General features: G+C 32.3%; 12 protein-coding genes and 2 long non-coding RNA genes across 31 annotated transcripts; 8 read left to right on the forward strand and 6 right to left on the reverse strand.

The window, feature by feature from the left end:
- The first annotated feature begins 9740 nt into the window (after nt 1–9740).
- LOC107953508 (agamous-like MADS-box protein AGL65) lies at nt 9741–15703 on the forward strand. Of its 2 annotated transcripts, none has more exons than XM_041097328.1 (12): nt 9741–9935; nt 10529–10714; nt 11406–11465; nt 11558–11576; nt 11673–11737; nt 11841–11856; nt 11954–12015; nt 12920–13016; nt 13305–13352; nt 13432–13559; nt 13734–14118; nt 15329–15703. In XM_041097328.1, the coding sequence occupies exons 2-12, from the start codon at nt 10530–10532 to the stop codon at nt 15386–15388; spliced, it is 1125 nt and encodes a 374-aa protein (XP_040953262.1). In that variant the 5' UTR covers nt 9741–9935; nt 10529; the 3' UTR covers nt 15389–15703. The 2 variants fall into 2 exon arrangements, with proteins under 2 accessions (XP_040953262.1, XP_040953263.1); XM_041097329.1 differs by having other exon boundaries at nt 11844–11856.
- An 83-nt stretch (nt 15704–15786) lies between these two features.
- LOC107953509 (chlorophyll a-b binding protein 4, chloroplastic) lies at nt 15787–17061 on the reverse strand. The gene is made up of 3 exons (XM_016888834.2): nt 16652–17061; nt 16146–16561; nt 15787–16061 (listed from the first exon to the last, which is right to left on the reverse strand). Exons 1-3 carry the CDS (start codon nt 16855–16857, stop codon nt 15925–15927), a joined length of 759 nt encoding a protein of 252 aa, XP_016744323.1. The 5' UTR covers nt 16858–17061; the 3' UTR covers nt 15787–15924.
- A 1258-nt stretch (nt 17062–18319) lies between these two features.
- LOC107953506 (putative lipoate-protein ligase A) lies at nt 18320–23903 on the reverse strand. Of its 7 annotated transcripts, XR_005916050.1 has the most exons (7): nt 23321–23726; nt 21544–21572; nt 21351–21451; nt 20526–20764; nt 19584–19732; nt 18540–18806; nt 18320–18446 (listed from the first exon to the last, which is right to left on the reverse strand). XR_005916050.1 is itself a non-coding variant. In XM_041097332.1 (6 exons), exons 3-6 carry the CDS (start codon nt 21527–21529, stop codon nt 18591–18593), a joined length of 783 nt encoding a protein of 260 aa, XP_040953266.1. In that variant the 5' UTR covers nt 21530–21572; nt 23321–23576; nt 23760–23903; the 3' UTR covers nt 18320–18590. The 7 variants fall into 7 exon arrangements, 5 of the variants coding, with proteins under 5 accessions (XP_040953266.1, XP_040953267.1, XP_040953268.1 ...); XR_005916049.1 differs by having other exon boundaries at nt 21351–21572; XM_041097332.1 differs by adding an exon at nt 23760–23903 and having other exon boundaries at nt 18320–18806; nt 21351–21572; nt 23321–23576.
- Nucleotides 23904–31663: 7760 nt separating this feature from the next.
- LOC107956554 (uncharacterized) lies at nt 31664–32579 on the forward strand. The gene is made up of 3 exons (XM_016892173.2): nt 31664–31987; nt 32091–32149; nt 32234–32579. Exons 1-3 carry the CDS (start codon nt 31906–31908, stop codon nt 32354–32356), a joined length of 264 nt encoding a protein of 87 aa, XP_016747662.1. The 5' UTR covers nt 31664–31905; the 3' UTR covers nt 32357–32579.
- Nucleotides 32580–37658: 5079 nt separating this feature from the next.
- LOC107953505 (malate dehydrogenase, chloroplastic) lies at nt 37659–40578 on the forward strand. Its single transcript, XM_016888828.2, has 2 exons — nt 37659–37923; nt 39051–40578. The coding sequence occupies exon 2, from the start codon at nt 39057–39059 to the stop codon at nt 40293–40295; it is 1239 nt and encodes a 412-aa protein (XP_016744317.2). The 5' UTR covers nt 37659–37923; nt 39051–39056; the 3' UTR covers nt 40296–40578.
- A 6751-nt stretch (nt 40579–47329) lies between these two features.
- Nucleotides 47330–50283, reverse strand: LOC107953504 (glycine-rich RNA-binding protein RZ1A). 6 transcript variants are annotated; one of them, XM_041097335.1, is made up of 5 exons: nt 49989–50102; nt 49636–49664; nt 48641–48759; nt 47627–48147; nt 47330–47518 (listed from the first exon to the last, which is right to left on the reverse strand). In XM_041097335.1, exons 3-4 carry the CDS (start codon nt 48749–48751, stop codon nt 47641–47643), a joined length of 618 nt encoding a protein of 205 aa, XP_040953269.1. In that variant the 5' UTR covers nt 48752–48759; nt 49636–49664; nt 49989–50102; the 3' UTR covers nt 47330–47518; nt 47627–47640. The 6 variants fall into 6 exon arrangements, with proteins under 6 accessions (XP_040953269.1, XP_040953270.1, XP_016744316.1 ...); XM_041097336.1 differs by having other exon boundaries at nt 49636–49695; nt 49989–50078; XM_016888827.2 differs by having other exon boundaries at nt 49936–50078.
- A 4043-nt stretch (nt 50284–54326) lies between these two features.
- On the forward strand, nt 54327–55163 carry LOC107955950 (uncharacterized). Its single transcript, XM_016891726.2, has one exon. The coding sequence runs from the start codon at nt 54327–54329 to the stop codon at nt 55161–55163; it is 837 nt and encodes a 278-aa protein (XP_016747215.2).
- An 11661-nt stretch (nt 55164–66824) lies between these two features.
- LOC107953503 (uncharacterized) lies at nt 66825–68784 on the forward strand. The gene is made up of 3 exons (XR_005916051.1): nt 66825–67044; nt 67515–67595; nt 68649–68784. It is a non-coding gene; the product is annotated as an uncharacterized lncRNA (long non-coding RNA).
- On the reverse strand, nt 67853–70272 carry LOC107953502 (uncharacterized). Of its 2 annotated transcripts, none has more exons than XR_001699234.2 (3): nt 69879–70272; nt 68863–69741; nt 67853–68780 (listed from the first exon to the last, which is right to left on the reverse strand). It is a non-coding gene; the product is annotated as an uncharacterized lncRNA (long non-coding RNA). The 2 variants fall into 2 exon arrangements; XR_001699233.2 differs by having other exon boundaries at nt 68863–69785.
- A 16315-nt stretch (nt 70273–86587) lies between these two features.
- LOC107956553 (transcription factor BEE 1) lies at nt 86588–88416 on the reverse strand. The gene is made up of 6 exons (XM_016892172.2): nt 87988–88416; nt 87531–87650; nt 87382–87447; nt 87223–87291; nt 87024–87101; nt 86588–86912 (listed from the first exon to the last, which is right to left on the reverse strand). The coding sequence occupies exons 1-6, from the start codon at nt 88369–88371 to the stop codon at nt 86802–86804; spliced, it is 828 nt and encodes a 275-aa protein (XP_016747661.1). The 5' UTR covers nt 88372–88416; the 3' UTR covers nt 86588–86801.
- Nucleotides 88417–96943: 8527 nt separating this feature from the next.
- Nucleotides 96944–98710, forward strand: LOC107956552 (transcription factor MYB62). Its single transcript, XM_016892171.2, has 3 exons — nt 96944–97183; nt 97500–97629; nt 97696–98710. Exons 1-3 carry the CDS (start codon nt 97042–97044, stop codon nt 98210–98212), a joined length of 789 nt encoding a protein of 262 aa, XP_016747660.1. The 5' UTR covers nt 96944–97041; the 3' UTR covers nt 98213–98710.
- Nucleotides 98711–108207: 9497 nt separating this feature from the next.
- Nucleotides 108208–110393, forward strand: LOC107953500 (40S ribosomal protein S7). The gene is made up of 6 exons (XM_016888824.2): nt 108208–108666; nt 108879–108962; nt 109054–109127; nt 109214–109337; nt 109555–109737; nt 109930–110393. Exons 2-6 carry the CDS (start codon nt 108888–108890, stop codon nt 110047–110049), a joined length of 576 nt encoding a protein of 191 aa, XP_016744313.1. The 5' UTR covers nt 108208–108666; nt 108879–108887; the 3' UTR covers nt 110050–110393.
- Nucleotides 110394–118948: 8555 nt separating this feature from the next.
- LOC107953499 (kinesin-like protein NACK1) lies at nt 118949–126258 on the forward strand. Of its 4 annotated transcripts, XM_016888820.2 has the most exons (18): nt 118949–119061; nt 119403–119765; nt 119862–120002; nt 120094–120268; nt 121318–121661; nt 121742–121828; nt 121932–122032; nt 122195–122311; nt 122418–122499; nt 122586–122653; nt 122733–122792; nt 122934–123058; nt 123590–123788; nt 123892–124002; nt 124100–124192; nt 124289–125245; nt 125342–125664; nt 125752–126258. In XM_016888820.2, the coding sequence occupies exons 5-18, from the start codon at nt 121424–121426 to the stop codon at nt 126077–126079; spliced, it is 2889 nt and encodes a 962-aa protein (XP_016744309.2). In that variant the 5' UTR covers nt 118949–119061; nt 119403–119765; nt 119862–120002; nt 120094–120268; nt 121318–121423; the 3' UTR covers nt 126080–126258. The 4 variants fall into 4 exon arrangements, with proteins under 4 accessions (XP_016744309.2, XP_016744310.2, XP_016744311.2 ...); XM_016888821.2 differs by lacking the exons at nt 118949–119061; nt 119403–119765; nt 119862–120002; nt 120094–120268 and adding an exon at nt 120554–120735; XM_016888822.2 differs by lacking the exons at nt 118949–119061; nt 119403–119765; nt 119862–120002; nt 120094–120268 and adding an exon at nt 120563–120739.
- A 2665-nt stretch (nt 126259–128923) lies between these two features.
- LOC107953498 (L-Ala-D/L-amino acid epimerase) lies at nt 128924–132205 on the reverse strand. Of its 2 annotated transcripts, XM_016888819.2 has the most exons (7): nt 131446–132205; nt 131261–131371; nt 130958–131174; nt 130528–130861; nt 130336–130397; nt 130167–130239; nt 128924–129246 (listed from the first exon to the last, which is right to left on the reverse strand). In XM_016888819.2, coding segments are annotated over exons 1-7 (1275 nt in total). In that variant the 5' UTR covers nt 131923–132205; the 3' UTR covers nt 128924–129245. The 2 variants fall into 2 exon arrangements, with proteins under 2 accessions (XP_016744308.1, XP_016744307.1); XM_016888818.2 differs by lacking the exon at nt 130167–130239 and having other exon boundaries at nt 131446–132150.
- Between the last annotated feature and the right edge of the window lie 11089 nt (nt 132206–143294).

The following is a 143294-nucleotide window of genomic DNA, read 5'->3' on the forward strand; positions in this document are numbered from 1 at the left end:
ATCAACAGTTTTGGTAGAATCAAACTGGATGAGATAGGTCAAGATTGTTCTCATCCTTTCTTTTATACTTATTATTTTTTAGCCATTTATTAAAGATTGACACAAAGGCCAGAAATAAGGGAGATCAAAGTTGACTAAAAGGAATAAAATATGAACTCAATAATGCATAAGAATCTACGTTACATAAACCATTATGTAAACCAGAGGTCACGCTTAAAGCCATGATCTATTTTGATCATTCAGTGCGTCGGCAATGATGTAGATAATTCCATGGATCAAGGGATGCATAAATTCTTTACATCATTAAGCAAATAAGAAGAAAAAGAAGAAGCTTCTTCACCAACAAAAGTGCCAGATTTCAAATGCAAGTATTTGCGACGAAATTTTAAAAATTATATTAGAAAAAGAACTCTGATTTTTATTACAATTATACACATCAATCTTAGTACTTGTGTATGAACCTGTCTGATGCCATGGGGAGGTGGTCAAATTGTAAGGATTTTAGAGGGAGGTCTTTAGGTTTTTCGATCAATTCAATTTTAACTTCAATCGATTTTAGTTTTCTATCTAATAACCTTCTTTGCTATTCTCGACCTCACAGATGATCAAAGAGTCGGCTCCAAAACAAAATAACAAACACAAAATTAATTGAAACTTTGAGCAAGAAAATCAATATTCTCTTTAGGGTGACAATATCAATTTTTTAGATTCATATTATTAATTTTTCATGTGTTATGAATAATAACATCTCTTTAAATCTAAAAGTAAGAACTAAAAAAATCTATTTATTTTATGTTGAAGAAAAATAGAACAAAATGAATTTACAGAGTTTCACCAAGGTAAACTGACTATATAAAATTACAGATTTTTTTCCTTATTAGTAATTGAACGGGAAGGAGACTATCGGAAAAAGTCCAGGCGATTAACATAATTTATGTGTTGATGACAAATGACAAGAAAATAATTAATTTTTCTTTTTGTAAAGGGGGTAAACTTTTACTAGAAAATTAACCACACTAACATTTACATAGGAATTTCCCTAAACCTTAAACCCATAATGCTAAGGGGGAGTGAACCAATTATCTATTGCTTTCTCTTACAGTTGATATATACTTGGGATGTACGAACCACTGAAAAGAAATTCGAAATGTCCTTTGTCTATGCTATGTTAAAATTAGGTGAATCAGTTGAAGGAACTGGCTATGAAGTGTCTACGCCAAACTTGTATGATGACGGGTGCTGTGTAGGGAAATACAAAAGCTCTGAATCAAGATAAGGGATGACCCGAAGAGGTTAGGGGTGTTAAACTAAGCAGATGGATAAAAGGAGGAAATGGAGGTTTGAAATACTCTGATAATATGAATTCTAATTCCTTTATTGAATGAATAATGAAACCTTTACATAGGCTGAATTACAACTGAAAAAATCACTAAAAAATAGGAACAAACCTAAGAAGTAAATCACTAGAAAATATCAACTAATATGATACTTCTAAAGTCTAGCAACAATAAGTTTTGACTGAACCAATAACTTTATTCAAACCAGTAAACTAACAAATTTAACTCTAACATGCCCTCCCTTAAACTGATGCTGTAAGTGATCAGTTTAATTCTTGATCAAAGTGCAAACACCAAGCATTTTTCTGAACTTTAAAAATGATGCCAATTTGAGGGACTTGGTACATACATCAGCAACCTGATCTTCACTTCTGCAATAAATGAAGTCAATTACCGCATCTTTTGTGAGGTCTCTTAGGAAATGAAACTTCACGTCAATGTGTTTACTTCTGCCATGTAGTACTGGATTTTTGGACAACTTTATGGTTGAATTGTTGTCACAATAAACTGTTGTTGCTCCTTGTTGTTTGAACTGCAATCCAGCAAGAATATTTCTTAGCCAAATGGCTTGAGAAGCACATGAAGTAGCATCTACAAATTCAACTTCAGTTGTTGATAAGGTGACAATTGGTTACTTTTTTTATGACCATGAGACTGCACCCGAACCCATCATAAAGACATAACCCGAAGTACTCTTCTGGTCATCTAAATCTCCAGCATAATCGCTGTTAGTGAACCCAATCAAGCTTGGCTTTTCTCCCTTTTTGTAGAATAACCCAAAATCAAAAGTACCTTTCAAGTATTGAAAGATCCTTTTCGCAGCTAGAAGACGTAATTCTTTTGGGTTCTCCATGTATCTGCTAATAATGCTAACTGCATACATGATATCTGGCCTTGTTGCTGTCGCATACATTAAACTCCCTACAATTTGCTTGAAGAGAGTACCATTAATTTTCTTTCCTTCAAGATTCTTTGTAAGCTTCAATCCAACATCTGAAGGTGTGTTGACATGATTGCAGTTACTCATTTGAAACCTTTCTAAAATTTCTCGAACATACTTCCTTTGGGAAATAAATATTCCATCAACAGATTACACTATTTCTATGCCAAGAACATAATGCAGCTTTCCAAGATCAGACATATCAAACTCAGTTATCATTGACCTTTTAAAATCTTCAAACATGGCCCTATCATTTCCCGTATAAATTAAATCATCAACATATAAGCATACTATAAGCATTTTCCCCCATCTGCACACTTTGTATATAGAGTATGCTCATATGGACATTTTTGAAAACCGTCCCCTTGAAAGTAAACAACAATACGACTATACCAAGCTCTAGGTGCTTGTTTTAGTCCGTATAGAGCATTTTTCAATTTATAAACTTTGTGCTCATCACCAAATTTAACATAGCCAAGAGGTTGTTCAATAAATACTTGTTCTTGTAAGTCTCCACAAAGAAAGGCCGACTTCACATCTAATTGGTACATGGGCCATAAGTTTTGAGCAACCAGTGCAATCACCATTTTAATTGTATCAAGCCTTGCAACAGGAGCAAAGACTTCTTTGTAATCCACACCAAATTCTTGTTTGTAACCCTTCGCCACCAACCGTGCTTTATACTTGTCGATGCCCCCATTCTCTTTCAATTTCATTTTATAGAACCATTTTACAGTGATCTTTTTGTGCCCTTCAGGAAGATCAGAAAGTTCTCATGTATTATTTTTTTCAATTGCAGCAATTTCGACTTCCATCGCCTTTCGCCATTTTTCTTCTTTGATAGCATTTTCAAAAGTTATTGGATCACAATATGAAAATAGAGCAAAATGAGTGAGAACATCTTCAGATTGATCAATTCCAGTTACCTCGTAATCTAACATCTATGCTGGCCTTCTTCGAGCACAGCGGGAACATGAATTAGCTATTGTTTCTGACTGTTCGGCCATTGTCGGTGTAATTTCAAAAGTGGCATCATCTACTGGAACATGCTATTGTTGGGGCTGATTTGCTTCTTCACCATTTTCTTCATCAAAGCTTGTTGGTATTTGTTCTCTGGTGGTACTTGTGTTCCGTGATCAGAACTGATTTTCATCAAAAACCACGTTTCGACTGATCAAAATTTTCTTAGTGTTAGGATTATAAAGCTTATAAGCTTTTGATTGGTCATTAACACCAAGAAAAATACACTTCTCTCCATTGCCATCTAATTTCTTTCTCTTTTGATCTGGAACATGGGCAAATGCTACACACCTAAAGATTCTGAAATAATCTACGGTCGGTCGTCGTCCACTCCATGCTTCCTCCGGGGTCATGTTTTGAACTGCAAATGTGGGACTCCTATTGAGAACGTGAATACACCAATTCACTGCTTCAAGCAAAAAACTCTTTGAAACACCGCTACTTGTCAATAGACTTCGCACCATATTCATTATAGTACGATTTTTCCTCTCACAAACGCCATTTTGCTAGGGTGAATAGGCTGTTGTAAGCTGTCTTTTTATGCCATGAAACTCACAAAAATCTACAAATTCGTGTGAGTTATATTCTCCCCCACGATCAGATCGGAGAGCTTTTATTGGGCTGTGAACCTCTTTCTCAACAAGTGCTTTAAAGCTCTTAAAAGCTTCAAAAGCTTCTCCTTTCTCCTGTAAAAAGTAAACCCGACTTTTTCGACTGTAATTATCAATGAAAAAATTTATGTATCTGTTACCTCCATTGGAAGTTGGAGTTATTGGTCTACAAATGTCGGAATGAACAAGCTCCAACGCCTTCTTTGCTCTCCATGTTTTCTCTTTTGAAAATAGATTGCGGTGTTGTTTGCTAACCACACATTCTTCACAAATTTGAGAGGGAGGTGTAATTTGAGGAAGACCTGTCACCATATTCTTTTGTTGTAGAGTCTTCAATCTATCGAAATTGAGATGCCCATAACGAAAATGCCATAGCCAAGTATCATCTCCTTGTTTTATTAAGAAACATGATTGTTGAATAGTATTGAGATAGAGACGAAACATCCTGTTTGCAATCATCTTAGCTTGGGTAATTAATCCCAATTTATCATCTTGAATGTGACACTCTCCATTCTTTATCACAATCGCATAACCCTTCCATTGCATTTGGCCAAGACTTGGAAGATTGGTCTTCAAATCTGGAATATAAAGGACATTATAAATTGTTTAAATAGACTCCTTTTTGGCTTGAATAATCACCTGTCCTTTCCCCATAACCTAGACTTTAGAGTTGTCTCTGAATTTCACTGAATCACGATATGACTCATCTAGAGTGGAGAAAGTTGCCTTATTGCCACACATATGGTTGCTGTATCCAGTATCTGAGTATCACAAATTCTGATTTGTTTCCTCATTCACTTGCTCTTTTACTTGGCAGGCCAATAACAAAGAGGCTTCTTCTTCTTCTCTTTCTACAAAATTAAGTTACTTTCCACCATCTCTATTTAAGTTAGTTTGACATTCTGATTTATAATAACGAAACCTCTGGCATCTATAGCATTCAACCTTCGGCTTGTCTACAGACTTTGACTTGAAAGGAGTTGAATTATTGTTGTCATGGCCTCTTCCTCTTCCTTGAGAATATGAAAATTGATTATCTTCATATTTGTGATGATTATCTTCATATTTACGGTATGAGTGCCTACCGTTGCCTGTGTTGTTGCCTCTGCCCCTTCCTTTGCCACGACCACTACCTTTTGAAGAGAAAAAATGATTGTTGGATGAGACTTGCAAAACTTGCTCCTCTTTATCTTGTCGATTTAATTTATGCTCATGAATCAACAATGATCCTTGCAATTCATCAATAGAAAGTTTATCAATATCATTAGATTCCTCAATTGAGCAAATAATATAATTGAATTTTGCTATCATAGAGCAAAGAATCTTCTCAATAATGGTAACATCTTTCAGTCTTTCACCATGAATCCGCATCTTATTTGCAATGGCCATCATTCTTGTAAAGTAATTCGTAACCGATTCTCCGGTATTCATGTGTAACGTTTCGAACTCTACACGAAGAGCTTGGAGCTGTGCTCGTTCCACCTTCGTTGTTCCTTGATACTTCTTCTTCATGGAATCCCAAATCTGCTTGGAAGTGTCTTTGGAAAGAATGGTTTCCAAGATTGAACGATCAATGGCTTAGAACAAATAGTTCTTTACTTTGAGATCCTTCAACTTCAGCGCTTTTATTTTTGCCCTTTGCACATCTAACACTGTTGTGCCTCTGGCTGTTTCTGGTATGCCATCCGAAACCACTTGCCAGTATTCCTTCGATCTCAAAAAATTCTCCATCAATATGTTTCAATTATCATAGTGACCATCAAAACGAGGAATGGCCGACTGCACAAAATTTTTTAAAGCCATTGCTATTCTCACGTTGCTGCTGCTGCAATTTTTATTTCTCACTCACAGAAATTTGAACCAAGCTCTGATACCACTATTAAACTAAGCACATGGATAAAATGAGGAAATAAAAGTTTGAAAGACTTCGATAATATGAATTATAATTCCTTTATTGAATGAATAATGAAACCTTTATATAGGCTAAATTACAATTGAAAAAATCACTAAAAAATAGGAACAAACCTGATACGTAAATCACTAGAAAATATCAACTAATATGATACTCCTAAAGTTTAGCAACAATAAGTTTTGACTGAATCAATAACTTTATTCAAACCAGTAAACTAACAAATTTAATTCTAATATGGGGATATGAACCCAAGGGGTAGTATGCTCATTAACATCAGGCTGACCCCTACCAGTTCGTCGAGGTTGACGTCGACTACCACGATTGCTTCCAATATCAGGCATCAGACTAGCTGGTTTTAGGACATCCTCATCGACAAATACCATTTGCGCTTGTGCTTTAGCTTGTTGAATTCTAATCCATCACCTGTTGGATGTGGGTGCCCTCCGGATAACTAAATACTAGTCATTTGGATAAAAAAACCTAACCCGCTTTCCCTATACCAAATCATATACCGTGGATCCATATGGAAACAATAGTCTTTGATCAGTTGTCCAATGATGAAAAAAACATGACGCCTTTGCCACTAACGGATCCGATCTCGACGTTCTTTAGCTCAATTTGTATCTTGTCGACCTCTCCCTTGAAATTGGTTGCCGCAACACCTGATCATTATGTTTGACTCAATGATGTTAAAGCAGGTAACAGTAGTTTATGCCCTACCCAATGTCTGGGCCTCATTCGCTGTGTCCCTTGGTAGCACTGCTTGAATATCCTTCGCCAAACGTCGCTTGGAACTATATTTCCTAATTGCAAGTTAACAAAAGACTGAATGATAATTACGTATTGGAACTATAATCCTTTTGACAGGTTGAGTAATTAACCCCTTTAGCTGCAGATCTATCAATATCAATCTGGGTTTGTGTTGGTTCCTAATAATTTATGGTGCGGTCCAAATTCACTCTAAATTTACAATTATTTTTAAAATTTATCAGCAACATTATAAAAATAAATCCTAAAAATTGCGTATGCATTGTATATAAATGTCTTTTTATCTTTTTGTTAACGTAAAAAAGAGCACATGAGACGGGACGTTATAAACGACATACATATCCATGCCCATATTTGAAAGGTGTAGAAACCATTTAATTGCTTTGTTTTCTGATTAGTTCAACTATTAAGGGCTCAGCACATGAATGCTAAAACCACAAACCCCCGACTATAACTACGTACACGAGTAAGGTCTTGCAGATACATCAACTAGCAAAGACCCATTGACTTATTTGCCATTAGTAGATTGTCAATGTTGCATAGTATTATTGAACAATATCTTCATTGCTCACACTGTTATCCAATTGATTCTCAATCAATGAATGCACCCATGTGAATCTCACTCGATTGCCTTAAGATCTTTCTTGTCATCTGAATAATTGTTAAGTAATTTTCTTATTTTTGGTTCTAGATCTAACTCGATAAACCTGATGACAACAAACCTTTCAATTGAAATGCTCATAATCAAGGTTACATCTTCCAATATGATTGCCATTTCACCACATAGGAAGTGGAAAGTCAATGTCTCTGGTCTCCACCTTTTTACCAAGGTCGTGATCAATGGTGTTCACAATTGAATGGGATGTATTTTGATGACCTTTAAAAACCTCACTATTATTAGACAGGCTCTAAGTTAAGCATCCTCTTCTTTCGACATCAGATGCCCTAAGTTCCAATAAATTCGAAGGTTTTTTTCCTTAACCTAGCACATAGACAAAGATATCTAATACTAACAATTTGAAAATTTTAATATAAATACCAAAAAAAAAGAGACCAAATTACAATATTAATAGTTACCTACACTATATGGTTGACTTCCCTCAATAAAGTCATTATATAATTTAAAATATCGATTTTGAGGTGAAAATCTAAAATTTTAGGTATATGTTATTGTCAATCAACGCTAACTTATATTTACTATAAGTAGTTGTAGTTAAATGATTAAAACACATAAAACCTCTAAAGTCAATACCTAGTGTTGCCACGTATAGTATAGCATTTATAATATTAGGTTTACCTTAAATTGTGAAAATTTATCACTGTGAACTACATAAGAACTCAACATCAACTAATGTCAAGCTTAGTTCCTTACATTTATTAGGGTTAGGATTTAAAATGAACTACGAAATCATGAATACATGCAAAATCAACAATAGTTGATGTCGAGTTCAACATATTTGTTGTATTTGACTTGGTCAATTACATCAATAAAAAATATTCATTCACTCAAATAATACTTGTGAACTCAATAAAACCTTAATCATTACATAATCAAGATTTAGAATCTATTGAGGGAGAAAAATTGTGATGCAAATTTTGTATGAAAATTGATATCCTTTAATATAGAAGTAATCCTAAAAAAAGTATTTGGAACAATAATTTCCCCAAACTTATTATAATAAATAACATGTCAAAACCTCCTTAAATCTTAAAATAATAAATCAAGTTGTGGTTTAAATTAAAATTTACTTAGTAGACCAAATATATGGGATTGAATGAATAATCTAATCTTTAAATCAATAAATCAATAATATATGAGTTAGCTTAGACATAAGGATACCATGATTTAAATGGACTCCAATTAAAATTTTAATAATAAAATTAATATTTAAATTTTATTATGAAAATATATAAATATATTTTATTATTTAAATAGTAAAATATGTGTTTTATATGTTTTATACTTTTTTTATATTTTGAATTTAGTCCTTTTATTTTTATTTTTAGGGATTTAGTAAATATTTTCAAGTTTCAAAATTTCTTTTATTAAATTTGCTAGTGTGATATTTGAAAAAAATTCAATTGGTAGTCATATAACAAAAAGAATGATTTTATAATGAGTAGGGGTGAACAAATTTTGATTTGATTAAAAAAAAATATTTTTTTAATTTCAGGTTAATTGAATCGAGTTATTCAATTTTTTAATCAATTCGAATAAGTAATTTAGTTTTTTGAGTTCGAGTTTAGTTGAATTTTACAACTCGAATAATTTGAATAACTTGAACAACAAATTGATGTAAATATCCATTGGGTCCTGATAGTTTCGAAAATGTACAAATTGGTTCCTCTAAAAAAATTACAAAAAATTCAAAATAATTTTAAAAAATTCAAAATATTTAAGAAATCTAAAAAATATATAAAAAAAATGCTAACTTATAATTAAAAAGACTAATCCAAAATGATAAATTTGAGGCATTAAACAAGTAAATTATCAAATCATAATACTAATGATTTTTTTCTTATTTTATTTTAAAAGAGTTTTCAAATATATATATATTTATGTTCCTTAACTTAAAATTTTGTCATATTGTTAACAAGATTTCAATATGACGAATTTAATTTTTTAATTTAACTCGAACAAATTTATTCTGTTTAATTCAAATTTCATTTCACTTTACTCAATCGAAAAAAATTTCAAATTGAGTTAAGATGGTAAAATAATACTCGTCAACTCAAACACTCGATTCAACTCAGTTCAGTTGAATGCTCGTCCAAAATTTTAATGGTGTTAACAATTAAATTTATATTTTTAAACTTGACAAGTAGAGATTAAATTTTTTAAAATAAAATTAGAGAGATTAAATTATCAATATACAAAAAGTATATCAACTTAGAATATATTTTCTCCACAAATGAATAATTCAAATTGGTTGAAATAGTTTGAGATAAATGTTGATTTTAAAACTAGATTGGACCAATCGAAAAATCAAAAATCGATTGTAATAATAAAAAGTTAAATTAATTAAATCAATAATTGAATCGATTTAATTGGCCTTAAAAAATTAATTGAATAATTTTTTTTAATATTTAAATAATTTATGTAATCGATTTGACTATGGATACCGTTTTAAGCCACCGACCGGTGAACCATTAACGCTACTAGGCCGAATGACATTAACCCATAGTACACTACACATTTTTTTGTAAATGTGTTTTGAAGATTTCACCATTGATTTGCTTGGCTTTCTCCGCCGTCTACCTCTCGCTCAAGAAACGAAATAGTTTCTGCTTGGTCCCGCTCTTTTTATACACCGAAATCACAGCTTGGCCCCTTCTCCTTCTTCTTTGTAAGCTTTTTCTATTTCTATTTCCTTTTCTTTTCTACTTTTTTCTTCCTTTTTTCCTTTTAACTTCACTGTAAGAATTTGTTCTCTCTCTCCCTCTCTCTTATTGATTTCATCACTCATTTTATTCCGTTTTATTCATTAATGGTTTTCTTATCTGGTTTTACTTCATGTTTGTAATTGGGTTTTGTTTTAATTAATAAATTATGTCTTGGCCTGTTCGAAGGCTTTTCCTTTTGTTTTCCATTAATTGCTTGTCTACCAATTTTCTTCTCTTTCCCTTTGTTTGTAACTCTATGGTTATTTTCTTTCTGGGTTTTTTAAAGTTTAATCATATTTTCCTTAAAAGCTTATTTGTTGTTTGATAAGACGTGGGAACATGATCATGGGTGCAATAAATGCCATTTCTTTTTTATATATTAAGTTTCACTTAAATTTTCTATTTTGAGAATTTGTAATTGAAATTCAAATTCTGTCGAAGCTCATATGGCTATATATTGCATAACTTAACTATATTTTTTTCTTGATTAACTTGAGTAGATGTAGAGAGTTGTGACCTTAGAATAAACATTTGGACTTTTCTTTTGAATTTGCAGGATGGGAAGGGTTAAACTAAAAATAAAAAGGTTAGAGAGCTATAGCAACAGACAAGTTACATATTCGAAACGCAGAACTGGAATCTTGAAGAAAGCTAAGGAATTATCAATACTATGTGACATTCACATTATCCTTCTAATGTTTTCTCCAACAGGAAAGCCTACCTTATTCCATGGAGAGCGCAGGTATCATAAGAATGAGAATGTTATTTTGTTTTCTTAGGGTCTAATTCATACTTTCCTCAAAATATTTATTCTTCATTTTGCCATAGATTATACTTTTTTATGATGTTTATTCCCGTCATTGTTGTTTCTACTGCACCTCCTGTTACACCTTTTGAATCATTTAATATCATTTTTGTTTGCAAATTCTAGCTATATTAAACCTTTTGGTATCTATTGGCTTTCAGTATTGAACTAATTTTATGTCTGTATCATGTATAACAATAACGTAAGTAGAAGCTATAGTAACTCGAGAATGATTTTTACCTACTGCAGATAAAAATTCAATTTTTTTCAGGTGTCACCTCACATTTTTATTCTTAGCAACTTTGACAATTACACAGCCTAAGCTTGGTGGACTCTGATTTTAATGATGTATTGGTTGCCATTTTGATCTCTGGATTTGTGCTTTATTTGGGTTTCTTTATTTAACAGTATACAAATATGTATCAGACTCTATGTTACAGTGATTCTTTGTTACTTAGTTACGCACAGTTTCAGGTTCATATCAATCACTTTAAAATAGTCCTGGGTATAACTGTCTAAATAATGTTATATTTATGCATTTAGTTATGTATACAGTAGATGCCGTTAGAGGGATAACTTGTTTGAAAGGCAACAAATGGGGCTCACTTTGCTTGTTTGCTTTTACCAGCAATATTGAAGAGGTTATTGTGAAGTTTGCGCAATTAACGCCGCAAGAAAGGGCAAAGAGGTGTCGAATCTGAATTTTAATGTCTTTCAGTGAATAGTATGTTCATATTGAAATGACATTATAGCTAACTGATTTTCGTTGGTCTGCAACAGGAAGCTGGAGAGCCTCGAAGTAAGACTACTTGCAACTCATATTCTTCAATATGTTCTTCTTCCTTCCTTACCAAGTGAAGATTTTAATTTTTGGGTCTTGTGATTGAGAATATAGGCTCTGAAGAAAACCTTCATGAAATTGGATCATGATCTAAACATACATGACTTTCTAGGTGCAAAGTATGTCGCCTTTTTCTCAATTTCTTCCAGATAAATATTTCTGTTTATGAGGGATCTTGAGAAGAATCTAATTTTTATTTATTTTATTTTGGTCCCCTTGCAGCAGTCAATCTATTGAGGTAAGAAGTTTTCTGACATTACATGTGTCCTTTTTTATCTTCGATTTTCAAGTTATTGTTAATTCTGTTATGTGTCTGGGGCATTGCTATTTTTCAGGAAATGACAAAAGAAGTATCAAGGTTTCGAGCTCAGCTTGCTGAAGTACATAAGAGACTGAGGTGCACCTTTGGAGCTTTTGGTTGTTGAAGTATTGATTTTTCTTTTTGGTCTTGTTGGTAAAATGCCAGCATGAGATGACGGTCACATCTTACTTCTTCTTCTTCTTATCCCATTATAGAAAATTATATTTGTATTTCATTTCTTAAGTAGCTTCTCCCTATATTTTAATTCCCCAGCCTTTGGACCTGAAATATAATGGTTAGATCCTTACAACTCATAGTTTTGAACTCTAATAATAACACCAATGCAGTGCAATAATTTCAACCTCTGTCCATTATAGCATCGTTTAACAAAACTTTAGACCCTAATGAAGTTTGTCTCATAGTTGGGTGTTAGGTTAATGGTTCCTCAAGGACAGAACATACAAGATGCATCACAAACCATCATGAAAATTTCAACACAATGCTAAATTAAGATTATTAGTGACTTGCTTACAAATAGAATTAAGATAGAGCTGGTATGAACTAGATTCATATGTTTAATGTTGCTATATATTATCATTGGGGTATTATAATTGGAAAATTATAGTCCAAGGGATTTTTCTTGTTGGTTAAGGCTATGTCACCCCAAAATGATTTCAAATTTTTTATTATCTGATGATTTCCTGAAAATAGTTGTGCATCTGGTTCTGGAAACCTCATTCAGCCTTCTGTTTTTACCTCAATTCAATTTCTGTAACTGTTGTCAAATGATAGCTGGCCTCTTATCATGTGGATGATGGTGATCAATGTGTATTTGCTTGTAACTTTATCTGCATTTGGTAAATCTTTATTTTGGCTCGGTTACCTCCATAGTTTGGACATTCACACATGCATTAACAAAAATACATATAACTAATAGCAACAATATGATTTATTTGCTTTCATGGAGTAACTCTGATAAAATATTGTGCAATGATTTCAGCTACTGGAGTAATCCAGATAAAATTGACAACATAGAGCATCTTAGGCAGATGGAAGATTCTCTAAGAGAATCCATTGAGCGTGTGCGTATACACAAGGTATGTTGTTTTGTTCTAGTAATAATGACCTCTATGCACTGCTTTTGTACGTTATCTTTCAAAGTCAATGACACATAAATAAACATGCTTAGCCTCTTGCATTGATATATAATATATAATAAAGATATTGCATATTTTTTCTTGGTGTGGAAAATAGTGTTGTTTGAAACTTCTTGATTCATTAGCCTCTTGATAGATACTGATAGAGAATGCTAATTGATTTATCAGTTCAATAAAATCTGATTCATGTCAACAATAAATGACTTATGCCTTCTACTTTCTTTGCAGGAAAATTTTGGAAAGCACCATCTTATGTCACTAGAATGCTGTAACCAGGTAGCAAAAATATTCTCTCCCCCTGTCTGTGTGTGTGTGTGTTTGGGAGAGATATCTTACGACTTATGATGGCTTACAGTTTCAGAATAGGATACCTTTGTCTGTAATGATTGGTGCAGTGCAAGAAGCCCAACCCGTTATGTGGCTTCCCAACAATGAAAATCATCATACATTATTGCATAATGAACTGAACTTTCTACCTCATCGGTAAGAGAGATATTTCAAATACAATTCATTTTAGTCTTCAGATATTCAGTTTTATCAATATAAGTTTTTACTTTGAAATAACCTAGACTCTGGTGCCTATCTGCAGAGACATGATTGTTTTTAGCTTAACTGTTCATCATGTTTCTCATTACCATTGGTTGACTATTGCTCCAGAGATGCAGAGTGCTCTACGGATTGCTCCCTTGCTGGCTATTCTGGTTTCTTTGGCTCCGGTAAACAAACAGAGATCAGCAGTTCAGGACAAGTTGATAATGTGGTACAGGAATGTAATGCCCTTAATGAGTTAGGTAGTAATGCTTGCTTAAATTTAGAACCCGGTGAGCAATATTTCTACCAGCCATATAGTGCTTCAAATTACCAGGATGATGAGAAGTTGAAGACTGAGATGGAGGTGAACCTTCAAGGGAATCCTGTGGTTAACCAAGTTATTAGCAACTTCGAAATCCCTAGACCTATGTATAACAATGGGCATCAAGCTTGGGTATTGTCTTCTGGCCCTTGTGGCATTGCAATGTTTGATGGGAATTCTTACCATCAGGTGAGGAGTTCCTTTAGTTTTATTTTATCCTTCATATATGTTCAGGATAATTTAATATTCTATGCATGTAGTAGTGCCCTAGGTTACTTGGACTTGAGTTTGAGTGTCCGACATGGGTATGTGTCTAACACCAATATGTTTGATTTTTTTCTAAGTTTTCCCATGTATTTGGAGGATCCTTTGAGATTCATATAACCATACTTATGGTGATATAGGTGTTGGACACGGATACTTCAAGAAAAGTAGAGTCAGAGTAACATAGGTAGCACCTGATTGAACTGTTCAATAATGTCAAAGTTTTAGATGATGAATAGCCGTTGAAAGCAATTAAATCTGTGTCCAACAATTATTTTTTGTTGGCTTTACTTCGTATGGTAAAAGATTTTGGATTGTTCAAGAAAAGTAGAGTTGGAGCAACATTGGTAGCACCTGATTAAACTGTTCAATCATGTCAAAGTTTTTGATGATGAATACCCTTTGAAAGCAATTAAATCTGTGTCCAACAATTATCTTTTATTGGCTTTACTTTGTATGGTAAAAGATTTTGGCTCGATTGTAATCTTCATACCTGCCAACAGTGTCATTGGCCCGAGATTTGACATTCTGATTATTTGCCCTTGCGACCGCTTAAACAAACACCATGAGATTAACTTGTATGTTGGAGGACCGAAATTCAGGTCCTCATCGTCTACACTGCTGTAATTGTACACTTGAGTTCAACTACCTGTAGAGATGCCAAACTTGTTTATGCAGCCTCTAGCTTCTGAAATGTGCATAAGTTACAAGCTAATGTATTGATAAGACTACAGTAATTGTGAACTAAATTTCATTGTTATGTCTAAATAACAGAGGAGATGACTAATCTATCAAACTTTTGGTTATTGAGATTGATCCCTTTAGTGAAGAGCTGTATTGAGTCCCATTTAGGTTCTCCTGTCACATGAGTTGAATCTTGGTGTATGACATTCACATGTTGAATCTCTTTGACAAAAATTAACATATTCATGCCATGATAGTGAATATGAAACCAGTTGCTTGAGTAGATTATGCTCATATAATGCTTCTATGGCATCAAGCAACATATGCTCGATTTGTTTTGTTTACCCTCTCTAGTTTTTGTTCTCTCAAAGGCTAGTTTTAGTTTATCATGTCTTAAGGAATTGAATCTGCCTGCACAGTCAATGATTATTATGATCATCCTTTACCGCAGCAAACTAAATCTAATTTCATGAATCAGACACCTTCATCCGGCCAATGTCACGATTTATAGCTGAAGGACTGACAGACATGCGTCGAAATCTGACTGTTTCATGGATCATGGTCATTTCTTGTTATAGAATAGGTGAAACATACAGCACATGAAGCCCTCACCCAGCCAGTTTTTGCTGCTGGACATGTTTCTTGTATATTTAGTGTAACTTTGTAACTCATACATGATTATATCTTCTGTATATCAACTCTTTTTCTTTTTTTCCTCTTTTTTAGTTGTCTAAACACAGTTTTCATGGGGTTTTTTAGAGTACTTCCCAGCCCCTCAAGATGTATATAAATTATATATACAAAATGAAAACATGACTTCTACTGTCATTAGTTTCAATCCAAATCCATGATCTTCTGAGATGCTTATTTTGTTATTTATAAGCAATAATGATAATATAGTTATATATATAGATGCAATCTGAAGTTCCACTGTACATTAGAAGTTCCTTGTTTTACATTGAATATGCTTTCAAAAAGCATTCACTCAAAGCTTTACAAAATATAGGAACATTGAGCTACATCTCCTCCAAACTTCAAACCCATTTATTAGTAACCTCTGATTGTGTTGATGATGGTGTTGTGCCATGGATCTGATAGATGCTGCAACAGGTTCTCAAATGGCCCCTTCCCAGTCACATTGTGTTGAACTACAAACCCCAAGAATGCCAACATTGCCAATCTCCCTGCACATTCAAACGCCACAAAATTAAGCCACATTCTTTACATGAACATCATATGTGTGTGTGTGTGTGTGTGTGTATGCATACCATTGGCAAGCTCCTTTTCCTTGGCTTCAAGTGTCGGGGCAAAGTTGAGGGGGTTGAAAATGCTACCAGGGTAACCACACTCATGAGGGGGCAAGCTGTATTGCTTGAAGATAGGGTCCTGGTTCACACAACCAGGGTTCTTGATGTCTTGCCACCTTCTGATCTCCACATAGTGGAACAAAATGAACTCGATAACGAACAGGGTCGAGGACGATGCGAAGTATTCGGCTTTACCGGCATCGTACCATTGAGGAGCATTGATTATCCCAATCTTAGTGAAAACTTCGGGCAGAAGCATCCCTGCAACACCCAACATAGCCCAACGTCCATTCACAAGCTCAGCTTGTACATACCATCTTAAGTTCTCAGGGTCCTCAGCCAATCCAAGAGGATCAAAGCCATTATCACCTGGAAGACTGCAAAAATTCTTTACACCTTTAGTTCATAAAATCATATGTTACAATTCAAAAATTTCCGGATTCGGTTCAGGTTTGAAATATCAATACCTGCCATTGAGGTAAGCTGGTGAAGGAAGACCAGGTAACCACTCCCCTTTCTTTGCTTCAACTTTGAATGAGCTAGTCGATGTAGAAGCCACTGGTTTAAATGAAACGTCTCGGTTTAACTTACCGGAAGAACCAGTAAGGAACCGTGTTTTCGATGCACATGGCCGGAAAACAGCGGCAGAGGCTTGCGTCGTGACGGTGGCCATGATTTTTTTCCGGAAGTGTAATAGTAGTGTACAAGGTTAAAGTGAATGTGGGATGTTTTTAATGCATGGCTTAAATTAAGCTTTGTATTTCAATTTCATGAGGGGGATTCAAGTGGTTGTCATTAGACGGTGAATACCGATGGTTGGTTTGTTTGATGCTGTTGATCCAACGGTTGATGTGAATTTAAGGCTTATCACATTATCTAGACGCCATATCCACAAATCTCTTTCTTTATTGTTGTTGGCCGAGAAAAGATCACATGGGACCCATTCTTGTTTTGGATAGCAAGATTTTTTTCTGCCACGTGGGACCTTTTTGTCCAATAGCTGCATGACATGTGGCTTTCAGATCACATCTTAGCAACATCTTGTTTCATGACGAAAATTCAATTGAACTTACGTATCCAGATTTTTTTTAGATATGTAATTTTGTGGATTCAAATTTTAGAATTTCTTTTTTGGTACAAAAATTTTGGAAATTTTTATAATATTTTAATTTTAGTATTTTACTTAATGTAGAAAATAGATTACAACTGGTTTGTGGATGTTTTCAATTGGATATCAATTATCCGAATTCATTTTTTTTAAATAATCAATGTATAAAAATAATACAACGGCTAAATTGATAAAAAAAGATTTTATATTGATATTAAAGTGATAATTTAGTTATAACACGGGAGCCAAATGAGTTAATCAATCTTTTCTTTTAAATGAAAGTAAACAATAAGGGTAATGGAAAATACCGAATGATAATATAAAGACCAAACCGATAATAAGATTGTATAAGCATTAAAGTGATAATTTAACTTATAGTACAATGGCCAAAAGTATTAAACCTTTTAGAACTTTTTAAATGCAAATTTAAGAAACATCAATTTGGAAAACTACACTTTCTTTTGTGTTTATGATATATAAACTCTATATTTTTTTTTGGTAAATCATATTCAAGATCATTAAATTATTTGAAAGTTTTCATTTGAATTAATAAATTATTCAAAATAATTTATTTAAGTCACTAACTTTTTTAAAAAAAAAAACCCGATTAACAAGCCCTAAGCAATAATTTGACAATCAATACAGTGAATCAAATATCCAATGACAAATAAATAAACATACCTTAGGTCTAATGGCCAATGTCAACAATCGGAGAAGTAAACTATTTAAATTTTGGTTTACAAATTTATAATGTTTAAATTTGTTTCATTAAAAAAATACTGAAATCTAAAAGAAAAAACAAATGAGAATTTTCTATTGATGTTTAAATTTTTTTTTTGAACTTTTAGGTTCTTAAACTAGAAGGGAGTGTCAAAGAATATTTTTAAGATTTCCTTTATACTTAAAAATAATATATTGAATACAAATATTAAAAATATACAGATAACACGATATCTTTTTGTACCATGTCATTTTCCCCACATCATCCGTAGATCATAGATATTTTTGGATCATCAACTCAAATATAGAACCAAGAAGAGGCAGAAATCGTAACAATTGATTGTGAAAGACGATTCCCTTACATGCTGTCACAGTCCAATTTATTCATTTTCAACTGGAAACAACATTTCTTTCAATGCCATTCACTGCCATGGCTGATGATGAACATAGGCGTTAATTGATAAAATTCCAGTTTCCAAGCAATGAAATATTTTGATTAAACTTATACAGCTTTCGTTCGGATTTACCTCATTAATCATGATAATCTTGAGAAAAATCATGCAGACCTGCAAACTGCTTCACTTTTGCAGAGCAACAGCTGCTGCCTCCAATTCTTCATTTGTCAGGAACCTGCTTGAGGGACAGAATTCAGCTTCCGTGCAAGTTCTAATTGCTTCCAATTGGATAGGCCTCAACGAAAACTGGGTTTCAGTTGCGTCCATGGTTTTATCCATAAAAGTTGACCTCGGCATGTAATCCTTCATACGGCATATGAAATCCAAATGGCTCCTTGCCTAAAGAGAAAACAGATGGCATGATCATTAGTATCCAAAATGGCACACTCAATGTTGTAAATATCAAACATATTTGTTTAGTGTTCGCGTTCAAATGAAATAAAAAAATCGGATAGAAGTTGAGAGATTGTGGGAATAAGATGGAAAAGGAAGTTTTTAACAACCTAATTATGAATCAATAGTGAGAAATAATAGGAGAAAACTTCATGAGGTGGATATGAACTCAACCCACTAAAAAAAAAATCTTAAGAAGGGAGACTATATTGGCGTGAAACTAACTCATCTGATGCTCTTGTTTATCCAAAACGGTAGCAAATGCAATGTTCATAGTGAAACATATGGAAAATCATTAAGCATATGGGAAATTAATACAAGCAAGAGAAAGAAGACACCATATAATTTTATTAAGCTATGTTACTTGGACTCGGGTGTGAGTGTCAGATAAAGGTACTGTGTAAACAAGTACTTCTAAGTTTTCTCATATATTTGCAGGGTCATATCCTCAAACCCATGTCTAGAAATGTGTTGAACACCAGTGTCTTTTATGGGTACTTCAAGAAAAATGAGGAGTCGAGGCAACCAAGAAAATCTTGTGATAGAGAAAAAGAAAAAGTTAGTATGAAGAACCCTTTTTCAACAATACAATTATGATAGAGGCATAGAGCTAGACTAAGCCTAGGTATGAAGGAAAATCTAGTGAACTATCTTTTTCGACAAAGCTTGTATGAAATAAATGAATAAACAAGCAAACAAGAGATTGATGTATTGCTAGCTTACCGATCGGTATGCAGGAGCTCGTTTAGGATGCTTTAGGTAAGACATGTTCTGGACATTGAAGTCCCATAAAAATGAAGTGTGGTGGATCCACCTATTCTTGGTAATGGATTGAGCATTTCCACCGAACTTGTGGTTACCGAATACATAATCTAAAACAAGACATCCCAAAGTCTACTGTTAAAGAATGCAAACTTCCTCATAAAATGTTTTACGATAGTGATTCCATGATCAGTCGTAAAACAAGACAAGTCATTTGTCATGAGACATATGCAGAATTGATTCCAAATTTCAGAGAAATTAGTTTGTATTTCACAACTGAAAACACCATTGTACCCTTCTAAGTAGTTGACAATTTAGCTCAGTTTTAATTCCGTTCTTTCTCTTTCAAAAATGAAAATGCAGCCATTCATAGTAAGTTGGACAACAAAAGCACTTCTTTCATTTTCTAATGTAATTCAAAGGAAGAAACTGACGTGTAAGAATTTCTACATGCAAAGAAAATACTACCAAGCCCATCAGCCGGAACATACCAAATGCAAGAGTATCAACTCAAACAGATTTAAACAACATGGAACTTCCGCAATATCCGTGCAATAAGAGTAAAAAGTTAAAAGATGGCAAAAATAAAGTTCAACACATTCCACTCATCCATTCCAAGATTAATACATGACAAGAACTGGTTCTGATCTTTGGTTTAAGTAGCATGGATATATTCTCCAGTGAAAGGCTACTCGGGTATAAATTTTCTGTGTAGAACCTTCAACCAAAATTTGGTAATCACCATTGGATGATATATAAACAAACTGAAATGGTGAAGAGCATATGTTGAATCTAGAATTTTGCTTCCAGATTACGTAGCCAAGAACAATTTATCAGAGGCATAAAAAATATAAATAGATATAAATAGAGCAATTTATCTGATAAAGCCATCATCTAATTTACCATTTTCACGAAGATGGAAATCACCAATTCCTTGAAAGACTTTGCTGTATAATGAGCTGCTCCAAGACATGATTGGTCGAGGATATGGTTGTAAGTTAGGAACTGCTTCTTTATTGCATATGAAAGTGACAAATACCGTCCCGTGGTCAACAATAACAGTACCTCCCCCAGTAAACCTTCTTATGACAGGAACCTGATCGTCTAAGACGGATTCAATTTCAAGAAGTTCAGCAGGTTTCCTATGCAGAATATTTATGTAGCCTTATGAATCACATATGTCCAATATAAGCAGACAATATCGCAGCCCAAGAGAGAGCGTGAGGTCACAAAACTTTGAGAAGCCATTTATATTTTAACAAATATATACTCTTCTTGAACCTATCAAATTAAAAGAGAAGGCTGATAGGGTAACAGCTAAAGCCAACTGCCATCCAAGTGCCATTAACTCAATTCAACTTTGAGAATAGCTAGTTGCTTACCTTTGTATTAGAATATATATATAAAGTAATAAAGGATTTACCATCCAAGTGACATAACTTATAGCTAGAAACTCAAGCTAATGCCAAATTTCTACAATCAACCAGGGTTGATGGATACTCCTAAATGAGATATACATTTCAACTGAAATCTTCATTGATGTTCAAAGCTGGAAAGCTAGCTTCCTAGTTAACATCTAACACAAGTGGAGCTAATGACTAATGGCCATTCAACAAAATACAGCTAAGTTGACTGAATATTAACATATTAAAGAGCACAAATTCAAAAAGGAAAGAAGGCAAATGAAGGTTAACAGAAAGATGAACACAAAATAATGAAATATCTTACCCTGACACACCCATTACAATGGTGGGATCATTAGTTCCATCATTGACTATGCACCAATTCTCCGATGAAGTTCGAAGTAGTTGTTCCTCTATATGAAGTTGCTGCAAAATGGGCAAACCTTTGAATCTCATAAGATTCATCAATGGAAGGCCAATGTTTTTGGTCTGAGGGATAAGCATTTTAGAATCAGAACCTGAATTCCAGGTCGGGTTTTCTTTTCCCCTGTAAGAAACAGACACAACAAAGGAAGCCCGTGATTCCCTGTTTCACCCAACATGATAAACAACGTGTTCTTTAAAGAACAATAGTGGGAAAATTTACATGAATGAAGAAAATGGGATTAATTGTTCCTAACCAGAAATTTGGGTCAGAATTATCATCTTTGAAAATCCAAATGTGCTAATCAGTTAAAGGACAATAACAAGAACATTAGAACTGTTATAATGTGTTGAAATTGAATTCGAAATGCTAGACGCGAAAATCAAAATTAGAGTCACCACTAATCAATTTTAGGCTATGTATGGTTAGCCACTTATGAATCTACTCGTTTTAGAATAATTAGATTAAGGAAAATCCTAAAAGAATGCACTCGGTCTACATTACCAGATATAAGTTCAGGAACATGGTTATGTGTAGGGAAGAATTAGCACCCCTACAACGCCTGCCCTAAGACAGTATCACCTTATCTTATAACATTTTTGTTAGGGCTTCTAAGTTTTTATCCAAATCTTTCTAAATTAGTGACTCCATTTTAACTTAGCCATTTTTACAACGAATTTACAGAATATACATGCTAATACACATGTCATAAATCATTATTCATAAAACAAAAAATCATATATCATATACATATAAAATTACTCATGAAATTACACATAAAAATATATACAAATTTATCAGTGAAAAATATACATAAAAATATCCATAAAAAATACATATGACAATATACAAACAATGTTATAAAATAATAAATAAGAATAAACACAAGGTTATGCATAAATGTATAAAAAAATTACATAAAGATATACATAAAATAATATTAACCTCAAGACATTCATAAAAAAAATATAAATTATCATGCTTATCATTATAAAAAAAATTTACTATCATCATCATCATATATATATCATGCATTACATAGATAAGAGTCATACATACCATATATAATTTCAATACATCATGCTTATTTCAATAAACCATACTTATTGTACATATTAATCATACAAACCACATATGTCAAAGAAAAATGACATTACCAAGATAATTAAAATATGAAATCTTAGAATTAGTGACAATGTGGGAAATAGAGGGATTTAACAGGCACTTACGCAATTTCAAAATTTTAAGAGTTCAAAGAAACTGAGAGATTAAAAAAATGATATTTTAAAAGGCAAAGAAAAAATAGAAAATAAAAAATTTTAAAGTTTAATTGAATTGAAAACGCAGGAGATTAGGATCTCCATTTTAAAAAATAAAATAAAATAAAACATGGGAAAGTTCATACACAACTATAAAAATTTCTCTAAAAAACGAAAGGTTTTTTATTCTCTGTTTCCCTTTTCTGTAAAACCATGTTCCATCGCCGGAGAACCCAAAATACTTCAATTTTCAACAACGAAATCCTTATTGTGGCTGGATACTAGTGAAATTTCTCTGATTTAAAGAGTCCATATAAAAAACTGTCATCAATTCAAATCATGCAATTTCAAACTGAGCTAAATATGCTAAAGCATTAATAACACAAGATCGGACACCATATAGATCATATTTTACCTATTTGAAAATAAATCATAACTTAAATCAAGAACAAAATTATCGGTATTGAAAAATTAGCACCAAAGACCCAATTATAAGCATCCAAAACAACGAGGGACTTGGCATGCGATTATCCCAAAATAAACAAATGCACAATTTTTTTCTCTTTACCCGTAATAATAAAACAAATATATTAAACAGGAAATAGCAGTTACCTGAAGCAGGGTCGGGAGGCTACAACTGTCGGTGCAACAAGCTGCTGCTGTAATCGACAGGATGTGGTGACAAGCTGGGAAGTGGCGGAACGATGGCCGGCGAGCTAGGCAGGGCGGCCTGGAGCAGGAGCGTGAGAAGGCAGTGGCGGTCTGGAGCAGGTGCAGCGGCGGGACGATGGCCGGCTGGCTGTGGTGACGACTGAGAGCGGCAGCACACAAATGAGCAAGGCGGTGCAGCTGGGTGGTGGAGCAAGGGCTGAGCGGCGCAGGAGCGAGGCGGGGAAAAAGGAAGAAAAGAGAAACAAGGCGAAATTTGAAGTTAGATGACCTTCGGTTTTGAGGTGTTTTTTTGGTAAATTACATCAACAGTCACTCAACTTTAATCTTAACGACAAAAAGCCGCTCAACTTTTAAAAAATAGCAAATCAGTACTACTAACCATTTTTCTGTTGGCATTTAACCGACTCCTTGTTGGCATTTAACTGGCCAGTTGGACGGTTTGCTGCCTAGCTAGACAGTAGAAGAAGAGAAAAAAAAATTTACCCTAAAAATTCATTAAGAGAAATTTAAAAAACTTCCATTAACCCAAAAATTAAAACCCATAAAATCATCATTAACCCATAAATTTCTTTTCATCTCTATTCTACAATAATAATAAAAATGGATAAACTACCAAAATAGTCACTTTTATTTGCCTTAGGTTACATTTTAGTCACTTATGTTTGAAATGTTACGTTTTAGTCACTTACATTAACATGTTGTAACATTTTAGTCACTGAGTAGTTAATTGTCGACAATTGTGTAACAGTAAGTTGATGTGGCACGTTAAATCATCATTTCAAATGAAATTTTTAGGTTAAATTTTATAATTGGTCCCTATATTTTTTCATTTTCAACAATTTAAAAATTTTCTTTTATGTTCTTCTAACTCTTTTTTTTCCATTCTCTTATGCTTCTCCCTCTATTTTCCTCCCTTCTTCATTCTTTTAACATAGCTTTTCTATGCTTTCCATTTGTAACTAGTCCACAAGCTCGCTTCACTCGAAAAAATTAAATTGTTCAAAGAAAAAATTAAATTACTCCAAACAAAAAAATATGGGACCGATTGTATAAATTAACCTAGAATTTTTGTTTAAAATGATGATTTAACGTGCCACATCAGTTTACTGTTATACCGTTAATAGAAACTAACGGCTCAGTGACTAAAATGTTACAACGTGATAACATAAGTGACTAAAACATAACATTTCAAACATAAGTGACTAAAATGTAACCTGTGCCAAACAAAAGTGACTATTTTTGTAGTTTAACCTAATAAAAACCCATTAAATCATTAAACCAAAAATTAAAATTCTTCATATTCTTGTTTCTGATTTCATCTCTTCTTCATATAGAAAAGAAAAACCCAGTAAGAGCACAAATTAACAGGGAATGATCCTCCTCTCAATCAGTGTCCAAATATCATCTTCTTCACTGATTAACCTGAAAAAAAAAAGAAAAAGAAAACCCAAATTTTTCTCAGAAAAGCTTAGAACTTTTGGATCCAAGTAATTTAGGTTGAAATGAGATTAGTTCAAATCCGACCAAAGTTTTGTGTGGGAATTGATGAATAGAAGGCCAGAACTTGAGATAGTTATAGAACAAACTTAGAAATTGGAGCTATTTTCTTTTTTGAATGAAGAACATAAGATTAAAAAAAAAACAAGAAATCCCCCCAAAAAATTAAAATTTCATCTCCTTCACCAATTAACATAAAAGATAAGAAAAAAAAAAGCTAAATCTTTACTCAAAAAAACTCATCATTCGAATATATTGTTTTTGTCAAATCTTCCATGACCATAATGAGTCGAGTTTTCATTTCTCCTTCAAGCTCTTTCTAGAATAGGTTTTATTCAGATGAAGAAAATATGCCATTTGAAAACTAATTTCTAATCAAATCGGAATCCAAATCCAGAAAACTCCAATCTCAGAAAAGAAATAATCGAAATTGGCGTGTGAAGCATATTCGATTGGAAGCTCTTCTTCACCAGGTTAAGCGACTGGAAGTTGGGAGGGGTGAATTAAACGATGAAGAAGTAAAAGTTTGGATCTCCGATGATTTTTATTGTTTCGGCATCTCCATTTCTTCTCTTCGTTTTCTTCTCATCTTCTTCTTTTACTGTTTTGTTTGGTTATTAAATTGGGTTTTCACTGTGACAAGTTAACTAGCCCAAGCTCGTTTTTGTTTGAACATTCAAGCCCAATCTTGGTCAATATTTTAAACGAACTTAAATTTTTTTCTCTAAGCTCATTTTTTGTGCCTAATAATTTAACCCAAATCCTTTCAAATTTATTCTACGACTTCATCACAATCACTTTCATCTATGTTTGCTTTAGAAGTGAAAGCCATATAGTTACTTAGTTGTTCCTCGATAAAGTCTGATTCAATGTTTGAATTTTCATCACTCCATCTCCGAGTGACATAAAGAGATTTCTTCTTCATAGTGTTTGCACACTTGGCCAAATCCATGGCATTCGTGGCACTGGATTCCTTCCTTTTGCCTTTGTTTGTTTCCTCATTGATAGTGACTCATTCAGATTTCCCTTGTTGTGAGATCTTGAACTAATTAAACATTTGACTTCGTTTTAATTTAAATTTGTATGCCTTGTTAAATTTTTGAGTGAGCAAGATAATCTGTTCTTGTAAAACTTCTATGGTAGTGCCTGACTCAGTGGGCACAACCTTTGCCACTTATAAGTTAATATTCTTCTCTCGGGTTGTTCTCCTCCTTACTTCATTAAAATTGATCTTAAAGGTTCGAAGAGATTCAATCAATTCATCAATACACATGGTATTAATGTCTTTGGCTTCCTCAATGGCAATAGTCTTGATGTTGAATCTATCAGGCAATGATAAAAGAACTTTCTTTACCAATTTAGCATTAGAATACTCATCTCCAAGAGCAAAGGCCTAATTAGATAGGTCACATAATTTGGCATAAAATTCTCCTATTGTTTCATTCTATCGCATTCTCATATTCTCAAATTTAGTAGTAAGCATTTGAAGTTTTGATCTCTTTATAGTATTTATACCTTTGTATGTTGTTTGGAGAATATCCTAAGTTTCTTGCACTTTTGCATTTGGAGATACGTTTGAATTCATGTCTATCTACTCCACAAAATCTAGCATTGAGGGCTTTCAAACTAGCACTTTCTAGCCTCTCTTCTTTAGTGGTCTATTGTGCCTCAAGTTTTGGCGGCTTAATACTTTGACTCTTCAGTAAACAGATGTTCCCATCCATTCACAACATATCTCCAGACATGCTCATCAGTAGCTTACATGAAGGCAGTCATCTTACCTTTCCAATAAGCATAATTAGCACCACCAACGTAGAGGGTGTGACACTAATGCACTTTCCATTTCTAATAAATATGAATACCAGTTGTTGAGTCTAAATTAATATTTGAAGGTAGAATCGAGTAGTGCCAAAAGTAGTGGTAAGATTAGTTCCAATTGCTTCAGGCACAAGTAATGAGAAGTGAAAAAGAAAATAAACAAGACAAGAAATATTTACACAATTCAATTTTCCCACACCTACGGGAACTTGCCTTGAGAAAATATTCACTATCTTAGCACCTTGTACAAAAGTGTTTCCAAACTCTTAACGCTCACCAGTTACACTTGATTACTACAGAATAATGCACTAAAAGAATCATTGAACAATTTAAAGTGCTCTTAATCAGTACAATACCTATACAAGTTCTCAAATCTATTTCTAAGTAAAATTTGGATATCAAGGATGAGCTAACAAGTATCTCCATCAACTAAGAAAATCCCAACTCAAACATATTTGTTGCCAAAGTTTGTCAATCCAAACACAACACTTTTTCTATGTAACTAGTGTTACTATTAGTGGACATTAGTTCAAGCACTTAAAAATAATATCTCAACAATTTCTTATTGAAATGTCAATCATATCATAACCATTTCTCAAGAAAATCTACACTTTTCATTAATCAATTCAATACACAATAAGCATATACTTATATTGTATTCAAAATAAATCACATCATAAACATGTCAAACATATAACATCACAATTTCCAAATGCTGACTCATATAAATATATCATACCAATTCAATACACATTCTTAATTAATTTCTTATTGAAACATTCATTTACATTGACTTAAAACTATAATTATCTATATCCACATCCTTCTTTTTATAACAAATTTCATCAATTCTTTAGTTTTTATCAAACGTTTCAACCTTTTTCCATCTTTGGCTACATATTCTAAGGTATGGCACCATTTTATATATTTATTAAACAGGTAAGTAAAAATTCAAATGAGTACTTACAATTCTCTTGAGCTTAACAAAATTAAACCAATTATTCCTTCAATCTAAGGCTTTGTCTTTTCCTTTGCTATTCATGAAAACGTAATAAATAATATGCTCAAAATATCCAAATCATAATTGTTGAGGGCAGAAACGTTCCTGGACCGCAACACCGAGAGCGACAATTTTCAAGAGTGGGAGATGCTGATAGGGTGAGCGAGTGAACACGAAACATTCCCAAGATGATCTGTGAGATGATGATGATGATGTTTGAGATGATCTTAGTGAGATGGTGGTTCCCCACGGAGTAAAAGACAAACATTCGAGATGATCTTTAAGTTATCTAGGTTGTTGCTATGAACGGTCCGTTACCGAAATAGCGGCCGTTATATAGCGGTAGCGGCGTAGTCCGAAACTGCAATTGCTGAAAATAGCGGTGAGAAGCGGAGTCACACCGATAGCGGTGGATCACGGCCGCAATTTAACGGGTAACGGCCAATTGCGGCAATAACGGGCCGCTATTCCCGTTATTTCCCGTTAACAGCAAATTAAAAAAAAATCATCTCCTCTAAACAAAAATCAACAGAAACACTGAAACACAGTTCAATCAAAAAAATGAAAAAGAACAAAGAACAAAGAAGATAACGGGAAAAAGAACAAAAAACAAAAAAGATGAGGTATGCCTGGAAATGGAGCTCCCTGAGGGCCTGAGTACGCTGAAGAACAAAGAAGATACGATTAGCTATGTGAACCAGACTAGAAAGAACCAGGAGAGGAAGAACGGAAGGAAGAAAGCTTCAAAACAATAAGAAAATGGAAAGTTCGGAAGGAAAAGTTTTGAAAAAGGAAATGGTCAAATTGAAAATGAAATGACGGGATTATGGGAAGAAGAGAGGCAGGTTTCAGCTGATTGGGCAAGGAATCGGTGCTTTTTTTAGGATTATATCTAGATTTTTTTACTTTGGGCCATCTGCTTTGGCCCTTTTTTAAAATTTTTGTAATTTTGTTCTATTAATAAAAGCTCAATATAATGTTATTAAAAAAAAGAAAAATGAAGTCTAAATAAACAGCAAAAAGCAATCAAAGTCCAAATATTTAAAACTCTAAAAATTATAAAAAATGATTTTTTATAATTATAATTATAATTCTTATGTTTTATAATAAGTTGTGCAAATTTTAAAAAAATTCACGACCGCGATATCCGCAGTAACCGCAATAGCGTCCGTTATGTCCGCGACCGCGACAAACGCGACGTGACCGAAAACGCGATCGCGACCGTAATTTAAATCCATGGCTATGAATGTGTTGTCTAGGTTGTTGGATGTTGCAATTAAGAGGGGGATCTTTAAGCTTTATCGAAACGATAAAAAATTAAGATGACTCACCTTCCTTTGGATGATGATTTACTGACTTTTTCCAAGGGTTCTTTGGATTCAGTAGTTGGGGTTAGGTGTGTTTTGGATCAGTTTTACAAGATGTCGGGCCTTCAGTTAAAATTTTCTAAGAGTGAAACCTTTGCTTTGGTATATCTAGGGAGGAACTTGAGGATAGTATCACAGGTTTCAAAATAAGGGAGTTGCCTGTGAGGTACTTGGGCGAAAATTGAGTATGAGGGACTGTACTCCTTTGTTAGAGAAGATATTAACAAGAATAAATAGCTAGAGTGCTAAGATGCTTAACTATGCAGGGAGAATGCAACTTATTCAGTCTGTTCTCTTTCAAGTTCAAAACTTTTGGTGTAGACGATTTATTTTGCAGAAAGTTGTTCTTTAGAAAATTAATCAAATGTGTAGGAGGTACTTCGGGAAAGGTACGGACGTTACTGTTGCACAAGCTAGGGTATGCTGGTTCTAGATGCACATTCCTAACCATTCATTGATTGCTTGGATGGCTCTTTTAGATAGATTACCAACCAAGCAAAGACTTGCTTCTAGAGGACTTAACATTAACAGTTCTTGTAGTTTTTGCAGAAGGGAAGTTGAAAGAGGAGATCATTTGTTCTTTGGATGTGGATATGCGAAAATGTATGGAAGGGTGTTCTCAATCTCTGTCATATTCATAGAGAGGCTATGAGTTGGAGTCGGGAGATTCAGTGGGTAATTTCTCGTCTTAAGGGGCAATCTTTGCTTACTTTTTATTTTGAAATTAACATGGAATGCATTCATTTATCTGATATGGATAGAGAGGAATTGAAGGCATTTTAAAGGAGCTTGGGTTACAGAAACTGAGATTTTGAAGTCCGTCAAGGATGTTGTACGGATTAGGCTATGGAGGAAGAATATTAATACTCTTGATACTGTGAATATTCAATTGTGCAGGGACCGGGGGATCATATGTCAGTGCTACAGGGTTGAATGTTTGTAATTGATACATTGTTTGTTGGTAGCAGTCTTACTGCATCTTGGATAATAAAGAAATTTTATCTGCTTGGTGGTTCCAAGTAAAATGGCCTTCAATATCAACAAGCATTGGCAATCCTCAAACTTGGAATAAGAGAAAAGAAAAAGAAATGTTGTCATGTGGAAGACTAAGGATTTCTGAAATTTAATGTGGATGGTTCAGTGAATTATAGTTAGAAGATAGTTGGGATCGGAGACCTGCTTTGTAATGTGAAGGGCGAGGCATTTTAAAGTCTTCTACAGCTTCCTGTTGGAAAAGAAGCTATTGAAATATTCTTGGCATCAAGATGGTTAATCTTATACTAGAGTCAGATAGTGAGAATGTGATCAATTGGGTCTCACGACAAGATTATGTTCCAAGGCAGTATAAAAATGCATATGCTGCCATTTTGGTTTAATTCCCTTCGATAAAAATTGGATACTAAAGGCTATTCTTAAGGGATCTAGATGGACTTACAAAATCTGGACAGCATAGAGCTATTCCATTAGTTTGGGTGAGTGAAGACAGTGGGGATTGATTGAGCTTGAACAAGGAGTCAAATATTGAGGGATACTAGTTTGCTTTACATGTGTGTAGGCTTAATTTGGATCTTCAGGAACTTTTTAGGTGCTGGGGTACATGTTGAGTTTATGTTGGTGTCTTTGGTTAGGTCTTAGGTTTATGTTTAGTGCAAGTTCTTAGTTGATATTGATATGGTCCATGGAATCTCATGACATATATTTTTTGATAATCTGAATAAAGTTATATATTATTTTAAAAAAAATAAATTACTCTACTTATTTTTTTATTCAAAATTTTTAAATTTTATTGAACTAAATCATTTTGTTGTTGAAACTTGGAGAGTATTTCTTACCTTTTTTCTTCTTCATGATATTAAGTTATTAAGCTTTAATGATTATGCTGGTTCAATTCATGGAATAAAGTTTTCATAAGTATTTTTCTCCTCAAAAAAGAAAAATTCTTTGCATAAATTTAATATAAAATTATTATATGTTATAACACGAAAATTTAATTTTAATCTCTAATAATTCATCATACTTTAAAAATATATTAAAAATTATTTTTGAATTAATATTTATATATTTATAATTAAATTTAAATAAAATAATATAATTATCACTAATTAATAATAATAAAACCTAACAAATCAACCTAAATTTAAAGAAACAACACTTTAGAAAGGCCAAATGATTAAATACTAATAATAATTTCCACCATATAGACCTTAGTCTTGAATAAATGCAGGCCTTTAAATGTTGTCTGCCACAACATCATTCTTTGGTCACCTTCTACTTTTACATTGTGCTCCTTCTTTTCAAAACTTTTATGGATTCAATATAATTTCCATCAATTAATTATAAATAAATTTAAAATCTTGGAGAGTTATTAATATTTATTTATAATAATTAAATTTAATATTTAATTAAGTTTAAATAAAATTATTAATAATTATCTGTAAATTTTTATATTTTCCGTTTAATTTAACGATAATGTATCATATTATATTATTATTTATTAAAGGTATATAAGACTTACACACATTTCATCTTCATATTTCACAATTCATAAAGGCTATTTCTCTCAATCATATTATCAGATTTAAACTCTTACTACAATGTGGTTTATGAAGGGTTGATAAACGAGTGGGTTCTAAAAGCATTCATGAAACTGGAAACGAGTTGACTTTGGAATATGGTTTAATTATTACCTGCTTCCATTATCATCATCACCATCATCATAAATGTCTAGAAAAGTCTATGATGTAAAAGTATATATTACGTGTGATGCTTTTTTATATGTACACAAAGCTGAAGTTTGTTGACAAGAAAAGACTGTTATAGCTAGCTAAGAAAGCAAGTCAGCCATGGAAAGAACTCTCTTTCACCTATTCCTTGTTTTGTTAGGGTTTTCTCATATTATAAGCTTGAATGCAGTCTCGGTTACAAGTAAATCGTCTATAAATCATACCCTTTTATCTCTTCTCTTTATTATTGTTATAAATTAATCATCTTCCCCATGCCCTAATATGTTCATGTTTTTGCTTTGAAGGAATCGAAAGCTTGGTGCATGGACCTCAAGTTCATCATGTTCCAGAGAATCCTCACCCGGTATAAACAAAACCAGTTTAAAAGGCTTGAATCTTGTGAATCAAACCTTTGATGGGTTATCATCGTTTTTTTGTTTTTTCATAGGTAATTGCAGAGAAAAGTTCAAAGGAAGGAAGGGTTTTTATGGAGTTGAATGATTATCCAGGTTCAGGAGCTAATAATCGTCACACTCCAAGGCCACAATTTGGCAGATGTGCCGATTGTTGAGTGTAGATGTATGTTTTCTCATAGTATAATCCTTTAAAAACAATGCTTTTGGTCCATAATCTCTCATTTTATTGCTTCTTAAATTTGTTTCTTTGTTTCTTGTCTGTTTTCAGAGTTGGGAAGTTAATCTGTATTTAGAGCTATTCATAGAAGTAAGTTTCTGGCAATAGCATGAATGTTTAGATACTTTAAAACCAATTGATAATCCTCCATATTATAGTTTTATGAGATGGACTATTAACTGCAAATCACCAATTAATCTGACTTTAAAAAAAATGATAATTGGTCGTTTGATTTTGGTGCTGCAAAATCGGTTCATTTCTTCTGCTTTGATTGTTCAATGTGTTGGATCAATTTCTAAACATTTTCTTTCCATTCGAACCGTCGTACACCATACTTTTGTACTTTTTGATACCAAGGATCATAATGGAAAGGAATGAAAATGAGGGATGAGGTCGGTTCATTAGTGTGAGACGGAGAGTCATCAAAGGAAGATGAGAGAGAAAGAGGTCGAAGAATGAAAATGATGGAATTGATTCTATTTCTTCCTTTCGAAAAAGAGATTAGCTTCTCATCCATGAGCTTTGATATGTTAATACGACGGTCACATAATCCTATAACCATTATATAAACTTAAACACGAACGAAAGAGGTGCATCAATTTTATCATCTTTATTCTTCTACCTTCTTTAATCTCCTCTCTCTTCTTGACTCTCTGGTTCAGATAGATTACCTGACTTCATCTTTATTAATTTTTTACATCAACACTTCTCATATTTAAATAAATAATTCTTGGTAAGATAATGATGTAAACAAGTGAAGTGGAGCAATGGTGGTAGCCAACCCAAATTTGTTCAACCTTTACCGTAAAAAGTGCTTGTGATTACACTTAATCTGGTAAAAGAAAAGAGCACATTGGAGTAAAATACTGAAAAATCCATCATATTTTTATTTAAATGTTGATTAGAAAGGAACTTTGTAGGTGAACCACTCACAAAACCCTAGTAAATATCCATCTCTAAGCCAGATTTTAAATGTGCTTTGTAGTGGAGCCAAGTGGAGTATGATGTGTTAAGCATTCACTTTCTTAATTACCATTTCTTTTCCTTCGTTTGTGCCATTTTTGGTACAAAAGAGGCTGATTTTCTCTTCTTTTATGCCATGTGTTTAAATTCAATTTTATAAAAAAATTAAAAATTCCTTGTAAAAGTGAAAACCCAAAAAAATTCAAATCCGAAACAAACCCAAAGTCAAATTTAGTAATCAAAATAAAATAATTAAATATTTTTAAAAAAAATTATAATATTTGCTTACAGGATTATTTGTTTATTTATTTGAATAGTAATTTTTAGAACACAAACAGAAAACCTCTATGATATTAGTATCTAATTTTTTTAGTTCTTTTCCATTTTAATCGCATAATTTTATAGCTTCTAATCATGGAACATAAATTTATATTAGACCATTTAATTCCTAATTTAGATGATTTGGAACTAAAATATTTATATGTTTCTTAGTCCAACTATTAATAAAATAATTAGAGAGATTATAAAAACCAAAACTACATTAAGGGAAAAAAATAGGGTGTAAACTCTTATTAGTCGAGATAAATAATTTTTTTAGTTAATAAAACTTAGATCTAAAATTTTATACTTCAAACATATAATTTATGTCATCAAATATGGATACATATAACATGTATTTTAGAATTTAAATAATAATGATTATATCAAAATTTCATATTCTTTAATAATAAATTAATAAGTTATATTGAAATGTAACACAATAATCCGAATGCAAAACAACCCGAACCTGTTTGGTGTGGGCCCAAGGTCCCATTATGTGGGTGCCTCATGGCTTTTGGCCCTTTAGTCGTGTGTTTTAATAGCAAAAATTCTCTCATCCACCTCAAACGCAAACATAAATATTTAATATTTATTAAATATTTTATTTTTTTGTTAGAAAATTTGATATTGGCACGTACCAAAAATTTTATTGCTTTTGTTAAAAATTTTGGTATTAATTAAACGTTTAATATTTTAGTATACTTTTAGAGTGTACCGTAAAACTGCTCGCTCTAATATATACGAGTATTGGGATAGTATGTTTAGTCGGCTTTAAAAAAAGTTTTGGAGTGTGCCACAAATGTCAAAAAGAAAAGAGAGAAAGGTGAAAAAAGGACAGCTTTAACTGTAGTTTTTGTCAGTTCTTCGATTGAGATTTATCTGATGTTCATTTGAGTTTTTTTTTTTTCAGTGGTTAGTAGATTCTTTTTAAAGATTTTTTTTGTGATTAATCAAATAAATTCGATTTTATCCGAAATTTACACACCCTGCATTAAACAATATTTTATTAGGTTTAGTTTTATACCAATAGAACCCATAAAAAGACTCCAACTCAAAAGAAGCTGAAGTTGGAAAAAGCTGATGAGATTTGAGCCTAGTAATACTCCAACCTAAAAATGATGACTTGAATTCCCTGCACCCACCCATTTTCTTAATCATTACTACTAAAAGGTGATTTGGTACCGAAAGTTGTAAACCATGAGCCAAAGTGGTAAGTACCTCTTTAACATTCATTGTTTTTATCAATCCTACCAATAATTTTATGCCACGTGTCCATCTTCTTCTTTTTTTTTGAAATCCTTGAAATAGTATCGAGGAAATCAGATTTATTTTATACTTCAAAAAAATAGAAATCGTGTCGGATTTCGGATCTCGTGGCTTGGCTTTGTGAAATCCTCTAGGATTCTGGCCTTGACATCGCCTTTGCCGGTAGCCTAAGGAGACAACTTGAAGAAGACTTTGGTGTTGACTTATCTGATAGGAAATATTTCGTCAAACTTTTTAATTCTAAACTTAAAAAATATATAAATTTGATATTGCGCTATATTCAGTATTTTAATAATTAAATTAGTGGTCGAACAAGTTAGATCATCGATTTTTGATTCAATTAGTTTCATTAATTTGATTACTAGACCAACAATAATTAATTAATTTTTTTTAAAGTTTAAAAAATATTAAATCGATTCAATTTGTTCAATCGTTGATTTTGTCTCGATTTTCAATTTTTACCAATTTCAAGTAGTTTTCGAGTAAATCAGTCTAACTCCTTTGTTGAAATTATTACATTGATCAATTCTCAGTCTATCCAATCTGATCTTGTTCTAGTAACACTAATCACATCATCAAATTTAAATAGAATCTAAATTCAAAGACTAAAATAAATCTAATTATCAAGTTCAAAAAAAAAATTAAAAACATAAATACTAAAGTTAATCTAATTGTTAAATTTAAAGACCAAAAATTATGTTATCTCGATGATTTAATATGTTTCCTTGGACAGTTTTGCCCAGGATGCTTCTGCTGAGAGGGTTTCAAGCTTCTGAATTATCTTTGGAATATTTCTTATTTCCATAATGGTTCAGTTAATACTTGAGCAAATCATTATTTGGTGTGGATTTCAGGCAATATATCATCATCACCCACGGACATATACGACATGCGAATTAATTTTTGAATAAAATTTCAAAAAAATTAATTCAAGTTATTATTTAATAATAAAATTTCAATAATCAAATTCAAAGGACTAATTGGAGCAGAGAAGCAGCATAGAATTAATTAATATAATTGTTGCATGGAAATTGGCATGATTAAAATGGTTGATAGGTTGAGGTGTTTTGATTTTTAAAGAGGAATTCCGGTGGTTTCCACTATCATGGTCTAGAATTGGAATTAAAAGATCTCCAACACCCAACCTTTCATTTGTGGATTGCAACCAACCATGAAGCTTCACGGATTAGGTTGAGAATCAATTGAGGTTTTAATTTTTTTTAAATATTAATTTAAAAATTGATACAGATTAATTGAATCGAAAAGTTAAATAATTCTTTTTTTAATATTTTTTTTTATAAATTTTTAATGATTTATTTATAAATCAATCACATCATGACATCATAAATGCATCATAATTTAGTATATATTAATTTACTCGTATTTATATATTTTGTACGGTTTTACTAAATAGCTTTTTGAAAATAAATTAATATAATTTTTTTATATAAATTCTGATACATTAAATATTATATACAATACTTGTGTATAAATATATAGTTTTTAGTTTCAATTAAAATATTACAATTGATATTTATCAAAAATTTTAAACTTTGACCTACTTACTTTAAATATTTTATTTAATTGAAATTTATTATAAGAACTAAATTTTTTTAAGTTTTTTTTTTCAATTTTTTTATGAAGAACAATTTTTAAATAATAAAAATAAAAGTTGAAACATTTTTGTTATAAACAAATAGGTGTGACAATTTCACTCCTAACCCTTATTATTTTTCATTTGGATAAATTATATTAGTAGTCACTTAATTATGTTTTTTCTTTTTCGGTCATCCAATTATAAAAAGTTACAAAATGGTCACTCAACTATTTTATTTTATATTTTTTGGTCACCCAACTATTTTAGATTTTTGGGTGTTTTCAGTTTTATGTTAGCTAGTTGGTGACTAGAAAATACAAATTGAATAGTTGAGTGGTTATTTTGTAACTTTTCATAGTTGGATGACCAAAAAGAAATTTACTAATAATTGAGTGATCAAAAAGAAAAAAAATAGTTGGGTGACTATTAATGTAGTTTACCCTTTTCGTTTCTAAAATTTTGTTGGGAAAGCTACACCATTAGTCACTAAACTATGGGTAAATTTTTGTTTTGATCACTTAACTAAAAAATGGTTACAATTTAGTCATTGAATTATTCAAAAATTTTCATTTAAGTCACCGAGTTGTTACAATTGATGTTATATGGCTTTTTCTATTTGCACTGCCTGCGCCAATAAAAGGTAACTCTTTTTTCCCTTCTCTTTTACAATTTATCTTTTTCATTAAATAGCTTTGGACATCATGAATCAATGAACTAAGATTCAAATAGCTTTTTCCTTCGATTTTCAATACTGTCAATCAGATCAACTTGGATCTAAGTTATGTTCTTCTACTCATCTATAGGTACTGATTCAGTGTACAATCATCGAATCATTACTTGAAGCTTGTTGGTGGAACTTAAAAAAAAACTTAACAATCTAGTGATTTAAATAAAAACTTTTAAATAATTCAACGACTTAAACAAAAATTTTCGAATAATCTAGTGACCAAATTGTAATTTTTTTAATTAAGTAATCAAAATAAAATTTTACTCATAATTTAGTAACTAATGAGGTAGTTTACCCGGTTTTGTTTTACATGATATCTGTATCAGAGGCAAACTTTAATCTTAGCCGTAGAAAGGGTCAACTCAACCATCGGTCGCGATTTCGCTTTGAAGAAAAAGAACAAAAAAAAAAAGCATTTGTTCGGTAGATTCTTTTCAAAGAGCGCCGGTGTAGTTGGTACACTGACAGGAAGAAGAAGAAGAAGATAAAAGAGTTGGTGGGATTTGAAAATTTTGGTGCTTTCTTCTAACTTCATTAGTGGAGTTTCATATAATAAAGGATAAAAAGTCCACTTTTCTTATATATTACTCGTTTCCTTCAAGCTAGCTCTCTCTTTATTTAGATCTTGAAGGTTCGGTTTTTTTTTTCATTTTTTTATCTTCATACGGGGTTATTATTCATAAAATCTAAGCTATAGATTTTGTTTATTTATCTTGCTTTCTTTTCTTGTTTCTGATTCTCATTGTACTGTTTAAGATGTTCATTTTTTTTTTCTAATTTTTTCTTAGTAATTGACTAATGGTGTAGAATTGCTTAGATCTGGTTCTATCATTTTCTGTATTTAATTGCTATTTTCTTTCATTTTCAGATTGGAGCTTGAGATTTCTATTCATTTATATATAAATATAGAAATGTATGCATTTTGTGTATCTCCTGCAAAATATGCTATGTTGTTGGTGAAAGTGTTTTTAATGATATATAAAATGGTCCTCAATACTGAAATTCCAGGATTCTACACCCAATATTTATGGATTATGGATAAGTGACATATGATCCCTTTGACATTATTGTTTATTTCAAGTTTGTGAAAATTATATTAGGAATATGCTATGTTACCTGGAGTTGGGGGTAAATGTCATGTTCATGTATGTGTATGACATGAGCATGCTTAAATTTTCTTCTAACATTTTTGGTATATTCCAAGGATCATGACTTTGTAGCCTCATTCGAGTACTTTAGGAAAATGAAGAGTTCATATAACGTACCAAATATAATGAATAGAAAGAACACGTCCACTCAACCGCATCCGAGTTTATGTAGTAAAGAAGCCTCATTTGTCATTTTGAATATATTTGTTGTTAACTAGACATGTGCTGCAAAAGCAATGGGATCATTGGTATTTTATCTACATGGTTTCGATGATCTAACTTTCCCAAGTGACAAATGGGGATCTTGTGTAAGAAGAGAATAGTCATTGCTCATTTTGATTTGAAATGAAGGGAAAAAAGAATTGATAACTTTTGTTGCATGGAAGGCCCTGCTAAAAATTTGAGCCTTTTGGTTTAAATGCATGATAGCACTATTAGACCTTTTCCTTCTAGTTCTCTTTAAACACTCAATGATGAATTTTATATGCATATCATGTATTGCTTTTGCATTTGTTCATTTGGATGTGAGTCGTTCAGCTTGTTGATTATAATTATATTACCTTATATCTGGTTTTAAACCATCATTTTTACATTTTTTCCTGTTTTATAGTGTGAGATGGCGACAACATCAGCAAGAACCTTCTCAATTGGGTCGACTGTCTCCTTTGGAAGCAGGGGGAATCCACTTCCACAATCTAAACCTTTTGTTGCGAGGTTCACCTCGCCAAATTCACTTGCAAGTTTTAGTGGCCTCAAGGCAGCAACATATGTGAACTGTGAATCAGAGTCCTCATTCTTCGGCAAGGAAAGCAGTGCCGCTCTTAGAGGCTCATTTGTACCAAAAGCACAGAAAGCAAACCAGAAGTCTCAGTATGGTCTACAGCCTGTGGCATCTTACAAAGTGACAATACTTGGAGCTGCTGGAGGGATAGGTCAGCCATTAGCCCTTCTAATCAAGATGTCTCCATTAGTTTCAGCCCTGAACCTCTATGATATAGCAAATGTCAAGGGAGTTGCTGCGGACCTCAGTCACTGTAATACTCCGTCTCAAGTTCAGGATTTCACTGGTGCTTCTGAATTAGGAAATTGTTTGAAAGGTGTAAATGTAGTGGTTATTCCTGCTGGAGTTCCAAGAAAGCCTGGTATGACTCGTGATGACCTCTTCAACATCAATGCCAACATCGTGAAGACCTTGGTTGAGGCGGTTGCTGATAATTGTCCCGATGCCTTCATCCATATTATTAGCAATCCAGTTAACTCCACAGTACCAATTGCTGCCGAAGTCCTGAAGCAGAAGGGTGTTTACGATCCAAAGAAGCTTTTCGGTGTTACAACATTGGATGTTGTGAGAGCTAACACATTTGTTGCTCAGAAGAAAAACCTTAAGCTCATTGATGTGGATGTTCCAGTTGTCGGGGGACATGCTGGTATCACCATTTTACCTCTTCTGTCAAAGACGAAACCCTCTGTTAACTTTACCAATGAAGAAGTGGAACAATTAACTGTTAGGATTCAAAATGCTGGGACTGAAGTTGTGGAGGCAAAGGCTGGTGCAGGGTCTGCCACCTTATCTATGGCTTATGCAGCAGCAAGATTTGTTGAATCATCTCTTCGTGCTCTGGCTGGAGATGGAGACGTCTATGAGTGCTCTTTCGTGCAGTCAGACCTAACCGATCTTCCATTTTTTGCATCTAGGATCAAGCTTGGAAGAAAAGGGATTGAAACTTTGATTCCATCTGACCTTTCCGGGTTATCCGAGTATGAAGAGAAGGCCTTGGAAGCTCTTAAGCCTGAATTAAAGGCCAGCATCGAAAAGGGAATTGCTTTCGTGCAAAAGCAACCGGTTACTGCTTAAAAACTCGGTCTTTGAAGCTCTAACTTCATTGAAACCATGGTTGAGAGAGAGAGTAGACCAAGTCTGGGTTTAACCCTGAATCAGAACTTTCAGTTTTGCAGAATGGAAGATTTTCAGTTTCGTGTTTTTTTTTCCCGAATGATGATCACAGAGAAGGGAACTTAAAAAAAGGGCAATTTGGTGATGTAGATGAGAAGAATTGAATCGTTTCTCAATCAGAGTTTTGTAGTACTTTTGACAGTTTTAAAATTTATTTGTTAGGCTTAATACCACTTTTAATTAACCCCCTATTTTACTTTTATTTTTTTATCGGTTTGACCCTTCTACTTTATTTTTGTTATCAATTTGTCCCAATAATCTCTGCTACCCAACCCAAATTTACCGTTAAAAAAAATTAAATCAACCAGTACAGCGTGTCAAGAAAAAAATCACTTTAAAATGTTAAAAAATCATTAAAAACCCAAAAAGTATATAAACTTAAAAAATTAAAAAAAACACTAAAAAAATTATAATCTATTTTTGGAAATTATAAAAAAAATTAAGATTACAAGTATGCAGAACATCAAAAAAAAAATTAAAAAATTTTCATAAAACTTTTAAAAATTGCTTATTTGGAATTTTAGGCTTTTTTTCAGAAATTTCAATATTAATATGAAAATTTTTTGACTATTTTACCAAAATAGTCCAAAAAATATTATATTTACAAAAATAACACAAGTTTAAAAATCATCACCAAAATAACCTAAAAGGAACAGTAAAATTGGGTTGTGGCCTGTCAATGGCGGGAACTCACTCGTTTTTTGCACCCATGATTGCCTAATAATTGTGTCAGACTTAAAAAAATTAATTTTTTGGGTTTTGACCTGTCAATGGCCGGAACCCATGTATTTTTTTAAAATTGTATAATATTGATATACGAAAAAGGAAAAAAAAAAGGAAAAAAAATATTTTTTGGGTGCTGGCCTGTCAATGGCCGGCACCCAGTACAATTTAAAAAATAATAATTTTTTTCGTGTCAGAATCAGATATCAGTATACGAAAAAAGTAAAAAAAAATTTGGGTGCTGGCCTGTCAATGGCTGGCACCCAGTACAATTTTTAAAAAAAAAATTCTTTTTTTTGTGTCAGAATCAGATATCAGTATACGAAAAAAGTAAAAAAAAAAATTGGGTGCTGGCCTGTCAATGGCCGGCACCCAGTACAATTTAAAAAAAAAATTCGTGTCAGAATCAGATATCAGTATACGAAAAAAATAAAAAAAAATTTGGTGCTGGCCTATCAATGGCCAGCACCTAGTACAATTTAAAAAAAATTCGTGTCAGAATCAGATATCAGTATACGAAAAAAGTAAAAAAAAATTTGGGTGCTGGCCTGTAAATGGCCGGCACCAAATTTATCATATATATATAGGGCATTTCATCTTCCATTTTGTCTAGTTTGAAAATTTTTTTTCCTCTGTTTAAAAGAAAGCAATTTTTTTTTAAAATGAGTTCTCATATACTGTTTGTTTATGTTCATTTCGATGGTGAAATGATAAATACAAATAAAGAAAGATGTGTATTTCAAAGCCGGAAAAAAATAGGAATGAGATTCAACAAATAGATTTCGTTGTCGGATTTCAAACAAAAAATTAGTACAAAGATAGCAAGCTGTTGCGGAAAGCAAATGTCGAGACTGTTTTATAGATTTCCGATTTCAACTGATCCGCTAAAGTTCTCAGAAATGGAGCTTGAAGATGATGATGATTTAGGTACAATGATAGTAATTTATTGCCCGCCTGGAATAGAAAATCCCAGTCCAGTTGAGTTTTTCGCGGAGATTTAATGAAAACAAAAGATGTTAGATGTAGGAAAAAATTTTGAAATTAATGAGACTGAATAAAAAAAAGAGTGTCAGATGGATTTGTCAAAATAAATGAGATTGAAATAAATGGAATAAGAAAAAGGAAGTGAGTTAATAAATGAGATTGAATTGAATTAAATGAAATTTTGAAAAGTGAGTCAAAATAAATTGGATAGAAACAAATGAAATTTGAAAAGTGAGTCAAAGATAGATGGGATAGAAATAATTGAAATTTGAAAAGTTAGTCAGAACAATTATAGCAATTTACAGCATGCCTTAATTTCAAACATTTAAATAAATTAAATTGAATGAAAAAAAAAGTTGTCAAAAGTATTATTTTTTTTCATTTTTGCCCTCATTTCAAAATGGTCCCCCACTATAAATAGGCCATTCCGCCCACCACTCTCAACCACAGTCGATGACCGCCGCTCTTCCCAAAATTTATCAATCGCCGACGACCGCCGATCACTACATGGATCCCAATCCGAATGTTCTTTTAAATGACAACGACCACATTGCAAGCATTGTACACAAGGTAATCGAGAAATAAAATGTCTTCTTTAATTTTAAATATTCTTTTAAATTATTTTTAAAACGATAAATATAACATTATATATTTACTATAAATGCAGGATTTGTACAGAATTGTTAGACCCCGGTTGGATGATCCGGGTTATTTTCCTTACCAAAGAGTTATATCATATTTGAATGTCGCGGGTTTTGGGGTTGCCGCGTACATTCAAACATCTGAGCTACGGGCCGATTTAATATCGGCATTAGTTGAAAGATGGCACCCAGAGACACATACATTCCACCTCCCATGTGGGGAGCTAAGCATTACACTGCAAGACGTAGCAGTCCAACTAGGGCTGTCCAATTCTAATAAGTAATACTACACGATAAATTAAATTTACATACACAATAAAATATAAATCATTCTACAATATTAATACAAAAAAATAAATTATTACCCGATAATATAAAAATACAAACGTTTGAAAAAGTTATTACACGAAAATATGACAGTATATAATTCAACTCCATTAAAATATGACAGTATATAATTCAACCCCAAAATTTTGTTGTACACTACGGAAAACTCCATACACTATCCGATCTAAAAAAACTCATTTCCTAATATACTACAAAACACTATAATTTTATGCCTCTCTCAAAATTTTGCTCATTCCATTTACACCCAAACCACTCACTATATATAGAGTTTAATGACGGCCATTACAAGGTGGTGCCGGCCATTGACAGGCCAACACTCAAATTTTTTTTTATTTTTTTCGTATTCTGATATCTGATTCTGACACAAAAAAAGAAATTTTTTTAAATTGTACTGGGTGCCGGCCATTGATAGGCCAGTACCCAAAATTTTTTTTTTTACTTTTTTCGTATACTGATATCTGATTTTGACACGAAAAAAAATAATTTAAATTGTACTGGGTGTCGGCCATTGACAGGCCAGCACCCAAATTTTTTTTTTATTTTTTTCATATACTGATATCTGATTCTGACACGAAAAAAATAAATTTTTTTTTAAATTCTACCGGGTGCCGGCCATTGACAGGCCAGCACCCAATTTTTTTTTTTCCTTTTTCTTTTTTTTTTCCTTTTTCGTATATCAGTATTATATAATTTTAAAAAAAATATATAAGTTCCGACCATTAACAGGCCAAAACCCAAAAAATTAAATTTTTTAAGTCTGACATAATTATTAGGCAATCATGGGTGCAAAATACGAGTGGGTTCCGGCCATTGACAGGCCACAACCCAATTTTACTGTTCCTTTTAGGTTATTTTGGTGATTGTTTTTAAACCTGGGTTATTTTTGTAAATATAATATTTTTGGACTATTTTGGTAAAATAGCTAATTTTTTTACTAAAAAACTCAAAATTTCTTTAAAATATAAAAAAATTCATAAAATACAAAAAAAAATCCCTAAATTTTTTTAAAAAGATCCATAAAATCTTTAATAAATTCATAAAAATTCTAAAATTTTCTAAAAACTAAAATTCTAAAGAAAGACATTTTTTAACTTTTTTTGAAGTTTCATATACTTATAATTGTTAATTTTATTTAGATTATGAATATTTTATTTTATTTTTAATGTTTTGCATGCTTATAATTTTATTTTTATCATTTTCAAAAATAGATTATAATTTTTTTTATGTTTTTTTAGGTTTTAAGATTTTGGGGAGTTTTATGATTTTTTTTATTTCTAATGATTTTTTTAGTTTTTTTATATTTTTAACATTTTCAAGTGATTTTTTTCCTTGACATGTGATAGCGTGCCATTAATTGGTCTATTTTTTTAAATAAAAATTTGAGTTGAAGTAAGGGGATTAATAGAACGAAAATATATGGGTCAAACTGATAATAAAAATAAAGTACAAAAGTTTGATAAAAAATAATACAAATATCAAATATCAAACTGATAATATAACTATAATGCAAGAATCAAAAGGAGTGTTAAGCTTATTTGTTACCATGTCTCACAAACCAACACACACACATATATATAAAACATATTTTAATAGATTTTGTTTTCATCACAAAAAATATATATATATTATTCTCATTCTTATTTGAGATGTTTAGTTATTATTATTTGATGTTCAGTAGTTCTACTATTATTTATATAATTATTAATATTGTTTATCATTATGTTGTGAAATATTATGTCAAAAGCAATGAAGTATTAAAGTGATGATTTTTATATGTGAAATTCTAACTCATATTCAAATGCCAATTTACACTTATCTATTTACTTAATATTTTATTATTACTTGTTTCTATTTTTTTTTATTTTCATTACTTTTAAAATATTATTTTATTATCTAAATTTTTTTTCAAAAATAATGAATTTTTATTATAAAAATATATTTAGTAATTAAAAATTAGGCAAAATCATGTGCAATGCGATAAAAATAATAATCATCAAGGCCAATAGGCTTTAACATAATTGATAAAAGTTGAGACCCTAAACTTTAAAGGTTAGGATTCAAGTCCTACCATCCGCAATTACGTTCAGTCTCACTCTCACGATATAGTTATGTCATGTGTAAATTTTATTTTGTTCCTTTTAGATTCCACTATTGATTAAGTAAAAATGTTAAGTATAACATATTTTCGTGTGTATTATTCCTTTCAGATTATACAGCACTTTTTAAATATTCTGGACAAATGGATTACATAAATAAAATCACTTCAAAAATAGCCAAAGATAAATATGTCAAAACATTGCTTGATTGAGATGGTAAAATGACTAGAAATAATATTGACTCCAAGTTTCTAATAAATTTAGTAGATGATCTAACTTAATAGTAGCGAGTATTAATGGAAAATGATGTAAATAATCAATCCACAAGTCATGAAAGCTAAATTCGTTCTACTACTTCAAATTGAATCCAATGTGGATCCTAACAAAATTTAAAAACCTATCTCACAAATCCTGGAAATATCTACTACTCTATTCCACGAGTTTCTTTTTTTTTTTCGCTAATTCAAATTTCTCTTGCAGGCTTTCACCAAAATTGCTTTAGATGTCAAACAAAATAATAACCAACTTGCCAGTTTCTAAAAGTTCAAATGGATTGAAGGAAATTGACCTTCTACTGTAACTTAAACAAAAATTGACAGTAAAATATATCAGTACCCGAATGTGCTCCAAACTCAAAATAATTTGAAAGTTATTTTGAAAGAAAAATACTCTGATCCAAAAATATAACCAATATAACCCGATATCAAAATCATTCGAAATTGATGACAACCAAAACCCACTCAATTTGCATGAACATGATACGCATCCAAGTCATTTTTCATAGGAATTGCCAAATTGCAATCCCCAGTCCCTGCTATGCCCTCTAAACGACTTCCCAGCGTTATATCATAAATCCAGATGCAGGGAAAAAAAGGATCCCTTCTAAATAAGCACACATCAGAGTTACGAGTGTACATACTCATGCATGCATGCATACATACATAAAGAAATCTTGATTCAGTTAAAGTAGTTTTGTGGATGGTTGGATCCTAAGAAAAGCTACTGCTAAAAGCATACCTACAAGAACATGAATTCAATTTCATTCAATGAATTGATGGAACTATATCCTAGTTAATCATCTACTAGTAGTAGTCTAGTACCAAACCGGTAGGTCCTATACAAAAAGCACCGACGTAGGTATAATCAGCAAAAAGAAAAGGGAAAAAAATGATAAACGCAACAAACAAATTGAGTATGCAAGAATGAATTAAGCAGGTAAACCGAGAAAATATCTCATCATGCAAATACCACACCCCAACAATTTAAGGACTAAGGAACCAAGGAGCAACTTCCTTTCAGGGATATTTCAGAAAGGGCTAAGAACAGAAGGTACCAATCTGCTACACAGCCAGAAGCAAACTGAACCTCAAAGTCGAAGAGTTTTGACACTACGAACCGTAAAGGACTTGAAAAGCATGATCTGAGCCGAAAGAACTATATATCAACAACTTGTCTGAACTTAGCCAAAAAGATCGAGACACTAGAGCCTGGTAGAAAAACTAGGCAAGAAGGGCAATCTGAACCCAAACAGAGCAACATAGTATAGACACATGGGACCAAATAACAGCGGCTGCTGATGTATTTTAGTGGAAATGGAACTCTTTCATCAGCGCGCCATGAACATTGGGTCTGCTTAATATTCAATTAGTATGCAGAGGCCTTGCTGCGCCCAAAAGCACTCGCAATTTTAAAGTTTATTAAACCATGCCCAATTAGAAACAAAGAAACCCAATAAAGTATCCATAAAAACCAGAAACGGCCAAGCATCCTGCCAAAATGTCAACAGCATTAATACTGCGCAAACTATTAATTAAAAAACTAGCACAGAGCAAAGCAATACATAAGGAAAATAAATTACCCGCTTGACTCCTGTTTATTTACTAGATAGCAAAAACAGGGCAGACAAAATGGCATTACTTCTAACTAAAGATTCTACTCCACAAGTGAGAAAAAGCAAAACCCAAATGGTGAACCCCTCCCCGTCATTCTTCCAAATACCCATGCAAAGACCAAACCATCTTCCATAATTGGGCAATGAAAAAGTCAACGAGAAGTTGGACAGAAGTAACGGCAAGTGCTGTTGGTAATGCATGAGTCACAAAAAATGGAGCAGAGAGCATAAGACCATATTTGAAAGTGCATGTCAAGAAAGCACAAAACTCCATCGAACACAGCATTTTACGAACACATAAATAGTTGTAGGTTTGTGCCAAGTTTCACACTTCAAAGGACTGAACTATTATATTGTTCCACCCAGACAACAATGAAGAGAGCACATTCTGTAAAAAAGAAACTTCATGCTTTGCCAAAAAGCAGCAACCTAGTTCATCAGCTGCAATCAGAGTATGCTTCCATCAGTCCAATTATAATATAAATTTCAATCCAAAAGAAGATAGGAAAATAGCAAGCAAAAAAGAACATTGAAAATAAATATGCATACCACAAGCAGTCATCTTAACCAGAACGAGGACCCCCAGTTCCACGACGGTCATAGGGTCCAGATCGATCACGATTGTATCTATCACTTCCAGATCCCCCACGACTACCTGCATCCCTGCTGCGCCCACCAAATCGATCTCCATTCCGATCAGGACCGTAACGGCCACCACCTCCACCATGACGATCACCCCTACCACCATACTTGCCACCTCTAGCCCCATCACTAGGACACTCCCTAGCAAAGTGCCCAGGCTTTCCACACTTAAAACACTCCCCACCATTAGATCCACGCCCGCCATCATAGCCCCGGTTACGGTCATGGTCACGATCACGTCCACGGTTACGGTCACCATCATAATCTCTCCCAGACCCTTGTTGAGGTTTAGCTCTATCAACTGTTATATTCCGCCCATCCAAGTCCATTCCATTCATTGCTTCAATAGCTTCTTCCATGGCCGCTTTCTCATCAAAAGAGATAAATCCAAATCCACGAGAACGTCCAGAAATCTTGTCGACAGCAACCTGAATCAAGAAAAAGTTGAGTCAATTTTTGTTGTGCAAACAAAACCATAAAAATTAATGCCATAATGTATTAAAAAAGAATAAAGTTCTATAACAGTTCGTCAGTTATAATGCTTTAAATAAATAATTACATTACAATTACTAGTTTTGTTCCATAAAACATATTCCTATCATCTAAGTAATTATGTCTTTCAGGTTTTGCATTGCCTTCACCCCAAATTGAAGCATAAGTGAACATCTGCAGGTAGAAGGGATAGTTTTCAAAAGCAAGAGGGGTTGCATGGTCAGAAATAGAAGGTGGCAGCATAATCGTGACAACAAAGACAGAAAAAAAGCCTATAAACTAATGAAAACTGTTCCCTGTGTAAAAGGGGCATACAGAAATACAAGTTTTGACCAGGATTCAATTTGATGAAATCAGTGAACTCAAGTTTTTTCTTAAAAAAGAATAACATAAGAGATATCATGATGTGAGAGGTCCATTATTCATTACCTTAGCCTCGATAAGATTTCCAAACTTCTCAAATGCATCCTTTAGGCCCCTATCTGAGGTTGACCATGAAAGATTACCTATAAAACAACGGTACTCAACGTCTTCTGGCATCCTGTAAGCTGCATTTTTTTTTCAGCAAAGGAATATCAACACAAAATTATCAACTAGCATATGCCTGTTAAATGAATTATAGATATCTTGAAATTAACATGCCATCATCAAATCAGCATTGAGAAATGGACGAAACATGCTTAACAAATGTAATAATCGAGCAAGAAGATTTCAAAGTATGAGCAACAAAGAATAGAAAGCAACTTATGACAAATAACCCAGAAGATGTAAACACTCTCCAGACATTAAAGCAACTAATGACTTATGATGCCACCAAACATTCAAAAGAAATATTTTGTGAAAATTAAAAATGGTTAAAGGCACCAAATTTTTTGTAATAAAAAGGTAAATGACTGGCTACAGCATATAACAAAATTAATTCATCGTATTTGCTTAAACAAGTTTAGTACATATAACATTATGCACTCCATGGTTGTCACAATTTTGCTTCCACAAGTGTTGCTAAAAAGGGAAAAGAGAACAATAAAAAAACCAGATCATGTTTTATAAACAGAAAATAATCCAAATGCAACACATTCTAATGTGATTTTCTCAATACTAAATTAATGATCATGCTTTAGCAGTTTACAAAATTTTAGTTTTCAATTTTAAACTATCTAGAAGCATGTGGTATTTGCTTCTGCATATAAGAAAGCACTTACAGCAACAACCAAAAACAGGCTACAGCAGGCACAAATCTCCAAACTACTTTAGTCAAAGAAATTAACATAGCAAGATACACATCTTGTTTAATAAAAAGGAAAAAAGAAGAAAATTTCCCCTTTCTTTATCGTCGATACTGTCATCCTCACAATTTGTATCATCTCAATCAAACCGTAAGTTAGTTAGCAGTATTGTTGTATACATTCAAATTCAGAATTTACCTATGTCACTCTGGCTTTTCTGCAAAACCCTAGAAACAGTCCGTATACAACCGAATATAACTCCAGAATTCACATAAAAAATCAGATAATTTAGTACAGTCATAATCCGATAACCAAATAAAAAGCGACAGAATGCAATCGAAAGCATTATAAAAAAAATCAGTTATTCATATCAGAAGCCGATAAGCAATTAAGTAAAACCTAATCGATAAAGAAGAACAATTAGAAGATTGCAGAAAAGATGCAGATTTAAGGTCAAATATTAAGGATTAAAAAGAGAGATAGAGAAGATTAGCGTACCAAAGAAGAACAGGCGAAAGATAAGAAAAGTTAAAAAGATTTGTAAAGATCACCTTGTTTCGAAGGAACCCTAAAATATAAACTGCGAGGCAGAGGAAAAAATATAAAGCGATAGAGAGAATCAAAAGTGGAAGTGACAGCGCTACGCGATGTTTTTTAACGGTTTAACCTTAAAATTAGGTTTTTGCTTCTCTAAATATTTGTTTGTCATAAATGGTTTGAAATTATTTCTAATAATTTTTTTTAAGATTATATAATTATTTAAAAATAATAATTTTTACCATAAAAATATTTTCTCTCCTTAAATTTATGTATTTATATTATTAATAGAACTCCTGATCTAATTAGGAAATAACTAAACTATTCCCAATTCCTTTTTAATATGGAAAATAAAAAATAGCATAAAGGGGATGAAAAACCGAAAAATTTATTCTCTTGTCTTCTTTTACTTAACCAAGGATAGAACCCTTGTTTTGCCTCCCCCTTTCACCTGAGTTAAGGTTAAATTTAATGAGAATAATATTATATGACAAGAAATTCATTTATTTTCAAATCAAGCCATTTCTTATCTATTATTTGATTGATTAATTTTTTATATTGAATGCATACACGTGTGATAATATTTTTAGTATAAATAATTTTTAAGGTTCTCATCTTATAAATGTCACGGATTCAAATTATGTCATCACTTTTCTTCCTCTCCTACTATTATATAATTAAAAAAATTAAAGTATATTTTTTATTGAGTTTTAACTCAATTAATACAACTGTTGTTACAATAATAGATTTGTCCATGGGTCAGACCACCTAATTCAGCCCAAAGGCTTATCTAAAAAGTGAGAGGGTTTGGACAAAAATATAGGCTTGAAATATGTGTTTTGTCAAAAAAAATAATGCTTGTTTAGAAAATAGGCTAGACCTCAAGTAAGGTTTTTTTGGCCCGATTGCAAAAAAAAAATGTTGTTTTGTTTTTGTTTCTGTTTTTCCTATTTTGTTGCTATCTTTCTACCATTTTCCAACTATTTGCTGTCATTTTACTATTATGTTGGTACTATTTTGTTGTTATTGTTTGAATATTATATAACTTTTATTTTATTGTTAATTTTGTTATTATTTTAGAGACATTTGCTTGTTAATTTGCACATATCTTAATTTTTTTAGTGTTTTTGATGAATTATATTTTTTTTAAAAAATTTATATAAAAAACAAAATAATTTTTTTTAATACGGGCGAACGAGGCTGAACTTAGTTTTTACTATTTTTATTTGAGTCGAGCTTGAGAAAAATTTTAGATCCATTTTTCGAGTCAGGCTCGAGCTTATCAATCGAGCCTAGAATTTTATTAGGATCCGACTCGGCCCATGAACAACTCTATACAATAACAAGAAAGATTTGAATTCAAGTATGCTTATATCATAATCATATAAAAAGTTAAAATATAATAATTGATAAATAAATTACAAATAATAAGTAATATTAGTCTGTATGAAAAATTTTATATTTAAATTTATATTGAAAGATAAAATTTAAAATAATTAAAAAATTTACGAATAATAATAATTTTGAATAGTTTAACTCTTATATTATAAATAAATATTGTTATCTTATATGTTTATGTGTATATTGGGCAAATTATTAATATTTTTACAAATTAGATATTAAAATTTTCCACAATGAAATTAAATTTGTTTGGATTAATTCTTTACTAATTTTTCTAATCTTTGTTTGGAAACATGACCTAAACTTTTATGCACAAATAAGAAAATATTTATTTAGCATACTACATTTAATTCCAACTAAACAAGTATGGATATAGAATTTTTTTTTTAAGTTTCAATATAATAAACCATCAATAAAGTTTCTGGAATCAATAACAACATTATTCTTAAATAAACTGAAATATTCGTATCTAAACTTAACATTAAATCTAAAAAATCAAGTTTTGAAACAACAATAAGGTTCCTAAAAACTAGAGGCTCATAAAGAGTTTAAAATAAGTCTAAGTGATGACTAATATCAAAGACCAAATGATAAGTCCCTATACATTCTGTAATGACCCAAAATTCACGGGCATCGAAAAAGTACATTATCGGGCCTTCGTCTTAATGAAATGGGTTCATAAATAATTGTTAGAAATATTTATGAGTCTAGTAGTGTGTTTAATTAAGTTTTAATTGAGTGAATTTAGCTTAATTAAGGGTAATTAGGAGAAAGGACTGAATTGAATAAAGAGAGAAAGTTGAATTATAGATGAAAAGAAAATATAAAGGACCAAAATGAAAATTATGCCATTTTTCCTAATTGAGGCGGCATAAGATTGTAAAAATCTTAGATTTTTACATGATTTAATTTTATAAATATATAAATTAATTCTAATGTATATTATTAAATTAATTATATTATAAATATTATATTAAGAAATAAATTGAATTATGACAAATGTAGGGTGATGATAAAACACGTGTAATAATTATATTTGTACAATTGTAATATATTTATTTAATTATTTTCTATTTAAGTAAATTGATTTTTATTATAAACTAAGGACAATTGGATGGTGATGATAATAGATAAGTGTATAGTAATAATAATTACATGTGTAAAAATAATATACATATATATTAATAAAACATGTATTACTTAATATTTAAGTATATATGTATTATAAACTTAATTACTAGATTACTAGGTCTGCCTTGTAGCACGAGTTAGGGTTTTTGTCTGCTTTATCGCACGAAAATTTGTCCTTTTTAGGGCTTGAGTTCTACTGCCGAGTGAAGGGGAATCAATTATCGAAGAAGAAGGGGAGTCATGGCTAATGTTGAATTGGTGGATACTGAGTTAGCCAACCTCAATATAATAGATGAAGAAGAGGAAGATCCCATGGTGGTCTTGGGGGTAAATAATGACGATGAGCAGTCATATGATCTTTGTTTGGTAGGGAGAGTTCTTACAGATAGCGTTGTTTGGTAGGCTGATTTATAGCATCCGTTGAGAGGGGTATCAATCACAGAGTTGGAGAACAAAAGAATATTATTTAGATTTTACAGTGAGATCGATTTGAAACGAGTTCTGGATGGGATGCCGTGGTTGTTTAACCGACATCTCATTGTATTTCACAGATTAAGAGGGGACGAAGAACCAAATTCGATTCCTCTATGGCACACAACTTTTTGGGTCCAGGTACACAACTTGCCAATTGGTGTTACATCAGAGGGAACAGCACGCCAGCTTGGTGACTTTGTTGGCAAATTCATGGAGTATGATTCAACGTTGGTGACAAGAAGGGGCTGTAAATTCATGCGAATTAGGGTTCTAATTGATGTTCGGACACCACTTAAAAGGGAAAAATGAATCAGCATGGAGTAGAATAAATTTGTTTATGCATTATTTCAGTATGAAAGATTGCCACTATTTTGTTTTATTTGTGGACGGCTCGGTCATGGAGAAAGTTATTGTGAAGTAAGATTAACTCTTGGGAATCAACAAGTGGAGTTTGGATGGGATTTGTCGCTGAGAGCAACGCCGAGATGGGAAGGACAGGCCATGAGTAAATGGCTAAGAGAGGAACCAGAAAAGAATAAATGGAATGACATGGACATTGATGGGGAAAGAAGGTTAAAAAGATTTGATGTGGATGTCACAAATAAAGATGAAATCAGGGGGGAAGCAGAATCATTGGGACGTTATACACGGCAAATACGAATTATAAACACAATAGACCGTATTAATTCGAGGCATTTGGAGGAAAGGAAGATGGAAAAAGAGGTGGAAGACACACCAGTGCAGCTTGTAAATGGAAAAAAGAGACAGGATTAATTTAGAGAGGGAGTCCTTGAGAAATATTAAGGACCTAGTAGAGGGGAATATAGAGAATTTTTTATCGGCGGCCACCCCAAAGGTGGCTGACCGGGCGCAATGAAAATTCTAAGTTGGAACGTTCGTGGACTAGGGCAACCACGAATAGTTCGACGTCTCAAAAATAAGTTGAGACACGCCAAGCCTCAAATCATGTTTCTTATGGAAACTAAGGTCACAAGTAAACAGATGAAATCAATAAGAAGGCAATGTAGGTTTATAAATGGAATCGATGTGGCGGCAATAGGCACGAAAGGAGGATTATCATTAGGGTGGAAGGAGGGATGGAATGTAACTTTGAAAAGTTTTTCAAAATCGCATATTGATGTAGAAGTTGAGAATGAATATGAGACGGGTACATGGAGATTTACAGGATTTTACGGAGAACCAGTGGAGAATGAGAGAAAAAAGTCTTGGGAACTTTTAAACGACTAAAGCGAACAAATAGCAAGCCATGGCTGGTTCTCGAAGATTTTAATGAAATTCTTTACTCTTTTGAGAAAAAAGGGGGGAGAATTCGAGGGGAAAGACAGATGGCTGCATTTAGGGAGGCACTAGGGTATTGCGATTTATATGATTTATGGTTTAATGGTCAGTGGTACACATGGGAGAGAGGGCGTTTAGTTAAAAATAATATTAGGGAAAGACTGGATAGAGGTGTGGCAAATATGAAATGGTGGGATCTTTTTCCAAGGTACAAGGTTAACCGCTTACAACATAGTTTTTCAGACCACTGCCCAGTTGTTGTGGATACATTCGGGAATAAGGATATGCAAGGAGGGGTGAAACAATGGCATTTTCGTTTTGATGCAAATTGGGTTTTGAATGATGAAGTTAATGAGAGGTTAAAACAGGAATGGAACTCTAATAGTTTGGATGTGCTTGAGAAGTTGGAAAAAGTGGGGTCAAAATTGAGTAATTGGGTAAAGGGTGAGAAACAGAGGAAAGACCAACGAAGGAAATATTTAAATGGCAGATTATTGGAACTGGGTGCTAGTGAAATTAGTGATGTTGCATTGGAAGAAATTACAGAGATTAAATTAGAATTGAACATCGAAGCAGATAAAGATGAGCTTTATTGGGAACAAAGGGCAAGGGTGAACTGGCTTCGTATTGGTGACAGGAATACGACATTTTTTCATAAAAGTGCGACACATCGCAGAAGGAAGAATAGGATTAAGGGGCTGGAAAATGAAGTTGGGAAATTGATCACTGATGAGCATGAAATCACGATTTTGGCTACTAAGTACTTCAAAGAGTTGTTCTCATCCAAGCCAGTAAAAAGCCATGATAGATTGTTTGAATCTTTTTTACCTTGCATCACGGACAAACACAACGGTATTTTAATGCAAGAATTTAAAGAAGAATAAGTTGTGAGGGCAATAAAATCCATAGCACCTCTCAAGGCATCAGGGCAGGACGGATTCCCAGCAATTTTTTATCAAAAATATTGGCATATTGTTGGAGAGGGAGTTTCTAAATATTGCTTGGATATCCTCAATGGTAGAAGAAATATTGAGGAGATTAATAATGTAACAGCCCGATTTTGGTTCTAGTCGGAACAGTAGTTTCGGGACCACAAATCCGACGAGGAAAAATGTAATGGCCTGAATTTTCAAAGGTGTCAGAACGGTGATTCGAGATCACTAAATTTGACAAATGAGTAGAAAATATTATTAATTTAGTGAGTATAAGTTAAATGTGAAGTTAGGAAAAAATTTTAAATAGTGAATAGTGCACTAGAAATAAATATTAAAATAATTAAAATCGAAAATGAGGTATTGAGACATCAGAGATTTTAAACCGAGCCATAAATATTTTTATAAATATTTATGGAGTGTTAAAAAGTTAGTATTAAAGTTTCGTCAAGAAATTTTAAAGTTCCGATAATTAATTGAACAAAAAGGACTAAATTGTAAAAAATGCAAAATTATAGAAAATGATTAAATAGCTTAAATTATAAAAGGAAGAGGACTTAAAAGGAAAATAGACCCAAGGTATATTTGGGCTGGACGAAAAAGGCATGAAATCAGCAAGAAAGTCAGGAGAATTAAGGGTAAAATTGGAATATTGCAAAATTTGCTTAATAAAGTTAGGACCAAAGTGGAATTATCTAGATTTCTCTTCATTTTTCTGCATTCTTAGCAGCTAAAACACCATAGAAGGGTTTCTTCAAGCTGGTTCTTCATATTTTTACTGCAGGTAAGTTCAATTCTTGATTATTTCTTGAAATTTTTGTGTTTTTGGGACTTTTACAACTAGACCCACTTGTTGAATTCATTAGTTTTTGATTCTATGAAAGAATTTGAAAGTTTCTATGAATACATGCTGGAAGTATATGATTATTTAGCATGGAATTAGAGCTTTAAATTGTTCATATGCTGATTTTATTGAAAGAATTGAATAGAAAGTGAATGTTTGGGACCTAATAGTAAAAGAGTTTGAAGATGGAGTTATATGTGGAAATTATGAATTTCAATAGTTGTGATACAACTTATAATGTCTATGGAAAGTATTAATTGAGAAAATTAGATTAATTGAGGGGTTAATTGAGAAAGGACCAAATTGTATAAATTGTAAAATTTGGGGCAAAATGGAAATCAACATTTTGCACTAAAGTAGTTTTGGACAGCAGCAGTAGTATAACTTTGAAAAATCACAAAAAATTGTGAGAATTTAATTATAGGGTGAATAAAATATTAAATTAAAGCTTATTGAGTCTAGTTTCTTATAAAAGAAACAGTGTAAGCAATGGAATTATAAATCATGAGATATAATAGATTTTGTGAGACAAGGTCAGAATAAATTCGAGTTCCCCTGTTTTGATTTTTTAAAATCATTAAAAATTGTAAAAAAATGATTATGAGTTATAATTTATATGGTTAGAATTCTTAATGAGTCTATTTTCATAAGAAACAAACGGAAACATCATCCGAATTTTTTACAATGAGATAATTAATTTTTAGTGAAGAGTGGTCGGAACTGTCAGACAACGAAACAAGGGAAAATTTAAAGAATAAATTGTACTATTTTGCTGAACCAAAAATTCTGAAAATTTTATGGTAAGAAGATATGTGAGTCTAGTTTCAGGAAAAATTTACGGATCTTAATTTGGAGCTCTTTAACTCTAGATAAAAATAATTTAGTGACTCTGACTCAGACGGACAGCTTGAATTTTATATACAAGAAAATAGTGAAAGTATGAATAATGTTGTTTAAGTGTGTTATACACATTAAGGATGTGGAATGGAGAGGAGGAAGAGAAAAATTGAGAAATATATGAATGATTTGTGTATAATTGGTCATATGCTTGATTATAATTGATAAACGATGAAATAGAAATGATGCTTATATTTGTGCATTATTGGTCATGGTTTAAGCTCATGTGTGAAAATAAAGTTTCATAGTATGTGTGTATGGTATATTCGGTATATGATTGGCATGAAATAATGTCATGAATGGTTTATGAATTAACACATGTTGGTAAGCCTGATACATGAATAAGTGTTGTGCTCATCCATGCTTATAATGCTTATGCTATATATGTATTTGGCTGACATATTTGGTGTATATGCTTAGGCTTTGGCCAATTAGTGGCTAGATTATGCTATGTTAAATTTTTAAGTTATGCATTGAAATGGTTTATCATGTGGTTAGCCCCAAAAAGAGTTATGTTTAAATACACTAGCTTGCGACTATGGTTTGAATGATATGTTTATATCTTATGTGATGTGCATAGAAAACGAGTGTGGAAAGATGATGAAATAATAAGTTCATATGGCTGAAATTTAATGATTAAGTGTTAATTTCATGAAATATATAATGTATGATGAAATGTATTTAGTGTTGAAATGAGAGTAAAATAAAAATGCAAAAATCGAATAAATGATCAAATTAAGCGGAACGCCGGATTTGAGTACTTCTGATCAAGAGATAAAGTGATAAGTGGTAGCTTTAGCTACACTTATCTGATCAAGTGAAAAAGTGATAAGTGCTATAATTATCTGATCAAGTGAAAAAGTGATAAGTGCTATACTTATCCGATCATGTGAAAAAGTGATAAGTCCTATACTTATCTGATCAAGTGAAAAAGTGATAAGTGCTATACTTATCTGATCAAGTGAAAAAGTGATAAGTGGTAGCCTTAGCTACACTTATCTGATCAAGTGAAAAAGTGATATGTGGTAGCCTAGCTACACTTATCTAATCAAGGACAAGTGATAAGTGATCATACGTAAGACCATAGTTATACTATGGCAAAGTGAAAGTGAAGTAATCAATTTTCCGTAACCGTTCCTTAATTTTGATCAAGGATGGTAAGTGACAAATGGGCCCAAAAGAATTAAAGCAAATGGATAAGTGGTTGTGTATTTATACCAAGATGATGTTGTTATTTAAGTTAAAGTGATATTTTCATTACAAAATTGAGAATTTCATAAATGTGTTAATGAATGGTATAATCGATAAACGTTGAGTTAAATGGTAAATACGTATTAGTGTTAAACTTAGTGACATTGAATTGTACGTGAATTAAATGGAAATTGCTAGTGATATGATTTAAATTGTGAGCATGAGAAATTGTGAATTGAATGAAATGGAAACGAAGCATTGAATTGCATGAGTATGTATCGGGTCTCGTAGGCCCAATTTTATTATGATTATAATGTTTTGAGGATATATTGTGAAGAGTTATAAAAGCATGTTAATAATTTTGAAAGTTTTAATTTAGATGAAATTTTATAACTCGGTTAAATACGTTCGCAAGTGTATGTGTTCTAGTAATGCTTCATACCCTATTCTAGTGTCGGATACGGGTAAGGGGTGTTACAAATAATACGAACATAGTTCTTATCCCTAAAGAGAAGTCGCCAAAGTCTATGAATAAGTTTCATCCCATTAGTCTATGCAACGTGATTTACAAAATTATTTCAAAAGTCCTTGTTAATCGCTTTCGACAAGTACTTGATTTATGTATTGAGGATACACAAAGAGCATTTGTTCCAGGAAGACAAATCACAGACAACATCCTTATAGCATATGAAGTACTGCATTCTTTCAGAAAAAGAAGAGGATTGTCAAATAAAAGTTTCGCTCTAAAATTGGATATGAGCAAAGCATATGACAGGGTTGAATGGAGTTTTTTAGAAAAAATGATGTGCAACATGGGTTTTTGTGAGGACTGGATTTTACTTATAATGAGATGTATTACCAGTGTTGTATACACAGTAGTGATTAATGGGAAGAATGGAGAAGAATTCCGGCCAAAACGAGGGTTAAGACAAGGTGACCCATTAAGTCCGTATTTATTTCTCATTCGTACGGAAGGATTTTCAAGGCTGATTGCACTCGCAAAAAGGGAAGGAAGTCATGTTGGGACAACAGTGGGAAGAGGTAAAGTCCAGTGTCACATTTGTTTTTTGCAGATGATAGTATAATGTTTGGAGAAGCTTCAGCTGAAGGACCAAATCGAATGAAACGTGTGATTAAAGATTATGAAGAGGTTTCTGGGCAACTGGTCAATTTTGATAAGTCACTTATTTATTTCAGCGGTAATGTTGATTTGGGTACACAAGATCAAGTGGGAAGGATTTTGGGAGTAAGAATTTCTAATAATCCGGAGAAATACTTAGGGTTGCCAACTATGGTGGGTCGTCGAAAAAAGCATGCTTTTGTGGCCATTAAAGAGCGTTGTACGAAATTATTGGATAATTGGAATGTGCGACTATTATCAGCTGGAGGAAATGAGGTATTGTTAAAATCTATTTTCCAAGCAATTCCGGTTTATGCAATGCAATGTTTTAAGTTACCAACTTCTTTTTATCAAGAACTCGAGAATTTAATGAGTAAATTCTGGTGGAGGAATTCTAAAACAAATAAAGGGATTCACTGGTGCAAATGGAAAGCTTTATGCATCCCCAAAGCGAAGGGAGGATTGGGTTTTAAAGATTTGTCAAAGTTTAATTTGGCCATGTTAACGAAGCTGTAATAACTCGTTTTTGAGTCTAATCGGAACAGTGGTTTCGGGACCACTTAACCGAGTAAAAATATTTATTATATTATTTTAATAAGTTTTACAGCATGATGGAATTATAATATAAAAATTTGATTAATAAATTTTACCGTTTAAATACTTAATTTAATTAAAAGGATTTAATCGCGTCAAATGCAAAATTTGAATGTTATATGTAAAGGTACCTATTTGTTATGACTTTTATTATATAGAGTCCTTATGTGGTAATTTAATCATTAGAATATTGCATGGTCAAAAATAGACAGCCATTAGGTGTTTTGTAATTTTAACTATTAAGGTTAATATGGTCATTATGTTAATAAGTTTTTTTTTATAATAAAACAAAACATGAAAAATCAATGATCCATTCTTCTATACTGCCGAATTAACAAAGGAAAGAAAGCTTATGAGCAAAGTAGGGTTCGGCACTTTTGGTTGTTGATTAAGGTATGTTCTTTGCTCGGTTTTTGATGATTTTTACGTTTTTGAGATCGTTGTTTTGTATTCTAGCTAGCCCGTACCTTAATTTCTAAAAATTTTGATGATTTTGAAATTTGCCATTGTTGAATACTGGTATATTTTGAAGTATTATGCTAGATTATTGATGGGTGTTGAAACATATACAAGTTTTATAAAGTAAATTTTGACAAAAATGAGCTTTAGGGATTTAATAAAAAATAGAAATATTATGTTAGAAATGTGAAATAAATGAAAATATGGGCTGATTAGAAGATATATATTATTCGGTTAAGAATTCGTATAAAGAAATTTCGTATATTTTGTGTATTTGTGAATTAGGAACTAAAGTGTCAAAATGCGAAAATATGAAGGCTATTTTGTAAAAATGCCAAAATATATTTATATGGATTGAATTGATTGATTTGGTGAATAAATGAATTAAATTTGAATTTATATAGATCAAGATAAACAAATACCGGAACTTGATCGGGGGAAACAAAAGTTAGACGGGTATACGAAAGTATTCGAGCAAATACGAGGTAAGTTCGTGTAGCTAGAATTGAATTATTAAATATTTGTAATTGTCAAAAAAAATGAATGTATGTAAGTTGAATGAATGATCCACTTGAATTTTAAATTACCGATATGCTATTATATTACTGTTTACATGAATGCAAATGAAATGTTACAAATACTATATACATTATATAGATTTGGTATAATAATAGGCATTGAATATTAAATTTTGAGTATTTAAATGTATGTATTTAATTATATTAAATATATAAATACGCATATGAATTGAGGAATTGAGCTATTGATTTTTCATTTCTTAATTGATGAAATTGGATAATACTGAGCCCGTTTGAACTTTAGAAAATCGTCGGATACGAGTGACTTGTCACTAGGGTTACTGTTTGGTCGAGCTCCTGCATTTGTTGCGGACTCACCACAGCTTGTATGAGCTTACCGTTTCAGCTCTACGGAGCTTACCGTTTCAGCTCGATAGAGCTTACCATTTATCAGCTCGGAATGAGCTTACCGATCATGGCTCGAAAGAGCGAAAATGACAATGAATTGACGAATTTCTGATAAATACACTTATAGTGTATCACCCGTGTATCCCTCGATGTTCTAATAGGTTCAACGGGCATAATTACTGTTACTGATCATATGAAAAAAGTTATATAATTATTTGGATGAATTACAGGTTACACGATTAGGATGGAATTGATATAAATGCCTTGGTTGAAATACTGGAATTGAGTTGGTTATATTTGAAATTTTGCAGGGGGTTTAATGTAAAATAAGCCGAAATACTGCCAAAATTTTTATAAAATAAAAAATGAATGAATGAAATCAATTAGTAAAATTTATATGAATTATGATTTACTTTAATATGTTGGTTGTTTATTTTTAAATTATGTGTAAATTGTGTGATATGTCCGGTAATGCCTCATAAATCTGTTCCGGCGATGGTTTGGGGGTTAGGGGGTGTTACATTTAGTGGTATCAGAGCTACAGTTTAGTCGATTCTAGGACTACCGTAGTGTTTACGAGTCTAGCTATACATGCCATATTTAAACTGCGATAGTGTGATATCTCCTGACAGCTTCTGAATTATGTTTGATATAGTAAATTGATCCAAATCGAGCAATGGCCGACGATGTAGAAAGTAATGCGCCAGCTTCCACTCAATGAACTGTGCCTTCTGAATCGATCCCTGCTATGGGCAATCAGGGAGAAGCTAAACAAGCTTTCTTCCAAATGATGTCTGAATGGTTTTTTGAATTTGTTCGAGCAAACCCGGCTGCTCAACAACCTCCACCCTCTCCAGTTCTCCAACCAAACCCTGAAAATATACGAGGTATGGATCTTTTACGATTGAATAGACCTCCTGTTCATAAGATACGAAAATACGGGGCCGAAGAATTCAGAGCCTCAGCTAGTGATGATACTGAGAGGGCCGAATTCTGGCTTGAAAATACGATCAGAGTTTTCGATTAATTAACGTGTACACTAGAAGAATGCTTAAAATGTGCTATTTCATTGTTGAGAGATGCAGCATATCAGTGGTGGAATACTCTAATATCAGTTGTTCCACGAGAAAGAGTTACATGAGATTTTTTCCAAACTGAATTTCGAAAGAAATATATTAGTCAGCGGTTCGTCGACCAGAAAAGAAAAGAATTCCTTGATTTGAAATAGGGCCGTATGACGGTAAATGAATATGAAAGAGAATTCGTACGACTCAGCAAATATGCTCGTGAATGTATTTCTACTGAAGCTATCATGTGTAGAAGGTTCGAGGATGGGCTGAATGAAAATATTCGATTGTTAGTTGGAATTCTTGAATTGAAAGAGTTCGTTGTGCTAGTTGATAGGGCTTGTAAAGCCGAAGAACTTGCCAAAGAGAAACGAAAAGCTGATTTTGAAGCAAGAGATTCTAGAAAGAGATTCGCGAGTAAACCGCATCAGTCTGGATCAAAGAAATCTAAAGACTTCAATTCCCGTTCCACTGCTTCAGCGGGTATATCAATCAGAGAAAGAGATGCAAGATCATTCAATCTGAAGCCTCAAACGACATCCATTGCTAGTTTGGGTAGTGTGAGAAATACATGACCTGATTGTAAACATTGTAACCGAAAGCACTATGGTGAATGCCGATTGAAAAATAGGGCATGTTTCAGATGCGGATCGTTAGATCATTTCTTACGAGATTGTCCGGAAAGATCTACTGCTGATAGAGAACAAACAGTTAAAGTGGGTAATACTATTACCAGGGGTAGACCACTCCGAAATGCAGGGAATCAAAGTGGAAACCGCAGTACTACACGAGATTCAAATGTGAGATCGGAGACCCGAGCACCTACCCGAGCTTATGCTATACGCGCACGCGAGGAAGCCTCGTCACCTAATGTTATTACCGATACTTTTTTTCTTTTTAACACTAATATAATTGCGTTGATAGATCCAGGATCAACTCATTCTTATATTTGTATGGAACTAGTGTTTAGAAAGAGTTTACATGTTGAGTCTACAGAATTTGTAGTTAAAGTATTGAATCCATTGGGTAAGTCAGTGTTAGTTGATAAAATTTGTAAGAAATGTCCATTGATGACTCGGGGATACTGTTTTCTGGCTGACTTGATGCTCCTACCATTTGACGAGTTTGATGTGATACTGGGCATGGATTGGTAGAATTTGCATGATGCAGTTGTAAATTGCAGACGAAAGAGTATAGAACTGAAATGTCAGAATGGTGAAATTCTTCAGATTGAATCTAATGATTTGAAGGAATTACCGGTTGTGATATCTTCTATGCGAGCTCAGAAATGTGTAAAAAGGGGCTATGATGCGTATTTAGCATATGTATTGGATAATAAAATGTCAAAATTGAATATTGAATCGGTACCGGTTGTCAGTGATTTTCTAGATGTATTTCCAGAAGAACTACCGGGTTTACCACCGATCAGAGAAGTTGAATTTGACATCGAATTGCTACCAGGTACAACACCAATATCGATAGCTCCGTACAGAATGGCACTTACAGAATTGAAAGAGTTAAAAGAATAGTTACAAGAGTTAACAGACAGAGGATTTGCAAGACCGAGCTTCTCACCGTGGGGTGCTCCGGTGTTATTTGTTAAAAAGAAAGATGGATCAATGAGAATGTGTATTGATTACAAGCAACTGAATAAAGTAACTATAAAGAATAAGTATCTTTTACCGCGAATCGACGACTTATTTGATCAGTTGAAAGGGGCTGCTGTATTTTCAAAGATTGATTTGAGATCAGGCTACTATCAGTTGCGAGTTAAAGATTCAGATATACCGAAGACTGCCTTCAGAACATGATACGATCACTATGAATTTTTAGTTATGCCTTTTGGTTTGACTAACGCTCCTGCGGTATTTATGGATTTAATGAATCGAATATTCAGACCGTATTTAGACAGATTTGTTGTTGTGTTTATTGACGACATTCTGATCTATTCTCATGATGAGACGGAGCATACTGAATATTTGAGAATTGTGTTACAGACTTTGAGAGATAAGAAGTTATATGTTAAATTCAGCAAATGTGAATTTTGGCTTCAGGAAGTCAGATTTCTGGGTCATATTGTTTCAGCGGAAGGCATCAGAGTTGATCCAAGCAAAATATCCGCAAGTATAGACTGGAAACCACCGAAAAATGTATTTGAGATCAGAAGTTTCCTGGGATTAGCGGGATACTACCGGAGATTTGTAAAAGGATTCTCGATGATTGCTGTACCGTTAACTCGATTACTTCAAAAAGATGTAAAATTCGAGTGGACTGATAAGTGTCAACAGAGTTTTGAACAGTTGAAAGCACTGTTAACTGAGGCACCAGTTTTAGTTCAACCTGAATCGGGTAAAGAGTTTGTGATTTACAGTGATGCATCGTTAAACGGACTGGGTTGTGTATTGATGCAAGATGGAAAAGTTATAGCTTATGCTTTTCGACAGTTAAAACCACACGAGAAGAATTACCCGACACATGATCTTGAATTAGCTGCAATAGTATTCGCATTAAAGATTTGGCGACAATATCTGTACGGTGAGAAATGCCGAATATTTACAAATTATAAAAGCCTGAAGTATTTGATGTCACAAAGAGATTTAAATCTGCGACAACGGAGGTGGCTCGAATTACTGAAAGATTACGAGTTTGTAATTGATTATCATCCGGGAAAAGCTAATGTTGTAGCTGACGCTTTGAGCCGTAAGTCTCTATTTGCTTTGCGAGTAATGAACACTCGGATGATGTTATGTGATGACGGAGCCATTCTAGCTGAATTAGAAGCTAGACCGATATTTCTACATCAAATCTGCGAGGCTCAGAAAAATGATAGAGAGTTACAAGCCAGACGAATCCAATGTGAGTCTAATTCTGATTCTGAATTTAGTATTGGAACTGATGATTGTTTAATGTTCCGGAATAGAATTTGCATACCTAAAGATACTGAATTAATTCAGAGAGTTTTGAGCGAAGCACATAGTAGTCGCTTTTCTGTTCATCCAGGTAGCACTAAAATGTATAATGACTTGAAACAGTTGTACTGGTGGTTGGGAATGAAACGAGATATATCAGAGTTTGTATCGAAATGCTTGATCTGTCAACAAGTAAAAGCAGAACATCAAGTACCATCAGGTTTATTACAGCCGGTGATGATTCCGGAATGGAAATGGGACAGAGTTACTATGGATTTTGTATCGGCATTGCCTTTGACTCCGAAAAAGAAAGATGCAATCTGGGTTATCGTTGATCGATTAACAAAATCGGCTCATTTTATACCGGTATGTACAAATTACTCCCTGGATAGATTAGCTGAATTGTATTTATCTGAGATTGTACGATTACACGGTGTACCGTTGTCAATTATCTCTGATAGAGATCCAAGATTCACATCGAGATTCTGGAAGAAATTACAAGAAGCTGTAGGAACAAAATTGAATTTCAGTACAGCCTTTCATCCTCAGACTGACGGTCAGTCCGAAAGAGTTATACAGATACTCGAGGATATGTTGCGTTGTTGCATACTTGAATTTGAAGGTAGTTGGGAAAAACACTTGCCTCTGATTGAATTTGCATATAACAATAGCTTCCAGACAAGTTTGAAAATGGCTCCGTATGAAGCTTTATATGGTCGTAAATGTCGGACACCATTATACTGGACAGAATTAAGTGAGAAAAAGATTTATGGGGTTGAATTGATTAGAGAAACTGAAGAAAAAGTGAAAGTGATTCGAGATAATTTAAAAGCAGCATCAGATAGACAGAAATCATATGCGGATTTGAAACGTAAAGAAATAGAGTTTCAGGTTGGAGATCGAGTATTCTTGAAAGTGTCACCGTGGAAGAAAATTTTTCGTTTTGGCCGTAAAGGAAAGTTAAGTCCGCGATTTATCGGGCCGTATGAAATTGTTGAAAGAATAGGACCTGTAGCATATCGACTATCATTACCGTCTGAACTTGAAAAGATACACAATGTTTTTCATGTTTCGATGTTACATCGATACCGATCCGACCCCTCACATGTGATCTCTCCCGTTGATGTGGAAATACAGTCAGATTTATCGTATAACGAAGAACCGATCAGAATTCTGGCCCGAGAAAATAAAGAATTAAGAAGTAAACGTATAGCACTTGTGAAGGTTCTTTGGCATAAACACGGGATAAAGGAAGCTACGTGGGAACCCGAGGAAGCTATGCAAAAACAGTACCCTAATTTGTTTATCGGTAAGATTTTCGGGGACGAAAATCCCTAAAGGAGGGGAGAGTTGTAATAACTCGTTTTTGAGTCTAATCGGAACAGTGGTTTCGGGACCACTTAACCGAGTAAAAATATTTATTATATTATTTTAATAAGTTTTACAGCATGATGGAATTATAGTATAAAATTTTCATTAAGAAATTTTACCGTTTAAATACTTAATTTAATTAAAAGGATTTAATCGCGTCAAATGCAAAATTTGAATGTTATATGTAAAGGTACCTATTTGTTATGACTTTTATTATATAGAGTCCTTATGTGGTAATTTAATCATTAGAATATTGCATGGTCAAAAATAGACGGCCATTAGGTGTTTTGTAATTTTTAACTATTAAGGTTAATATGGTCATTATGTTAATAAGTTTTTTTATAATAAAACAAAACATGAAAAATCAATGATCCATTCTTCTATACTGCCGAATTAACAAAGGAAAGAAAGCTTATGAGCAAAGTAGGGTTCGGCACTTTTGATTGTTGATTAAGGTATGTTCTTTGCTCGGTTTTTGATGATTTTTACGTTTTTGAGATCGTTGTTTTGTATTCTAGCTAGCCCGTACCTTAATTTCTGAAAATTTTGATGATTTTGAAATGTGCCATTGTTGAATATGGGTATATTTTGAAGTATTATGCTAGATTATTGATGGGTGTTGAAACATATACAGGTTTTATAAAGTAAATTTTGACAAAAATGAGCTTTAGGGATTTAATAAAAAATAGAAATATTATGTTAGAAATGTGAAATAAATGAAAATATGGGCTAATTAGAAGATATATATTATTCGGTTAAGAATTCGTATAAATAAATTTCGTATATTTTGTGTATTTGTGAATTAGGAACTAAAGTGTCAAAATGCGAAAATATGACGGCTATTTTGTAAAAATGCCAAAATATATTTATATGGATTGAATTGATTGATTTGGTGAATAAATGAGTTAAATTTGAATTTATATAGATCAAGATAAACAAATACCGGAACTTGATCGGGGGAAACAAAAGTTAGACGGGTAGACAAAAGTATTCGAGCAAATACGAGGTAAGTTCATGTAGCTAGAATTGAATTATTAAATATTTGTAATTGTCAAAAAAAAATGTATGTAAGTTGAATGAATGATCCACTTGAATTTTAAATTACCGATATGCTATTATATTACTGTTTACATGAATGCAAATGAAATGTTACAAATACTATATACATTATATAGATTTGGTATAATAATAGGCACTGAATATTAAATTTTGAGTATTTAAATGTATGTATTTAATTATATTAAATATATAAATACACATGAATTGAGGAATTGAGCTATTGATTTTTCATTTCTTAATTGATGAAATTGGATAATACTGAGACCGTTTGAACTTTAGAAAATCGTCGGATACGAGTGACTTGTCACTAGGGTTACCGTTTGGTCGAGCTCCTGCATTTGTTGCGGACTCACCACAGCTTGTATGAGCTTACCGTTTCAGCTCTATGGAGCTTACCGTGTCAACTCGATAGAGCTTACCATTTATCAGCTCGGAATGAGCTTACCGATCATGGCTCGAAAAAGCAAAAATGACAATGAATTGACGAATTTCTGATAAATACACTTATAGTGTATCACCCGTGTATCCCTCGATGTGCTAATAGGTTCAACGGGCATAATTACTATTACTGATCATATGAAAAAGTTATATAATTATTTGGATGAATTACAGGTTACACGATTAGGATGGAATTGATATAAATGCCTTGGTTGAAATACTGGAATTGAGTTGGTTATATTTGAAATTTGCAGGGGGTTTAATGTAAAAATAAGCCGAAATGCTGTCGAAATTTTTATAAAATAAAAAAAATGAATGAATGAAATCAATTAGTAGAATTTATATGAATTATGATTTACTTTAATATGTTGGTTGTTTATTTTTAAATTATGTGTAAATTGTGTGATATGTCCGGTAATGCCTCATAAACCTGTTCCGGCGACGGTTTGGGAGTTAAGGGGGTTACAGAAGCAGGGTTGGAAACTTATCATGCAACCTGATTGTTTGTTTGCACGTGTAATGAAAGCCAAGTATTTTCTGAATGGAGATTTTATGAGTGCAGGGTTAGGCGCTTACCCTTCGTATACCTGGCGAAGCATTCTGGGAGCTAGATATCTTCTCGAGGAAGGAATGGGATGGTGAATTGGTAACGGAGATTCAGTTAACATCTGGAATGATAGGTGGCTTCCTGGACCTGGCAGTGGTAGAGTAGAATGTCAAAATATTGATATCCGATATTCTAAAGTATTTGATTTAATTAACAAGGAAGATTATACCTGGAAACAAGGAATTATTCGCACGCTGTTCGGCGAAGAGCAATTGCAGCATATAACTTCAATTTCGTTGGTGAGCAGCAGGATTCAGGATGTTCCAGTATGGCGTGGTGACAATACTGGGATATATACAACAAAAAGTGGCTATAGATGGCTTATTACAGAGGGGGTACAAGTATAAATAATGAAATTCCTACTACTTTCTTTACAAGGCTTTGAGAGCTCAAAATTCCAAGCAAAATACGAATTTTTCTATGGAGAATTGCTAATGACTTTCTACCTACTCTACATAATCTAAAAGCCCGTAATTTGATTGTCAACACTTTGTGTCCGTTGTGCCAAACTGAAGAGGAAACGGTGGATCATCTATTTAGAGGTTACATATTCACGCAGCACGTCTTGCGGGGTTTGGGAATGGCAATCCCAACATGCAACAGAGAGAACAGTTGGAAGATTTGGTTAGCAACAGAATTTGAAAATCAGAGCGTAGATGCATGTAAAATTAGAGCTATTACATTTTGGGCAATTTGGCATAATCGCAATAAGATTTATCATAAGAGAGCCAGTTAATGAAGTTGTGGGATTTATTAAGGCCTACTATGCAAAAACAAATGTTGCGAGAGAGAGATTAAAGAACTCGTGTGCTATTGGACATTTTGTTTGGGAACCACCAGTTAATGACACCATAAAAATTATCCTTGACCCTTCCTTTAATCAATTAACAAAATTTTCTATCTCAGGGATCATAGCGCGAAACAAAGAAGGCCTAATAATGGCAGCGTGTACCTACCCATGGGAAAATATTGCAGATCCAGTGATGGCTGAGGCTAGGGCGTGTCTGCAAGCCATTATTTTGGCTGAAGATATGGGGTTCTAGGAAGTCTGCATTGAAGGGGATGCGTTAACAATAATACGTAAACTGAACTCTGCGGATGAAGATAGATCGTGTATTAGCAGCTTGATTAAAGAAATTAAGGGAAAAAGTTACAGATTTAAAAGAATGTGTTTCAAGTATATACCAAGGGAGGCCAACAAAGAGGCTCATACGATGGCGAAAGAAGGGGGTGCTACGAGCATCCTCGATTCTGGATAGAGGAAGCGCCGCATGCAGTGGAGATTTTGATAAATCATGAGAGGAGAAACAACATTCATGGTGGTTAGAGAGAAAGACAGAGTCTGGGTCTGTGATGTTTATGAGCCCGATGAACTCGCATTTCAGAAAGAGACTGTGATCTTAGGAAGGTACGATATTGGGAGAAAATATGTCTCTAGTACGGCTGATACAAAGGTTTCATGCTCAACAGAAGTAGAAGAAGGAAGGAGAAGGGTTTCTTAGGTCTTATTTTTCTTTTTTGGCGTTTCAGGTTTCCTAGATACAACTTTTATTTCCAGTTTTGTTTTTCAAGGCACTGTTTTGGTGGCCATTCATTTTTTGACATTTTATTTTTCTGTTTTTAAGTCTGTAACACGTGTTTCCTTCTCCTTTTATTTAATAGAATCAGCGGATCTTTTTTTTTCAAAAAAATTATATATGTATTATATTATATTATATTATTATAATAATATAACTAAAAGAATAAACAAATTAAATGAAATAAAAATAAACAAAGAAACAAAACAGAGAACGAAATAGGGAGAAAAGAAAGCAAAGAAAGAAAAGAAAGGAAAAACTAGAGTTTGAAGGTTTAAAGCTTTAATAGGTAAGTCAATTAAGTTCTTTTCTTTTAATTGAATAAATTTCAAGTTTGAATTGATTAAAGGATTAAATTGTAAACTAGGCTATAAGTTTTGTGTTGTGGGGATTAAATTGAAAGAAGTTTTAAATTAGGGTTTTATTATGAACATTAGATAGTTAAGTAGAATATGGAAGGAAATTGAATAGAAATAAAGTATGAATTGAGTTAGAAAAGTAAATGAGTTAATTAGGATTAAATTGGAATTAAGGTATAAATTGAAAAGAAAATCAATTAATTATTGTAAATTAGTGCTGTACTTAATAATGTAAATTATTATTATTTTCGTTGCTAACAAATAACCCGAGGTATCGGCATCGAAAGGAAAAGAGAAAGCTATTGAGGACTAAAACGGAAGATTTACGGTTTGTATTACCATAATTCAAATTACTTTTTATTAAATGATTTATATAAGTTTTTATATTTATTAAATGAGTATAAGGTAAGTATTAATATTTGAGTTGAATGGGAATTGGATTGGATGGTGAATGTGTATGTATAATTGAATTGTATTTTGATTTGAATGAGAAATTGAAATTGAATAGTGATATTAAATTTGGTATGAAAGTGAAAATTTAATTGAGATTTGGAATACCCTATTAACTAGCCGGGCTAAGTCGGATATAGTTGGCATGCCATAGGATTTGGAAGAGTACGGGATTTATCAGCTTTGCCGATTAGGCATTTTATGTGTCGTATTTCAGGCACTTCGTGCGTCATTTTAGGCACTTATGTGTCATATACTGATCAGGTACTATGCACCGTTTTAAGCACAATGTGCCATACTGGTGTGTTTGGGTTAGAATCCGTGTATCCGTCAAAGTCCGGGTTTGTTAATAGGGTGAATAACCGAAATGGAAAAAAAATTAAATGAATTTGATTGATTGTACTATTGAAAATGTGAGAAAGTTGAATTGTGTATTGAAATTGAGATTGGAAATGAAAGGCATGAACTTAACGTTCATGTAGTGATTGAAATTAAGACATATGATATGTGAATGAAATTGAAGAATAGCTAAAAATATATATATTGTTGTTGTTAATTAATGAAAGTTTAAGAATGAATTGATATTTGAAAATTTTGATAGTTATATGTTTGATAATTATATTCCATTATTATTATTATTATTTGAATTATAGTAATACTACTGAGTATGAAATACTCAAGGTACGGTTGTTTCCGTGCGCAGATCAGGTACTGTGATTTTGAAGAGTTGTAATTGAGGTTGTGAGCATCCATCTCATCACATCTCCAAGTGTCAAGAGGGTATGTTTCAAAATTCTGGATAAAAAGGCATGTACTTAGAAAGATCAAGTGTGTTCCAAGTAGTAGGGACAAAAATATAATTTATATATATATTTTTAATGTTTAAATATATTAGTGATTAGCCAAAATCACTTTGGCACCAAATGTAATATTCCTATATCAGGTTCCTTGGATCGAACCAGGTATAGGGGTGTTACACATTCAATTAGAGCCTTCATACGATTCCCCATATATAGAAAATCTTCATTTAGGTTTGTAGTTTGGATCGAAATGAATCCCTGCATCTTGTTGCATACATGAGTAGGAGCACAACCACCAAATATTATTAGAAAGTTCAATTAAGTTTTATTCGAAACATACAAAACCATAAAATATTCTTTTCTTTTCGAACCAAGATTTGCATTTTTGGTGATCTTTCTAATAGCACCACTTTTTTTTATAGAAGTGACACTAATCTTTCATTCATTCTTTTTTCTCGCCATTTAAGAACTATAGAATGTGTTTTTCTTCTTCTTAAACTTGTTGGTTTTCACCTTAAGTCATTTGCCAACTTATTAACCTACAAGGTTGATGGAATGACTTCCTTAACTCTTTAATCTCGCTTCCTCTTAATTGAGCTTACTAACCAATTCATTAACATCCCACTTTTCTTTAATAATGTTATAGTTAATTTGAAATGACCCATAATTCGAAAGTAGTGAGTTCAAAATGAACTATACCAAGAAAAAAGTCATCCACCATCATCCTTAAGGTATTTAACCTTGCTGTAATATTAGTCATCTCAGTGATATGTTCTTGCATTCCGCTTAATGCATCAAACTTCATGGTTGTGTGTTGTGTCATTAAAGTCTCAACGAATGACTTGTTTGTAGAATGAAAATGTTCTTCTACAAACTTAAGATATTCTTTTGTACTTTTAGTTTGTGAAATATTGGTTTTAATGTTTTTAGCAATTTCCATTTGCAAATAAAAAAAGGAAGAAAGAAAGGCTCAACTTATTTGACCTTTTTCATTGCTTATGGTACAATTTCTCTTTCTCGTTATTTAAGTCAGTAATAATAGTCAATTTATCTTCTAATAATACCAAGTTGAAGATCTAAAACACTTAAATAGAGCTTGACTTGTTCACTCCATTTAGAGAAGTTTAACACATTAAATAAAACAACATATGAAGCTTACAAATGAGGAGAAATAGTTGGAAAAATAATACATAAATGCTCAAAATAATAAATTTACTTTATGAATTTAGATAAGCAAACAATTCAAAAATATCCTAGTTCTCCTTTTGGTATATTCTACAATATATTATCATATATATAAATGTTACTTAACTTTAAAAGTGCGTTTGAAAAGCCATCTGTTAATTGAATTTGGATGTAATTGCTTGTAACTCACACTTGTAGCATGTTTGGGTAACCACTGGAATGAGTAGGTCTCACTGAATTTGGTGTAATTGGAGCAACGCAATTACACTTTTCAACTCTAAAGGAGAGGGTGAGAATTTGAATAATTACACGGGTAATTGCAAATAATAACACTCAAATCCAATTACTCTATGACTTTCCAAACATGTTTATATATGATTTAAGTTTAAACATTTATTTTTATATAATAATATTTTAATTTTAGGATTTATATTTTTAAAATATTTTAAATGCTTATAATTATTCCAAACACGCATATATGTTTATGTTTATAATATAAAAAAACTATAACTTAAACTTGTATAAAGTAATTTTTTAAAATTAAATTTGGGTTTAATTACCTGCATAATTACTCCAATTCTCACCCTCCTCATAAAATCGAAAACTGTAATTGCGGTGCTCTAATTACACCCATTTTAGTGGGACCCACAATTACAATGGCTGCCGAAACATGTCATCTTCATGTAATTACAAGCAATTACCCCCAAATTCAATTATTAATTAACTTTCCAAAGATTTTTATAAAATAAACTATTTTATATAAAAATAAATGAATCTCTCCCCATCACTAAAACTAAAAAAATCCCTAATTCTTTTAATTTCTTCCAACACTATCATTTTTTCCTCAAATTTCTTTTATTAGAATTTTTAAAAGATAGGTGTTAATCTTTCAATACTTTCATGTTGATCTCCCAATTTGGTAACAACTCTTCTTTTCTTTTCATGCTTTATTGATTAATCTCTAGAAAATTAGGATTGTGTTTTTTCTTATGATAGAGTAGGATTTTTTTATGCAAGATTTAGATTTTTTAATTTATTGAATGATTTTACGATTATTGAATTTGTATGAGATTCCTAACATCATGATTGGGTAATAATTTTAAAGGTTGATTAATACAAATCATTGGAGAAATTAAGATTGATTAATACAAACCCTTGAAGAAATTAAGATTGATTAGAAATTTAGTGTTTTTATTTAGAAATTATTGTTGGTAGTGTGACTATTGTGAATCTTATGTTTGGAAAATTGATATATTGCGTTCTCATGACAACAAAAAGCACTTAAGTGGTGTTTATTTTTGTGAAAGAAAATTATAAGTGATATATTGGCTTCATAAAAACCTTTATGTTTAGACATATTTGTTTTAAATGTTTAACAGTAATGGAAAAATATTCTAAAAGAAATTCTACTTAGTTTATATGACTTTCATAAAGGTTTTAATTTTTAAAATAGTTGACCGCACAATCCAAAATTATTTGCTTTGCCCTTGGGTTACATAATAAGGTGCCTTATAATGTTTCTATATGAGTTATAAGTTGGCATGGATAATTGGATGGCTTATTCTAATGAAATGATATGTTTGAGATGAGAAGTTCCTAGTTGGCTAGAATGTGGTAACGTGGTAATAAGAATAATTGAAATGGGTATATCATGTGAGGTTATATCCAATTATAAGATGTTTCATGTAGCATTTCTTATCATTAGGTACTTTAGAAGTATTTAAGAATATTGGAGAGGGAATATCTAATGTTGAAAGTTATAAACGTGTTTTGATCTTGCTTAGAGAATGCTCTACAATTAGGTATTGATACCCATAATAGAGGTATTAATACAAGTACAAGTTAATAACCAATTGAACGTTTGAGAGTGGTCCTGAATTGATACCTTAAGAAGTGGTATTAGTATCACTACTAAAATATCTACCCATGGAAAAAGGGTATCAATACCTACCTAACTACCCTTTTATTGAAATAGACTTTAAGGTTCAAGTTTGGACATTACAAGGCTATGACATATTTATAAGGGCTAATCTTTCCCTACACATACCTATACTCTTGAACCTAAATACGATAACATAAACTTGAGTCTGTTCTTTTAAGGTTTTCATTAGTTTACACTTAGGTAAATCATAAATTGAATAAACTCATAGGTGACTAATCACACTAGCCTAAAACTGATTAGTGACGACTCTACATAGGATATTTTGTGCCTTGTTTGTCAGAGATCTTCAGCACCATCTTTCCACTCATCCTCCACGACCCTTGTTCCCTTCGTCAACCGCCTTTTTTTTCTAGCAAGTGAATTATTCGAAATAATAATAAGGCAATAGGTTTTTCCTTTGACTCCTCCCTTGAAAGAAGTTTTCTGAGTCGGTAATGACTCGTGTTCTCTTGGGTCTACAATGACTCGCTTATCTCGAGCTTGTGGTGACTCGATTGACTCTTTTTTGTTTATATTTGATCATAATAATTCAATATACTTCAAAACCTTAAATTGAGCTCTAGGAAGAACAAGATCATCGATGGCTGTTATAACACACCAATTCGTCTTCTTTGTCCTAGTGGTTAGCACCTGACGATGTGGCTTTGATACCAATGATATGTCTAGCATCCATGGTGTAAGGCCCAAATTTTGCTCGGGGCCCAAATTAAACGAAAAAAAGAGTCCACAGTCTATTACAAAGAAATAAAACCCAAATACCCTAACCCAACAGGCCCAAACGGCCCAAGTACAAATAAAATAACACTAAGCCCGATTAACAGTAGCCCAGAGTCCAACAAATTTCAGCAAATAAAAACCCTAGGTGCGCTGTACCTAGCTCTTCTGACCCCTAGCCGCCAGCCTGCCTGCACCGTCTCTGCCACCATTACAGCACGCCTCTGACACTTGTAAAAAGGAGAATAACATGTAACAACAAAGGCAAGAAAAAAACAACATGGAAACAGACAAAAAAAGAAGAAGCAAATAGTTTTCGATTTGGCTATTAAAGCCCAAATCTCACTTTTGTTTTTTTTACAAACACTAGAGAAATAAAAAGAAAAAGCAATATTTCGGAGGTGATTTTCCGCCTTTATTTTAGTTTTTTTAATATATGTTTGATTTGATTTTCACCTTTTTTATGTTTATTTTTAAATCAAATAACAAATAAAAAAACGAAAATAGGATACTCGGAATCGCCCCGCAAATCCCGTTGCCGGAGACCCTTATTGGTCACCAAAATTGGACAGAGAGACGCGTAGGGGGTCTTCTTCTTTCGGCCTTTGGGCCTAGAAGGCTCGGCCTTCAAACGATCTTTAAGTCAGGTTTAAAAAAATGATCTTTGCGTCGTTCCGACCACCACCTATGGCGGAGTCACGGCAGCGCAAACGGCGATCTATGGCCGTTCCCAGGACCGGAGAAGGGAAGGGTTTGAGAGAAAAGAAAAGGTTTTGAAGTCTTTTTTTTTAAAAAAATGATGGTTGAAATGAGATTTTGAAATTTTTTTTGGCTTAAATAGCCTAACAAAACGATGCCATTCTGCAAGTGGGATTCAAGTGCCAAAACGACGTCGTTTTGACCCTGACCCGCAACCCGACCCAGCAGCCCACAGGATCGGCGTGTTTTTGCGTTGAATGGGCTATTTGTGTGTGGGGTCCCTCCCTTTTGCGTCGTGGTGCAATCTGACCCTTTTGTTTATTTCATTTTGGCCCCATAAAATTTATACTGGTTTCATTTTAATCCGCGCTGAAACGTTGCGCTTTAGGACTAGGGAATATTGCCCAATCAGTCCTTCATTCCTTGCGCGCGCTCTATTTCAGTCCCTTGCAGCCCTATTTTATGTATTTGCAGTTTAAACCCCAAATTTTAATTCCATTTCAACCTTATCCTCAGTCCATTTAATTAATTTATTTATAAAAAATGCTCTTTTATCATTATTTATTTTAATTTTTTTCACATTTATTATTTAGTTGAAACTGTTTTACATTAAATTTATTTACATTTCTTTTACATATTATTTATTGTAAACTTATGTATGTCTATCTTTCAAATTTTTATGTACGTATATATTTTTTAAAATTGTTTCATATGTTTTTATATATTATTTATTTTTAATTGCTTTTGTCGAAACCACTTTTTGTAAGTTTAAAAATGAGAATCGACTTTTAAAAATGAAAATGGGAGTCGCCACCGATCTTTTATTAAGGTGTGATCGGTTCACCATTAAAAATAAATTTTAGGTCTGCGAGATTTGAGAAAATAGGTTCGGGAGTCGGTTACGCACGAGGAAGGGTTAGCACCCTCGTAACGCCCAAAATTGGTACCGAATCAATTGTTTAATGTCTTAGTGTCGAAACTTTGAAAAAAATTTAAAATACGATCCTTTGAAAAGAAAATTTGAGTAAAATGAATTGGACGATGAGATTCACTTATTTTAAAGAAATAAATCGTCACACTTAGTAAGTTAGAGTGCAACATTTTAAATCCTCAAAATTAAATTTATCTCTTGACTTTTAAAATATATGTATTTGAGAAGGATATCCGATTTGGGTCAAATGAAAAAAAAATCAAAACCCAATAAGTTAGGGTTCGATTTCACAAAATTCCTAAATATCGAATATTGTCTTTATTTTTATTTGTTAGAAAAATTCTTGTCTCGAGAAAACAACATGTCATATCCAATACGTTAGGACACAACGTATCGAATTCTCGAGAATGAATTTTTATTTGCGTTTTGATTAAAGAATAATCTTGATCATTTAGATTCGACGAAGAAAATTGGAATCCAATACGTTAGGGCTCAATTCTTTCGAAGATTCCAAATACCGAACTTTGTTTTATCTTGAAGATTTTTGAATAAATTGGTTTTGATACTTAGACGATTTTTGATGTAACCCTTTAAACGAAAAAAGTGTGATGTATTGATAATGGATGATTCAAAATAATAATTCGTAAGTCACGATATATATTAATAAACACTAATAATAAATGAATACCAATAAACAAATACAATACGCATAGACGATAATTTCACATCACATATAAATATCAACAAAAAGCTAATAATAATAATAAATACTAAGAAACAAGCGAATTAATACAAACACCAACCCAATATACAAGTTTGAAATAACTAAAAAATATGAAAGAGAGGAAATTATATATAAATTTAAAATAAATAATATATAAATGAAAATTTGAAATAAATTAAAAATATGGTTAAAGATAAATACTACATAAAATAATGGTGTCCAAATAAATTTTAAAGTAAATATTATGTAAAGAATAAATCAAAGTACATTAAATAATATATATATGTATGTATATACATAATGAAGATTAAACAATAATACGCAATAAATTTTGAAACAAATGTATAATAAACCCAAAGTGGTAATACAATTTTATTTATAATATAAAATAATACTACATAAAAAATACGTAATGAAATTAACTATTAATATATGATAATAATTCAAAACTTAAAGTAATAATATAAATAACAAAATAATAATACATGTACATAGATAAATAAACATATAAACTAATACAAATAATAATACTAATAATAACAATAGTAAAGATAATAAACTAAACAAAATTAGCAATAATAATGAAACAGAGGATTAAATTGGCACTAAAGCAGTAATTCGAGGGAGAAATCTGAAATAAATAAAAGGAAAGGTCCAAATTACAAAGCGCGAATAACATGGGGGACTGAAAGGGAAATATTCCCAACCCTTCAAAACGCTGTGCTGCGGCATGGACTAAAATAAAACGAGAAGCAAATTAAAGGGCGGAATTTACAAAGGGAAAAGAACCGATTTGAATCCGGCACAAAAAAGAGGGGACCATTTGCGCAAATCTCCCAAATGTCGCAAAACACGCGGATCCTTCCCCGGGTCGGGTCACACGCGCGGGTTATGTGGCCAATACGGCGTCGTTTTAAGGCCACTGAAGCAGGCCTTAAACGACGCCGTTTCAACACCTCAATAAGAACCAACTTTAAAACCCTAAACATGGTTATTCGGCCACTAAAACACAACAGAAAAAAAAACTTTGTCTTTCCCCTCTCCTCTTGCGCCGTTTCAAACATGAAAAACCCCCATCTAAACTCCAATTTGGGCGGAGTAGACGAGGGCTCCGTCGGCGTGCGTTTGCGAAAGTAAGAGTCTCCTTCCTCCTTTCTCCGATTAGTGAACACGAAAGTAAATAAAAGAAAAAAGAAATAACTGGTAAAAAAACCCCAAAAAATCACCTTTACAAACTATCTTTTTCTATTGGTTTTCTTTCAAAAATATTTGATACAACATTCGTGGTCCCTTTATAGATTTTTTTAAATCGGCCTTTATAGTGCCGAAAAATCCAAAAGAAATAATCAAAATCTGAAATTTTTTTACAACTGTCATTTGTCCTTTTTTGTTTGGTGCTGCGTTGCGTTTGTTGCATTGCAGGTACGGGTACGGAGACGCGTGGCATGGCGTGGAGTGGCTCGAAGGCGTGGCTCGTGGGGCCGAGGGAAAGCCTTGGTGGCTGCGGCGCCGGTGCTAGGGCTGAATGCCTAGGGCTGCGGCGCTGAAAATTTTGGAAACCCTAGGGGTTTCTGAAAATTTTCGTTTTGGGCTTCAATGTAATTGGGCCGGGGTATCGGGTTTTAGGTGGGTTAATTTGGGGCTTAGTAGATCTGTAACTAGGTATTGGACCCGAATTGTATTGGGCTTTGTAAAACGAGACATTTTATTATTATTTAGTTTATATATCTTTTTATATCTGGGTTTTAATATCTGTATCGGGCCGGGCAAATTTGGGCCATTACAGTTTTCATTGTTATTTTAGTTTTTTATATTCTGTTTATTTGGATCGTTTATTATTTATTTTGAATTGTCTTTATAAATCATTTATTTTGAGCTATTATTTTCTTTAAATTGATTCATATATTATTTTGTTTCGTTTGCTTTGATTATTAATATTTGTATTTGATGTGTTGTGTAATTATTACCATTATGTGTATTATTTCGTTTACTCGTATTTTCATGCTATAGTGATTCATTCGTTTAACATTTTGGTCGTAAATTATTTCTCCATGTTGTATATTATCATTCCATAAATGTAACCCTTCATTCACACATTGTTTTAAACGTTACATTAATTTTTTATCCAAATACGCAAAAAATGAAAATTTCAATATAAGGCCATGCTTTGCGTTTTGGCAATTCGAGAAAATCGTATCCTAACTTACGGGGTTTTGATTTTTTTCGTTAGGCCTAAATAGCAAAGAACCCCTTTTAAATTTCAAAATGAAAGAAATTTGGTTATAAGGTAACATTTCGCGTTTTGGTGATCCGAGAAATCGTACCCTAACTTACAGGGTTTCTATTTTCTCATTAAACCTAAATGGCGAAATGTCCTTCTAAATTTCAAAATATGAACTTTCAATAAAAATTAAAGACAAGCTTATTCTCTAAAGTTTCAAATATCGCGTCCTAACTTACGGGATGTAATATTTCGTTACTTTGAGATGAGTGAGTCTTTAACTCACTTTTTAATTTACTCAAATGATTTTAAAATTTACATTAATAAAAAAGGATCGTATTTTTAAAATCTTTTCAAAATTTTAACTTTCGGCATTTAAACATTAATTAATCAACTAGACACCAATTTTGGGCGTATTGAGGGTGCTAATCATTCCCCGTGCGTAACAGACTTCCGAATCCATTTTCTGGATTTTGTAGACCAAAAATGACCGTTTTAATAAATTTAAACTTTTATTAAAATGGTTACATTATGAGGTGATCCAGCCACACCTAAATAATAAAAGATTGGTGGCGACTCCCTTTCTTCGATTTCAAAATCAAAGTCGACCCGTTTTATCAAAAAATGGTTTTGACACATGGTGATGGCATTTTATCCTTGATTCAAAAAAAAATTCCAATATAATTTGGCTTTTGTCAAGTGTTCATATTGCTTTTTTTTAGTCGATATTGCTTTCTTTGTTTGGGTTGTATTTCCAATATATAAGAACTTTATACTCCTTTATTTTTAGTGTTCACAAATCAATGAAAGATATTTAAAAGGCAAAATAAATAACCTCACTATGTGCAAGGGAACTTGAAATCAAGTTAGGATCCTTATCATTTCCACTCATACCTATTGTAATCTTTCTTCTCTCTGGCATGGGCTTATTCCATTTAAAGTCTTATCTGTGCCTTTTAAGTTAGTCTCAAAACCCATATTTTGAGGGCCTACTAATGTCATTCATTATAATCCAAATCTTTAAAGTCCAAGTTGGGTCCAAAAATGTTTAGATCAAAATCCATATTTTGAGGATTATTGGCAGCACCTCTTCTTCCCCACATAGCAAAGAGAAAAAAAAAAAATCCTTGTAAAATCATTCATCACGTGCAAGTTTTGTTTTCTTTCTTTTGTCTAAATATAGTGGCTGGGGCATAAGGTTACATTTCGAGAACAGACCCAACAACAATACATGATGAGTCAAAGACATGGTAACTCTCAATGTTGTTGGATTGGATGCATGGTCAAGACAGCTAGCTAGTGGCACTTCATTTCACTGCTCGTGTTTTTTAGATAAAACATATATATTTCCCTAGACTTCTCATTAAGGGTAATTATCTACCACAACTTCAATCTCCATATTTGTCTATTCAATAACATGTTCTTTTTTTTGGACGCATTCAGAAACATCTCTTGTTAAAACATCTATTTCGATTTTACTTTAATTTAGCTGGAACCTAAAAGTCAGCATTTTCACACTCCAATGTTGTTACAAAGTTCATTACCAACATTTCCTTTTTAATTAAAAATTAGGTTAAATCATGCCATTAATCCTTGTACTTTTTGAACTTTAAAATTTTAGTCCTCACCAAACAATAACTATTAAATTGGTTAAGTTTTGTTATTTCCAAAATCTGATGCGGCAAATATATTATCATATGTGTAATGATATGTCGGTTTGTTATTTTTACATATTACTCACTAAAAATTTAGTGAATGGATTAACGACCGTCATTTGCTTCAAGATTGGGTTTTTAAATTTTGAAAAAATATAGGAACTTAGAATGATCCAATTGGAGAATTTAGACTAAATTTACAACTATACACATAGTAAAGGACTAGTAATTGAATTTAACCAAACGCATTTAACTGCTACTATTTGGGTTAGGATTCTAATTTCAAAATTTGAAAAGTATATGCATTAAAATTGATCAAATTAAAATAGAGTGACTAAATCCATAGTTTTCACAAAATACAGGGACTAATAGTAAAATTCAACCTAAAAATTATAATATATGTTTTTGTTTACAATTATAATATATGTAAAGTATAACTTTTATTTACAAATATAATTGATCCTTAACATATATTATATTATATGTTTTTGTAGGTTTAGGGTTCGCATAATTTAACGTAAAGTTAGACCAAATCCTAATATGAAGATCCTCTTACATGAAACACGATATATAGTGCATCATCTTTATTGTATGATTTGGCTTTACATAATTTTTTTGAGATTGAGGAATTTTATAATTGGATTTGCAATAATTGCCTCTCTTTTTTTTCCTTTCACCAATGATCTTTAATTCCTTTATGCCATGGGTTTATTAATGTTTTTGAAATTGGATAGGTGGGTGAATCGGATTAAATTACTATTTTTAGTTCGATTAATTCAATCTATTCAAAAAAAATTAAAACAATTAAAAAAATATAAAATTCAATTCAACCATCAGTAAATTAGTTTTGCATCTCGATCTAACTATTAATTCAACTAATTTTGTAGTCTAGTTTAATTAGTCTGTATAAGTTCACCGGTCAATTAAATTTTTACCTTTTACTGAATTGGTATCATAATTTATTCCTGAATAACATTGAAATTTATAATGTTATTGTTTTATGTACTCCCCTCCTCAAAAAACTCCCGCTAAGGTAGTTGAAAAAATGTTGATAAAGGTACTTTGGGATCAACTTTTTGGAGTTGAGCTTTAGGTTTTGAATGCTTAAAACAAAGATATAGAAGCATGCATGCAAGAAGATCCAATGCCATTTTTTCTATAGTAGTGGGAGTTAATAAGAAGCATGACTAGCTAACCACCTCCTCCACTAACTAAGCCTACTGTACTTGGATCCTTGAACTTGCCCCAAGTGGTTACCTCTTCTCATCTACCTAATATGTGACCCTAAACCTACATCAAAACCTATCCTTTTAGTTACAATGCGATTTTCCAATTTGAGGCGACTTTTTCCTTGTTCATGCATGTTAGATCCAACACATAAGGTAAAATTATTATGGATGTCCCTGTATTAGGAGTTAAATTGTATTTTGTTTTCTCTACTTAAAAAATGAGCAAATTAGTCCTTATACATTAGATCAAAAAGCAAATTAGTCCTTTCTGTTAAAAATTGGTGTGGCTAACGAAACAACTAGACAGTGACACACTGCGCACCATGTGTATCTCATGCTGACGTATAGAGATCAAATTTTATCAAATAGAAATGGATGAGTTTTTTAACAGAAAGATCAATTTGCTCTTTGATCTAATGTGCAAGGACTAATTTGTCCTTTTTTAGTAGAGGGGACAAAATGCAATTCAATCCTAATACAAGGACGTTTATGACACTTTCACCCACAAGCAAAAGACTTGGTCTAAAGAGGTAAATTTTGATTGGGGGAAAGAGTAATAAAAGTGGCTTTAAAAGGTTAACAAGCCCTTATCAAGTATCATTCAAAGAGGTCCTAGAACCCCCACGTTGCCCATCCTCTTGGGGTCATTACATGGCCCATTTCAAGCTGTCTTCCTCTCCTTATTGCACCCTCAATTTCTTGAATGCATTGCATCTGCCCCCTCTTCTCTTTTTATTTTGCACTACAAAACAAAATATAACTACAAATAAATAACTAAAAGTTGTTTCCCCCTCCTATACATCAAACTTGTTTACTCCAATCATTCACTTAATGAATTGGCAACATCCATTAGATTTTATGTATGCTTCTATTTTGTGGGATCCATTCAGCATGTATTAGACAAATTGGCCATGGTTTTCACTGTCTTTCCAAGTACAACTTATTGCCTCTCTAATTGTAGACCTATTTGCATCAAAATCTTATTGTTTCATGGGACACACCACTAAATTGTTGGTGTGTCAAATTAGGATAAGCAGTTTCTGAATATAATTTTATAGACAAGTAGGATTTTTTTTTAAGAACTTGTTCTTTCAAGCTAGCTAGCTAGCTTATCCACAATGATGAACAAACCGGTCTTTATGGTATATGTTTATAGTACACATTTGTGTTTAGTTAAATTGTAGAGAAAGTCCTTGTACTATATATTTTTTACGAATTTAATCTCTTTACTATATTTTTTATTATTTTATGTTCTCTACTTTTCGAAATGTGTGTATTTCTAGATCTCACACGAACTTTTTGTTGTTAGTTCCGTCAAATAATTCACCTTGAGATTTTTTGTATATCTAACCAAACTTTTTTAATTTGTATATTTAAAAAAAGATAAAAGAAAAGGTTAAAATATACTATTAGTCCTTGTACTTTGGAAAAATTTGATATTTGGTTCATATACTTAAAAAGCTAGAAATTAAGTCCTCCCACTGTTTTGATTTAAAAATCCCAGTCCAATCATTAAAATCGTTAGTATTTTCTATCAAAATTTGTCAATTTGACATGTTGATTAAGCTACCCTCATATGGCATGTCATATGATTGATGAAAAATAAACATGTAAAGTTGATAAATTTTAATAGAAACAACCAACTATGGTAATTATTAGACTAGAACTTTTAAATTGAAAAAGTAAGATTAGGGTTTAAAATTGAATTTTTAACTTTTAAAATATAAGGACTAAATCTCAAATTCTATAAAAGTAGAAGAACTAATAGCATATTTTAACCAAAAAAGAAAGGTTATAATATTTTTCCAATTGTATAGAAAATAAAAATATATATACTACTAGTAAAAATAAGCATGGTCAAATTATTTAACATAATTAACAGAAAACAAATGGTGTTAAAATTGAAAAAAACGAAAGATTAATGTATAAAAAATCATGAATGCTGTAATAGAACTCAAGTTTAAATGATTTAGTTTGATTTGGGAAGAAACATGAAGTAGTTTAATTTACAACTAAACATGTTGATGGCAAGCAACATGTAATGCTTCTTGCTTTTAAAAATGTCAAGGTTATATGTCTTTTACTCAAGCTTTTGAGATGACAATGTGGGGCTATGAAGTCAAAAGAGTCAATATTTACTTATATCCATTTAAACCATTAATATGCAGGCAAAACTACAGTGTCTTAAGTTTGGTTAATTTAATAATATGGGATGCATGAAAACTCTTGTCTCACTCTTTTTTGTTCATTTGTCTGGTTTTTCTTCACAACTGATTTTTCCTAAGTTTGTCATTAAACTATTGTCTTAAATGCAAGTGAAGTCTATTCAGAAAGGTGCTGATGTAACTAAAGTTGTTATTCATTTTAAGCTTAGTGTCTTCAAAGTCCAAATGGATTTTTGTCTCTTCTGCTGTCATTTTTATCGTTTTATTAAAACCAAACAAAGTTTTTGCAATTTGAGGTATAACTGGATTTGTTTTTGTTTAATTTGGTAAATTTTTTTTATCCAAAACTGTATCAGCTTTTGTTTGTGATGACTAGAAATTGGTTATGGTTTATTTATGATTGAGTACATCAGACCATATTGATTTTTGGATGTATTGATTAAGATACTCTTTAATAATTGAAGATTTTTTATATTGCTACTTATGGGAAATGTGACTGTAATTTATCGAGGCTGATAAATCTATATATACACACATAATTGGCTTGTATTAGCTAAAAAATACTTAGAGAATTTTACCATTGTCACTTTAGGAGCTATTTTTTGAGTGCAAAAATGGTAAATAAGAAAATACGCACATGTGAGTCACTTAATTTACACCTAAATTTTTACGGGGAAGCTTTAAAGGAGGGGGATCCAATTTAGAATATAGGTGTTGCATGGCAAGTTTGTAAAACTTAAATTATCGTTTGTATTTAATTGAAGTGGATTAACTCTTTAAATAAAGTCTCATAAATGTAAGAAGAATCCGAACTACGTAACTAAATTTTTTTTATCTATTTCTACTTTTATCTTTACTTGTAACTTAATCCAAGTACAACATATTATATATATATCATAAGAGTCAAAGTTTGGTAAATAATACACCTTTGCTTATCAACAAATAATAAAGGGTCCAAACTACTAGGAGTATTATAAATTAACATTAAACAAAGTGGAAAAGTAAAAGCCATCCGAGGGAGTAGGAGGTTGAAAATGATTCCCTAGCTGAACAAGTGCATTAGCACATTTGTAACTTATTTTAATCTAGTTCTCACTTTGATCATCTTTACTGCACACGTTGAATGATGCTTTATTAAGCTTTGGATGATATTGCTCAACTAAGAAAATTAACTGGATTTAATCAAAGGAAATTAACCAAATAGAGATTAAGTAGAAAGCAGAAGAGGAATTGAAGAAATGTGTACTTTTATGTTAATCTCTTGTAAATACATAATACAATTCCATTAATGCATTGTGATGGGAAATAAAGTACAAAGTATAAAATATTTTTCACTTATGGTAGGCACATCGTGAAGAAGTAGTGGGGTACATTTTTATATACTTTTAAACTTGAAAAGGTGTTGAAAACTAGAGCATCTTCATGATCATGTGTTGTAAGCCAATTAGATTTTCAAGTCAAAGAGGACCATATGTTGATGATGAGTGGAAACAAGCTACTCCTCCAATTCCAACATATCCTTCTCTCATCAATCTTTCAAGCTCCTTTGCCTCCTCTGCTTTTCTCCTCTGAAATGCCATTTTACACATTACAAACCATAAGCTTTTTGAGCTTATATGTATATGTATATGTATATGTATATGTATATGTATATGTATAATTCTGAGTTGGGAAAGCACCTGCATTCTTTCCATGGCATCTGACTCTGAGTTGAAGTCATAATATGTGCTAGCTGCCGTCAACTTCATTGAAAGAAACTACAACATTTCCAAATAGTAAATTAGGGTTAAAGCTTTACCAACATGTCCATATACAATCCATATAACCATGCATACATATATATATATATATACATGTGTATATATGTTACAAACTCACCTCAACTTGATTCTGCAAGGACTGCACATAATTGATTATCTCATCTAGCATTAATGCCATGCCCATGGTCTGCACATATTATCAACCACCATTGAAAAATGTAAGTGAAAACTTCGTCGTTTTTGCTACTTTCAGTACTTTAAGAAAAAGCCATTTTACCTTGTAGCAGCCTGGAACAATGTCTTGCAAGCATCTTAATCTCTCATTTATTTTCCCTCTTCTGACCTGATGGTTGACAGAAATATACATCGTTTTCAATAAGTTGGCATAGCTAAATCAATCAAATAAAGATGTATGTATGTATATACCCTTTCTGCCAAACTGTGACTGTCAGTAGCTTGACCTCTTCTAGCTCTGACATGAACCACTTCTTTAGGTTTCTCCATTTCCTTCTCATTACTTTTTGCTCTTTTCCCTCTTCCTGAATTCTGCAATCATACCAAATCAAACAAAGTTGGAATTTACCCTTCAAAAGCCTTAAAAAAAATAGAAGTAAAAGTACAGTGGAAGTCTCGTTATTTAGAATGATTGTATTCCGTTCTATTTTTTTAAAATTATTTGTAAAGAATAAATTGATTTTTTTTAAATTTCATCCATTTATACCATTAAAAGACGGTTATGTTGATATGCTGAGATGGATTTTTAATAGTAAAAATAGATGAAATTTTTAATAAAAATTCATTTTACTCTTTGATATAATATAGAGGTGAATTCAATTTTATTATAAAACTTTTAAAAGAAAAAAAGTTTGAACAAAACACATACATTTCTTCTCTTGATCCCAGTTTCAGAAACCTGAGGAGATGATGATGATGAGTTCCCAGAACTACTCTCTAATATATCCAATGCTTTTCTCTTGTTGCTAATCTCCTCCACTTCAGTTTTAGCACTGAAAATGGGCTGAGCAGACACTGAACTTTGGTTGCTATTATGGATAAAACCAGACATGGTTTCTCCTTGAGATGCTTGGTTACTGAACAAGCTGTCATTAATGGAGAGAGGGAAGAAGGTCTGGAAATTGAAGGCTGAATTGTCTAATATGAAACTTTGGGGGTTTAACTCAGCAAATTGGGTAAGTGATTCCATGGTAGGATCAATATCCAAGAAAGGAAATGGTTGCCTATAACTTTGCTCTGAGAAATCAGCCATTGGAATCTTTTGGTATTTTTTTTTCTTGATTTTGGGTGATGAAGAATGGGATGAGAGTAGTATTTATAGAGAGGGATAAATTGTTAATATCCATGTAAAAAGGAATTTTATATATATATATATATTAACTTCACATTATGTTTCAGCAGATACACTCATATGTCCAATAATAGAATGGTCCCATCAATAAGTTTTTTTTTGTTATGGTTATTTATATCAGGAATTTTAGATTTGAGATTGTAAGTTCAGCCGTTGATATCGCTCAATTTTTCAGTTAAATTTAAGTTTATAGCAATTTAATTTTTTGATTACATGATTATTAAGTATTTTTTTATTTAAAAATATCACATTAACTAATTTAACAAAAGAAATTTTAATAGTGATAACAATTGAATCTAAATTTTGAGATTTGAAAAATAGAAGGACTGAATTTCAATGTAAGAGTACATGGACTAGAAGCATATTTTAACCTTTTCTTATATGATTATATGTACCATATATTAAGCATTTGACTAAGTTAATGTCACGAGTTGATCAAGCATCAATTTAATTCGATAATAACAAAAATACTCTTATTTTACAAAGTAAATTGTTTATTTTGAGGGTGTTTTTATTATTATCATTTTATATCTTTATATACAATTTTAAAAAAAAAATACACATAATAAGATTTTAACCCTAAGCTTTTATGATTTTCAACATTTGTACTTTACCATTCAATTTGTTTCTTTTTAAAATATATATATTTATTATATAATTTTGTTTTCAACCCACCGCTGATGTGCCATAATTTAATATTTTTTATGCTTTCTAAACCTCTCAGGGTCTAACTAATTAAATTAAATGAATATTATGCAACTTCATTTTTTAACTTAAAAATTGTAAATCTGTTGAGGGGGATTAACTTATCCAGGAGAAATCTTCAAAGTGTCATCATTGGGAATGCTAACCCGATCCCTCAACAATGGAAGGTATTGTCCCCTGGGGGAGAGTTTTGTCTCTCATCCACGGATAGTCGTGTATGGTTCATGGAAGAGGGCGCCTCAACTGTACGTAGATGTACGACCACCCAACAAGAGGCGACATGAGCGTCTCACCCTTGGTGGGATTCAAACCCCTGACCTATGGAATATAGGTCATCTATTGGGATATATGGTACCTATGTACCATAGGTCAAGGGTTCGAATCCCACAAAAGGCGAGACACTCATGTTGCCTTTTGGTGGGTGGTTATACATCCACTTACAATCAAGGCGCCTCCTCCGTGAACTGTATACGGCTCTCTACAAAGGGGCACAAAACCCTCTCCAAGGGACAATACTTTCCATTATTGAGGAACCACATCGGTGTCCCCAAGGATGACACTCTACAGACTTCTCTTGAGGAGTCGCTCCACCTTCAACAAAAAGTAATGAATCTAACCAAAATAATATTTAAGCTTCTGGCTCACTGATGAATATCTCAAGAAATGTTGATCTGAGCTTCATCTATCTCGTCTTGAAATTCTTATAGCTTTCAAAAGTGGATCAATTGTCGAACCATTCAAACTATTGATTCTCAATCCAATCAGTTTTTCGGTGTAATTGAATAAATTATTAAAAAAAATAAAATTCTAAACTGAAAATAGAGAAAATCATTTCAATTTATTTGATCGGCCGATTCAACCCGTTTATAAATTAACCAATCTAATCTTTTATTCTAAATTGATACCATAATCAATTTCTCATCCACTTGATTCGATTCGGTTCTATTTTGAAATTTCTCAATACTAGATAGTAAGCATCTAAAATATAAACCTAGACTAGTGGGGTTATGCTTTTCTATTTTTAATCTAAAAGTAATTTAGCATAGGATGCATGCAATTATTAGGATGGAAGAATTTGGACTTGACCCATAATGCGACTGTTTCTTTACAATATATAATTATTACTAAAATTGATTTTGGGGGACCTTATCACCACCACCACACACCCCCTGACTCATAACATCACTGTTAATATTGTGGCTAAGTGCATTTAGACAAAAAAAAAAGGCCCATATCCTTAGCTTATAGTGCTTACAAACATTCATATGCATCATTTGAATCCCAACCTTAACTTCATTTATTTATATTACTTGCATGATTGATATTATATATATTGGCATGCATTAATTAATTGGATTCTTCTACCATCCATTATAAATATATACCATAATGACTCATTTAACTTTTTAATTTATAAAAAAATTACTTATTTAATTTTTTCTTCACTTTTAACTTTTGAACTTGTATTGTTTGTCAAATTGTCCTAAAATGAATTGAAAAGTTAACATTTACGAATTTTGTTGACGTAGCATATACGTGGATTGCATATAATTGTACTTATAATGCATGTAAATTTTTGAATCAATTCAATATCTACCATAATATTCTAAAATATTATATATATATATTAATATTTATTCAACGGTTGAAAGTTTTTTATATAACATAAATAATTTTTTAAAAAATTTAATCTATGTCAAATTTGACATGCATGATATATATGAATGAAATATGAAATTTAATGATTAGATCGTTAAAATATTAATTGAAAGAATAGATACAAAAAGGTATAAAACTACTAGTTGTATAAGTGGATCCCTCCCCATATTACATTAGTGTAAAACTAAAATATTTTTAAACTCTGCCATATATTTTCTTATAATTAATATTTTAACACTTCAATAGTTAAATTTTTATATATATATATATATATAATGAGCTTAATTTTTTTGCCCAAATCTATTTTTTTGGCCTAATATTTTTACTCAAGCCCTTCCAAATTTGGGGCGGGTAGTCCTACCCATGAATAAGTCTAATTCTAGGGTTTCAATTGACATGACAACCTATATTTTTAACATGTAACATGCTTATTCTATCGACACATGGTAAAAACACAATCTATCTATATATCCATTTTTTTAAAATTAATAGAAAATAATATTTTAAAATTATAATCTATTTTTAAATTAATAGAAGATAATCTTAAAATTATAATAACTAGATTTTACACCCCAATTTGCTTGAGATGTCAACCATTAATTATAACTAAATTTATCTTATAATTATTTTAAATAATTATCTATACTATTTATAATGCACTTTAGTGAGTTACCAACTCAATTATGAAATTACAAAAATATCCCCTTTTAAGTTATAATTAATATTATTATGATGTCATTTTTGACTTTTCATAAATTTATATAATTTTTAAATATAAAAAACTAAAATTACAAATCCAGATATTAAACATGTGTTCATAACATTAAAGTACAAGTTTATTACCACTCCACCTATATTCATTATTAAATAAATTTTTAAAGAAAATATTTTAAAGAAAAAATATTTCCTTTATGGGGTGTGACAAAATCTGATTATATTAAATTATTTAACAAATACGGGTATGTGATTATTATATAAATGAAAGAATTTTTATATAACATTATCAGCATTATATTTTAATATTATTATACTAATTTATATAATACTCATAATGTTAATGGAAGACTTTCTATTTATTAATCAACATTATAAGTAAAATTTATTAATTTCAATTACTTATTTAAAATAAATTCAAAATAATGAGGAATAATTATATTAAATATATGTGTGAGTTTTTTATTTTATTTTATTCCACAAACAACCTTAAAAAATTGTTTACTATACTTCTATAGGTATTTCTTTTATTCCACTGGTAGTGTACCAAATAACTTCCCGATTTTTTACTAAAACTATTTAAATTGCCATACTATTTAATAATTAAAATGCAATTAACTTTTTACCAAATTATCTAAAAAAATTAAAACAACCGGTATGATAATTATGTTTTAAAATACTATGTTTTTTTTTTACAAAATTATTTTACCATACTATTTTAAAAAATTCAAATAATTTCTTTTAAACTATAGATAAATATTGAAATTCGCCACTATACTTCATTTTTATTGATATTTGCCATTGTTTTTTTCTTAATATAAGTAAATTTGACACTAAATTTTTATGTTATTGAATTTTACCACTAAACTTTAAATTTAATTAATTTTTGCCACCAACTTTCTTTTTTTAATTAAACTCTATCACTCAATATTAATTTTAAAAATTTGAAAACAAATTTTAATAATAAAACTTTCAATAGTTAATAATAAGTTATTTTATAAAATATCAAAAATTAATAAATTAACTTAGAATTTTTTAATTAATGAAATAAATACTTGAAAAATAATATATGTGTATGTAAAAATTATATTTATTTTTATAAAATAACCGTTTTTATTAATATTGACATTATATTGTTTTACTTATTGATGTTAAATATTAAGATAAAATATAAAAAAATTATTAAATTCTTTTCAAGTGATTTAAAATTAAAATTGAGTAGAAACTTTCAATAAAAAAAAATTAAACTTTAGAGACAAAATTCAATCAAATATATGTAAAGTGACAAACTTTAATATAGAGTTAAAGCATTGTGGAAAATTTACGTTTAATTTATAAGCACAATGATAAATATCAATTAAAGCGAAATAAAATTACAATATATTTTATTAATACATACCATCAATTCGTGCATTGCACAGTTAAAAAAAATTAGTGTATATATATGATAAAGCGTGCATGCTTATATAGATGTTGTCTTTAATTGACACGTAAGTAAATAATTTACAAAGTAAAAAAGTCTAAAGTAAAAGAATTATTTTTAAATCAAATAATTTATCTATTTATTAATTTTTTAAAAATAAACATAACTTCCAACATTTTCAAATATTATGTTTAAAATTTTTATATACTTATTTAACCTTTAAATTTTATTAAAATATATTAAAATTTTTAATTTTAATTTTAAAATTTAAAAAACATATATATCAAATTTAAAATTGAAACATTTTATCTTAAAATTAAAAACTACATAACCAATTTCAAAATTAACATTTAATTTATCTAAAAATACACTTTCAAATTTAAAAATATTTTTTGTATAACCAAAATAATAAACACATATTATTTTTTAAAAAATTACTTACTATTAATATTTTAATTATCCTAAATAATGAACATATATTAAAAAATTATTTTAAATTTAAAAAGCTATATATAAAAATAAAAAATAAAAATATACGTAATCAATTTCGTTTGAAATTTTAAAGTAAAAAGTATGGTATCATATTTAAAAATTTAAAAATAAAATTTTTTAATATTTATATTTTAAAAATATTAATTATTTTTAAATTACTTATACCTTAAATCTTGCCTTTACAAATTCTAACTTAGAGACTTGGTACAACTTTCCTCTGAAATCTTCATTTTACCTTCAACAAAATTCCTAAGTATACCCAATTTTAAGTATCAAAATTAAGACTCTACGAAATCATTTGTCTGTTAGGCTTACAAATTGATGGACTGCCTTAAACTTGAATTTTAGGCTTAAATAGTATGGGTTAGATTTATAAGACACATTCAATAATTAGATATTTCCTTTAAAATTTTTATCAATTTTTTTTTATTCTGGCTATTCTTTTTAATAATACAATTGTATTGCCTTTGCGATCGTTCTACCACTATACTCAACACTTATTAATAGTATTCAAGTAGTTAATTTGAATTAAAATTAGGTTGGGTTTAGATTAAAAGTAACTAGAGCATAACTCAAGTTAATTTAGGGTGAGTTTGTTTCATGCAAAAATGATGTTTTTTTTTTGTATTTCTTGTGTTTTTTTTATGAAAAACAGCTTGGTTAACGGAAAATAAGTCATTTTCTTGTAAAATGACTTACCCTTTTGAAAAGTATAAGTCATTTTTTGAAAAAGAGCTCATTTATAGGTACTTTTATTTTTATATAAAAATTAACTTGAATCCATTCTAATATTATTATATTAATAAGTTGTTTAGTTTTGATTTTCAAAATATTTAAAATATTAATATTAAAGATTATAATTTTCAATATTAATAAAAATACATATTTAATTATTTATATTTAATAATATAATAAATTATTAATATAATTAATATGATTTACTATTTTATTAAATAATTTAATATTAAAACTTTTATTTTTATAATAAAATTTAAAATAATAATTTTGAATATTCTTCATATATTATTGAAAAATATTTATATTAATATTTTAATAATAAATATATATTACAATTATAAATATATTAATAAGAAATGTTTTATAGTATAAAGATTAAAATATATCGTAAATTCATGTACTCTTTATAAATTTAGAATTAGTCAATGTACTTCTATTTTCAAGAATTTAGTCCCTCTACTTTTTATATTTCAAAATTCAGGTCAAATTATAAACCATGCAACTAAAAAAATATGTTATAATGAACTTGAATTTAATAAAATAATTTTAATAATGTCAACTCTAGACTAATCCTTGAGAACAACTAGTTAGAAGAAGAAAACTCGAAGCAAAGGAGTTTCAACTTGCTATTGTAATTCAGATGGAGATTGAGTCAACAAAGTAGATGCTAGAGAAATTCAATTCTAGCAGTGGAAAACTCAATGAAATTTTAGCTGTAGGAAGAAGGACCCCTGGAAAAAGTTTGAATAATAAATTATAGATTTATATTCTATATAATATGCCCAAAATTGTTGAGTGATAAATGATAAATTGATACTCAAATTAAACAATAATTATGTCTCTTGATGAACAATTATATCTCTTGGCGAACAAGTATTGCATATTTTCATTCATTCTGTCTGCTCACTTATATCTATATATTAACTTTTTAACAAAACTCTTCATGAATCGGTTTAAATCTCTTCATTCATTTCCTCTTCTCTGTATAAAACCAAGTTAGGAGATTTCCAAAACACATCATCAAAAACTATTAATATAAAAAATTCCTTGTAAATTCATTCTTTTTGGTGATTGAGAAAGACAAGATTGTGCTCGATTGATTACTGTTGTTGTGCTACTACTGTGATTGTTTATTGTTGTATCTTGGGAGATAGAGTCCAATGTTACTCAAAGTACCGAGGAGAGGTCAAATCTGTCTTAAGGAAACTATTTATGCACGCCTCAACAAAATTCTTATTCTAATTTTCAACTCTATCCGATTACAAGTATTCTGTTGTGTTACTGCTACTGCATTGTATAACATTATTATTGCATATATGATAGTATATTTTTTTTACACTAGGGTATGTTGAGGAAAAAGGTAAAACTATTACTGAAGGTCTTACAGCCTTGGTTAGAGCTACAAATTAAATGAAAATCATGGTGAAAGCTCGAAGAAGCCTACTGTCATCAATGTTGATAGGAAGGTATACTTCAAACCTAAAATCATTTGTCATTATTGTGGTACTCCAGGCCATATCAGGCCAAGATGTTTTAAACGGTTGCATGACTTGAGATGGAAGCGAGTAATGTCAACCCCAGTGCCCACTTGTCCAAGCACTGCACAAAGAAAGAAGCAAAATCTTGTCTAGGGGAAGTAGGATAAAAAATGCTTGCTTGTTGCTCATCATTCCTTAAAGACTATATGGATAAACACGAAGAAGAAATTCAAAATGGATCCAAATTAAAGTTGATGTAATAATTATTATATTTTTATATGGATCCATTCAATTTTTAACTATTCAAAAAATTGATTTAATTATTATATTCTTTTATATGAAAATACATTTCAATTAAAATGGATTCAAATTTGAAATAATTCAAATCTAAAAAAAATTTGGATAATTGTTGGAATTGGACCAAAATGGTCAGTCAGGTCAATTGAATTGAGAATCGGCTGATCGGACTGATTGGACCGAGAACCGATCGATAATACTAATCTGGACAAAAGTTTGAACTGAATTTTGAGTGAACCACTCGGAACATGTTAAATCAGTTGAACCAATTTTTCTTTTTTTAATAATTTTTATTTTTTAAAAAAATTTATAAAATTTATAAAAATTTATTTAATTAAAACCAAACCTAAAAACCAATGAAACCGAAACTGGGATATTCTAACCGGTTCCATGGTTCTGTTTTAAAAAAACATTGAACAATCCCATCCAAATAAGGAACTCAATGAAACCTTTGACCTTGATCACCACCATCCTGATTCCTGCATTTCAATCGGGAGAAGATTCAGCGCCACATAATGAGGCAATAAACAAGTCATATTTATAGTCAAAATTAGCTGCTTATGCACTACTAAAGCATTGTAAATTCTTTGATCTCCAATTCATATTGCTGGCGTTCTACAGTAACTGGAACCACATGGAAATGACATTTTGTGTGTGTTTGGCAACCAAGAATATATCATGCTTTTGACTTCCTTGTATAGCCTCAATATTCTCCAACACCAATTTCCCACGTCTTCCTCTATGCTGCTGGCATAATACATATACTTTGACTGAGTATCTACTGACAAAAACACTGAAACCAAAAACACAAATAGGGACTGAATCAAACCCATTTCCCGTAACACCACCGACTTTCATTTCAATAAGTAAACTGGAGAAAATTTGGCCATTCCTAAAGCAGTTGAGTAAATTCAATGCATCAAATTTGTGTCTGCACGTGTACTTCTCAAAAAGTTGTTCATTGAGTATATATATATATATGTGTGTTAAATCTTTCCCTCGGCCGTGACTTGTAGATTCAGACCCAAAAGTTCTTCAGCAAATATTATATTTTGTCATATAGTCATGTTATCCTATACAAATTCTAGTAAAGGCGATGCTGAGCAGCTTAGAAGAGGAACTTGGTCTGCTGAGGAAGACTCTCTCCTAATTCATTATATTGGTCGCCATGGCGAAGGCCACTGGAATTTGCTTGCAAAACGAGCAGGTAACTTAAACTTAGAATCATCATGAGGTGTATTGTAGTGATTGATTATCTTATCATTTAATAATAGGGTTGGGGTTTCGATTCTCACTCATGAGAATTGAGTACATTTAATTGTCAGCTGTTTAACTCTTTGAAAGCATCTGTAACCACAACGAGGGGTTAATCACTGTTTTCGATAGTGGATAACCTGATTACGACAAAAAAAAAAAAACTTAAACACAAAATCACCATTCACCTGTCAGATGAAAATAAAATCAACTAAGTTGAACTATATATGTGTGTGTCTTAATAACAAATTTCTGGTTTTGTGTGATAGGGTTGAGGAGAACTGGAAAGAGTTGCAGGCTGAGATGGCTAAATTATCTGAAATCAGATGTTAAGCATGGAAACCTTACTCCACAAGAGGAGTGTTTGATTCTTCAACTCCATTCCAAGTGGGGTAACAGGTAATAACTTCTTTTACCATTTCCCATTCTGCTATTTAGTTGACATTATATGATATTGATTTGTAGGTGGTCAAAGATTGCAAAATATTTACCAGGAAGAACAGACAATGAGATAAAAAACTACTGGAGAACCCGTGTTAATAAACATGCACGTCATCTAAAGATTGATGCTAATAGCACACCATTTCAACATGTTATTCGATGTTGTAATTGGATGCCAAGACTGCTTCCAGAAATGGAATCACTAAACCAAACTTCTCAGCATGATCAAGAATTAATGACAATGGAACAAGTGCCAGTACAGGAGCAGATTTCAGGATCTACGGATATCATGTCAACTATATCCCAAGTTGCAGAGTATCAAACAAGTCCTTTTAGCATCATTAGTAACAATGATGACTACGCACTTGCAAAGAATTGCTATCATGATGATAATATTGATAAAAATTGTTGCTATTACAACTTGGCATCCACATCAGCATTTGAGGATTTTCCATACCTGGTTGGCGACTGCCACAAGCCAGATTATAATTGTGTTAATGATGGTTTTGCAGATGGTCTATGGAGCATGGGGGAACAATGACAACTTAGGGACTTGCATTGAAGGGGAACCCAGCCATGTTTTTTTTATATATAATTTTTCAGCAGCTAAAAGTATCTATTTTGCATTTTGGTCCCAAACTTCTCAGCATAAAACATACTAGTCTACCTCATATTTTCATTGCTTTTCAGTAGCTTCATATTTGTTTCATTTCTCTCTAACAATCCCATTGGCTTGATAATCACATAACCTCCCTTGTTGCATGCTTACCATCTTTGCTTAAGATCTTGGTTGTATCATGCAGTTTCATATTGTTTTTCTTAGTGAACTCACAATTTTTCTCTATTTTCTGGTTTGTCCAAGGAAAAGGTGAATCTAGATCGATGTGAGATAACTTCATGAGTACATGCATAGCCAATCGTTTGAGGTTTTCTTTTTTATGTATCATTGGTTAGATATATGCATTTCTTCAAAAAATAGGAATAGGAAAGAATATATATGTACTAAAACAATAACTTTAATGGAGTTAAATGACTAGTATGCATTTTGATTATAAATTTTTTCCTTAGTTTTGAAGAGCTTTATTTCATAATTTTCATAATTATTTCATAATTTTCATAATTTTGAGAACTAATATCTTTTATTTATGATTTTTTTTTATTTTTTATTTTTAAAATTATTTATTGACATGTCATATTAAATAAAATAATGTTACATTAGTAATGAAGGGTTGTGTAACACCCCTTACCCAAGACCGTTGCCGGAGTCGAGCATGAGGCGTTACTTGACTTAACTTAAAAGTTCGGAGCATAAAATTTTACTTTTGAAATTAATTTCACTATTCACAACAAAGCTGTCTCCTGCGCAGCAGTTACTAAATTAATTATAACTCGAGCTACGAAACTCGAAATTTAGATCCGTAAATTTTTCCTGAAACTAGACTCATATATCTTTTTACCATAAATTTTTCAGAATTTTGGTTCTGCCAATTATTACAGTTTATTAGTTAAAGTCTCCCCTGTTTCACTAATCAACTGTCCTGACCTCTCGTCACTAAAATTTAATTATCTCATTGTACAGACTTCATATGGTGTTCTCACTTGTTTCTACAGAAAATAGGCTCAATAAGGAATCTATAAATATAAATTAAAACTTACAACTATTTTTATACAATTTTTAATGATTTTCAAAAGTCAGAACAGGAGATTCCGAAAACCACTTTGACCTTGTCTAACTAAAATGCAAATATCTCAGAATACATAATTCCTTTGTCTACACTGTTATTTTTCTATGAAAATAGACTCAATAAGATTTAATTCTATATCTCATCCACCCTCTAATTCATTTTCTGCTATCCTTGGTGATTTTTCAAAATCACGTCACTACTGCTGGCTCAAAACTGATTCACTACCAATTTTTACTTTTTCACGATTTCTATGCATAATTTATCACCTAGACATTTATAACAACAAGCACCTTCATACTTAGCCATTTTAATAACTATTCATCATCAAATATTTGCATATCATCTTTTAGTCATAATTTAAGAATATACAATCTAAATGACTAAGTTCTTATACATGCCATAGCTCGAAACATTTATCGTCTTAAAATACCAAGTTGTGGTGGTTGATAGTGTGACCGCTCTCCGACGTCTTCAAGATCCTGACTATGCTTGATAATACCATATGAAAGAAAAGAAATAAAAAAAGTAAGCATAAAGCTTAGTAAGTTTACAAGTAAATAAATAACAACATTTAACACAAATAATGATATGCAAGTATCATGTTCTTAAGTTTCCTCTTTACTTACTCTCATTTACTTGTTTATTTACTTACCTATTTAGATAGCTTAAGATTACAACTTACTCTTCTCTTGTTGAAATATTGGTTCTCACTGATATCATAACATATTCTTAACTTTTATAACTCACATGAAGTTGCTAATTATACTTTTACTCGAACTTCCATAGAACATAATCTGTTTTCTAGCCCATTGAGCCACATTAGAATAATAAGGATACTTGAGTCTCTTTTCTGATAATAACATGCCAAAGTCATGTCCCAGACATGGTCTTACATGGGATGTTTCTTGTACTGCCAATGCCATATCCCAAATATGGTCTTACATGGGAGTTCTCATATCGGTGCCCATGCCATATCCCAGATATGGTCTTACATGGGAGTTCTCATATCGGTGCCCATGCCATGTCCCAGACATGGTCTTACGGGGGACCTCTCATCTCGGTGCCAACACCATGTCCCAGACATGGTCTTACATGGAACCTCTCATAACCTCGATGATGCCAATGCCATGTCCCAGACATGGTCTTACATGGGATCTCTTTACCCAAATGTTATTACATTTGTATCCAATACACTCCTAATGTTTCAACGGGGCTTTTATCACTTATTCTCTGTCATCTCATACTTAAGTCAACATTAAATAATTTCATGAAATAAATACATAATTGCTGGAAAATAGCAGCATTAATAGTAATTATTGAATATTGCATTTATTTACCGTAAACTTACCTCGGTACAAAAATGTGATCAAATCTAACACTTTAGTCCTCAATCTTTTTCTTTCCCCGATCTAGCTCCGGATTTCGTTATTCTTGATCTATAATAACAAATTTAGCCTATTTAATACTCACATTCATCAAAATAGTCATTGACTCAATTTTGGAAAAATTATAGTTTTGCCCCTAAACTTTTTCACATTTACACTTTTGCCCCAAAGCTCGGAAATTAAACTTCATCTCTTATTCTTATGTTTTATAACATGCTTAACATTTTTCCCTTCTATGACAACATCAAATTCTTACTCTAACACTTACTTATGAACGTTAGGTATTTTTGCCGATTATGTCAATATACTCATTTTCACTTAAAATCGACTAGCAAAAGTTGTTTAACATAATTCCTAACTTCATATTCTACCATAAAACATCAAGATAAACATATTTCACCTATGAGTATTTTTTCAAATATGGACCCTAGGTTAAATTATTGCTAAAATAAGCTAAATTAAGTTACCGGGATTCCAAAAACGTAAAGAACATTAAAAACGGGGCTTGGAATAACTTACTATGAGCTTGAGAAAGTGAAGAAACCCTAGCTATGGCTTCCTTCAAGTTTTGGCAGCAAGCAAGGATGATGAACACAATTTTTACATCTTTTCCCCTTTTAATTCTATTTATTTACTAAGTGACTAAAATGCCCTTAAAAAATCCTATTTCACTTATCTCATGTCTATTTTTGTCCATTACTAACTAATGGTATAATTACCATATAAGGACTCCTAATTTATAGTTCCATAACAATTAAATACATTTAATGTATAAAACTCAACTTTTTTCACTTTTTACAATTTAGTCCTTTTGACTAAATTGAGTGCCCGAACGTCAAAATTTTTGAACGAAATTTTTACGAAATCTTTCTGTGAAATTGTAGGCCATAAAAATATAGTAAAAATAAATTTTTCCTCATCGGTTTTGTGGTCCCGAAACCACTATTCTGACTAGGCCCTAAATCGGGATATTACAGGTTGCGGGTCAATTTACTCGAAATAAAATAGTAGAAATAAATTAAATAAAGATATAAATAAACATTTAATGACACGATTTAAATAAGAGACAATTTTATTCATTCATATAATATTTTACCCATTTAAACAATATTTCATCCATGAGAATTCAAAGTTTAGTCTTGTTGTTGGCTAGTTTTGATTCTTTTTTCATTCCTTTAATCAAAAAAATGAAAATTAATTTAGTAATATTTAAAAAATTTCAAATGTTAAAAAACTCATAAACAATTTTTTTGAATAAAAAATTATTTAAAATACCTTCAACATTCAAAAATCTTTTTTAGTACTCCATCCCAAGACCATTCAAAATTCATAAAAAAATAAAAATATTCAAAAATTATCTCATCTACAACATTAAACTAAGTAGTTAACTATCTTAAGTTCTAAAAAAAATAAAATTAAACCACACTCAATTATACATGAATTTTGAAAATAAGTTTTTTAAAAGTTTTTATTATGTAATAAATACCTTACAATACAATTATAAATATAAATTCAAACAACTATAAAACAAAATCTAATTAATACAAAGTATAGCAGATGAAGAATCGATAAGATTTATCCTTGGCAAATACATATGTTGTGACTGAATATCCACATCATAATTACGTGTGGTTTAATGTTGCAAATTTAATTCAATTTAGTTTAATTATTTAGTTTAAGGAAAACCATTCCACCAGTTTATGAAATTTTTTAAACTCTACAAGCGAGTTACAAATATGACATGTGTTCTATTGAGTATAGTAAAAAATTAATATATGAACAACTAATTACTTTTAGTTTAATGTTGTAAATTTAATTCAAGAACTATCTTGTCAAAACTCAATATCAATCTTTCACTATTTTTGTTTTTATTTTATAATTAAAAATAATGAATTGATTTAATTTTTATTTATTATTACATTTTTAATCTTATTTTTTTACCAATTTTAGTCCTACAATTAATATAAAATAAAAAATGAGTTGCAAAAAAATTTAAAAAAAGAAAAAAAGTAGTGTGTTGCTTAACATAATGGAGGGGGCACAAATTGGGCATAGGGTGGGAGTAGAAGATTTTCGTTCACTAGTACCCAAGCCTAATGTATCGATACATTGAAACTCATTAATAAAAAAACTTTCTAAAAGGGTAAAGTATTGATACCCTACCTTAAGGTATCAATATCTAACTCCATGTATTAATACTTAAACCTTAAGTATCAGTACATTGAAATTTAGTAGCCAATTTTTTAAAAGAAGGGCAACGTGTTGATACCTACCCATGAGGTTGGTACTTACCTTGGAGGTATTAATACCTAGTCAATTCCAATGGCTATTTTTATGCTAGGTATCAATAATACCTTTTTAGATACTAATACATATGCTAGCAGATTATCATTAATGAGTAGATTTAATGCTTTCAACCGTTAGAAATTTCTTCTAACAGCTTCAAACAACTACAAATCAATGAGAGTGTATAAATAGGGTTCAAAAACACTCCAATGATGATGAGAAACAATCTTATAAAGATCAAAGAGCAAAAAATCCAATCTCTCATTTGTCATTCTCATCTTTCTTTCAAAAATACTTGTTGGGTTTGTTTGTTTTTCATTATACAAGTGCTTAATTGTATTTGTGAGTTCTTAAACTTTGTATATTCACCTTTGAGAGGTTTCATTTGTTTCATATTCTTATTTATCTTATTTGAGAGTTTAAATAAGGTTTTTGAGTAGAAAACCTTGAGGGGAATTGTGGTGCTATATTACCAAATTAAAAGATAAAGTTTGTAAAAGTTATACTTTATCCTTGAAAAATTCTTAGCTGAGGGATGCTAAGGTAGTGAAAGTAGGCAATTGAGGACGAACCACTCTAAAATCATTGTGCAAAGTTTTTGAGCTTGTTTTTTTCTTTAGTTTTTTTAACACCAATTCGCCCAATTCTTAATGTATTTTGAGGATAACAATTATTATTTATATTTTTTTGTCCAAAAGTTAAAACAAGCATGTAGAGCTAGCAAACTAGGGCCAGGTCCAAAAGCCCATCCAAGCCTGAGACTAATTTGAGCCTAAGCTCATAACAATCCGATAACTAAAACAAGCTATCTTCTTGAAGGATTTTAAGTGACCTAATAGTTCTTGCATGAATTACTTGTTCCTCATAATCCCACTAAAAATGAATATGTTAAAATTACCAACTATAGTTATGTTTTTCCCACAAAAATTCCTTTGTTATGCCACTTTCTCGTAGTTTAACGTAGGTAATCAATAGGTCATTATTTTTTGTACCATTAACTTTAACATGTTTAAATTATTGATTGTCTTTCGCATACAAAACTCTTTTCTTATGCTATTTTCTCATAGATGATCAATGAGTAATGTCTCCTTATTCCATTTGCTTAACATGCAAATCATTAACAACATAATAGTAATGAATACTGAATAATATGTGTATATTATTATGAAATAAAAAAATTAGATAAAATTAAAACACCTAGGGCACTAAAGCTTCAATCACTTACTTTGGGTGGATGATAAGACCAAAATTAATGAAAAAAGTGGCAAGGTTCAGTTAACAAAATTGATTCTAGTAGTTGAGAAAGTCTAGAAATAAATGCACCTCACCACCCAAATGCATCAAGTCTAGGCTAAATTGTTCCTATACACCTCAACAGCCATGGATGGCGAGGTTAAATAATATTTAAAAAAAATACTTTCTGAGAATTACTTTTCCAAAAACTTTATTTTGGAAAAAAAAATTCGTATTGATCAAACTTATTTACATGTTAATTTAGTATAATATTATATTAATAATTAAATAGCATCCACGTATTTTGAAATATTTTATTTATTATTTTTAAATATAAAAAATAAAAATAATGTTAATGATTAAATAGTAAGTACCTGACTTGTGTGAAAATATCGATTTTTTTTTTATTTTGAAAAACAAACTTGGTACTATTTATTTAAGAAATCAATCCAACAAAATAAAATAATGACAATAATATGAAAATATACATTAAACAATATGATTTAATATTTTTTTTAAAAAGTACCCTCTCTCACCTTGTCTATTTGTTCTTTTTAATGGTATCGATGTAGAGGTGCAAAATGGGGCGAGAAAGAACTTGCTAAGGATGGTCTTAGCATATCTCATCTATTCTTCGTTGATGATTTAGTTTTATTTATTGAATCTTCTGTTTGACTAGATGAAGGTTGTTAAGAGAGTGTTGAATGATTTTTGTGGCAGATCTAGACATTGGATTCGTGTACTTAAGATGCACATTTTCTTCTTCAAGAATGTGCCCCTTATCTCTAAGAGGATCTCTCAGTTGTGGTCTTGAATTTTCTCATGTTAATGATTTGGGAAAGTGTCTAAGGATTCTTTTATTACACCAACATGTCATGAAGGATACATGTCAGCATCTTGTTCAGAACATGAGACAGAAGTTGACATGCTGGAAGGCGAAAACTCTCTCTTTAGTAGACAGAATCACGCTTACCAAGGCAATCTTGGCGGCAATTCTAGTTTACTTGATGCAATCTATAGGAGAAAACATCTTTCATTTCATATAGGGATACACTGAAAAAAAACGAATGGGATGATCTTTGTAAACATCCCAATCAATGCGAACTTATTTTTGAACCATTGTATGACTAAAAAAGATCTATCAAGTTTATTGGAAGTTCAATTTCGGGTTGGATTTCTTAAGCTAAGTTGCTCCGAGAAGTTAAATTAAGAGGTTTCCCATAATAATGATTATGAATTAAAATTATTAAATTAGTGAGAATTTGTAAATTGGAGATTAAGGCCTATAGACTGAATTGTAAGGTTGGCAATATTAGTGAGGTTAATGTGAGAAAACTAGAAAATAGCACTTAGAAGAGGGGAGGTCTTTAATTAGTCAATAACCTAAGCCCCTCATAGAAAAAAAATCACATTTTGAATTAGTTGTTGGAGGGAATGGTTGAGTACATTTTTGCAAGAGTAGCTTTCCAAATATTTCTAAAATTCTCTCAAGTTTGATTTTCTTTCAATCAACTTTTATTTGGTAAGTTCGCTTTTCATTAAATCCTTTCATTACAAGATTTCATAAATAAGAATTTCAACATTTTTCGATTTCTTTGTTCAATATTTTCCAGCAAGGTGACATGTTTTCTAATCTTAATCTATGATTTCTAAACAATAGAAGATGATATTTGATTTTTCTCCATTTTTTCCTATTTTTTAGCAATTTTCAAAATAGCATGACAAAGATTTGATTTAATGTTTTTCTGATGTTCTTGAGTTAGATTCTTGTTAGTTTTATGTTTAGAGTGGAATGAGAAGGCAGAAATTAAGGTCTGTTCTTAATTTTAATAGAGCTGTATTGAGATTTCATTGTTGGGTGCTTAAGTTGTTCTAGAGAGAGTGTATGTAAGAACTTGAATTGTTGGTGGATTTTGATTAATTTTAATTTTAAAGGTTTTTCAAGTTTGAATGGATTTGTTTAGAGTTCTCTTGAGTTTGAGTTAGAAGTCGTAAAGCTCTCACTATATTAAATTTCATCTCATTGATAGTTATAACTGATTTTAATGCTTGATTATGTTTTTTTAACTTTATTTCATTGTTTAAATTGACTATTGTAGCAAAAGAAGTGGTTGAATCCTCCGAGGCTATGGAGAAGAAGAACATAACTAAAATGTGATGCTTTTAGTTTGTGTTAACTTGACTTATTTTTATAATATAGATTCAATCAAGTAATTTAGCATCGTTTTATTGGTGATGAGTTTTTTATTATATGTGTTATTGATGCATAATCTATTTTATGTCATATACGTGTTTATTGTGAGTTGAGATGATTTTACGAAAAAAAAAAAGAACATGAGCTTGTTTTGTATTGGAATTGATGCAATAATTAAGTGACTAAAATTTAATGAGATATGATCATGATGACATATTTGTTGCTCTGATAATATGTTTCATTGTTAAACAATGTTAGAAATGGTTCAGGTATGTCATATAATTTGTTTTGTGATGAGGAAGATTTGGGGCTTGTGTGCATTCTATTGGTGCTTGTGTGCGCTTACATTTGACACTTGTGTACATTTTTGGAGTGTTAGGAGAAGTCATGTTTTTACACGCATTAGTACATTTATGCCCCTTGGTGTTTGTGCGCATTTTGTGGAGTGTTTGGGGATTAATTCAAGTATCCATTCTTGATCTATAATTGGTTAATAGAGGCTTAATTTAATGATAATTATTATGATAATGATGTTTGTTAAATGAATTTGATGATTGCTATAATGTGTGGAAAAGAGATATGTAATATCGAGATTTCGCGATATATATTTTGAACATGTTAATTGTTTTGAATTGTGTACTTGGAATTATAAAAAAAGTAATGATGGATGTTGTAATGAACCTAGAAAATGTGTCCAATCACTGATTTATTGTTGTGGTAGCATTCGCTATTGATTAATGATTTTATATTAGGAGATTGGTTATTTAGTACCACTAAGATTTATAATGCTTAATGTGAGGATTGTTTGTTTCGCGCATAAGTCTTAGAAGTGAATTCAAGTAGTGGTTAGTCAATTGCAACATTCGAGCTCTCGAGTCTTAGCTATATCAGTTGATTTTTTGTAATTCATTTCTTTGAATTAGTTTTGGGCATGTCTCTAGGTCACGGGGGGAACTTTCATGTCTTGAATACATTTCTTTACCGTTTTGATATATTTGATATATTGAGTATGTTCGGTATGTTTCTGTATTTCTTGGTATTTTTGATATATTGAGTATGTTATGTTATTGTATATCTTGATATTTTTTTTATATATTTGATATATTGAGCATTTCTTTAGATTTTGAAAGTGAACTTATTTGATGAGTGCATGGTTTATACTTTATATTTTGCTTGACTAATGAACTTTTGATATATTGTGTTAATGATTGTGTACTTGCATGTTTTATACTTGATTTAGTAGAGGGATTAATCACAAAATTTAACCTTTCTGTACAATAAATTATTTAATTTTATAGTCTACAACTGTAAAAAATAAATAAATGTTATACAATAAAAAATATAAAGGTATAAACTATTTCTCATTATTACTGAATAACACATAAAATAACAAATACAAAACAAAATATAAACACCAACAACATCTAAATTAGAGTTAATTGCACCAGACATCTTCAAATCATCATTCTTAAATTGTTTCTTAAACTTCAAAATATTTTAATTACATTCCCAAACTATTAATGTTATATCAATTAGATCCTTAATTTTGTTATTAAAATTGTTAATTTAATCATTAAATGATACTTCAAATCATACCTAACTAAATTTAAAATGATAACTTTAAAGAAAAATATAACATTTTTGCATAATTTTCAAAAGCAAAAACTAAAAATAAAGTATAACTGAAAAAAAAAAAGAGAAAGAGTGAAAGACAAAGTTTCTATAAAAGTTTTGAAAACCTCAAAACTAAGTTATTAAAAACATCTATTTTTACAATATTCATTTTCTTTAAAATTTTTATTTTAAATTACATCACATAAGATCTGACTTGTCATTTAACAGTTAAATTAACAATGTTAGTAATGTAAAGGTCTAATTGATATAACCTTGATAGTTTAGGGATATAATTAGAATGATTTGAAGTTTAAGGATCAATTTAGAATGAGCTCATAGTTTGGGAATGTTTGTTACAATTAACTCTCTAAATTACATAAATTTAAGTTCTATAATTTTTTTTTGTTAAATTAAAATTTTTAAATGTTCTATTATGCCAATAAAATTAGGTTTTAAAAAATTTAACGACCCACTGTGCAGTCTCCTTACACAGCCCCGCCGTCAAACAAGCCTCTCAGCAGCCCTTTCTTCCTCTTCTTCTCCTCCCCTTCTCCCCTTCTCCGGTCCCTGAGCAGGCCAGGCCAGTAATTCAAATAAGGTAACTTTAAACTTAACTTGAAGATTGCTTTCTACTTGAGACATTAGATTTTGAGTTATCTGCTTCACTCTGCTAGATTTGATTCTCTGTTTTCGCTCCTACTGCATGTTACTCTGTCTCATCTATACGTTCCCTGATTACTCTGTCTCATCAAGTATAAACTGTTGGTTCAACAATTGTGATAGCTAATTTGTAATGACATTCTCTTGCAGATCTTGAGGATGTATACATCAATGAAGAAGATCCACAAGGATAAGGATGTTGAACCAACTGAATTTGAGGAGTCGGTTGCCCAGGTTTTAAAACGCTCTTTTGTTTGTTTGTTTGTTGCACTTGGAAAGTTGATAGAATTTCTGGGTATGATTTCATTATGCCTCTTTGTAACAGGCATTCTTCGATTTGGAGAATACCAACCAGGACCTGAAAAGTGACCTCAAAGATCTCTACATTAATTCAGCAGTGTAAGAAAATGATTCACTGGGATTCTTAATAATGTCACATATGTATTTTTCCATTATATGATTGATATAAATCTGTTCACTTGCAGCCAAATTGATGTTTCCGGGAGCCGGAAAGCTGTTGTTATCCATGTTCCCTACAGATTAAGGAAAGCTTTTCGCAAGGTTCATGTTAAGCTTGTGAGGGAACTTGAAAAGAAGTTCAGTGGCAAGGTATGATAAAGACTAATCAGATATTCCTTCATCCTTTCTACAATGAGGGATCGAGGTTTTGTTCCAAGTTCAATAACAATTTAGCTCAATGGTTTTACTGTGTTACATAAATTTCAGTTTGTACTTGTGGTGGTGATTTATTGATTATCAAGTGGTTTGATTGATAAGTACATGCTCTTGGTGTTAAGCTTTAATGTAGTTTATCCATATATGATAGGATGTGATTCTCATTGCCACTCGGAGGATACTGAGGCCTCCAAAGAAAGGTTCTGCTGTTCAGAGGCCGCGTAGCCGCACATTGACCGCTGTACATGAGGCAATGCTAGAAGATATCGTCTTACCTGCTGAGATTGTTGGAAAGCGTACTAGATATAGAATCGATGGATCAAAGATAATGAAGGTAGAACCTCCAATGTCATACTACTTAGTAACACTACAATTAGGTTCTAAGTGTTGATGAAAAAGCAATGTGATGTCGAAAAACTAAACATATATTAGGAGGCTTGTTATGATTGTAGTCATCTTTCCTAGTTCATACATCAATTGCTTTTTTCAAAGGGCATTTTTCATACAATCTTTGCCTTTTTGGCAGGTCTTTTTGGACCCAAAGGAAAGGAACAACACTGAGTATAAGCTCGAGACGTTTTCTGCGGTTTACCGGAAGCTTGCTGGAAAGGATGTTGTGTTTGAGTTCCCAGTTACAGAGGCATAGATAAGTATTTTGTGTGTGTGTGTGTGTGTGTTTTAAGTGTTTTGACACCTTTCTGTCCTGGAAACTGCTTTTTATGGAGGTATTTAAAATTTTGAGATTTAGGAGTTGTTAAGGAAGCAGAGAAATGATGGATGGATTTGTTTAGATTATGTGGTATTGCTTCTAATGGTGTAAGATTGAGTTTTAGAAATGTTTGGTTAATTTGGTTCGCATCAGCTTTGTTATTGAAGCGAAGGGACAAGATACATGGAATTAGGTAAACAAGATTACTCTGAGTTGAGCTTGACTTAAAATTCAGAGCTCGATACTCTGGTTGAGCTTAATCAAATATCTATTTTTAAGCTTGAGCTTGAATCAAGTTCAATGGAATTAAGTTCGATTACTAATTTTTATACTCAAGCTCTAATTCGATCTTGAGTTGAGTTCGATATTTAAGTTTAGGGTCAATGACATATTAGGGGTAATAATATAAAAAAATATGAAAAGTTAGATAAGATTATGAGTTGTTGAAATTGAATATTATTAAGTTCGAATTTGACTCAATTGGTAGCTTGAGCTTGAATTATCAAATCGAGTTCAATTTATTTTATGACGAACTGCTTGCAAGTATCATTGTATTGAACAGTCATAGGTTTTTTACGTGAAACCGACTTCATATCTTCAAATTACGTTTGTTTAAGGTAATTTTGATTCTAATCAATCTGATATGGTGTAAATTGTTATCTATTAATTAGAAGATTTTCGTTAAATTAAATTATTTATACTATATTTTAAATGATTTCATCCGTCACTCTTCTAAAAAATATTAACACACCACACATTTCAAGGTAACTATAATGTAAATGTTTTCCTTATATATTTTAATATAAAATCAATAAAAATTAAAAACTCACTGAGGTTTTAATCTAATACCATAGTATCTCAATTTTTGGCTTATCGATTTTTACGTAAGCATTTAATAAATATATTTTTAGCATATAATTTTCATCTGCATAGTGAGTTGGTCATAATTGCGTAAATATTAATAAAATTATTTGTTAGAGTTGTGTGACTCAAATTCTAAGAGATTGCTTGCAAGTTAATTTAAACAAAATATATCTTCTTTTTAAAAGATTTAGTATTTATGAGTATAATATATTTAGCATTTATTAGCATAATATATTTGACATTAATTAGAATTAGGTTTTTTCAACTTATAAATAGATGTAGTCGAAACTCCTTTTATAATCATTCGAATTTGACATAGTGAATTTTCTTCTCCTCTGCCCGTGGTTTTTTTTTCCTGAAAGAGTTTCCACGTAAAAATCTGTGTGTTCTTTATTTTTATTTTTTTTCTTTGCAATATATTGTCATTATAGACATTCTATTTTTACAAATTGGTATCCAAGTTTCCGGGTTGTTCATCTTAATCACAGTAATGACATCTTTGAAGTATGAAATTTCACTGTTGGATCGCAACACCAGATTTGCATTGTGGCAGATAAAGATGCAGACAGTTCTTGCACAGATGGACTTAGAGGAAGACCTGCTAGGGGTAGATAAGATGCCTTTGACATTGACGGAGGAAGAGAAGAAGCGCAAGGATCGAAAGGCGTTAACACAGTTACATCTACATTTGTCTAACGAAATTTTGCAGGATGTAATGAAGGAGAAGACCGTCGCTAGATTATGGAAGAGGTTGGAACAAATATGTATGTCTAAAACTCTAATCAGTAAGCTGCATATGAAGCAACGTCTTTATGCTCATCATTTGGAGGAAGGTGCATCTGTGCATGAACACTTAACAATGTTTAAAAAAATTCTCTCATACTTGGAGGCCATGGAGGTTCAGTATGATAAGGAAGATCTAGGGTTGATTCTACTTTGTTCGTTGCCCTCGTCTTATTCAACCTTTAGAGACACGATTTTATATAGCTGCGGGTCTCTCACAGTTGATGAGGTTTATGATTCTTTGACCTCATATGATAAGATAAAGCATCTCGTGGTTAAAATCGACTCTCAAGGAGAGGCTCTCATTGTTCGTGGAAGATAAGATCGGAATGCTGATGATGATCGTGGAAGTACACAAGAATAGAATCCTTGCAGTAAATCTAAAGGTAGATCGAAGTCTTCAAATAGAGGTAAAACTTATAACTTCTGTAAGAAGAAAGGACATATTAAATCTGAGTGCTATAAGCTACAGAATAAGATCAAAAGGGCAGTAGCGAATCAAAAGGAAAAACAACCAGAAAATTCTGGTAAAGCTGATGTTGTAGAAGACTACAACGATGGTGAACTTCTAACCGCTTCTGTCAACAATTCTATAGTGAGCGAGGAGTGGATCCTTGATTCGGGCTGCACCTTCCACATGAGTCCCAATCGGGATTGGTTTACAACTTACGAAACAATGTCTGAAGGTGTTATTTTGATAGGAAATAATGCTTCGTGTAAAACCGTAGGTGTTGGAACAATTAAAGTTAAAATGTTTGATGGAGTTGTTAGAACACTTAGTGACGTACGGCCTTGTAATAGCCCGATTTTAGGCTTAGTCGGAACAGTGGTTTCTGGACCACAAATCCGACGAAAAAAAAAATGTAATGGCTTGAATTTTCAGAGGTGTCGGAACGGTGATTCGAGATCACTAAATTCGACAAATGGGTAGAAAATATTATTAATTTAGTAAGTATAAGTTAAATATGAAGTTAGGAAAATTTTTGAAATAGTGAATAGTACACTAGAAATAAATATTAAAATAATTAGAATCGAAATGAGGTATCAAGACCTCGGGGATTTTAAACTGAGCCATAAATATTTTTATAAATATTTATGGAGTGTTAAAAAGTTAGTATTAAAGTTTCGTTAAGAAATTTTAAAGTTCCGATAATTAATTGAACAAAAAGGACTAAATTGTAACAAATGCAAAATTTTGGGAAATGATTAAATAGCTTAAATGATAAAAGGAAGAGGGCTTAAAAGGCAAATAGACCCAAGGTCTATTTGGGCTGGACGGCAGAGGCATGAAATCAGCAAGAAAGTAAGGAGAATTAAGGGCAAAATTGGAAAATTGCAAATTTTGCTTAATAAAGTTAGGACCCAAGTGGAATTATCCAGATTTCTCTTCATTTTTCTGAATTCTCATCAGCTAAAACACCATGGAAGGGCTTCTTCAAGCTGGTTCTTCATATTTTTATTACAAGTAAGTTCAATTCTTGACTATTTCTTGAAATTTTTGTATTTTTATGACTTTTACAACTAGGCCCACTTGTTAAATCCATTAGTTTTTGATTTTATGAAAGAAGTTGAAAGTTGATATGAATATGTGCTGGAAGTATATGATGATTTAGCATGAAATTAGAGCTTTAAATTGTTCATATGCTGTTTTTATTGAAAGAATTGAATAGAAAGTGAATGTTTGAGACCTAATAGTAAAAGAGTTTGAAGATAGAGTTATATGTGGAAATTCTGAATTTCAATAGTTGTGTAACAACTTATAATGTCTAGTAAAGTACTAATTGAGAAAATTAGATTAATTGAGGGGTTAATTGAGAAAGGACCGAATTGTATAAACTGTGAAATTTGGGGCAAAATGGAAATCAACATTTTGCACTAAAGCAGTTTTGGACAGCAGCAGTAGTGTAACTTTGAAAAAATCACCAAAAATTGTATAGATTGAATTAGAGGATGAATAAAATATGAAACTAAAGCTTATTGAGTCTAGTTTCTTATAAAAGAAATGATGTGAGCAATGGAATTGTAAATCATGAGATATAATAGATTTTGTGAGACAAGGTTAGAATGAATTCGGGTTCCCCTGTTCTGACTTTGGAAAATCATTAAAAATTGTACAAAAATGATTATGAGTTATAGTTATATGGTTAGAATCCTTAATGAGTCTATTTTTATAAGAAACAAGCTAAAACATCATCCGAATTCTGTACAATGAGATAATTAATTTTTAGTGAAGAGTGGTCGGAACTGTCAGACAGCGAAACAGGGGAAACTTTAAAGAATAAACTGTACTATTTGGCTGAACCAAAAATTATGAAAATTTTATGGTATGAAGATATGTGAGTCTAGTTTCAGGGAAAATTAACGGATCTTAATTTGGAGCTCTGTAGCTCCAGATAAAAATAATTTAGTGACTCTGACTCGGATAAACAGCTTTGAATATACATGTTAGTGAATATTGAAATTATGGTTAATGTTGTTTAAGTGTGTTATACACATTAAGGATGTGGAATGGAGAGGAGGAGGAGGAAAATTGGGAAATATATGAATGATTCGTGTATAAATGGTCATATGTTTGATTATAACTCATAAACGATGAAATATGAATGATGCTTATTTTTGTGCATTATTGGTCATGGTTTAAGCTCATGTGTGAAAATAAAGTTTCATAGTATGTGTGTATGGTATATTCAGTATATGATTTGGCATGAAATAATACCATGAATGGTTTATGAATTAACACATGTTGGTAATGCCTCGTACCCTATTCCGGTGTTGGATACGGGTAAGGGGTGTTACAGGCCTGTTCCAGAATTGAAGAGAAATTTAATTTCGTTGAGTACTCTTGATTCAAAAGGGTACAGATACACAGATGAAAGTGGAGTTTTAAAGATTTTCAAAGGTTCCTTCATTGTGATGAAAGGGCAGATAAAGACGACTAAGTTATATGTTTTGTAGGATTCTACTGTTACTGGTGATGCAACTGTCGCTTCCTCTTCCTTGTTAGATAATATATTACTAAACTTTGACATATGCGCCTAAGGCATATAAGTGAGAATGGCATGATAGAGTTGAGTAAAAGAGAACTTCTTGATGGGCAAGGAATTTGCAAACTGAAGTTCTGTGAGCACTGCGTTTTTGGGAAGCAAAAGAGAGTTCGATTCACCAGAGGAATCCATAACACGAAGGGAACGTTGGAGTATATTCATTCTGATCTGTGGGGGCCATTCAGAGTGCCTTCGAGAGGTGGAGCTAATTACTTGCTAACTTATATTGATGATTTTTTGAAAAAAGTTTGGGCATTCTTCCTGAAGCAGAAAAGTGATGTGTTTTTCACATTTAAGTTTTGGAAAACTATGATTGAAAAATAGATGGGAAAACAAATAAAGTATGTGATAGCCCAAAATAGGGCCTAATCGAAATAGTGTTTCGTAACCACAAATCCGAAGTGAAATAGTTTAATTTTATAAATTTTTATTAATTACCAATTGATTGAAATATTGTGTGAAAATATGGATAGGAAATTTTAATGATTTAGTGCCTAATTGAATTTTTAGGACTAAATTGAGAAAAAATGCAAAGTGTATCTAATTAGTGATTAAATGACTTAATTGAATTATTGCATGAAATTGGAAGTGTTTATATGACAAATAGACCATAAATTAGTGTTATGGACACATAAGGGTAATTCTAGAAAAGATATCTAAGTAAATGGGTCAAAGGCATTTTTGTCAAAATTGAATAAAAGACAAAATAAGATAAAAATAAGTGTTCATCTTCTTCAAAATCGGAGCTTGCTGCCAAAAATTCCATGTTACCATAGCTAGGGTTCTTGATTTTTCTAAGCTCAATTGTAAGTGATTTCTTGCCCCGTTTTTAATTATTTTCGTATTTTTATGCTTATTGAGGCTTGAATTTCATGTTTCTACCATTTATTTTAAATGGAATTAAAGTTTAAAAATTGACCCATTCGTGATATAGTTGTAATTTTTAAACTTTAATTGTGAAAGATAGTAAAGTGTGCATAAAATTGTGATTTTGTGAAATTGAGGGCTGATATGAGCATGAAATATGATTTAGTGAGGTTTGAAACTTAAGAAATTTAGTGAATTTTATTTTTACGAGCTTTGGGACGAAAGTGTACTTTTTGAAAAGTTATGGGAAAAAATGTAAATTTGCCAAAATATTGTGTATAAATTGTATTTGAATGGAATGTTGATAAAATATATTAAATTGTGTTAATATAGATCAAGAAAGAAGAAATAGTGGAAGTGATCGGGGAAAAGAGAAGGTTATCGACTAATTTACGAAAATAGTCGTTTTGCATCCGAGGTAAGTTACATGTAAATAATAGCAATATATTTTTATAAATTGTGAATTATATTTGATATGTGAATTAATATTGAATGTGGAAGGAAAATTGTTCATGAATTATTCAAGTGATAAAGTGTTTAAAATAAAGTGTTAAGTGTAAATTCCCGGTTGAACTTAGGAATAGAAGTGGATATAAGTGACATGTCACTAGAGACCAGTGTTACAATGTTACAGTGAGTCTCAGGTGCTGGGTGATCTAGCATGTGTTGCAGACACCTGACAGCTTGTATGAGCAGGCCCGTGGACATTTCCAGTGTTATTGATCAGTGGTAGCTTCGGCTACATTTCAGTGGTAGCTACGACTACATATCAGTGGTAGCTTCGGCTACATATCAGTGTGGCACTTATGTGCTAATTCTCTACGTATCCGTGTATATTCCGAGTGTTCAACAGGATTAATAATGAGTTAAAGTAAACATGAAATGAAGTGTGTATGCAGGTACATTTGAAAGAATGAGCATATGTGATAAATGTTAAGTGTATAAATGTATGTGCAAGTGAATTGGTAAGATTGTGCATGTGTAAGTGATTGAAATTGCTAAGAAATGTATTGATTAGTTAAATGTTAAAAATGTTAATTATTAAATGAGTACTTATTGTTTACATGTAACTTACTAAGCTATTAGTAGCTTACACCTTTCTTCCTTTCCTTTGTTTTATAGTGTTTTGAGCTTGCTCGAATTGGGGATCGTCGGAGCTTCGTATCACACTATCAATGGACATTTCGGTATTATGTGATTTCAAAACATTTAAAGTTATGACATGTATAGAGACTTATTCATTTTGAGTATGTTCATATGATATGGCTAAAGATTAGCTATTGAAATGGTCAGTAAAGAATATGTTTTGGTGTTATGTATGCTTAAATGGTAATGAAAACAAAGAAACTATAAAAAGTAAAAAATTTGCAAAGAAGTAGTTTTTGGGACAGCAGCAGTGACGTGAATTTGAAAAGTCACCAAAAATAGTAGAAATGGAATTAGAGAGTGAATGATATATAGGATTAAAGCTTATCAAGTCTATTTTTACATGAAAGAAACGCTGTAGGCAAAGGATTTTTATATTTTGAGATATTTGAATTTTAGTAAAATAGGGTTAGAATGGTTTTTGAAGTTCTCTGTTCTGACTTTAGAAATTCATTAAAAATTTTAAAGAAATAATTATGAGTCATAATTTATATGTATAGATTCCTTAGTGAGTCTATTTTCTATAGAAACAAGCGGAAACACCATATGAAATTTGTATATTGTGATAATTGATTTTTAGTGAGTGGTGGTCAGAACCGTCGGACAGTGAAATAGGGGAGACTTCAATGAATAAATTGTACTAATTGGCTAAACCAAAAATTCTAAAAATTTTATGGTAAGAAGATAAATGAGTCTAGTTTTAGGAAAAATTTACGGATTTAAATTTTGAGTTTCATAACTCGAGTTATAATTAAATTAGTTATAGTTGCGTAGGTGGACAATTTTGTTGTGAATAGTGAAATTAATTCTAAAAGTAAATTTTTATGCTCCGAACTAATAAGTTAAGTTAGATAACGCATCATGCTCGACTCCAGAAACGGTTTCGGGTAAGGGGTGTTACAAAGTACCTCCGCATAGACAATGACTTAGAGTTCTGTTTTGATGAGTTTAATAAACTGTGCAAGTCAGAAGGGATCGTGAGATACTTGACAGTTCGTCATACTTCATAGCAAAACGGCGTTGCAGAATGAATGAACAGAACGATCATGGAGAATGTTCGATGTATGTTTTCAAATGCCAACTTACCAAAGTCATTTTGGGCCGAAGCAGCCTCTATTGCATGTTTTTTGATCAACTGATCTCCATCCGTTGCCATTGAGAAAAAGACTCCACAAGAGGTATGGTCTAGTAATTTATTTTAAATTCAAAAAGTCATTTTTGTAATTTTCTTACCTGGATTTATACCTGATTGATTCGTGATATCAACTTAATCAGGAGTTTAAATAATAATATAAATAACAACAACAAAAAAATCGTCAGCGTACCTTATAAAAGTTTCGGTAAACTACATCATATATCACTGAACTATTAATAAATTTATGTCACTATACTATTAATAAGTTTACGTTTTGATCACTTAACTTCAAAAAATTACAAAATGATTACTGAATAATTCAAAAGTTTTTATTTAAGTCATCGGGATGTTATTATTATTATTTTTTTAAGTTAGGCTAGTGAGCTCCAAGCGACAATTTGATGATTGATATAGTGGATCAATACCCATCGGCAAGTAGAAGAACGTACTTTAGATCCAAGTCGACCTGACGGTCAATGTCGAATATCAGAAAATAAAGGTTCTTTGCATTTTGGTTCACATATTCGTGAGATTCAAAGCTATTTCATGAAAAATAACTGAATTATAAAAGATAATAGAAAAAAAAAGAGCTTTTAATTGGTGCAGGAGGTGGTACGAACGAAGAAGGCCAGACAATAACGATTTTAACAATCTTGTGACTTAAATGAAAATTTTCAAATAGTCTACTAACTATTTTGTAACTTTTTAAAATTAAGTGACCAAAATATAAATTTATTAATAATTTAGTAACCTTGGGTGCAATTTACCTTATAAGTTTTTACTCCAATGACGTCAACAGAATAATTATTGTTAAGTATTAAATTTAAGGGTAAATTACACCAACAGTCACTCAACTTTAGGATAACTGACAAAACAGTGACTCAGGTTTCAATTCAGTTACTGAACTTTCAAAAAATAACAAAATAGTCACCACTAACCATTCTCCATTATTGACTTAACAGAAATGTCATTTTCCATCCCCCTCCCTCTTCCCCGCCATCCTATCACAAGTCCCATTACTTTTTTGCAGACCACTCCACCATTGCCCTCTCCCCCTCTTCCCCCTATTCCAATCGGGAGTCTTCTTCGAATTTGCAATCTTGCCTCCAGGTAATGCACTAATTCTGATTTTCATTTTCTATAACAGTTTTTATGAATTGAAATTGCTTAGGGAAAATGTCATTTAGACATTTTAAGAAATGAATATTAGTTGTGTTTTTGAAGTTATTTCTCGCTGAGTTTGTAAAGCTTAGGTAAAGTACTTTTTTCCCATTTTTTTAGAAGTTTATGTATGATTATAATTGCTTAGGATAAACGGTACTTCCAAATTAAAGAAATTTATTATTGTGTTCTGGAACAGTAATCTTGCTGAACTTGTTTGACATCTGGGCATGGTTTTAATTATTGGGAGTTCATTTCAAAATGTTTGGATTTTTTTTCCTTGTAAACAGGAGATCCTCCATTCTATCAATGGAAATATGCATGTATCTCTTCAAGATAAATCAAAATTTTCTTTGTTGGGTCAGTATGGAGCTTGTATTAACTATGGTCAAAATGGAGTAGAAGAGGATGATCTGAGAAAAACCTGCACTCACGGTGTAGATGGAGTTTGTGAATGCTATGGACAATGGAGCTGTGGATGCCTTAAATTTAATGGGTTTTTAGGCCAGTGTAGACAGGTATCTATGGAAAGTAATTACTGGATTAAGCTGGCCTATGAATCTTTTCGTCTTCAAGCCAAGGGAATTCATTGGGTTCCTAAATTGCATCATCTTCATTGGAAGAAGGAAATAGTGTCTCAATGCGATGTCCATGTACGAAATTCAGATTGCTTCTACTGTTTGGTTTATCGTTTGAGTTGTATTTGTCAATGGTGATTAATCCATGGCTCTTTGTCTGAACAAGTTTAGGTTATATTATACGAAACTCCAACATACGGTGCTCACCATTTCTCATTGTGATACTGGAATTCTTCTGAGCATGGTAAAGCTTCTCCTAAGAAGCCTCAGTGGGTTGATGAGCTTCAACAAAAGCAACCTTTAAATGACATGGTAAAAATAGTTCACGGGTACCTTCTTGTGGAGCTAGGACAGTTTCTATATATATATATATATATTCTTAATTTTAAAATTTTGAAAGCAGGATACAGTTGTTTTGGCTATCAACATGGTGGAGAGGTCTGCAAAAAAGTAAAGGGACTTGTGATAGGGGGGATGGTGGGGAAGAGGGAGGGGGATGAGAGAGGGATGGAAAATGGCATTTCTGTTAAGTCAATAACGGAAAACGAGAAGTTCCGTTACAGACGTAACGGAAAATGGTTAGTGGGACTGTTTTGTTATTTTTTAAAAGTTGAATGATTGAATTGAAACTTGAGTGACTGTTTTGTCAGTTATCCCAAAGTTGAGTGACTGTTGGTATAATTTACCCTAAATTTAAAAACCGTTTATTAAGATTAGAAATGAAAGAAAAGCAGGTCCGTTTCTCTCAGTTCTCACACGATAAAAAGAAGATTATCTCGCGAGAAATTAAAAAAAGAATAGTTGAGAAAATGAACTACCCGTTAGGCTCTAAATTTCAAATCTATTGGTCACTCCCCCATCTCTCTCACTTCAATGGCTTTTCATTTTTTCCATTAGACAAAGTTTTCTAAAGTTCTCTCTTCTCCAAACCTAATCTCTCTCTCTCTCTCTCTCTCTCTCTCTCTCTCTCTCTCTCTTCTTCTTCAACTTTTCTGTATCTGGTTGGAAGTCTCAAATAATCTTTTGATTAGATCCAGAAATTTGAGTAAGTATGTGATTGTGATCTTTTTTAGAAACAAATTTTCTGTTTTTTCGTTTTTTTTTTGGTAAGATTTAAGTTGAATATGGAAAATAATTGAGGGAAGTGAACTTTCCTTTTATGAAATTAATTTGATATTCAGTACTGAATTAAGTTCAAAATATCAGAAAATGCTTCATTTTCAGATAATTGAAGGAAACTTTATGCTAGAAAATGTGTGATTCCTTGAGATTTAAAAAAAAAAATTCAATTCGCCAGCGAAAATTCAAATTTTACCTTTGGAATTTAGTTGATTTTTGTTTCTAGTATTTTAATATGAATAAAAGTTAGATTTGGCTTTTCCACCTCTTTAATTTTCGTATTATTTCCTTTTTTGTTTAATTTTTTTCAACTGATTTATATAAACTATGAAGGCTTGATAAATTTCAGGAGTAAATTTTTTCTTCAGCTTCTTTAACATCTAATCTTTGGAATTTGGATTAAATAGTAATTCCATAATTTCATAAATGTTCTTAAATTGTTGACCTTGTATACATAAAATATATATGTTCATAATATGCTAATTGTTTCTACTAATTCATTTCACAGTTAAAATTTCAGTCGATTTCCTTCGGCTCGGGAGGTGAGAGAGTTCTGACGGCATTACATTTTGTCTTTCTAATTTCCAAAGGCACGAAGGAATTAAGGGAAAAAAATGACAGTCAGAACTCCAGGAACCCCGGCCAGGAAGATAGACAGGACACCAGTAACAACTCCTGGAGGCCCAAAATCAAAGGAAGAGAAGATTGTAGTTACTGTAAGGTTGAGACCATTGAGTAAAAGGGAGCAACTGGCCAAAGATCAAGTAGCATGGGATTGCAAAGATGACTACACCATTGTTTCTAAGCGTCCTTCTCAAGAACGCACATCTCAGCCTCCTCCTTTCACATTTGGTAACTTACCTACGAACTTGTTTAGTTGGTTCATGTTTCATGGTAACTTAGTGTTGAGATTTTTCTTTTTGTTTTCTCAGATAAAGTTTTTGGACCTTCATGCTTAAATGAAACTGTGTACGAAGGAGTGAAGACTGTTGCATTGTCTGCTTTGGGAGGCATAAATGGTACTAAGTTGTGTTCTCTTTTCTACTATTTCATTTGGGAAGCCTGTCCATAAGCCCTTTGTTCCCTTTATTAGACAATTCAATTATGTAATTTCTGGCACAGCTACTATATTTGCATATGGCCAAACCAGCAGTGGGAAGACATACACGATGAGAGGAATAACTGAGAAGGCTGTTAATGACATATACCACCATATAATGAATGTGAGATGAGTTTCCCTCGATTGAACTAATTATTCTTGATACCTGTAATTTGCTTTACATTTATACGAGTAGCTTGTTGCATTAACATAAAACATTGCATTGAGATGGTTGAGACTTGTGATTTTTCGTTGTTCATTTATTGTTTATTTGAAATTGTTGCAGACACCAGAGAGAGATTTTACCATTAAAATTTCAGGATTAGAAATTTACAATGAGAATGTTAGGGACCTGCTAAATTCAGAATCTGGCCACAATCTCAAGCTTCTTGATGATCCAGAGGTAATGGCCTCTCTTTAGTTAATGTCTTTCAAATGAATGAAGCACTTGATTCTTTCACCATCCTCTTTCTTTTACTATAATTTTTAGTTTTAATCTCTTTCTGCAGAAAGGCACTGTGGTTGAGAAGTTGGTAGAAGAAACAGTTAGCAACGATCAGCATTTAAGACATTTAATTAGCATTTGTGAAGGTAACTAAAGAAAATCGCTTTGAGATAACAAACTTTTCCCCTTCTCTTCTAAATGCTAGGCTAATTGTTTTACTGCCATTCTGTAGCTCAAAGGCAAGTTGGTGAAACTGCCTTAAATGATACTAGCTCACGATCACACCAAATAATAAGGCTGGTATGAATGATGGTTTCTGTTGGTTCCTTAATATATACTCAATGCCCCAACTCATAAATTTGTTTGGATAAAACTACAGACAATTCAAAGTACTCTGCGTGAAAATTCTGATTGTGTGAGATCATTTGCAGCAAGCCTGGTAAGAATGATCTTATCCCTTCCCAACTTTATCCAGTAAAATTAGTAAATATTAGCTTTACAGCCACACTTGTTTTAGTACCCAAAAAGGATATATACATTCTTGTTCCTGATGGCAAACTGTTTGAATCAACACTTGCAGAACTTTGTGGATCTAGCTGGTAGTGAAAGAGCTTCACAAACTCATGCTGATGGTGCAAGGCTGAAGGAAGGTTGTCATATTAACCTTAGTTTGATGACTTTGACAACTGTAATCAGAAAACTCAGGTCAGAATATATCTTAGCATATTTTCTTCTTCTATCATTATATTTCTTGACTTTTGTCCCTCATCTGTTCTAAAACTTTTTAAGTGTACTCTGCAATAGAGGCTTCTTATGAAGCATGTGAGAAGAACAATGAAAAAAAAGAAAGTTACATATTGTAATATTTGATTGTCATCTACAACCACCTTTTAACCCTTCTTGCATCTGACTGAACTACCTTTTTGTTTTGCCAAAATCTAAGGAAACTACATTAATGTCTCTAAATGTTACTTGTTCTATACTTAACTGTAAAATCAATACTTATGTAAAATTATCTGCAAATTGTCATCTTCTTAAGCTAATCTTATTGTCAAAATTTGTGCAGAACTACAACTTCTTAAAGATACTCTTGACTCTAGGTGCTCATTAGAACTTTTTGCTAATGTCTAGTTTATTAATGCTAATAGAGAACTTCTGTAGATTGAAGGAACAATTTCGTCTTGCAGTCATGATTGATTTGTCCCTTGTGTCAATGGAAATTTTTTCTCTTTGCAGTGTTGGAAAAAGAAGTGGTCATATACCGTATAGAGACTCGAAGCTTACTCGTATTTTGCAGCATTCACTTGGTGGAAATGCACGTACTGCCATCATTTGTACTTTGAGTCCAGCACTAAGTCATTTTGAACAATCTCGTAATACTCTCTTCTTTGCCACCCGGGCAAAGGAAGTGACAAATAATGCGCAAGTCAATATGGTACTTACTTTTTCCTTCTTGCTTAATGAGATGGACATGGATTTCCAAATGCATGAACTTTTAAGTGAATTGACATGAATACATTTTTCTCTTTGCATGAAAGGTTGTTTCAGATAAACAGTTAGTCAAACATCTTCAGAAAGAAGTAGCCAGACTAGAAGCAGAGCTTCGAACCCCTGATCTATCTAGGGAGAAAGACTTAAAAATACAACAAGTAATAAGCGATTCAAGTTGGTTTCATTTGGAACTGTTTTATATTGCAAATGAAACTGAACCCATATATAATCACATTTTCTGTTTTTGCTTTATAGATGGAAATGGAAATTGAAGAACTTAAGCGCCAAAGAGATCTTGCACAATCTGAGGTGGATGAGTTACGCAGAAAACTTCAGGATGATCAACAGGTTCCCTTCTATATCTCCTCATTCTCTTTACTTTCTGTCTTCCTTTTTGAATATTTTTAACTAACTTTTTCTTGTTTGTTTAATATAACTATTCAGACTTCAAACCCAATTGAGTTACCACGTCCATCAATGCAGAAGTGTTTGTCTTATTCTGATGTGTTGTCTCCGAAACTCGACAGGAAGGAAATAGACCATAATGATAAAACAAGGAAAACATTGCTAAGGCAGTCTATGAGGCAGTCATCAACTGCCCCTTTCACACTTATGCATGAAATTCGTAAACTTGAGCACCTTCAAGAGCAGCTTGGAGAAGAAGCAAATCGAGCTTTGGAAGTACTCCAGAAAGAGGTGGCTTATCATAGACTAGGTAATCAAGATGCAGCTGAGACAATTGCCAAGCTGCAGGCAGAAATAAGGGAGATGTGTGCTGTCAGGTCTATTAAAAAGGAGGTTGATGTTGGAACTGCTATAGCTCCTAACAGAAGTGTCAGTGCTAACCTCAAGGAAGAGATAACAAAACTTCATTCACAAGGTAGCACAATAGCTAACCTTGAGGAGCAATTAGAGAATGTTCAGAAGTCAATAGACAAATTGGTAATGTCTCTTCCAAGCAGTAATCAAGAATCCAATGGTGAAGCAGCCTCCAAAACCAAGAATCAGTCTATAAAGAACAGTTTGCTTCCTTTAACTTCAAGTAATGTTGCAAACCGGCAAAATTTTATAAAATCTCCATGCTCCTCTCTATCAACCTCTCAGCAAATTATGGAGCCTGATAATGAAGAAAACAGACCTCCAGAGGATGATGACATTGTCTCTAAGGAGACACTCCCAGAGTCTGAGAAAGGAACACCTGCAAGGAGTGAACAGGTTGGAGATGTCTCTTCAAAGGAAAGCACTCCATATAGACGTCAAAGTTCAGTTAACATGAAGAAAATGCGGAAGATGTTTCAGAATGCAGCTGAAGAGAATGTAAGAAGCATAAGAGCATATGTAACTGAGCTGAAAGAGCGTGTTGCTAAACTGCAATACCAGAAGCAACTACTTGTTTGTCAGGTAAAATAATGACCTTTCTTTATGATGGGCCTTGCATTCTTTGTTATTATTCATTTATAGGGAATTCATTTAGTTTTTCTTTTACTTGTTTTTTAGGTGCTTGAGCTGGAAGCTAATGAAGCGGCTGGATACAATTTAGAGGTTGATGAGAGTGCAATTGAAGCAGAGGAACCCCAAGTTCCATGGCATGTAACCTTCAAGGAACAAAGGCAACAGATCATGGAGTTATGGGACGTCTGCTATGTCTCCATCATCCATAGGACACAATTTTATTTGTTATTCAGGGGAGATCCTGCCGACCAAATATACATGGAAGTGGAGCTTAGGCGCTTAAATTGGATGCAGCACCATTTTGCAGAACTTGGAAATGCAAGCCCAGCTCTAGTAGGAGATGAGCCCACAGTGTCCTTGTCATCAAGGTTCTCTCTCTCAACAACACATCTCTTGTTGCTTTCAGTTGATTGTGTTAGCTTATCCCTTCTTGGAATTTGTCTGTTTTCTTGCAGCATTAGAGCCCTGAAGCATGAAAGGGAATTCCTCGCAAAGAGGTTGACATCACGATTGAGTGTGGAGGAGAGAGATGCATTGTACATTAAATGGGATGTACCCCTGGAAGGAAAGCAAAGGAAGATGCAATTCATAAACAAGCTGTGGACAGATCCGCATGATGTCAAAAACATAGAGGAGAGTGCTCAGATAGTGGCAAAGCTTGTAGGGTTCAGTGAAGGTGGTAACATGTCAAGGGAGATGTTTGAGCTCAATTTTGCATTACCGGCTGATAAGAGCCCTTGGACTGTGGGGTGGAATCAAATTTCAAACCTTCTAAATTTATAAGACAACTCATTGTTTGGACCTACTTTCTATACCTGTAAATGAATTTTTTGGAGGCCTTTCTCCAAATGTTCTACTTTCATTTATCACGGTGTGACGAATCAAGCACACTGTTATTGAGGATTGAATGAGATTCTTTGTACACTTCGTGAGGTCAATAAAGGAATTAGATCTTCAAATCACGTCATATCTATTTACGTTTGATTTGAGATATAATTTAACAAATCAAATAAGATATCGCCGATATAATTTTACATACTTTGTAGTATACCAAACATTAGCCTTCACAGTACAATCAATTACGGACGACATTTGATTGTGTCAAAGTAGTCAACTCTCAATATTGGAGTTATGATAGACCTCAAATATAAGAATCACATATACCATTTTCATTATAAGAACTATTGTAACTATCATATAATAATATAACAAACATTTTCACGGTGAGTTAATCAATATACTATTATGCTAAAATGTACTCATGTGTTGGCTTAATATCTCTATCCATGACAATATCTTGTCATCAATCAACCACACATTAATTTCAATGTATTATTGTTGTCTCCGTGATAATACACGACTAAAGACAATTATTAATAATTTTTTATTAAAAAAATAAAGTAAATAAATATACTATTACAATAATCTCATAAATGGTCTTTGAGCATACTTCAACAACAAAAAGTAGAGACGGATTATTATGAGGGTGCAATCATTCTCAAAAACAGAAGGAAAGATGTAATACTAATACGTATAGGACTCTCAACTCAATCAAAGATTTAAAGATTTAAGTGATGGATGCTCTGATCCACCATACTCTTCTAATGTTTGAGCAAGGAATAGTGAGATGCAAGATACTCAATAAAAAGAAACTTTGAATTAATATCCTTGTTGGAAAAACAAAGATGAATTGACAACTTGAACAAACTTTTACTAATATTTGAAGCCTTATCGAAAATGTCCATGTTGTAATGGCAAGGCAAGGAAATAAAATTATACAGTAAGAAGCAAATGACTCGCCCAAGGTGATGGCAATGCTTGTTCATCATCTTTCTATTCACTTGTTTAAATATATTTCCTTTTAGTTGTTTAAATTTTAAAAATGAGATAAAAAAGATAAAACTATTGATCTTGATTTTACCATTAGAATTCTAAATATCTTTAAAAAAAAAATCTTTTGTAGCTAATTTGGCGATGGGGTTTTTAAGTAATTGTTTCAGCCAGTGGCTGAAAAGGTCATTCATGTTTGATGATCCGATTGTTGAAATACAAGAACTAAGTACTTTAATTATGACTGATATTACCACCTTCAATATGGCACTTCAGCTCGAACCTTTGGTGCAGCTAAGAAGTCAGATCGTGGGAAGAAGAAAAGCACATTTTACTTCAGCCTTCAACCTTCATGCTTGGTTTGATAAGAGTATTGGAACAAATCGAGAGGGATGGCGTTGAGTGTTATGCACATTTTTAAAGTTTAGTGTTGTCTTTAATCGGAGCGAGAATGCCTCGAAATATTTGAACAGGTGAAACCATGATAAATTGAAGAGTTTGTACATTATCTAACTCGACCTCATGATGAGGAGTTTTAAGGTGGCCTCTTAGAATGAGCACTCCAATTACATGTTATTATATATTTTTATATCTTGTTTAATTAATCAATTACACAAATTATTACAACTTTCGTAAGATTTTGTGTATTTACAGAAAACATTATCCAGTTACACAAATGTATAATGATAAATTTAATTATTAATGTTTAATCATTTTGTCACTTTAGTCTTCAACCTTCAAATTTTAATCAAATTGTATTTTTATTGGATGTAGAAACTAACTGATCTATTAAAATTTTAGCGACATTGATATAACAACTTGTGTGACCGTCTATATGTAATTCAGTCATGAGTTAAATGCTCAATTTTTTTCATGATCAATGCTTGTTGTTGTTAATGCCCATATGTTTGATATTATCTCTTTATCTTGCTAGTAAAGGTATATAAGATGAAAACAATGAAAAAAATAAATAAATTAAAGAGAAATTAAGTCAGACAAATTAGTTTTTAGCATAAAGATTTATTTGACCCTTCAACAAAAAATTATTTTATCTCTCCATCTAATTTTTTTGCCTTTTTTAACCCTTAAAACTTATACTATTTGTCAAATCACCCCAAAATAAATTGAAAACTTAACAAGTTTGTTAACTTTACCGATTGCCACGTTAACAATTAATTAATTTTTTAAAAATTTAAAAATTCAAAAAAAATATAAAATTTATTTTAAAAAAATTATAAAAAAACATGTTTTTTAAATTTTTTTTTAAAAAATAATTAACTCATGTCAATTTTTCCTTCTATTTTTAGTGATTTGACAAATAATGCAAGTGCAAAAGCTAAAAGAGACGAAAAATTAAATTAAAAGTTAAAATAATTTTTTTTCATAAAATTGAAAGGCTAAATAAGTCATTATGCAAGGCGTGCCTTAACAACACTCTAATGGTTAGGTTGAGTCGAGGATAAACTAATCACCTAAATTGGGTAACGTTGTTTGAACCGGATTATACTAACCGGTTGGACTAAGAATTAGTCGATAAACTGGTCTGATTAGAGGGGTTAGACCGGTTCCTTCGCGAACCAATACAAACTGGTTGAACTAGACTGAAAAGTCGATTGAATCGGTTGAACAAATTTTCTCTATTTTTTTAATATTTTTTAATTTTTATGAATTTTTTAATGAATTATTTAATCAAACGAGATGGAACTAGTTGAATTGAGAACTAGAAGTCTGGCTGGTTAGATCACAGGTCTGATTCTTAAAACTGAGTAGTATGATTGAATCCAAGGCAGGCGGATATGGATGTTATGTGGGATTGATTTGGCAAAGCTTCCAAAAGTTGAAGAGTTTGAGCAAAGCCAGTAGCCCTTAAGAGAGTAATAGCTCCTCCCTTACAATGGGAATTCTAAAATAGTTAAAAGTTCCATATTAAGTGGGCAATCTAACCACATATAAATCACAATATAAAATCCTTCCCTAAAACCAAAAAGCTCCAACTTACAAGCATCTAAACTGCACACATTCGCTACTTTTACCTGGAGGATGGGTCTGCCTTGCCACTTTAACGAACCAGTCTGATTCAGAATTCCAACATTCACCAGCCAACCAAATGTATATAACTTCTGCAAGTCAAAATGACATTGTTACTATACATACTTTGTTTTTACTCACTAAAACATTGTCTCAGAGATCAATTATTTGTTTTCATGAAATTATATATATCTCCCTACAATAAAAAAAGTAGGCCAGAACAAGAAACAAACTCAATTCTCTAGAGGTTTTTTTTGGTGAAAAAGTTCTTTCCTTGAAACCTCTTTCTCACAACTGTTTAAAACCATCTCTATTCAGAGTAGGCTTTAGCTCAGTACACACCATTGTTATTGAACAACTAAGAGGGTGTAGGTTTGAATGCACTTAAGCACATTTTTTCCTTTGATTTAAGGGTTGGGGGGTCATGGATAGAAGTAAGTATTTTATTAGAGAAAACATCATCTTCAATAATCAACACTTATGTATATTCAAAACAGCATCTTCATGAGAGTATTTTTAGACTGAAGTTCGAACAAATATTAGTTTGCTTATTGGTATTTTAACATTGGTTCCATTATTCAACAAAGATTGCATGTGTTTTTCAAACTATTAAGGTAAGTTTATTTTCAATACCATCTCTTCTACAATATTTCCTTTTTGTTTCCTTTAATTTTTGTTTCATCAAGTTTTTTCTTTATTGCTATTTTTTTTTACATAATAATAATCAATTTGCTTTAAATAAAGAATGTAATTGAATTAAAGATAAGTTTAAAATATCTAAAATATATTTGAGTTAGAAATAGTTGATCTCCACCAAAACTCAAGTTTTTGTCTTTTATGGCTGCTAGTTTCATGATGATTGAGTATTTAACTTCCAGTTTAATGGTCAGTAGGCTTTCAATCAACAAAAATGAGCCATCAATGACCTCTAAGCTAACGTCAGCAATAAGTTATAGCTTGCTGGGTTTCCAGCACATCCTACAACAAATTAGGAGGTAAACTAGGGGCCTACCATTCAATATTTTCCCAATGAAGGGAACTACCCTGGCCTCTAGCATTTGTGAATTTGTAAATAGCTCCATGAACTAGTCACAAGAAATAAAACATAGTCAAATATCAAATTTATTACCATAGAAACCAGACAAACCAAACACACACTGTCAGCTTCAAGAGTATAATACCTTCATACCCTTCAAGAACCGGATCTTCAGACAAGAGAAGGGGAGTATCCAAATCAACAAATCTGCACACCATGTCTTCAAGTTAAAACTTGAAACAAATTACATTAAAATGCTAGTCACATTCATGGAAGCTGATATATAACATTGGCGAGCTATGGTTGTCATTTCTTTAACAAGGATGATGATACTCACTTGAAACATCCAAGGCCAGCAGCAAGATGACCAGCAAAGCCCATGGCCAACCTGGTTTCCACCATACCACCAATCATGAGATCCAGTCCCGATGCCCTAGCCAAATCAATAATTTCAAGAGCACCAAGGACTCCAACTTTAGCAAGCTTAATGTTAACAACATCCGCAAGCTCTCCCTTCACTATTTTCTTAACATCAGCTAAACTCCGACAGCTCTCGTCCGCAGCAACAGATACCCCATATTTGCTTTTTGCAAAATGAGTAACACGACCAAGACCTTCCCAATCATCTCTATGAACTGGCTGTTCAAAAAGAACAGGAGTCACTCCCATTTCTGTAGTGAAAAGAAAAACAATAAAGCCTTAAGATAGTTCATAATAGGTAATACACATTGTGCAGAATCTTATATTTTCTATCATACATTCTCTACCATGTAATTTTTCAAGAACTTCAATAGCCTCCTCAGGTTTATATCCCTCATTAGCATCCAAGATGAATGAACAATCAGGGTGAGCGGCACGAATTGCTTGTAAAACTTCAATGTCAGCTTTCAGGTTCTTTCCTACCTTAAGCTTCAAAGTTTTGAATCCTTGTTTGTGATACTTTGAAGCTAATGCAGCAGCTTCAGCCGGGGAAACAATAGGAATCTGCACATATAGAGGGCTGAAGCTGACAGATTGAAAATAACAATTATGGAAGAAACAGAAAAACAATGAAGGGAGAGAAACTGAACTGTTATATCAGTGATTATTGTATTTAAAGCTCCACCAAATAATCTCCACAGGGGTAGACCAATGCTCTTAGCAACCGCATCAATCAATGCCATCTCAATTCCAGCCCTAACCTTCAGATGCAAGAACAATCTAATGAGCATATAAAGATCAACCAAAAACATAGAGAGGACTAAAAAAAACTTACTGAAGCAAACTGATGGCCAGGTAAAAGATCACCAATCTCCCCCAGCACTGCCTCAAGAGTCAAGAAAGAACAATTCTTGAGCATGTCACAGGCCCCCTTGGCTTTAGCCATAGCAGTAGGTTGATCCTCTGCAGTAACAAAAGGCAGAATTGGAGCCTCACCCCAACCAACACATCCATTTTTCAACTCGATCCTGATTGCCACGTTCTCCACTTTATCAAGCCTAGAAGTGGCTATGGTGAAAGGAGCAATCAAAGGAACATTTAGGGGTTTGTTCTCAGCTTTCTGAACTTCCACCGTGAAAGTTTCCAACAATTCCTTGAACCCAAAATTTGATGAAGAAGAAGTAACAGGGGCCTTCATTGAATTCTTGACATACAGATTGGAAAGGGGGAGCTGGAATTTGAGGGGTTCATGGGGTTTTGAGGAATTTAAAGGGGATTTACCGAAAAAAGAAAGGGCGAATTGAGATAACATTTCCTGGGGTTTTGTTTTGAGAGACTTGGATTGGTTTGAGGACTTCAGCAGCCACCATAACCATTGCAGATGATTACTGTTCCAAAAGGGTTTTGTTTGATCAACATGGTAAAAGTAGTTGAAATGAACTGCTTATTTTAAATTGAACTTGTCAGTTTCCATGAGTTTGGACTTGGATGGATACATGTGTTTGGACAGTTCTCGCCGGCCACCTCCTCACTTTTCTTGTTCTAATCAAATATACGTTAGCTAAAAATATTACCTCCCCTGATTTTCAATTTTCATTTTTAACCAACTAATTCTATTAACTAAAAACATTATTTTAATGATTTATTACGCATTTTTCGAATAAAAAAATACAAAATTCGAACCTATATTGCTTCTCTTCCTAAATTTGTTCTGCATTGTGATCATTATATGTTCTACTTGGTACATTAATTGCCATCTATTTACAACATCATTTTCTTTCATGATTTTTTATTAATTTCAAATTTAAAAAATACATTTTTTTATGATTAAAAATGAATCGAGTCTATTGGGAATATTATTGTGTTTTCATGCAGGTACATTGTCTATTCCATGTCATTGAGTCTTTTCTCGTTAGCTGAGTCTTGTTTAGTATCATTCATAATGTCTCAACGAGTCAAAAGAGCCACAAATAAAAAATAGACCAACACCTTTGATCCATCATCCAAAACGTTCTTGACAACCATCCTCACCTCCACCCATCCTTCATCAAACCAACCCTCTTTCCCAACCACCATCTTTTGACAATTGTTTCCCCAATCATGATGCCAGAACCCAATTTTACCTCCACTTTGCTATCCGATCCCTAATTCATGATCGCCTTATCGATGTAGAGTTCTTGAGAGAACTCGGATTCTCTCATCTACAAACATTTGCTTGTTAGGGTTGGTTAAATTTTCTCACCATAAATTACCCCGTTCGTCCAAACTTGGTCCGTGTTTTGTACTCCAATGCCACTTTTATTTGTGACCAACACACCGACATGATCATCGGGATTATCTCTTATCTCATGGGCAAACTAATTAACCTTTTACAATCTCTTTTTGCCTAATTTCTTTACGTTCCTGATGATGGCGATATCTATAAGGGCGGTCGAGCCAATTACATAGCTTTTGCAGTTTATAAGCTTGGCACACACCTACCCTTTCATGACCATTTACTTCACTTCATTTTTGCTTGGATGTGGCGGCCCATCAATAACCATGTTCATCTTCGTACCATTAACAGTTGGTGGCTTGCTTGTGCTCGTCACAATGTTCGTCCTCACCTTGACCACTTTCTTTTTTAATGATATAACATTAATTATAGGCAAATTGCCCACCTCTTAACTCCCGATTCGCTTCGAAATGTACTTTAGTTTCATTTTTGCGAAGCTTAATATAGATGTCACCATAGATCTTGGTGATTGTATTTTGAGTTCTATTGGTAAGGAGACACTCTCTAATTGGTAAGGCGGTCCTGCAGATGCTCTGGCCTTAGCTTTGCCATTATGTCCTCACACTCTCGCGCTTCTCACCACTATAAATGGCGTCTTCGATCATGTCAACACCTTTATTGGGCACTTAAATGTTTAGCTTAATGAGTTGTCACGTCAAGTAGACGTCCACTTTACCGAATTAGAGGAGCAAATAGCGATGCTCTTATCCCAATTTTTGCCTTCATCCCATCGGATCTTTGATAGGTGTTTTTATTTTATTTTGGGTGTTTATGGCTCTTTTTGGATTTGTTTAGCTTATGTTTGCTTTGGTTGGTAAATATTGTTTAGAATGTTTATGTTTCTTTTAGGATGTTAAGGATGATTTTCTATGGCTTGATGTTTTATCTATCGGATGCTTTCTCATTAATCTATATATTGTTTATGCATATTTTTGCATTTTTTATTCTTGTGATTTCTCTTGTTTCTATTTTTTTGTCTTTTCTTCCCATCAGCTTTAATTTTCAAATGCTTCTCTTTTGGTATATTGTACTTCAATTTTTCTCAATCTTTTTTATATACCAAAAAGGGGAAGAAATATAGTAAAATTTGCGCAATTACTTAAATCAATAGGAAAATATAATCTTCAATTTTGTTGACACCATTTTTTTTGATGAAAACGGGATCGACTTGGGTTTTGAAAATAAAAACAAAAACGGGAGTCGCCACCAATCTTTTTTGATAAGGTGTGATTGGGTCACCTTGAAAAGATGGTTGTTTTTAATAAACAATTTAATTTTATTAAAACAACGAGTTTGGCCTACGAAATTCAAAAAACGGGTTCGGGAGTCAGTTACGTACGAGGAAGGATTAGCACCCTCGTAACGCCCAGAAATTGGTACCTAGTTGATTAGTTAATGTCTTAATGTCAAAAATTAGAAAATTTAAAGAAATTTAAAATACTATCCTTTGTTTTGAAATGACTTGTATAAAATAGGTTGCATATAAAAAAAACTCCTACTATAAAAATTAAAAAAAAAAAAATATTCAATCGTTCAAGTCAGATGAGGAAATTGCAACCCAATACGTTAGGGCACAATTTCTCAACATTATGAACATTGAATATTGCCTCGGTTATTTTTAAGAAAATCATCATCTCGAAAAAACAACATATCACATCCAATGCGTTAGGACACAACATATTGAATTCCCGATAATGAGCTTTTATTCATGTTTTTCGATTAAAAGAACATTCTCGATAATTTAGACTCAACGAAAGAAATCGGAACCCAATACGTTAGGGCTCGATCCTTTCGAAAATCTCAAATGCCGAGTATTGCTATTATTTTCAAAAATTCCCCTTTTTTAAAAAATTTAAGTAAAATTGATGTAATGCTAAACTCGATATATGCATAAGTGTCATATTAGTAAACGAAAATAATGAACATGATGATATGGACAAACAACCACAATAAAAATAACAATAATAAAAAAAGACAAATGAATTACATACAACAACATGCAAATAGACGAAATAAACTAAAATATCTCCCAAGAAATAACAAACATATAAACAAATAAACATCAAATACAACAATAACAATAACAATAACAAAATTTATAAAAATATCTAAAGTACATATATAATAAAATTTAAAACTAAAAGATATAAATGAATAAATACTAATAATTATATTATTATTATTAATAGAATAATAAATAATCCATAGTTAAAAAGAACACAAAAGATATAAGTATTTACATAATGATAACATATAATAAAACAAACATATTTTAATAAATAAATATAAATAGAAATATAAAATAAAAAATAACACAAAGCTGATAGTAAAATATAATAATATAATAAGGAATAAATGTAAAAAGGAAAAATACAAGCATGATAATAAGTAGATTAATTAATAAGATAATAAAATAACAAAAAAATGGACTAATTCAGAATAAAATGAAATTTAAAGGATAAAACTAGAATAAAATAAACAAAGAAGGACCAAAATAGAAGGGCGCGAAAAGGTAGAGGGCCAAATGGGTAATAAACCCGATTTTAGGCCACGCGTCCCTTCCTCAGGTGTCCAATCGAATTGAGGACTAAATTAAAAAAAGGGAACGAATCCTTGGTCCGAATTAAAAGAGGAGAAAAAACAAATGGTCCAAATTGAAATAGACCGAAAATGCGGAAGGGCCTTAAACGCAAATAACCCCTTTGAAGGCTAAAACACGCGGACCCTGGTTGGACGGGTCGGGTCGCCCGCGGGTCGCGCCAAACGGCACCGTTTTGGCCTGATAGGCTTGCCCCAAAACGACATCGTTTTGGGGGCCTATAAAAGCCCACTTTTAGGAAAAAAAAGTCATTTGCCTCATTATTTCAGAAAAAAAAATTTAAGTTTTCTCTCAAGCCCTTTTGGGCAGTCCGACCTATAGCCTAAGGTCTGGCCGTCGGCCACCGTGCCAGTAGTCGGTCGCCGGCGACGGCGCCTCCGTATACGGTGGCCGGAGAAGTCAAAAAAGGCATGTTTTGTCCCTTTTTCAAGTAAGGGTCGTATTTGGGGGTCAGAAAAGCTGATATCTAGGTGAAAGATGGCCGAAATCGGAAGAGACCTTTCGGTTCTTCCTCTCCGTCAGTGCCGAAAATAGGTAAAAACCCCTTTTTTGTTTTTATTCTATATCTTCTTATATATATGTGTGTGTATATATATGATTTAATAAAACAAAAGAAGAAAGAACCCACTTAGAAAACAGAAATAAAATGAAAGTAGGAAAAAGGGAAATCGAAAAAACCAAAGAAAATCACCTTTAAAAAACTTTTTATTATTTCTTCCAATTTTTTTTTCAAAAGCCCCTTACAAAGATGATATTCGGCTATTTATAGCCCATTACATCCATTTTTTTACAATTTTTCTATTGTTATTGTACTTGTTGTTGCGTGTGCTCTTCCTTGCAGGTGCTAGAGGAATTGGTGGTGGTGGTTGCGGCGGTAGCAGGGAGCAGGTAATGATGTTGGTGGCTGCGGTGCTAGGCTAGGGTTTCAGTTCTGAAACCCTAGTTTGACCATTGAGGCTGAGACTTTGGGCTTTGGATCAGTTAGGCTGTTATGGGTTTAATTTGTTTTGGGTTTGTCAATAGTTTGGGTTTGTATTGGTTTTTGGCCCAGGAAAATTTGGGCTGTACAGCTGCCCCTCTTTGCTTCATTGTCGTGTAACGGGAATGAAGCAAAGACTAAGAAAGACCAAATTTACCTGGTCTCGCCGGATCTTGACTTCTCTTGACGCTTCTCTTCAAGTAGCTTCACTCCAGTCCACTGTGCCTTGTTGCTTCGATCCATTCCACTTGGGAAGATAAGATTCACCATCTTCGATCTGCTCCACTACTGCTTAGGGAGACAGAATCTGCAATCTTCAACCTACTCCACTACTGCTTAGGGAGATAGGACTAACGACTTAAATCTGCTTCTCCACTGTATTGGAAAGATAAGATTCACCATATTCGATCTGCTCCACTACTGCTTAGGGTGACAGAATATCAATCTTTGACCTATTCCACTACTGTTTAGGGTGATAGGACTAATGGCTTAAATCTGCTTCTCCACTGTATTGGGAAGATAAGATTCACCATCTTCGATCTGCTCCACTACTGTTTAGGGTGACAGAATTTGCAATCTTCGACCTATTCCACTACTGTTTAGGGTGATAAGACTAATGGCTTAAATCTGCTTCTCCACTGTATTGGGAAGATAAGATTCACCATCTTCGATCTGCTCCACTACTGTTTAGGGTGACAGAATTTGCAATCTTCGACCTATTCCACTACTGTTTAGGGTGATAAGACTAATGGCTTAAATCTGCTTCTCCACTGTATTGGAAAGATAAGATTCACCATCTTCGATCTGCTCCACTACTGCTTAGGGTGACAGAATCTGCAATCTTCAACCTACTCCACTACTACTTAGGGTGATAGGACAAATGGCTTAAATCTGCTTCTCCACTGTATTGGGAAGATAAGATTCACCATCTTCGATCTGCTCCACTACTGCTTAGGGTGACAGAATCTGCAATCTTCGACCTATTCCACTACTGTTTAGGGTGATAGGACTAATGGCTTAAATCTGCTTCTCCAATGTATTGGAAGATAAGATTCACCATCTTCGATCTGCTCCACTACTGTTTAGGGTGACATAATCTGCAATCTTCGACCTATTCCACTACTGTTTAGGGTGATAAGACTAATGGCTTAAATCTGCTTCTCCACTGTATTGGGAAGATAAGATTCACCATCTTCAATCTGCTCCACTACTGCATAGGGTGACGGAATCTGCAATCTTCAACCTACTCCACTACTACTTAGGGTGATAGGACAAATGGCTTAAATCTGCTTCTCCACTGTATTAGGAAGATAAGATTCACCATCTTCGATCTGCTCCACTACTGCTCAGGGTGACAGAATTTTCAATCTTCAACCTACTCCACTACTACTTAGGGTGATAGGACTGCTTAGAGAGATAGGACTAGATGCGATCTGCTCTACTGTAACTTTAGAGAGATAAGGTCTGCCATCTCCAATCTGTTTAACTGCAATGTTGGGGAAGTAAGATTTACTGTCGTAGCTTCAATATATTCCATTACACCACCTGGGAAGTAAGATTCGCTGTTGTGACTTCAATCTTTTTAATTGCAATGTCGGGGAAAGAAGATTTGCCGTTGTAGCTTCAATCTATTCCACTGCACCGCCTGGAAAGTAAGATTCGCCGTTGTAGCTTCAATCTTTTTAATTGCAGGGGAAGCAAGATCCGCTGTTGTAGCTTCAATCTGTTCCACTGCAACGCTAAGAAAGTAAGATCCGCTGTTGTAGCTTTAATCTTTTTAATTGCAATGTCAGGGAAGTAAGATCCGCTGTTGTAGCTTCAATCTTTTTAATTGTAATGTCAGGGAAGTAAGATCCGCTGTTGCAGCTTCAATCTGTTCCACTGCAACGCTAAGAAAGTAAGATCTGCTATTGTAGCTTCAATTTTTTAATTGCAATGTCAAGGAAGTAAGATCCACTGTTGTAGCTTCAATCTGTTCCATTGCAACGTTAAGAAAGTAAAATCCGCTGTTGTAGCTTCAATCTTTTTAATTGCAATGTCAAGGAAGTAAGATCCGCTGTTGTAGCTTCAATCTGTTCCATTGCAACGCTAAGAAAGTAAGATCCGCTGTTGTAGCTTCAATTTTTTTAATTGCAATGTCAGGGAAGTAAGATCCGCTGTTGTAGCTTCAATCTATTCCACTGCAATGCTAGGAAAGTAAGATCCGCTGTTGTAGCTTCAATCTTTTTAATTGCAATGTCAGGAAAGTAAGATCCGCTGTTGTAGCTTCAATCTATTCCACTGCAATGCTAGGAAAGTAAGATCTGTTGTTGTAGCTTCAATCTTTTTAATTGCAATGTCAGGGAAGTAAGATCCGCTATTGTAGCTTCAATCTGTTCCACTACAACGCTAAGAAAGTAAGATCCGCTGTTGTAGCTTCAATCTTTTTAATTGCAATGTCAGGGAAGTAAGATCCGCAGTTGTAGCTTCAATCTGTTCCACTGCAACGCTAAGAAAGTAAGATCCACTGTTGTAGCTTCAATCTTTTTAATTGCAATGTCAGGGAAGTAAGGTCCGCTGCTGTAGCTTCAATCTGTTCCATTGCAATGCTAAGAAAGTAAGATCCGCTGTTGTAGCTTCAATCTTTTTAACTACTAGGAAAGCAAGATCCGCAGTTGTAGCTTCAATCTGTTCCACTCACTGCCTGGAAAGGTAAGATTCACCGTTGTGGCTTCAATCTTTTAATTGCAGACTATGGTTTCTTCGATCTGTTTCGCTGTCAGTACAGGAAAGTAAGATCTGCAACTTCATTGGTCTGTTATCTAGGGAACATAACCTATATGAACCTATTTATGCCTAGTGATTATGATCAAAATGAATCAAAATATCCTGGCTAAATGTGTATGCATGAATGCAAATTGAAAATGATCTTTCAATGTTTGAGTTGTTATTGCCCCTTGCTAAATAAGGCTTTATTGCCAACGCGTCTGAATGCTATCTTGTCCGGTTGGTAATGCTCATCTCTTACTTGGTCGGATTGCCCCCACTATAATCTTCAAGGTTCAATCCACTGGATACAAAATTTGAATCATCTTTCTCCCTCTGTAACCCAAGGATAGAAAGACCTGGCCTTTTTCTCGATCTTCTGTTATCATAATTCAATAATACAGAATGTGAAACCCTTTGGTCTCCTACACCATTCCCAGGGTGTCATATCAAATGCTCATACACAATTGCAAAATTTTCTTCTCCGAGAAAATCATTCCTTATCACTCGGTGATCATTACTTGTTTGTTCATTAAAGTTTTGTCACCAACACAGCATCTTGTCATTTTGTTCAATCAATGTTTAGACAACAAAATCTGAAAGGATAGTCTTTAACTTAGACCCTTCCTTCTTAGATATTTCACCCTTTAAACTTGATGTTTTCTAAACAATAGTCTTGTTTCAGGTTCCTATATTATTTAAAAACTTCTAGAGTAATATGCAAAACTTCCATTGTGAAAGTATTATTAGTCCATTAATCATTATTCTAATGCAACATGCTTGCAAAAGATCATAACGATAGATAAAATAGAATTGATTTGAGAGCATAGCTCGAAATGAATAAATTATCAAGGATAGCAAGAATAAAAAGAGGAATTGACTGGAACATGTATCTTGGAAAAGAAAGAAGTATTTCAAGAATAACAAATTCAATATAAATAGTATGAGGACTAGATGCCCTAGATATCGCAGCCTGAACTTCTCTGTACAAACTTTTTGAAAGACCATTCTGAGTTTGACATGTGTTTAGGAGATCTTCAGGACTTTGTCGATGCTCCAAGATGTCGCCTACCTTTTCTTGTTGTTTTAGGTATGGCAAGATCATCATATGCCCCGATCTGATCAAAATTTGAGCTGCTCTGATCACCACCATGCCCCAATTTGATCCAAAATTTAAGTCGCTCTGATAACTTAATGTCCCATTATGATCAAAAGTTTGAGCCGCCCTTTTCGGGTTTTCAACTCAAATCCCCTTTGGTCTCAAGGCGCCCTTTGCGGGTTTTCACCCTGGCCTCTCCTTTTTCTTTTTTTTTTTCTCTTTTTTTTGAACTCATTGGATTAGGCATGTCCTCGTTATCCTTTCCGATCAAGATTGACGCTTTTCCAGATAAGGCCTTCCATATAAGGTTCTTCCCATCTTGGCATGAAGTTCTTTTTGTGTGGGAAGGATCTTCTTCGATACTAGGTCCTCTCATGGAATTTTCTTCTTCTTCTCCCTCTTTTTTTTTTGAGCTCATATCATTTGCTTTTGGCGCATTTGACCATGATGGATAACTTTGAACATTCCTCCTCGATCAGGATTGGGTCCAAAAACTCAGAAAGAATCTCGTCTTCAATAGGCAAAATCGCGATAGGCCCAAGAGAACGGCATTGCCCCAACAGAGTTTTTTTTTCAAAGTGCCCTTTGCGGATTTTTACCTTGGTTTTTTCTTCTTCTTTAAACGAAGTGTTTCTTGACTGGATCTGAGTTTATAGGATTATCAATCTCACTCAAGATCAGTGCTCCTCTGAAAAAAGGTCTTCTTTACAACACAATGACATCCCCGGCTTGGCATTCATTTCCTTCTAGAATCTTTTCGTTAAGGAAGAATCTTTTTTAATATCCAGCCCTCTCGTGGAATTCTCTGAGATGAGCCTATTTATTACGGGCTCATATCATTTATTTCTGGTACATCTGACCCCTAATGAATAGCTTTTAACCCTTTTCCTAGGGCCAACTAATCACATCGCGATTGGATCCCTCCAACAAGCAATGGGGGGATTTCAATAAGTAAAACTACCTCAATCCTATAAACCAACAAGAGAGGTGTTATCCCAGTACAATTGTTCGACAAGCGATAAGGGCAAATAGTAATTTCTCATGCCAGTCCTTGTTCACCTCTAGGTAATTCGATGACAAAACGTGGTGTCTGATTTTGAATTGATTTTAGACCCCAGTTATCGTGCTATCATTTAAGTTCAACGCATTTTCCAATACCATCCTCTCTGAAATTCTGTATCGGTATAGGATGACCTTGATCCATGAAGTAGCCTCTCAAAAAAAATGAAGCAATGCCCATTAGAAGTCTTCGATAATGGTGATGTCCATGCCCCATTTTGCTCAAAATTTGAGTCGTCCTTTTTTGGGTTTTCAACTTAGATCCACCTTTGGTCAAAGCGCCATTTGCGGGTTTTCGCCTTGACCTCTCCTTTTACTTTTTCTTCTTTTTTCCTTTTTCTTTTTTTTTTTCTATTTTGACTTTGATTTTTTTGATTTTTTGATTTTTTTTTGAGTCTGAACTCATGAGATTAGGTAAGTCATTGTTATCCCTTTCGAAGGACCTTCTTTGATCGGATTTCCTTCATAAAGCCTTCTGGGGCGAAACTACAACAAAAAACTTTTGATCTTCCTCTTTAATCAGGATAAAATCCCACAGAACTTGAAGAGATGGAAGCTCGACTTCAAATGGGAAAAGCTATGCTGAGTCAACGAGAGAGGCATTTGTCATCGTTCACTGCAAATTTCTGAAAACATGCTGCTGTGTAGATTTTATTATCAGTGATTAATTCAGACATATCCTGGTATGATCATATAAATGCATCTTTGAACTCTAGAGGTAACTCAACAAGGTCAATTCTAGTCTTCACCAAGCTCACAATTTTTAATGATTCATTGAGAGGTAGGATCTGTTTATCCTCTTGTTCTACCAAGTTTGGAGATAAGCTATGATCTATGTCATCTTCAAAGTCATGAGATCCCTCTAAACACATGTCTCGCTCAAATGGAGATTCTAAGTCTGTAGCAGTGTCATTCATGTCGTTGATATCTGATGACTCATAATAAGTACCAAACAATATACAAAAGAATGTATAAATTTATGAATAATTATTTATATGATTATGAATGAATGAATGATGTGGAAGAAAATCCAAAAGAATGAAATAATCAGAAATAATTATTCAAAAAGAATGAAAGAATATTGCCTCAAAAAGGAATGCAATGATGTATTTTATTAGAATAATGACCTTCAGACATTAGCCTATTTCACAAAGGAATTTCTATCACTTTTAGGCTAAAAACAACAAAAATGTTCTGAACATTACTCTAAATAAGCTCTAAAAACTACAAGGATTTCTTCTGCAGTCCAATCGTTTAGAATGCTCCCAAATTTATAAGGGCGGGTCATCTAACAAGTTCCCTTTTCAATTGTGTCCTCATATGCCATTGGTGTGAACACTTGCCAATATTGCTTCATACATCGCATTCATCCCATTATCAATATGATTGGGTAGATGGCTTTCTGCACTAGATGAGTCACTCAACTTGATAATACCCATGTTGATGAATTTTTCGACTAGCTTCTTGAAGGCAATGCAATTCTCTATTGAATGCCCCGTAATTCCCGCATGGTAGTCACATTGTGCGTTCATGTCATACCATTTGGGATATGGAGGCTGTATGGGTTTTAAGTAATGAGGAGCAACAACATGCGCATCGAACAAGCTTTGATACAGCTCCTTATATAACGTCGGAATTGGTGTGAACAGGAGCTTCTCGGTACTTGGTTTCACTCTAGATTCTTGCTTTAAAGAGCTCTGATGGCTGGTGGTTTCCGTTTTTGGCCTGCCCACAGTGATTGGTTTTGAGTGGCCCTTGTTACGTCCGCCTGCATTATCCCTTTTATTCCCCTTCTTCCCTGGGACCTTTATAGTATCTGGGTACTCTACCCTCATCTGCTTTATTTCTGCTAGATTAGCAACAGGATTAGCTAATTTATTCCTCAAATTGGATCCTGGGCCTGTCAGACAATTCACTGGTGTCGATGT

The sequence above is a fragment of the Gossypium hirsutum genome, chromosome D07 (assembly GCF_007990345.1).
Source record: "Gossypium hirsutum isolate 1008001.06 chromosome D07, Gossypium_hirsutum_v2.1, whole genome shotgun sequence".
Lineage (NCBI taxonomy): Eukaryota > Viridiplantae > Streptophyta > Magnoliopsida > Malvales > Malvaceae > Gossypium > Gossypium hirsutum.

What these genes read in the sequence shown, in the direction of transcription:
- LOC107953508 (XM_041097328.1), top strand. Translation starts at nt 10,530, where the DNA reads ATGGGAAGGGTTAAACTAAAAATAAAAAGGTTAGAGAGCTATAGCAAC. An exon ending in AGCGTGTGCGTATACACAAG is followed by an intron (nt 13,017 to 13,304) that starts GTATGTTGTTTT and finishes CTTTCTTTGCAG; the next exon opens with GAAAATTTTGGAAAGCACCA. An exon ending in CTGAACTTTCTACCTCATCG is followed by an intron (nt 13,560 to 13,733) that starts GTAAGAGAGATA and finishes CTATTGCTCCAG; the next exon opens with AGATGCAGAGTGCTCTACGG.
- LOC107953509 (XM_016888834.2), bottom strand. Translation starts at nt 16,857, where the DNA reads ATGGCCACCGTCACGACGCAAGCCTCTGCCGCTGTTTTCCGGCCATGT. An exon ending in CCAGCTTACCTCAATGGCAG is followed by an intron (nt 16,562 to 16,651) that starts GTATTGATATTT and finishes GAATTTTTGCAG; the next exon opens with TCTTCCAGGTGATAATGGCT. An exon ending in GGAAAAGGAGCTTGCCAATG is followed by an intron (nt 16,062 to 16,145) that starts GTATGCATACAC and finishes TTGAATGTGCAG; the next exon opens with GGAGATTGGCAATGTTGGCA.
- LOC107953506 (XM_041097332.1), bottom strand. Translation starts at nt 21,529, where the DNA reads ATGCTTATCCCTCAGACCAAAAACATTGGCCTTCCATTGATGAATCTT. An exon ending in TTTCCATCTTCGTGAAAATG is followed by an intron (nt 19,733 to 20,525) that starts GTAAATTAGATG and finishes GTCTTGTTTTAG; the next exon opens with ATTATGTATTCGGTAACCAC. An exon ending in GAGCTCCTGCATACCGATCG is followed by an intron (nt 18,807 to 19,583) that starts GTAAGCTAGCAA and finishes TTTTCTCTTTAG; the next exon opens with GCAAGGAGCCATTTGGATTT.
- LOC107956554 (XM_016892173.2), top strand. Translation starts at nt 31,906, where the DNA reads ATGGAAAGAACTCTCTTTCACCTATTCCTTGTTTTGTTAGGGTTTTCT. An exon ending in GAATGCAGTCTCGGTTACAA is followed by an intron (nt 31,988 to 32,090) that starts GTAAATCGTCTA and finishes TTTGCTTTGAAG; the next exon opens with GAATCGAAAGCTTGGTGCAT. An exon ending in TTCCAGAGAATCCTCACCCG is followed by an intron (nt 32,150 to 32,233) that starts GTATAAACAAAA and finishes GTTTTTTCATAG; the next exon opens with GTAATTGCAGAGAAAAGTTC.
- LOC107953505 (XM_016888828.2), top strand. Translation starts at nt 39,057, where the DNA reads ATGGCGACAACATCAGCAAGAACCTTCTCAATTGGGTCGACTGTCTCC.
- LOC107953504 (XM_016888825.2), bottom strand. Translation starts at nt 48,751, where the DNA reads ATGCCAGAAGACGTTGAGTACCGTTGTTTTATAGGTAATCTTTCATGG. An exon ending in GAAATCTTATCGAGGCTAAG is followed by an intron (nt 48,148 to 48,640) that starts GTAATGAATAAT and finishes TTCTTGATTCAG; the next exon opens with GTTGCTGTCGACAAGATTTC.
- LOC107955950 (XM_016891726.2), top strand. Translation starts at nt 54,327, where the DNA reads ATGGCTGCATTTAGGGAGGCACTAGGGTATTGCGATTTATATGATTTA.
- LOC107956553 (XM_016892172.2), bottom strand. Translation starts at nt 88,371, where the DNA reads ATGGCTGATTTCTCAGAGCAAAGTTATAGGCAACCATTTCCTTTCTTG. An exon ending in CTGGGATCAAGAGAAGAAAT is followed by an intron (nt 87,651 to 87,987) that starts GTATGTGTTTTG and finishes GTATGATTGCAG; the next exon opens with AATTCAGGAAGAGGGAAAAG. An exon ending in GTCACAGTTTGGCAGAAAGG is followed by an intron (nt 87,448 to 87,530) that starts GTATATACATAC and finishes GTCAACCATCAG; the next exon opens with GTCAGAAGAGGGAAAATAAA.
- LOC107956552 (XM_016892171.2), top strand. Translation starts at nt 97,042, where the DNA reads ATGTTATCCTATACAAATTCTAGTAAAGGCGATGCTGAGCAGCTTAGA. An exon ending in TTTGCTTGCAAAACGAGCAG is followed by an intron (nt 97,184 to 97,499) that starts GTAACTTAAACT and finishes TTTGTGTGATAG; the next exon opens with GGTTGAGGAGAACTGGAAAG. An exon ending in CATTCCAAGTGGGGTAACAG is followed by an intron (nt 97,630 to 97,695) that starts GTAATAACTTCT and finishes ATTGATTTGTAG; the next exon opens with GTGGTCAAAGATTGCAAAAT.
- LOC107953500 (XM_016888824.2), top strand. Translation starts at nt 108,888, where the DNA reads ATGTATACATCAATGAAGAAGATCCACAAGGATAAGGATGTTGAACCA. An exon ending in TTGAGGAGTCGGTTGCCCAG is followed by an intron (nt 108,963 to 109,053) that starts GTTTTAAAACGC and finishes TCTTTGTAACAG; the next exon opens with GCATTCTTCGATTTGGAGAA. An exon ending in CTCTACATTAATTCAGCAGT is followed by an intron (nt 109,128 to 109,213) that starts GTAAGAAAATGA and finishes GTTCACTTGCAG; the next exon opens with CCAAATTGATGTTTCCGGGA.
- LOC107953499 (XM_016888820.2), top strand. Translation starts at nt 121,424, where the DNA reads ATGACAGTCAGAACTCCAGGAACCCCGGCCAGGAAGATAGACAGGACA. An exon ending in TTTAATTAGCATTTGTGAAG is followed by an intron (nt 122,500 to 122,585) that starts GTAACTAAAGAA and finishes GCCATTCTGTAG; the next exon opens with CTCAAAGGCAAGTTGGTGAA. An exon ending in GATCATTTGCAGCAAGCCTG is followed by an intron (nt 122,793 to 122,933) that starts GTAAGAATGATC and finishes CAACACTTGCAG; the next exon opens with AACTTTGTGGATCTAGCTGG.
- LOC107953498 (XM_016888818.2), bottom strand. Translation starts at nt 131,922, where the DNA reads ATGTTATCTCAATTCGCCCTTTCTTTTTTCGGTAAATCCCCTTTAAAT. An exon ending in CAATAATCACTGATATAACA is followed by an intron (nt 131,175 to 131,260) that starts GTTCAGTTTCTC and finishes CTATATGTGCAG; the next exon opens with ATTCCTATTGTTTCCCCGGC. An exon ending in GGTTCTTGAAGGGTATGAAG is followed by an intron (nt 129,247 to 130,335) that starts GTATTATACTCT and finishes TTTGACTTGCAG; the next exon opens with AAGTTATATACATTTGGTTG.